Raw genomic sequence first — 144,179 nt, 5'->3', positions numbered from 1 at the left:
TTGGGTTGATGTCTCCCATCAAGAGTATATGGACATTTCTGAGAGTAAGGCACGAGCAGGGCCTGTGTACTTCACTGAGACTATCAGACAAATGTCCCATTGGCCAGCAGTCAGGCAAGACTGAGAGCCTTCATGGAAAGTTGGGAGGGTCCCTTCTGTCATGGCCAGCAGGCCACCATCTCTTAGGAAGCAGCTCCCAGCAGTGATGAAACAATATGGGGCACTAGGGTTAATAGAGACCAGTGGGATTGACATATGACAGAGAACTCCGAACAGCAGAGAGTCCTCTGGGGAGGTGACCAGAGGCGGCAAGCTGGGCCCTTGGAGGAAAACAGCAGTTGTGCTGCTGGTGACAATGGTTTCAGCCGTGAGAGTCAGACACAGGTCCATCTCACCGTGTCCAGCCTCCAGCATGGCACTAATGGAATAGCAGATGTGGCCCAGATCTTGGGGTTGTCTGTGCTCCTGGGCAGGGAAGCATTATCCTCAGTGAGATTCACACTTCATGTTTTGTTTGTCTTGTCCCAGTCCTTCAGTTGTGTCTCAGGCCAGGATTTTACTTGCATCCAAGGAGGCTGATTTCATTTGTTTCTGATATATAGGACTAGATGACTGGCATGGGGTTTCAAACATTACTGTTACTTAAAAATTCTTGAAAGGCAATAGACATAGCTCTAAACACTACAAATATTGTATCTTTTAATACTCACAACAAATCTATATAACGCAGCTGAAGATTACTTTGTCTGAGGTTGATGCACAGGGACGCTGAGGCTGATTCTCTAATCAAGGCCACTGGAAAAGCACCCTTTCCAGTGCTCTGCACCTTGGCCCCCATTGGATGGGAGGACACAACAGCAGTGGCCATAGTAGTGGCAGAAATACAGATTTATGATCTCTCTCAGAGCTACTGATTCAGAGTCTTACCTCTCCAAGTGATTTCTCCCAGACAGTCATGTTTGAGTACCCCTGATCTGGTGTAGTTTTTCATTTTTGGAGAGACTATCTGAATGATAAGCCTTCCCTATCTAGCTCATCATACAAAATCAAGTAGTGGTTTATTTTTATGCACCATTTTCCCTCCTTGTTTATAGTTCAAGAACCAAGGACAGCAGGGTTAGGATTAGCCAGTTAACTAAGGATCATTTAAGCAGGATGTAGTGCATGCAAAGTGTTGGGATCCATGGTGACTAGGAAATAGTTGAGTGCACAGGAAAACACAAGACATTGTCCTTATCTGAAAGAATACTTTATCCTCATGTGAAGGAAAGATACATGAGCATCTACGGAGAGGGGGACAGACAAATGCACTGTTCTTTATGGTGGCATCTCATCCCATGTACCTCTAACTGACTTCAGTTTAAGCATGTATCTTTGGCAAAAAGGAAAGGAAAGGAAGGAAGGAAAGAAGGAAGGAAGGAAGGGAGGAAGGAAGGAAGGGAGGGAAGAAGAGAAGGGAAGGAAGAAAGGAGGAATGGATTACTGTCCAGAGCATCCTCCCGCATTGCCACAAGGAGATGCCTGAGGGGGGGTGCCTCCCTTTCTCTGGGGTGTTTAGTTACCATGGAACTCTTTAGCATGTGGTTCTCTATCTGAGATGGGACCTAATGTTTAAAGATTTATCTTAAAACATGGTCCTGAATATGAACTCACTACATTGCCTAAGTTTCAGTAAAAAAAAACTGGTCTGTTCTGGTGCTGGGAAATATGGCTGGGACAGATTGATGGAGAGGGATATGTCCTATAGGTCATTTAAAGGTTTTTCAGGAGACATTTGGATTTTATGCATCTCACCATACATGCTGATTACCCTTTAGGTAAGATGTAACTGCATTATGTATGAGGCCTCATATTTTCTGGCTTCCTCTGTTGCCAGAGCTGGGAAGCTGGCCAACCAGATTCTAGTAGTCAGTGCTGCAAAGTGCATGCTGTGGGGAAGAAACTCAACTGTCACTTTACGAGGTAGCAGAAGCCTTACACTTATTGGTGGGACCTGACTGGGACAACATCCACTGAAGCATCACTATGCTACACAGAATGTGTGACCAAACCCTGCACACTGAGTCAGGGTGCTGGGTAAGAGGTCACAGCGACTTCAGGTACCCTTTCCCTCTCTATACTGCCCTTGTCTTGGACAGCCTGGGCTCCAAGCCTATTGGTGATCTTGACCCCATAGTGCTCCTTCTTTCTTGATGAGTGGGGAGGAAGTAGACAAAACAGCAGGGGCTAAACTCAGTTAAATACAGGGTTTCTGTGTCACAAATTTAGTCTGTAGTCAGATGACAGCAGGCTCTGGAGCTAGGGGGTCCTGTTGACTCTGGGCTGGTGACCATCTTGAACATACAGAGGTAGATGCCAAGCAGAGACAGGTGAAGAGAAGCAGGCATGAGACAGCCGGGAGCCAGCAACTCTCCATGGGAGTGACTTCCCTACTCAGGTTTCCTGGGCCTGGCAGCACCTGCCTTGCTATCCTGGGTCTCCTTGGTTTATGCCCTCACATGGACCCTGCCCCCTTTTATGGAGCTAGTCAGCATGTGATTCTTTCTTGTTCACCCATACAAAGCTTTATTGGAGCAAATGGTGTGAGACCTGGGGTTTCTCCTATCCCTTGGGGTCCTCAGAGGTCTGCTAAGCCTGGTACAAAGGAGATAGGACTCTGCTTGTAGAACTCACTGGCAAGCTTCAGTCACTTGTGGCCTCTTGTGACTCAAAATGTAAATATCTAAAATTTAGGGCCGGGGATTTAGCTCAGTGGTTCCATCGCCTGCCTCGCAAGCGCAAGGACCCATGTTCGATCCCCAGTACCAAAACAAAACAAAACAAAATAAATAAATAAAATTTAGGTGGTAGGGGCAAGATCATTGTCTAAGGAATTCCTTTCCCTGGTGCTATGAAAAATGCTTTCTTTGGCCCCAATATTTCCTTTTCTGACGGTTTCTCTGTGCTACAGGTCCACTTGTTAATGACAAGAATAAATTTCCTGGGCCAGGGATTTAGCTCAGTGGTTTCACCGCCTGCTGCGCAAGCGCAAGGACCTGAGTTCAATCTCCAGAACCAAAAAAAAGAATAAATTTCCTGTACTGTTGATCATATTAGGCATGGAAATAGTAACGGTGGGGTTCAATGGTTTTCAATTTTTTAGCAGAGAATTAGAAAATTTAAATTAGCTATTCTTGTAACCTCACTATGGAAAAGACATAGCATGAGCTGATCTCTCAGTTTTTTTCTGCCCCTCCCATCAAAGGCACCCATGGGCTCCTCTAGAAGTCTAGGGTTCTAGAAACAAGGATTTAAGTACTGCTCAGGGGCCGGGGATTTAGCTCAGTGGTTCCTCTTCCTGCCTTGCAATCACAAGGTCCCGAGTTTGATCCCCAGTACCAAAAAAAAAAAACCAACAAAAAAACCAAAAAACCAAAAGCAAATAAAGTACTGCTCAAGGCGGCAGATCTGTCATCCTTATGGAGAGTAAATATCATGGAGCACCTGTTGTATATTATAGCCTGTCCCAAGCTCTGGAAATACAGCAAAGGGTAAAATACACCCCCAACATGAAAGAGAAGCAGCTAGATAAGATGTGAACAACCATCAGCCAGAGCCCAGACCAAGTGGGAAGGGGCCTAAGAACAAGTAGGGCTCAGAGATGGGAGAAGCGGGAGGGGGAGAGTAGTTGGGGAAGGTGGCAACGAGAAGATGGGACTTGCACAGGCTTTCAGTCGGTTTATGGAGAGGAGAAAGTGAAATCTGAAGAGAGAGGAGGGCTGCACACAAATCAAAGGAGAAACAGGAGATGTTCGTGGGTTACTCAGGGCCTGGTTAGCTGAGAATCAGGTACAGTAACAAGGCATTCCAAACAGGAAAATGGGAGGGAGCTAGGATTTGAATGACAGGCTAGGAAAATCCAAAAGTATTTTAGAGATAATTGAGAGCCCTGAATGAGTCAGCTTAGGGGAGAACATCTCATTATGAGGAGAAAGAAAAACAAGATAAGAGCAAAACTGAGACGTCAAACTGCTCAGATGCAGCATTCGACATGGACTTGCGGGAAATGCCAAGCAAACCTCCGTGACACACACCTCTGAGGCGGACCCTCTCCCCTGAAGGGTCATACGCCTTCCTGACTGCTGAGGGCAAGCAGCATCATCTTCCAGTTACCCCTCAGCTTCAACAGCATGTGACTCATCTGAAGTCACCCATGGAGAACTCCCAGGGCCCTGACTCACAGGCCTTCCCAGAAGAGTCTTCTCTGAGCATGGATGTGTGATCCCCAGACACTCTGGTGACAGCAGCTTCCCAGCCAGCTCAGGTGCCCTGACCCTTTCTCCCTCTGCCCACACCCATGGAAGGGAAACCTGAGAACTCTGTAGCTGCAGCCATAGCCGACTGTGACACACTTGGAGCCCAACGGGGTCCACTCGAGTGTGTGGACCGTACAAATACAGTCACTCTGGAAGCCAGCTCGAGCCTCAGTGCTGAGCTGGCTGACAGCCATGGGCTGTACTCAGCCTGCTCTGGAAGGGGCCATGCCTCCGACTTCTGTGGGGAAGAGGTATAGGAGATTTGTTCCCTCATCAGACAAAATAGGATGGTGACATCTTTGGGGTAACCAGCCCTCGTCTCTGCTCTTTCTCTCTGTGTCTCTTCTACATAACCAATAGCCTGACTTTATCCAGTGGTTTCCTGGAACGAAGTGGATCCTCTATATGGAAACTTAACCAAGGTCTTTGCCTGGCCACCCAGGACACTCACTTGCTCACTGAGGTGTAAGCCATCTGGCTTCACAAAGCACATGTTTATCTTTGTCACCATTACTTGGATGCATGCACCAGCACAAAAGCAAATGATACATCAGATTTGATGTCATGCACACACAATGGAGCTGGAGTGGAAGCAATTATGCGTGAAAGTTCCAACAGATGCTGGCACTGAGAGACACTGCTGTAAATGACAGTGTTCCACATACCTATTCCTGCCCCCCCCCGAATCCAGAGATATGTGGACAGCACATTAAAGGGGTGAGGGTTGGGAGTAGGTACACAAAGTGTCCACCCTGCCCCTATCCTAGTCCTCAGGTTCTAGAGGCTGTGTTCTTGCCAACTCCACAGGGTGGGTGTGAGTAACATTATCAGAAAGGGGCAGAGAGGAGGGAGGACAGCTGTTGTACATTCCCATCAGTGGACAAAGGCTTTTTGGCAGGAAGCTGCACTGGACTTCCCAGCACCTGACACAGAATTTCCAGGAATCTATTCCTGCAGCTCTGGGTCCAAGGAAGAGGCATTCTGTGGCACCTGCTGGTCAGAGAGCATGTCAGCCACAGCGACAGCCAGTGACTCAGCTCTGATGGGAAGGCCAGATGCCCTCCCGAAGCCCCTGACTCCAGTCAGCCCTGGACTCCTCTACCCAAGGAAGAATCCTTAGAGCAACCGCTAGACTGTGCCACCTCTTCCACAGCAAACCTGAATTCCCTCATTATTTATCTGGTCCAGCTAGTTTTTCTGACTAAAAAGAATTTAGCTGGGTGTGGTGGCACATACCTATAGTCCCAGCATTCTGGAGGCTGAGGCAAGAGAATTGTCAAGAGTTCGAGGCCAACCTGGGCCACATAGTGAGTTCAAGATCAGCCTGGACTACATAGTGAGACTCTGTCTCAAAAACAAAAAACAAAAAACAAAACAAAACTAAACTAAAAAGGCACTAAAGGCTGTACAATATTTAATAATTATTTTTAAATAAAATAAATAATTCACTTATAAAATTAATAATTAATTTAATAGAGATTTAGGTACAGGTAGACCTCCAGATCCACAGACTTCTCATCTTCAGGTCCAACCAATGAGGATCAAAAAAATTTTTTTAATTGCATCTGTGCAGGGAAAGGACAGACTTTCTTCTTGTCATTTTCTGAACAATATGGTATGGCAATTATTTATATAGTGTTTACATTATATTAAATATATAAGCAATCAAGAGATTATTTAAAATTTATGGGAGGATGTTCATAGGTTATATGCAAACACTATGCCATTTTATTTTTGTTTGTTTTTCTGATACCAGGGATTGAACTCAAGACCTTGCGCTTGTGAGGCAGGCCCAGTGCCACTGAAGTAAATTCCCATCCACTATGTCATTTTATACAAGGAACTTGAGCATCCTTAGGTTTCAGTACCTGGGGAGACCTAGAACTAATTCTCCATTGATACCTGAGGAGACTGATGCAGCAATATAACACCACATCTTCCATTTTTGTAACACAGGGAAATTAACTTGTTTTATGTATCTTCTGTTTCTGTTCTCCATATCCAACCCCAAACCCTTGAGAATGTGTGCGCATGAATGAATGAATGAATGAATAGCATACTAAAGGATTTATTACTTTACTTTTTTTTCTGACTTTCTTTTCTTGAAGTAAATTCAAATACTAGACTACACAACTAGAATCTGTCCTAATTCACCTTGGGATGATGGCCACCAGCAGTACATCTAGTTCTAGATGTGGTTATAAAGTTTTTCAAGGGCTTTTGGGAAATATTGGAAGTTACAGAGACTCAGTCATTTTTAAACCAGTTGTTTCCATGGCTGTTAACATTTTGTTTTAAAGTAAGCTTTGCATTTTAGACTAGTTTTAGATTTAGAGGAAAATTGAGAAGAGAGTATGGAGAATTTCCAGATACTCAATACCCATTTTCACCAATTGTTAACATCTTACATTAGCATAGAATATTTGTTATAACAAATGAACCAATACTGGCACATTATTATTAGCCAAAGCTCATGCTTTGTTCAATTCCCTTAGTTTTAAAATAGTTTCCTTTTTTCCATTCTAGGACAGTATCTTGTGTGTCATGTTACATTTAGCTGAAACATCTCCTGAGGTTACTCTGACCTTTGATAATTTTCTCACACTTTCCCTGTTTTTGATGATCTAGAGTATTTTGAGAGTAATGGTCAAGTATTTATAGGATTTCCTTTAATTCAAGTTTGATCCTTTTCTCAAGGTTAGACTGGGGTTATGGGTTTGAGAGGGAGACCACAAAGTGAAGTGCCACCTCATCACATGTATCTCATGACACATCATCCAAGGTGCAGGCTGGCAACATGAGTCATCTCTCTTCATGTAGACTTTGAGCTGGGGTATGTTGGTTAAATTTCTTCTCAGTGAAGTCACTCATCCCCACTTCTTCACACTTCGGAAGGAAGTCACCAAGTGCAGCTGACCCTGAGGGAGTGGGTTATGCTCCACTCCTCAAGGGGGAGCAGTCAGCCGGTTGAATCTCCTTCCTCCCTTCCTTCCTCCTTCCCTTCCTCTCTCCTTTCTCCTCTCTCCCTTCTCTCTTCTCTCTCTCTGTCTCTCTCTTTCTCTCCTTCCCTTCTTCCCTCCCTTTCTCTTTTCTCTCTTCCTTTCTTGGCAGTTTTGGGGATTGGTGGCACATGCCTGTAATTCCAGCACTCTGAGGCAGGAGGGATTGCAAGTTCAAACCCAACCTAGGCAATTTAGGGAAACTGTGTCTCAAAAGGGGAGGATGGGCTGGGGATGTCGTCCACCTTGCCTTTTAACAGGAAGGAAGCATCTATCTAGCTCTATTTGCTGTCTTCAGATGCTCTTAAGAACACACTGGCCTGTCAACCATGGCACTGGACTTTAAAAAGAACTTTCATGGGATTTAACATTTCTAAATGTATCTAAGTGTGCACACCTCAAGCCACTACATCACAAGATTGTAAAATACAGGTAACATGCCTTTCCTTCAGGAATGGAGGTCCCCTTTAAAACAAACCTAAAAGGATGCCTTGTCCAGGGCCCACCTGGCAAAGCCTCATGCCTTGTTCATCTGCTGGTTGCAGTGTGTATGGTAACCTAATCGCCAACCCAGGAAGTGACCTTCCACCCCCACCCAAGAGAGAGAAATCAGGAAGGAAGTATTCGGAAACAGTATTAATGCAGGGATCTTTTCATTGTATAGTGTAAATCAATAAAATCCGCAAATGGTACTTGTTCCTACAAGCCAGAACTATCATTGCAAAGAGTCAACATGAGAGATCTCATTGCTTTAGAGAGAAGTTAGGCACAGAATTTCATACAGAGATTGTGGAAAAGAGGATTGTTCTTTAAAGACATGCTGAAATTCCACCAAGAACAAACGTCATATGTTAGGAAACATAGCACTTTTACCTTGGCACAATACATTTTAATTATTTAGTAAAAAAATAATTGCAGTCAAATGCTCTACCACTGAGCTATACCGCCTTCTTTTTTTTTTTGGTACCAGAGATCAAACTGGGGACCTTGCACTTGCGAGGCAGTCGGTGGAAGCACTGAGCTAAATCCCGGCTTACATACATCCTCTTGTAGCTTTGTCACCTCCAAATCACATACTTATAATACCAAATACAAAAATGTAAATGCTATGGACATCTTCATCACAGTTTGTGGTTTAAAACATGATCACAAAGAATAAATCTATGTATGTTCAGTAGGGATGTGGTTTTTTTTAGAATATGTTCCATGAGACTTTGGGCACAGATGTGGAACCACAAATATCAAGGGAAGGCAATGGTGTCACCACAGAAACCCCAACAACACAGGACTCCTAATTACATGGACATGTGTAAATATATGTCAATCTTTAAAGATTATAATTTTAAAATTTCATAGCTTGAAATAAATTTCTGCACAATTCTTAAAAAAAAAAAATTGCATCCTGATAACAACCTGCCCCTTTACTTCAGTTCCCTCCAGTGGCTGTGTCACCACTCCCTACTCTCCTCTCTGCTGGGTAGGGAGGAGCAAGGAGAAAACACATATACATTGTTTTTTTTTCCTCACTCTTTTCCTCCTTATTGTCTGGACTTTGAAGTCCAATGTCATGTAAACATTAACTTTCTTCTTAAATAAAGCCACCAACAGTAAACTGTAATCTGAGCATGTGATTTACCCCGCCACTGTCCCATGAGCTCTAAGGATTCTGACTTCTCTATCAGTATGTCTGTATCTCACAGAATTAGTTCTGAAGTGCTCTTTTTTTGTTGGGGGTTACGGGGGATTGAACACAGGACCTTGTGCTTTTGAGGCAGACGGAGCGCCACTGAGCTAAATCGCCGGCCCTGAAATACTCTTATTATTTTCTTATTTAAGTGTTTTCCAAAGAATGCCTTTTAGAAATGATTTTAGGTACTGCTACTCATCATTTTCTTTTGAATACATTTAAATCTAACATTTTTTGATTTAAAGAAAAAAAATCCATGTTAAATAGCAGTACAAGTAGTAAAGTACAAGGCAAAACTTACCACTGGTTGCAGTTTGGGACCTGCTGAATGGTTTTATGCATGTTTGTCAGTTGAAATTGATTGCATGTGTAAAACCTTAGTCATCTAACTTTAGGAACAACTTGCAGCAGCTAAGATTGTGTTTTGATTCGTTTTGCTAGTCACCAGCCATTGTCTATGAACATCACCAACAGTTGTTTGTTTGTTTAAAATAGTTATGTCGATCACCATAGGTTGGCTAAGTTGTCCTGGAAAACACTTCAGCTCACCAAACTGTGTGCTACATGAATGCAGTCTTTGGATAGCTGGTGACAAAGGGGAGGTTTTCCAAATTTTCTTTAAAGATTTTTAAGATTTTCTTCTAGGTTACATTTTATTTTTCCCTATACTAGGGGTATAAACATAAAATGAATTTTCCTAATATGCATAGCTTTAATATACTTTGCTACCTGGGTTGCTGAAGAAACAGTCCTTTAGTCTTAAGAATTTAACTATATAAAAATTATGTCTTAATCATGCCCCAGCTGTCTACTGTGGTGGTGTGTTCTTCTGCAATGTACATGTTATTCAGAATTGGCTTGCTAGATCCGAATTGTGTAGCTGTGTGTCTCAAATAAATGAAAACTGATATTGAAAAAAATGCTAATTCCTTTAATCTTTTATTTCCTGCACTGAGATGTTTTTCCTTGACACATGATTAAATATTTGTGAGCGTTTGCTGAATTACTCTGATTAATCTTTCTCAACAGCAGGAAGCTTAGATATTTGTAAATTTCCTCTGAGGACTATTTCTGATTAGTTGACCTTTTCTAAATATCAAACAGACCAGTTGCAGTCAATTCTATAACCTTGATGATCAGCTTGCATTTATCCGTAAAACATGTTTGCTGACCAAAAAGAAAGTTCTTGGTTGCTTTAATTTGCTTTTGAGAATAGTCATAGACACAGAACAAATGGCTAAAAGCTTAACAAAGTTCTGAATTTATCTTAAGATGATTCACCACTATTTATGTGTAAGTTTCAAAGAGTACACTTTTTCATTGTCATTCTGCTTGCCAACTATTATTTTTTTTGTAAACACACTCCTCATTTGCAAAGTGACTTAAACTGCTTTGTTGATTCTAAGCATTAGTGATAACACACTTGATTAACTTTGAAAACAGGACCATTTATCACATTTATGAATAATACATTAACATTCTTTCCATTCACACTCATTCTCCCAATATTTCTTCTTTCTTTGTCCCTTCATCCCTCTTTTCTTTCTTTCCTTCATCAAACATTTATTGGCCATGAACATGTCAGGCACTATGCTAAATGTTGGGGAATCAATGACAGATAAAAACTCTTACTCTTTATGAAACTTAGTCTATTGATTTAATATCTTTCTTTCTTGTCTGTTCCAAAGGATATTGGGAGAAAATACACTAAAGGAATTCAAGGAAAAGAAAGCTAACACAAACAGTTTACTGAGTTGGAGGAAAAATATATCACCAACCTTTAGCTGCAGAATAATCTTCTTTTGGGGCTCTGGCTATATCTTCTTTTCCCCAAAAACTGACTTTGGGGAGGGTATTCTTCCTCTTCTAGCATAAATAACTTCGGATGGGAATATTTGGGTGGACACCAGTGGGATGAGACCCAAGGCAGTAAGAGAGGCCTCCTAGAAAACTCAAGTGCCCACACTCATCTGGTATGGCTGCCTGAGGCCCCAGCTTGAGAGCTCCTGTACAAAACCACAAATGCACAGGAAATTGGGGAAAATCAGATAAAGGCAAACCATTAAATGACATGTACAGAAGGGAGACAGTTAAGAATTAACCCATATTAATTTAAGGCTGCAGGAGTGAGTGGTGCAACGGTTTAGTTAATGAGAAGCTAACCTCCAGAGCCAGGCAGGCCATTTGGGGCAATGACTAATGGCTTTCAGGGCCATCGAGGAGCAGGTGGCTGGACAAAGAGACCTATCACAAAGAGAAGGACAAATCGCTGTGGGAACTAGGAATATGTGTTATACAATAGATTGATATGGATTTGTTTGTGTATCCATCTACCCATACATACATCTGATCATCCATATATTTCCTGGTCTGTTCATCAAATACTTGTTGAGTACAGCTGTTCTTTGTGATACTATTGGAAATACAACAGTGAGCATGCCTTCATGGAGCTTAGAATTCAGTACCATGCAGGAAGCATGTCAAACAATCAACTGGAATGATAATAAAGATTATACAAAGAAAAGGCAATAGTTGAAACTTGGGTCTGATGGATTTGGCTCATTTCTTGGGAATACCAGGGACCAAAGAACCTTCCAATAGAATCTACTTTTTCAAATCTTTTCTCTAGTCTATAAGACACTGTAAACATCCACATTTTAGATCCAGGGTTATCTATACTTAGGTCTTCAATCCTGTCCAAACAAGGAGCATGAGATCCTATCTACAAACTCTATCTGTACTTGCCCTGCAATTGGCTTTTTGAATTCTTGATTTCTTCATTGATTTTGACCTTTAAAAATTGAGTTCATGTCCCTGGATTTCCCAGTTCAATATTTACCCACTGTTCAATCTACATGACCCCACTCAAATCTCTAAAATAGCCTGCCAAAGTGGGCTAGATTATTAGGCTGTGGTAGTCCATTTAGAGTGTGTGGAGAGTATACTCCATTGACAGAGGTGAACAAACCCAAACAAGAGAGGAGTTAAACATCTGGAGCCCAGGTCAGGAGGTGTAGTTCACAGACATCGTACTCTATAGGGAACATGTTGCTTCTAGTAGACTCTGCCAAAAATAATTCATAGTGGGTTATTGTATGGGTATAATTTAATGGTGAGAATAAGGGGTTTCTTGTGAATGAAATCAGGGAAAGTACCATTTGTTAATTGAGACAAAACAGAAAGATATAGGATGAATAACCATGCAAGGAAGGGTGATTGTCCTTCAAGAGTCTAGAAGAGTTGAGAAAGAAGATGTTACAGGCAAGTAGCAAATGACTGTTCTGGTCCATTTGAAGGGACTATCTCATAGAAAAGGCACATGGTATCATAATTTCATTCATTTATTCTCCTGTTTTGTGTTTGTTTGTTTTTAGTATATACTGTGGTCTAGATACTACTGAAGATAAATTAATAGATAAGTCATAATCCCTTTCCTCTTGGAATTCACAGTTAATGGGAAATGCAGGCTTATAAACAACTAATTAAAATACTCAAATTAGGTATCTCTGACATGAGCGACATCAGATCAGGACAAATCCAGTTCTTCTCAGGAAAGTCAGGAAAAGCACTTCTCAGGAAGTGACTTCTCAGTGATTTCTAAAGAATAAGAGTCTTTCCAACATGGAGTTTGTCTCTACTTATTTCTTAATGGAAAAAAATGATAGGAGTGGTCTACCATGAATATGTCAGCCTTCTTGGAAAATACAGCTCTCATTGTTAACCAGTGAAGTCTAGTTAATTACTTACAATTACTTACAATTACTTAGAATCAGTGTGGGAATCATTTACTGGGGCCTGAACTGAAAGAGTTTTGAATCTACAAAGCCAAGGACTAAATCCTTGAGCACAGTTAGAAGACATGGTGCTAGGCATGGTGGCACACACCTGAAATCTTAGTTCTCTGGGAGGGTGAGGCAAGAGGATTGCAAATTTGAGCCCAGCTGAGGCAACTCAACATCTTAGTGAGCTCCTGTATCAAAGTAAAAAAATGAAAAAGGACTGTGGATGTAGATCAACACAAAGACCATGGGTTCAATCTTTAGTGCAAAAAAAGAAAAAAAAAGGACATGGTAACAGAAAGATCCAATGTGATTAGTCATGTACCTCAATTTCTTTTCCCAAATTACTATTGGTAACTAATTTAACCCAGAACTTTCAGGACAGTGTAAGAGCATGCTTTTCGTTTGCTGAACAAAAGTAAAAACAAGCATGGGAGTGTAGCAGAAACCTCTTCTGTATTTAAAGAAGTAAATTCCAATTCCCACTTCGAAGTAGTTCCCATTGACAGTTAACTGGAGGGTTTGAACTTATATTTAAGCAAGGCCCTAAACCTTCAACCTGAGGGCCTCTGCATGAGTTTGCTAGAGTTGTCCTAAGAAAACATCACATGCTGGATGGCTTCCACAGCAAAAATTTCTTTTCTTTTTTTTTTTTTGTGCTGGGGATCGAACTTGGGTCCTTGTGCTTGTGCAGCAGGCGGCAAAACCACTGAGCTAAATCCCTGGCCCTTGCAAAAATTTATTTTCTCACATTTCCAGACCCCAGAAGTCTAAGATCAAGGTGTGGGCAGGGTTGGTTTCCTCTGAGGCTTTTCTGTGGGGCTTGAGGATGGCTACCTTCTTGCTGCCTCTTCACATGGTCTTTTTTTCTGTGCACCCACATCCTTAGTGGGTCTTTTGTATGGGAAATTTCCCCTTCTTTTTTTTTCTTTTTTGGTACCTGGGATCGAACTCGGGTCCTTGAGCTTATGCAGCAGGCGGCGAAACCACTGAGCTAAATCCCTGGGCCATAAATTTCCCCTTCTTATAAGGAACCCAGAGTCTACCTTGATACCCTCATTTTAAATTAATCATTGCTTTGAAGGCTCAATTTCTAAATACAATAACATTTTGAAATACTGAGAATTGGGGCTTCAACATATGAATAATGGAGAGACACAATTCAGCTCGTAACACTCACCTTCTGCAGATTCTTGCTGTCTGGTTGCTCTATGACTCACTGTGTAGCAAATTGCATGAACTACAGAGAAAACCAGTGACCATACAGCATCTGCTTCCCAAAGAATGTCCACTTGAAATCAAGAGGGAAATGGAAGAGGCTTAGGACATGCACCCCATTATGCATACCTGCACTCTAATGCAGAGACAGCCTCCTTTCATGCTTTTCTAGGATTTGTGAAGACTCCCTAAATTTTAAGAGAGAAAAAGAAGTTCCTACTAAAGGCAGCATAACTATTTGATTTGTACCTTAGGATCACACAGGAAAAATACTGAGCATTAGGCACTGAGGTTTCGGACTGAGGAGTCTTCAAAGGTCTCAGGCTGCTTTTCAGAAGTAAACTACAATCTAATAACAGGCCAAGATGAGAGGAAGTCGAAGAACCCTAGAAGGTAAAGTTACTGCTACTTTGAAAATCACTGTTTCTTATTTGCTAACAAACCTCATTTTTTTCCAGAGTCCTTGCTCAATCTCAACAGGTCTTGTTTGTCAGAACCCTTAGGTCAATTCACAGAAGCCAGTTGTTTCCATTTTATATTTGTCATCTCTGCCAGTGCCATCCCTTCCCTTCTTATCCATCTCATCAACCTTCTTCCGTTATTTCTAATCCATTTCATTTGCTTTTATTTCTCCCAATCCCTCCAAGTGGTTCTTGGCTCCTCTCCCCACTGCCAACCAATACCAGTTCTTCCAAGTCTCTCCCAGCTTCATAGATCCCTCTCTTCACACTCTAGTCCTTTAGTATCTCCCATTTCCCAGGCCATTCCCACTCTTCCCCAGCTCCCTAACCATCTCATAGGGGATGTATACTTCTTAATGTTGATAAATAGAGCCAAATGTCCTACCACAAACACTGTGCCAATATCCACGCCAACTCTAAACTCTATGGAAGGGATGATCTCAGATACACCTTCACTGGCCCTATTACTCTTTATCTGATAATATGCTTTGTGAAAATAAACATCTTACTGCTGCTTTGTATCTTCTCTGCTATCACTAATGTTGAAAATCTTTTCATATTCTTATTGCTCAATTGCATTTCTGATTTTGCAAATTGCCTGTTTATATCATTTGTCCATTCTTACTTGATTTAGATGTTTGAACCCTTAGCCTTTTCTCTTAAAAATCTTATGACTGTTTTCTTCCAACAGACTAACTCTTCTTTAAAATGCTGTCATGTAGACATAAGTCATATTGGCCAACTAAAATTTTGCAGAAATGTTAAAAAACTATGAAGAGAATTCCATTCAGCATGAATGGCTGTAAATTGTGTATATAAGAGAAGGAAATATGGTGGCTTGACTAGTAGCTTGGTTTTCAGGAAATGGGTCTGCTTCTTTTACTTGCATATCTGTCTCAAATACCTCAAGGTGTGACTAACATTTCTAGTTTTATGTGTCAATTTTACTCCATATTTATATTTATTCCTTTTATTTTTTAATCATACAGGCAATTTTTTTGTAATAGAGAAAGAACCTAGGGCCTTCATACAGTGCTATATCCCCAGCCTTTTTTCTTTATTTTTTAAGATAAGGTCTCCCTAAGTAGCCAAATTGGCCAGGCTGGGCTGAAGCTGTAATTCTCCTGCCTTCAGCCTACCTATAGGCATGAGCTACCATGCCCTGCTTTGCAATGTTTTATTGAGGAAAAATTTAGAATATATGTATACAGACAATTGTAGCAGACTTTTTTTTTTTGGCATCTACTCAGTAGTCATCCCCTTTTCTTTTATGTTAGCCAAGCCCAGATTTTGTTCATATATACATGCAAGCCTATTAATTGGATTCCTTAATTCTCTAACTTTACTACTTTATTAATTTTTGGAGAATTACACTATCAGAAAGTGAAAGAGAAACTACCCTGCTTTCATAGCCCCAGGATGTTCAGTGAGAGAGGGACTCTGGAATCACACTGGTAGAGGATCTCTTCACTCAACCATGGTGCAGCCATTCTGCCTTAGTACCTGTTGTGCAGTATCATTTAGAAGGCATTCATATGTGTTCCTACAAAAAGGTCTAAAGTAGATCCAGAGCATGGCTGCTTGCAGAACTTCACTAGACATCTATACTTGTATAGGCTTTAGGTGAAAGAATCTGGAAGATGAAGTGATGTATGACAGATGTTGACATCTTGCCTGACCATAGGGGAGAGAGGGAGAGGGACTAAGCCAGATGCAGAGTTATGCACGCGTGTGTGTGTGTGTGTGTGTGTGTGTGTGTGTGCACATGCATGTGCATGTGACTTTGATTTGAATTAGTAGCATTCTGAATATGGTGAAATTGTGTATGGATGGCTAGCAGCCTGGTAACTCTTAGATCACAAGTTAAATGTCCCAAATACAGTGTGTTGGAAACAGATCAGAGAACCATGAAATGCACACACAATTTGTTAAAGCCAAACAATGCACACTCAGGCTCAATGTCCCAACGTACTAGGTTTTTTTGTTTGTTTGTTTGTTTTGTAAATTTCTTTTAACTATTTGGCTTAATACAACATAGCTGGATTCTCAGTTTCTTCATTCCAGTCTGATTTGATGTTGTTTAAAAGTATATGAAGAATACTGGTTTCACATATTGTTTTCAACAAGAGTTTTAAACAACTTTTTCATGTAATTGTGGATATTTTTCTTTGATACCACACCAAAATTCAACAAATGATTGCTTCTTAAAGGTCAGTAGCAATGTGGAATCTAAAACTACACCAGTGACATTTTTATATTCTATTACAATAAAAATCCACTGGACTATCTTGCAACTGGAATAGAGTTTTATGCATATATCTTTTCTCTTTTTTTTTTTACATCATACATAGATTATTTGGAAAAGATTGGTTCATAAAGTGGGTTTTAAAAAGATGTCTGTGTTAAAGAGATATCACCTGGCCAGGTACTGTGTGAGCAACAAGGCTTGTTTATTTAATGCTTGAGTGTTGGCAAACAGGCTGACTCTGAAAGGGAGTCAGTGTAGAGCAAGCAGAGAATAAAGAATTTAAAAGGAAGGGGAAGGGTTATTGCCTTGAGAAATTTGAGAGGTGGATAGAGTGAGGTCACTTTTCTCTGGATGGTCGGTGTTTGTCTTTGTTCTTTGAGATTTCCTGTACTTCCATCACTGAGGCTTGATGGTACCTGGGAAGATCTTGGCGCTGCGCTCTTGCCTGCATTGTTGCCTCACCTGCCAGGCATGACATTCCAGTCTTTTTGTTGTTATAAAGAAAAAGGGGAGTGGGGTGGGGATTTAGCTCAATGGCACTGCACCTGCCTTGCAAGTGCAAGGTCCTGAGTTCAATCCCCAGTACCACACACACAAAAAAGGAAAGTAGGGGAGGTGGGCATTGTTTTTATGTCTGCTTCTTGTGGAACATTTGGGCAGCATGGACACTTTAATTGGCAGACAGATCTTGGGGGATGGAACAGTACAGGGGAGTGGTCAGAACTAGCATTTGTCGAGTTGACTGATTGGTGATATCCTGAATTTGATTTTGTAGGAATTGTGAAAAGACCCTAAAGAGATATGGCTCAAAAAGGAGGAGGAGAAGAAGGAGGAGGAGGTGGTGGTGACAAATAAAGGCAAGAGATCCAGTTAGTGGAAGGAGTCATGAGGCCCAGCCCCAAATATTGGTCTAAGTGTCAGACAGGCATTGTTTAATTTTTGAAGACTTTTTAGTTAGCCTTTTTGTTGTGTCTTGCACTATGCCTGACTGGTTGGTATAAAAGTAACATTTTGTTCTAGGAAGATATATAAGCTGCCTTTTTCGCTGTGAGAAGATCTAAGCTTCTATAATTCTGGAGGGCTACTGCCAACAGGGAGTCTGTCTGTCTGGTTCTGTAAGGTAAGAATGGAGTCAGCTATTTTTTTTTTTTGTACCAGGGATTGAACTCAGGACCTTACACTTTTTAGGCAGGTGCTGGCACTGCAAGCTAAATTCCCAGCCCATTTTTTGAAGTGTCAGAAAGATCTCGGGAAAAGGAATAATAGTAGGTCAGGGAGGTAATAGGTCCCTACATTGTTGGATCAGGGGTTTAATGGTGACAGGCAGGCTGTGGGGAGGACGGCAAAATAGAGGGAGAGACATTTCTCATGGAGAGCAGAGAGAGGTAATGAGTGGCAACAAGGTCAACAGTGGACATCTCCAGCTGGGACTCAGGGCTGTAACAGAGTGGGTAAGTGGCCAAAGCAGACATCTCCCCATTCGGTCAGATCCCAAAGGAAGACAGTTCTTCCCAGGCAGTGTTCTGTGAGCAGTGAGGGGTTTAAACACATGGAAAGTGGAATAAGCCTCTCTCTATCTCAGTGAGCAAGAGACTGGGAGGACGAGGAGGAGAACCTAATCAGGCCAAGGGTTAATATGAGCATGAGAAGTGATTGATTTGGAGTCCTAACAGGATTATAAGTAAAATCTATAGGAGAATATGTAGTAGAAACACAGGATGTTTAGGGTCCTCTCTATCAGTCATTGAACAGGAAGAGGGTGAGAAGGAAGGAAAACAATTCGATCTCTTCTGGAGAGAAGCCACACTGAGTGTTCTGAAAAAAGAGATCTTTTATCCATGTAGGGAAGGACTTAAGGGTGGAAGCCTGAGGGTGAAACCAAGTAAGAGTAAACCAGACTGAATGAAGTGAGTGAAATGGCAGGATAGGCAGGGACAAGGCATTAAAATGTCTTCTGGAATTAGTGTCAACCTTAGGGGAGTAGGGGAGATTAGTTGCAATTTTTATAAGGAGGAGTCAGATGAGTTATCAGCAGGACACAGCTTTGCTTGAGAGCGATGTACCTACTGGGGAGGGTCTTGTAGACAGACAGCTGTCAGATTCAGGCTATCTTCATGAGGCTAGGTATCAGGAGAAGGCAAGAGAAGGTTAGCAGTGTGTCAGAACTCTTTTAGGCTTGTCACAGACCTGGGTGATGGTCTCCAATGGGGCTGACCTCTGGGCTAAGGTTTGGCCTGAGCAGAAAGGTGTGGCTGTATAAAAGCTCAAATGGACTGTATCCTGTAGGTTCCCAGGAGGTGGCTCAGATATGAAGGAGAGTGATTGGCAGCAGGGAAACTCAGTATTTATGGAGCTTGAATGTGAGCTTATTGAGGTGGGCCTTGAGAAGGCTGTTGGCATTCTCTACCTTTTTGAATGATTGAGGCTGGTAGAGGGTGTGGAGGTTTTATTGGACAAATGAAAGCTGGGCCATTGTCTAATTGAAAGGAGGGAAGAAGGCCAAACCAGAGGATAATATTGGCTAGGAGGTAGTTGACAACAGCTGAGGCCTTTTCTGAGCCTGTGGGAAAGGCCTCTACCCACCCAGTAAAGGTATCAACCCAGATCAGGAGATATCTTAGCTTTTGTATTTGTGGCATGTGGGTAAAGTTAATTTGCCAGTCCTGAGTTGGAGAAAAGCCTTGTACTTAATGGGTTGAAAAAGGAGGGAGGGTCTCAGGAAACCCTGAGTTGTGGTTGTGTGGCTGGCAGAGCATTGAGTGGTGATGGTTTTAAGAAGAGTTTTCCAGGAGGGAAAGCAGATAAGAGGTTCAAGCGCTTGGGTTAAGGATTTGCAGCCTGTGTGAAAATTGTCATGAAAGGATGAAAGAATGGTGTGGACCTGTGAAGCAGGAAGGAGGAAATTCTTCTGGTTTAGGAACTATCTATTTTTGGTAGGGAGGCCTTAATATTGTTGGTGTTCAGGAAAGGAATAGGCTGGAGTTATACTGGAAAGTGCAAAATATTGACCCTTGGGGGTTGGGTTCTAGAAGATCTAGCAGATGCAGCCTGGAGGTAGGTTCCAGGTATGTCTGTGGACAGTGATGTTCCGATAGGTGACAAATAGGGAAGAAAGTTGGGCCTTAGAGGAAGATACTCCGTATCTCTTGGAGTCTAGATGTTGTAATAATAAGAGTGTCTTTATGGGATGACTTGTATAAGGGGCTGCAGATAAGGAGGTCATCTACATACTGTATGAGCTGAGAGGAGGAGGGGTGAAAGGAGAGCAAATCATGGGCAAGGGCCTGACTGAAATAGTGGGGGGCTGTTTCAGAAACCTTGTAGCAAGACAGTCTAGGTCAGCTGTTGGGACTGATGGGTGTCAGAGTCTGTCCAGGTGAAGGCAAAGAGGGGCTGTGAGAAGGGGGGCAGTGGGATAATGGCCAAAACAGGACATCTTTTAGGTCTAAGACAGAGTAATGAGTGGTAGACAGAGGGACAGAGGACAAAAATGTGTAGGGGTTTGACATCATGGGGTGTATGGGAAGGATAATCTGGTTGATAGTGTGGAGATCTTGTACCAATCTGTAAGTGTGGATCTGAAGGGGAGTTGGTAGGGATTAAGAAACTGTGTCACGATAGGTGAGAAATAATGGGCTGTAGTCCCCGTAAAGCTGGGTCAGGGATGGGATACTATCATTGGGCAGGGTAGGGGTGGTTTGGCTAGACAAAGATAGTAAGCAATAGTTGGGATGAAGTTAGTGATGGAGAGCAGGTATCCCAGACTCTAGGTTTGAGGTAAGGGGAGATGATGGGAGCCACAGAGGGAGGCAGGGGAGGGAAGACCAGGGCAGCTATAAGTGCTGGTTATGGACCAGGGATGGTTAGAGTGGCTGATGCTTGGCTAAGATGTCTCACCCTAAAAGGGGAACGGGACAGGTGGAGATGACTAAGAACAAGTGTGAGAAAAAGTGTTGGCCTAATTGACACCAAATTGAGGGCATTTTTAAAGGTCTGGAGACTTTACTGCCAATGCCCACAACAGTAGTTGGTGCCAGAAAGACTTGTCCTTGGAAAGAAGGAAAGGTGGAATGAGTGGTTCCTGTATCAATTAAGAAAGGGAAAGGAAAAATGATGAGAAATGGAAATAAAGTCTTTGTAAATAGGGAAGGGTGGAGGGGGTGAAGGGAGGGCTAGGAATGGGGAAAAAATAAGAGCCAAGATGTATTATGTAAAGGTACAAGTTCCCAATGAGAAATGCAACTGTGATGTGTACCTAAAATGTACCAATAAAAGAATTTAATTAAAAAAATTTTAAAAAATTAAGAAAGGGATGGCTGGGAAGGGCAAGGTCCTGAGTTCGATCCCTGGAATCTGAAAAAAAAAAAAAAAGAGTTATCAAGAGTTTGGCATCTGAAATGGTCTAGGGGTCATCCAAGGCCTCTGAGTGGTGTCAGTCTTTGGAGGCCAGGCCAAGAAGGTCTGGGAAGGAGCCAGTTGGGTGTCTCTGGGGTCATGATGCAGAAGTGGCAGGGGCAGCTGTCAGCAGGGGGTACTTCCAGTGAGGACCCCCCAAAGGAAGGACATGACATGGAGGGAATCCTGGGATGCAGGCATTCCCTAGCTCAGTGACCATTCTAATGGCATTTGAAGCATGGCCCTGGAGGGGCAACTTTGATATACTTGTGGTCAACTTGGTGGTTGACTTCTTACAGTTAGCTTCTTACAGTGGAGGGTAGCATCTGCAGCTCAGAAGTGTGCTGCTTTTGAGTTCTTTTATCTCTGTTATTAAAAATCTTTTTTTTTTGGTATCCAGGATCGAACTCAGAACCTTGTGCTTGCAAGGCAGGCACCGGAACCACTGAGCTAAATCCCCAGCCTCTGTTATTAAAAATCTTAAAGGCCAGGTTGATTAGCTCCTGCTGCAAAGTTTGAGGCCCAGTCTCCAGTTTTTGAGTTGTTTTTTTTTTCAAATGTCTGGGGATCCTGTCTAATAGTTTTAGTTTGGATCTCTTCAGGGAACAGCCCTAGGACCCCCTGGAAAGTCAACCTGAAGGCACCTGTGGTCGTTCCCACAGGACTGGGCCAGGGAATGTAACTATTTTTGTTCATGTAGGAAGACAGTGGAGCTAAGGATGACAGTTAAATCAGCTAGGTGAGGATATATGACTGGGTCAGGTATCTGGGGTGTGACTGGATGTACATGTTGGACTTGGGGGTCCCTTTGGGGTGGGGCTCTGTCTATTAGAAGAGAGAGACCCTCTGGGGTGGGGCCCTCACCAGGGCATGGAGCCCAGTTGGTCAAGCACCAGGGCTCTGAGAGGCACAAAGGTCCCAGGGCATGCAGGGGTTTTAGAGCTGTGCTGGGGTCCAGGGACACATGGGGTTGTTAGGGAAGTACTAAGATTCAAGGGTGTATGGGATCTTGGGTTATGCTGGTCACTGGGGGTATGCAAGGGTTCCAGGAGTGTGCAGCACTCCAGGGGCATGCAGTAGGTTAAGTGTGGTGGAGGTTGCAGCAGCACAGGGGTCGGGTCTGAGGTGTCCAGTTGACCCTGAGCCTGGTTCAGAGGGGTGGTGAGCCAGTTCTGTCTGGGCTCCACCATGGTGTTTCATGGCTGGGAGGAAAGGAGAGAGGAGGGTGGGAGAGTGGTGTGGGCTAGGGCTGCTGGGATAGGGGAGGGGATGACCTGGTGTAGGGTTAGAGTCAGGGGGTGGCATTGGATGGCAGAGGCTCAGCAGGGGGCTGCCTGGGAGAACAGGGTCAGAAGGAGGCACAGGGTGGGGGGTCTGGGAGCGGTAGGAGGCTCAGGGTGCAAGTTGCAGCCAGCATGGTTGACTTACCCACTGGGTGTGACAATATCCAGATACTCTTTGACATTTCTCCTTTAAAAAGTGGAATCTAAAGCCTAAACTGCATAGTGAGGCCCTGTCTCAAAAAACCAAAAATAAATAAATAAATAAATAAATAAATAAATAAATAAATAAAATAAAGAAGTAGAGCCTAATTTCCCTCTCCCTTACTGTGGGCTGTACCTAGTAACTTGCCTCTAATAAACAGAATGTTGGAGAATGTCAGAGACACCTGGTGGTTGATCATAATGAACACTGAGGATTACACCTTGCTCCCGTCTTGGATCACATGCTTTGGAGGAAGCTAGCTTTCATACTGTGAAGATACTCAAAGCCCTGTAGAGAGGTCCATATGGTGAGAAACTGAGGCCTCCTGCCAACAGACAACCAGGAAACGAGGCCTCCTGCCTACAGCCATGTAAATAAGCCATCTTGGGAGCAGATCTTACAGTGCTAGTTAAGTCATTAAAGGACTACAATGACCAAACATCTTGACTGCAACTGCATGAGAAATTTACTCAGAATCACTTACATAAGTGCTCCCAAATTCTTGACCTACAGAAACTGACAGTTCATAAATGCTTGTTATTTTAAATCATTATGTTTTGGGCTAATTTGTTATGCAACAAAAGATATCTAATATATTGAGTTATGCAGATCTTCTAAACATTGGCATATTTTATTATTTAATATTTTAAAAATCACAGCCCACAAAGCTCATTAGAAAAAAGCTTAAGTATGGGAAAGCTGCTGAGTACAGGGAGATATATTTTTTAAAATTCTAATTTATTCTTGAAAGAACAGATGTTCTCATTGGCATTAAAGAAGTTCAGTTGTTTCCCTTTAAGGGTTGAGCTTACTTTGTTCATTTTCTAGAAAATGTCTACCAAATATCCATATCGAAGTAATTGTACTGTTTGGTGTTCATATAAAAGAGTTGTTTTCTAGAAAAGCGTCTAGTTCAGCTAGCAACTCAAAACAACCACAAAATTGCTTTTCCTTAAGATATAGAACTTTGGTATGTGGTGCATTTGCTTTGTGACTACTTTCCACATATTCACACAGAATATTAAACATCATGTACTCAGGGCTCAAAATAGAGTAAAATAAATATTGTTTAGAGCTTCATTAAGGATGTGAAGTGAAGCTGGCTTCCCTATCCCTCACCCCTACAAGTACACCAGTGAAAAATACGGTAACTGCAAGCATAGTTTAGTGCCACTGTCCTGATTTGTCTGTGCCAACAGTTTCAGCTCTGCCCACAGTTTAAAATGTCAATGTCAATAGAATAAAATACAAATAACTTGGTATTATGGCGAAAACAGTTTTGACCTTGTAGGTCCCCTAAAAGGGTCTCAGGAACCTGCAGAGGTCCACAAAAGGAGGAATGGAGCAACATGGGGAAAGCACCATGTTCCTTTGGGAAGTCTCACAGAACACATTACCAGTGATTTTAACTTCCTAGGGAAGGTTAGGGGAGTGTGCAATTTATCTAAAATGTGTAGAACAAAATTAAATTACTATGGGTTGTATCTGCCATAAAGAAACATAGTTCTAGAAAAAGTGGTCTTTATCTTCCTGCTTTGTGATACATATATATTTCTTCCTTTTCAGATATAGTGATCAGTGAAAAGAAGTTTCATTCCCTCGCACTCCTTCACCCCTGGATTTCAACTCTCCCTTTTGCCCCAGTAACTTTCAGGTCCCCTCATGTCCTGAAACTTCTCCTTTGGACTTTCCGTTCTTCTCTTTTCCTCCAAAAGCTCCAGTCTTGCAACAACTATTTTTGTTTTGGTCAGGTTCTCTGGGTGCTTTCAGAGGACAAAGGTGAAAACAGGCCCTAAGGCCCAGATGGGCTGGAGTCTGAGGGATGAGATTGGGAGTAGAGAAGGTTTTAGGAAGGAGGCTTCCGAACTCCAGAATCCCAGGATATGAGCTGGATCAGCTGGGGCCACAGGAAAATTATCTTCTTGGGAACAGAGGCAGCAGGCCAGGATCCACAGATCTTCTCCCTTCTAGCCACTCTTCATGCCTGACCCCAAGGCTCGCATCCTCACCTGCTGCAGTCAGCACTTGGAGTAGCAAAAGAGCTGTGGAATCCACGTGTGGGACTCTGTGGTTTATGCTGGGGCAAAGGTCATCTTTCAAGAAAGCAGGCAATGCAAGGCTGGAAATAAGGGAACCAGGAACCATCCAGCCACCGGCCTTTACCCACTACAGACGCCCCGGGGTGAGTGGAGAGAATGTACCCAACGCTAATAAAGACGCAGCTGGCAGAAGCGCTAAACTGAGACAGGTCTCGGCGCCCACGCGGCAGAGAATCGCGACTCAGCACCTGGAAGATCCGAAGGGTTACGTCAGAACCCTTTCTGACAGTCTGTTTCTTTAACTCACTTACGACCCCTGGAGGTCGTTCCACACCCGCAGAAACCAAGCCCGCTGATTCGCTCCACCTCCCGCTTTCCCAAAACACTGCAGTTCCGGGTCGGAGTTCTCGCAAAGCTTTCTGGGAAATGGAGTTTTAGTCAAGAGGATTCTGGGAGTCGTAGTTCCAACTGTTCCCTGTGCGCACTCGCGTTTCGGTGTTCCTGTCGTTTCTATTGCTTGGCGGTGCGGGAATGAGAAGTGAGCCTCTGAGCGTGGTCTGCTCCGGTTTTGCAACAGCTCGTTGCCTATTACGGAAGCACGTGATAATCTCTGTGGTAGGGACATAGGGACAGCGCATAAATCCAGAGGATTAGGCGTTGGAGTCAAATCTTTGGGGTGTAGGATAGGGCCAGACTGAGGGGATGACGGGTCCACAACCGGGAGATCCCGGGTGAGCAGGGCTCAGGTCTCAATGAGCAGGGCTACGACCTTGAAAGACCCTGAAAGAGTTACGACCTTGAAGGAGTCCAGAAAGAGTCACACGGAGATATGTGGTACCCGACAGTTGAAAGCCATGGTTCATTTCAGGAGAGGCGCTCTGTGACCCCAATTTCACCACCGCTGTAGCTGCTGTTCGGAGGGGCCGCGGAATGGTGGCATTGGGGACCGAGCAAGTACACTAGTCCCGGGAAAAGTAATGAGAGCCCACGTGGATTGTAGCAGTGTGGATCGAGTGGATGATGAGGGGTCAGAAAGAGGGAGAAGTTGAGAATTCTCAGATTTCTGGTGTGGGCAGTAGAATGTTTGCAGATATTCTTACCTAGTGAAATTCTTTATTCATAATTATTTCAACTCCACGTGGGTGAGCATACGTGTCCAAATCCATTCACAGAATATTCAGAGGCAGACACTAATCCACAGGCCATTCATGCACATACCTACACACTCACAGTTGTACCTGTACTTGTGCTATGGTTTGAATGTGTCTACCCAAGTTCATGTACTGGAAACTTTGTCCCTAATGCAAAAGTGTTGGGAAGAGGCACTTAATAAAAGATTAGGTCAAGAGGGCTCTAGCCTCATGAATGGATTAATAGGGTTACTCAGGAATGGATTAATTATCTCCGTAGTGCATTTGTAATTAAAGTTAGTTTGGCCCCTTCTTGCTGTCTTGAGTGATGAATTCTGCCATGCTATGGTACAATGAGAACCTCATCACCAGATGTGGCCTTTCAATCTGACTTTTTGCCCACAGAACCATGAACAAATAAATTTCTTTATAAATCACCCGTCTCTAGTATTGATATTGTAGCAGAAACAGACTAAGACACCCTGTGAACACTCTCATGTATAAATATAAACAGCCACATAGCTATGACCATGTCTACTTCTTGCCACAAAGGCCCTGATAAATGTATCCATCTCAGGTTAAAGATTCTCTGCCATCTTGGCCTAAGTGTGGCACCCACATGGAATGACCCAGGTTGATTTCTTTGGATGCCTTTCTGGAAACTTCACACCCAGCTGTCTTTTGTCCTTCCTCTCAGGCATTTGGTAGTCCCCTTCTTGCTACATTGGACTGATGAGAAGAGGAAAGAAATGAGGCTTGAATTCAGGCCAGGGCTTTGCTTATCTGATATGTTTGCCTAGGCTCTTCCCAGAGCAGTAGTTCTGAACATAGTTTGTGTGTCCTAGATTTTTCTGAGGATCCAATGACAGCTGTGACTCCTCTTCCTGTATTAACACTATCTTTGCATCCATACTATTATGATAGCAAAACTGACACTCATCTGTGGAGTCCTGGTTAGGAACTTCACTTGAAGTGATCAGAATGTCCATCTCCCCATTGCCCTCTGTCTTAGTTTATTCAGGCAGCTATACCAAAATGCTTTAGACTAGGTAATTTAGAAACAACAAACTTGCTGCTCACATCCCAGAGGCTGAAAAGTCTAAGATGAAAGGTTGCAGCAGATTGTGTGGTGAGGGCCACAGCTCTTTAGCTGTGTCTTTACATGGCAGAAGGGGCAGCCTCTTTTTATAAGGTCATTAACCCCATAATCTGCCCTCATGACTTAATTCTCAAAGGCCCATTTCTTAATACTCTTATATCTTGGGTATTAGGTTCCAACATATGAATTTTGGGGGGACACCAACATTCAGACCATAGCACCCTCGTTGCAGCCTTCAAGAGGGAAGAAAATAAGGGTTCCAATCCCCAGAGGAGTTAAGGGCTTATTCTCCCACACATTTGTTACCCTTAGCTATGGAGCCAGGCATCAGTCACTGTGGGTCTTCTGCTGAGAAGCCAGTCATTCAGCTGATTAATTGGAGAGTCGGCCACACAGTCAATTTAAACTTGTCAGCTGTTTAGTTATTTAGCATCAGTAGGTCAGTTAGAAATCCAGTAGGGCATTCAAACGGTTTGTGGCTTAGAAACTTAATCAGCAAACCAGCCAAGATACTGAGAATTAAATTTCCAAACAGATAATGGTCCATCAGGACCCAAGAGTCAAAAAGTCAATTTAATGGTCAGTCAATCAGAACCAGTTGTTGAAAATTCGAAATAGCTGCTTCATCAGTGGGACAAAAAGGCTCACTGATGAGGGGTGAGACTATCTGGACACAGAGTATGTCTCTTCCTGCTGAGCCTGAAGATCATGTACACCAATGCTCCTGGGTCACAGAGGGGCTTCAGTGTGCTGCAAAGAAGCAGGGCCTGGTGTGATGAGCAAGGGTAGGTGGAGCTGCCACTAGAGGGCGGAGTGGTGGCCCTTCACATCCACACCCGGGAGAACCCGGGCCTTTTAAGCCTTGGAAGGACTTCCCAGCCTCAGGAGAGCTAACCCAGATATGCTTGGCCCTAAGCTAGGAGGAAGCCAGCCAGCTGCCACCAGGGAAGGACATACCCTTCTGGACACTGCTGCCAGGGACACAGGAGTCAAAGCCCTAGGCCCTGTGTTGGGTGGAGGAGAATAGGGAGAACTGGAATGCCTGCTGTCTGCCCAGGAGCACGGAGGGGGCAGTTACCTGGAGTGGAGCCCCAGAGGGCAAGATCTCCCTTGGGTGGAGGCACAGATCATATCTGGGCTGCTTCTCCTTCAGCTTCTCTGGACCAAGGAAGAGTTTAAAGCCTCCAGGCTCCCATTCCTTTGCCAAACTCTAAATAAATCAGGAAGGATGGAGGCTAGATATAGGTAATGAAGGAAATGTTGGGAAAGGATGAGCTTCCATGGGAACTACCTGAGATGTTTGTAAGGTGGCAAACATGGTAGAGCACAAAAGCAGAACTCAGGAAACTTGAATTCTTTTCAATGCCAATGGAAAGTGCATGTGCCCAAGCAGTTGCACCTCCTAGTTATATCCAGAGCATGGCACTATGCATGTAGGTGAGCTTTCTGGCTGGGCAGGAACACATTCTGGTTCTGGTGACTGTAGCAGTGAAGAGTCATTGGAGACCAACAGTGGCTCCAGCCATGCCAGGGTGCCCTTGTGGCTGCAGCTTCATCTACATTTTGACCCCAGAGTTACTATCCCAGTTTGCAGGTGAGGAATCCAAGATTTGGAACCTAGATGTCTGGTCTGAAGTCCCATAGCTGGGATGTGATAGAGAACCGGGTCTGAACCTGGTCTGTGTAGTTCTCAAACTCTCTCCCTTTCTGGGAATCACACTCCAGACCACCACCGGCAGGGGAAGAGTGCAGTGCTGAGGGGCTGCTAGGTTGTGAGGAAGATTTGCTGGTTGCTCTGGATGTCACTGTTCTGTTGGGGGTTCTGTATATCTGACATCCTATGGTGACACTAAGATCCGTTTGTTCTCTCACAGACGTGCAGGAAATGTGTCAGTCACTCCCATCCACACTCAACTCCTCCATCTTTGTACTAACTGCACATAATAAAGCTGGAAAGGTAACCATGAAGGGCCTCATGGGTCATTTTAGGGACGGGTTATGAACAAGGAGTGGTATGATTTATTTTATGATGCCATGAATTTATGGGCATGTCCTGTACAATCTGTAGCTGCCAGAGACAAACCTAGTATGGATTACTAAGCTGCCACACATACCACATAGGACCCATGAGAAATGCTAACTACAGTGGCATAGTGATTATGAGTTAGGGCTCAGGAATGGGGTTGCTTTGACTCCCATTTATGCCACTTCCCATCTGTAAGGACTCGGCAGATAACCTCCTTTTGGGTTCTTTTCCCACCTTAAACACGAGGATAATAATAGTAATAATTTCTAAATCTCAGCATCACTGTGAAGATGGAACAGGGTTATGCATATAAAGCTCAGCACAGTGAGTGGCACATTACAGCTCAACCACTACAAGTTTAATCCCACATGTCACACATTAGTGCTGTCTCTTTCCAGTTCTTGTCTTTCGCCAGCCATTCCTGTGGTGACCAGGCCCATTCAGGCTTTCATCTGACAGCAACTCGCTTCTCTTGCTTCTCTGATGCACTGTGCATGGATAAATGTTTCCCTCTTCCTTCCCCCAACTGAATACTTCCAAGACATATTTCATAAGCTTTTCGGAAAAATCAGCCACCCCTGAGGTGGTGAACTTAATGTGCATCCTTATGTCGGCTCTCCCTCCTGCTCTTTTTCATCCCCTGTCCTCTACTCCTGCACCCTCGGATCACACTAACAAACTACCCACACTTAAGCTTTGTTCCCGAGACTGCTTTTAGGAGCACCCAGGCTGACAATCTACTATAAGACGATCCTATGTTCTTGAAAATATTGCATTAGAAAAAATGGGAAAAGAAACAAAAGGAGCTAGGAATATGAATACCCATAAGGAGATGCAGGAAAAGATCGTCCCCGTGAGTAGATCCACTCTGGCTCCAGTGTCAGTCTTCTCTGATTCACTTGTGGGGCAGGAGTAAGGGAGGAGGAATAGGGGAGAGGAAGTGGTATGCTTCCTTTTGTGGTCCAGGATAATCCATGTGTCAGTCCTGGGTCTGCTGCTTCCTACTATGAGATCCTGGCTACACTTGTACTTTTGAGTCTTTTTCAGTTTTTTTACTTGTAAGATGGGGGTAATAAATGTCTGTATTGTAAATAACTCATACTGTGTAGTACACAGACTATGTCATTTGAAGGATTTGTAGGGTCAGTCCATGGTATATGTTCAATAAATGGTAAGTCATGATATAACAGCCCTCTGTAATTTGCTGTGAACCTTCCAGAATAAAATTTCTCCTCTTTCATATATGCACACAATTATCTCTTAGTATCCACAAGGGGTTGGCTCTAGGCCTCCCTTACTCCATTGTAATACCAAAATCTGTAGCTTCTCTAGTGTCTTATAATAAACAGCATAATATATGTATATAATGTATGGGCATCCTCCTTATCATATCTAATACAATGTAAATATATATAAACAGTTGCTATGCTGCATCGTTTAGGGAATAGACATGAAAAAATATCTACATGTTCAGGGAAGACATAATTTTTTCCCCAGTATTTTGATCTGCAGTGATGGAACCTGAGGTGGGGGGAATCTGTGGCTGTAGAAAGCTGACTGTATTTAGCTTCCAAAACAAAATGGTAAGCCTTTCAAAGACAGTGACCAAAGGAGGAATTTTTGGTCAGTAGATATATTATCCCTTTCCTATAAATGTCTCCAGGCAAGCAGAGACCTTGGTTCCCAGGATTTACCTGCCCTGCACTGTGATCTGTTCCCAGGAAGCCACCTCTGAGGCCAGGTTGCCTTTAGGACGCTTACTGGGGGGTGCTCTGCAGCCAGCACCGTGAAGGGAGCAAGCTGAGGCTGAGGCTTGGCTGTGACGCAGTGGCCCTGGCCCACCCATGAGCTCTGACTCTGGGAGAGCCTGCAAGGCTATCCTCAAGCTTTTCAATCCTTGTTGTGACTGGTCAGTGTATGTGGCTGCCCTGGAAAGGAGGCTTGTCCTTGGGCCCATGACTCTTCACCACTGCAGTCCCTGGAAAGGGCTAGCAGCCGAGCAATGGCAGCAGTTGGGGAAAGAGGTTGTGAAGGGGGAGTTGGGTGATACAGCACCCACCACACTGTCAGGTCTGTGAGGGATTCTGGTAGAGGTGTTCACTGGTAGTCCCTACCCAGCACCCACATTTCCTCTCTTCCTTAGTGAGTGGAGCCTAGTTTTGTTTTGTTTGGAATGACAGTGTGCCTAATAAAATACTCCTCTAGACCCCTTTACAATGGAGGTGGGCCAAGGGACCAATCCCCTTCTGGTCCATCAGATGTCACAAGGAATCTGGATTCCTGATGGCATTGTGGAGCCAGTGGAGAAAACAAAGTCTTTATTTGCTTAAGCCACTGCAATCAGGTTTCTGTTGCACAGAACCAAATATAGACTTAAATGGTAGAGAGGTGTTATCATATATCCTGCTTAAGAACTTGGTTCTTCCAGTTAAGTGGATACAGCTTGAGTATCAGCTTTGCTGCATACCAGCCAGCTGTGCCACACCTCAGACAAGTCATTCTGTCATGGTTCTTCTTTCTCTAAAGAAAGTCTAACATTCACCTCAGCATGTAACACTAGATTCACCACTTGTTCCATGTTGCCTGGGGCTTTCTCACTTGTTAGCACTGACAATCTTGCATCCTGTAGAAACTTCTCAGTGCCAGGCAAATTGAGACAGTTGGTTGACCTATTAAAACATCCCCTGGGCCGGGGATTTAGCTCAGTAGTTTCGCCGCCTGCTGTGCAAGTGCAAGGACCGGAGTTTGATACCCCGTACAAAAAAAAAAAAAAAAAAAAAAAAATTGAACTAAAACATCCCCAAATTGCCCTACTTCCTCTACAGATGCAAGACTGGGTGGGCCAAGGACTAGAACTTTATTTGATGCTGCCCTCTAGTGGTTGAGCAAAATATAGCATCACTGCAAACGAAAGTTTTCCATTGCTGTATACAGTTTTCTTAACAAAAACAGCAAGCCACAGACAATTAGAGGCAGAATTGGGGTATTCCTAACTGTTCAGACTTAAATTAATAATTTCTGTAACTGTACTATGTTTTATTGTTCACTGATACTAGTACCAAATATTCACTGATACTGGTACCAAATATGGTACCCAGTAAAGAATAAATGGAATAAAGTAAATGGAATAGTTCTTTCCCACAGTATCTCATGGCAAGTGCTTTTTAAAATTTACGGTATCATGTAAAGTTGGTTAGATTATGGGTTATGACTCTTGCTTTAGAGAAGTCCCATCAATCCTGAGCCTGTTTCTGTGTTTGTATTGGAGGAACAGGCCTTTCCTTGGTGTTGTGAGGATTTGTGCAGCCCTTGTAGGAGAGAACTCTCAGTTGGCACCTTTGCCACCAACACAGTTATGTGGAAGCCAGGCCTGAGGCCATGTCTCTGCCAAGGGTGCTGCAGCTCTGAGGTGAACTGTGCGAGCCCCTCAGTGACTCCTTTTCCTTACCAAGGCCTGTCTCAGCCAGCAGTAGGAGATCAGAGGTCAGGAGGCTCTGACCAGGCATTCTGATGAACTTGAGGTTTCCCTTAAGCATCTCTTATTACTCATCTGAGCTGGCTTCTGGGCAGGGGCAGATGCAGGGGTATGACCTCAACACTCAGTTCAGGGGCCTTGGGCAATGGGAGTGAACAGGTATCCAGGCCCCACTGTCTTCTGCTTTCTACTTGTGGTTGTGTTATATGCAGTAGGGCACACTGACCTCAGCCAGGGCTGCTGGATCTATGCAGAAGGTTTTGGGAAGAGTGAGACAGACAGAAGCAGGCAGCCCTGTCTCTCCCGTGAGTTTTAGGAAAAGGAACCACCTAGATCTTCCAGAAAGTCTAATTCTTCTGTACCTACAAAGACTCTCAAACTGGCTTAAGAGTAACTTATGAGGCTATTGTTAATAGTCTATACTTAAATTCTTCAATTCTGTTAAGTTAGAGAATGAATACTTGTATTAATAAATACCTGCAGCTACAATGAAAAAGGGTTAACTGTTCAGTGGGACTAGAAAGTCAACTTGTTTTCTGGCCTCTGCTTTGTTCTATGTAAAGCCTTGTAGTCTTATTTTAGTATGTTGGCTTTAAGTTTCATGCATTTTTAATGAGATTTAAAAATATGTTTAATCTACATTATGAAATATTATTCAGTGGCTATAAAAGGAGCTCTGTCTATCTAAAAATGGAACTATCTTCAAGACATACTGTTAAGGGAAGCAAGTTAATGAGAAAAACTAAGACATACTGTTAAAAGAACCATGTTAATAAAATATATTTTTAAAGAAGTCACAGAACTTTATAAAATCATCTTGCTCCTATTTAAAATTATATATATTTTTATACCTTTATGGAAAATGCCCAGAAGAATATCTGCTAGTTGACAGTTTACTACCAGAGGTGGGATGTATTTAGTGTTCATCCTGTTTCCTCCTAAAATCCTCGAAATCTTTGAAGTGACAATGTCTTGCTTGTATGCTTTGTTGACGTGACTGGTGGCAGGCATCCCCTACATAGCTTCGGGATGGGGGCTGGTCAGTGGAGCGAGCAAGGCATGATAAATAAGACAGTGGGGGCTTTCAGCCCTACCCCGATCTCTGTGGAAAGGAGAAGGGTTGGAGGTTAAATTGATCACCAATTGTTTAATCAATCATGCTTGTGGAATGAAATCTCCATACATCTCCAAAAGCACAGAGTTCAGAGAGCTGAGCACGTGAAGGTTTCTGAAGGTGATGTACCCACAGGGCACGGACGCTCCTCACCCTTCCCCACACCTCACCGGATACACCTCTTCATCTGAATCCTTTGTAATGTCCTTTATAATAAGCCAGCAGCTGTGTTTCCCTGAGTGCTGTGAGCCCCTTGAGTGTACTAATTGAACCTACAGAAGGGGTGGTAGCAACCCTAATTTATAGTGGTTCAGGCAGAAGCACAGGGAAAACAACCTGAGGTTTGTAACTGGGATCTGAAGTGCGTGTGTGTGTGTACCTGTGTGTGTGTGCGTGTGCGTGCGTGTGTGGGGGGGCAGTCCTGGGGACTGAGCCCTCACCCTGTGGGGTCTGACACTATCTCCAGGCAGGTAGTTTCAGGACAGTATTAACTTAGATGACACCAGCTTGCTTGATATGCATATGTGGGAAAAATCCCTACATACCTGGTTTTAGTAGCACGTTGTAAGAGAAACTGAGTCTGACTTTTGCTTTTTCCTCTCCAAAAGAACTTCATGTTCGAAGTTGTTTTTTGGTATTATTTTCCAGCTGTCTAATCATAAAAACAAGAAAGCTGAATAGATACACGTACACACCCTGATCTGTCATGCATTAAGCCATTAAACCACTGCCCCAGAAACTGAGGGCTCTCCACTAACCTCAGCTCAGTGCCCAGTGTTTGCTATGGAATAAAGTGGCTCAGAATTTAATGTTGAGGATATATTTTAATGTTGTGCACACCTGACACCTTAGGAAGCAAAAACTTTATAGTTTTTGGTGGTAGCCAAAATATTTACTTTTACCAACAGACATTATGAATTTATTTATTTAAAAAGTCTTCAGGTTTGCTTTTATTTTTAAATTTTCAAGCTGTGCTTAGCCATTCCAATTCAGATATATTGTGAGTGGGAGCAGAAGACCCAAACAGGCTTTAAATACTTGAGAGAGAATGTTGTTTTCAGCAGTAAACAAAGCAGTTAAAATAAATTTTTAAAATGCTGTTCCTCTCTGGAAAAGAACAGGAATGACTTGTGGGTGCACACCATTCCTTGTACAGGATAAGTATTCTTCAAAAATTTATTTCTAGAAACGGACACGTTCCAACACAACGCTGGACAAAAAAATGAAGAGAAGGGATGGGGATGCCACTACCACTGGAGAATCTCACTTGTACTTTTTACCTTTCTTTGAAGAGAACTAGCACCATTCATTCAGAAATCAGACTTAATTGCTCCTAATATATAAAATACCTTAGAAATATTATTTAACTATCCAGTAACAAAGTTCTTCTAAAAATTGATTTAAAAATCAATTGGAATTTGCTATTTGAAACAGATGAAAATGGGTTTAAAAATTGATCCAATTTGATGGCTTGTCAAAAAGGAATGAGCCATCATTAATCTTTTTGGATAAAAGTACCTGAATTCAGCTTCTAGCCTCCTTCCGACCACCAAACAGGTACAGGAAATTGAACATTACTATAGGAATAAAAGCACATCTAAAACTCATCTTAGAAAATATCTTCCTAGACTATAAAAATACTAAATGGAATACAAAAATTTCAGCTTATACAGCAAACAGACTACAGCAGACAAATATTTGAAACTTACTTAAAACTATCTTGTACCACGATCACTGTGAACATCAAGTATTATTCTAATCATATTTCTATGATTCATTCTCATTGAATGTTTATTCCCCATAAAGTTTTGTTGTAGTGTCAGATGTAGACCATTTCTGTGTTGCTAGCATAAGTTACTGGAGGAGCCAATGAATAATTCTTGGTATCTAACTGGCTCTCAAAGTGCTGGAGGTGCAAGTGTAGTAGAGCCTGTTTTTTAAATGAGGGGTCAACAAACTGCAGCCTGTGAGCTTTGTACACCCATGAACACAGCCACACTTACTCCTTTGTGTATGGTTTGTGGTTGCTTTCATGTTACTAGAGTAGAGCTGAGTAGCTGCGACAGACTATGTGCAACCTCTCGGTCTGTACCATCTGAAATATTTACTTTGTGACCCTTTACAGAAAAAAATTACTCTCTGTTTTAGATAAATCACTGCAGGAAATTTTTCACTGAACAAGGACAAGGTAGAATGTTTAAGATTAAGAAAATTTTGGCTGAGATTTTGCTGGTTCCATGACAGGCCAAAAGAATATGAACTTAGGTTGGGAACTTTGGGTACTGAATAATATTCTGGCATTGTAAGCCAAGTTTGGCTGTGATAAAGTACCTTCTTTTCTCTATAAACTGGTCATTTTGTATCAAGTAACTCATGTACCAGATTACAGCTATGTGCTTACTATTCAGCCCAAACCACCTACATGGCTCCCAAACACAACGTTTAGCCTTTAAAAATCAAAACTTTTATACCCTTAGCAACACATAGGACTAGAAGTGGACTCTTCCTTGCCTTCTGTATTGGTATAGGCTCTATAGTGCTGCAGCATGTACCTTTTAGATTTCTCCCCTGTGGCATGCATCATAATAACTAGCACTAGTGCCATCCAGGGCCACAAACATGTCCCTTTTGACAAAGCGGACTAGGTTCTCAAGAGGACACATGGGCTTGGAAGAACGCCTGTGGTGGTCCTGGCAGAAAGATGTGTGGAATGTGACATCAACTCCATTGTAAAGAACCCGGACCGAATGTTCACTGGGCTTTTCTCTGTCTTGCCAGAGCTCAAATATCAGCCTGGCTGCAAACCTTGGGAACCTGGCTTCTGAAAGGCCCAAAGCACTGAGAACTGGTGACAGAGTGACATCATGTGCAGAGTAGAGGGCAAAGATCTCATCTTTCCTGCCCTCAGCAGAACGCTGCATCCGGTTGATAGTTTGATTCAGGATAGGGTGGGCACCCAGCAGTGAGTACCCGAGGTACAGTTTCTTCTCGCGCCTCTCTTTCTCATCCTCTATCTGATGCATCTTGATCACCTTGAAGTGCCCCATGTCAATGCACCCACTTCCGGTGCAGGGGAAGCTGATGTTGTGACAGAAGTAGCAGAGCAAGGAGTCTATGGGGTTGGCAGCCCGCAGCTGCTTGGTAGGGATGTCCACGATCTTGGCCATCTCCTCATAGGTCCTCTCCAGTGGGCTGTTCTTCAGCCGCAGGAGGTACTGACGACGCTGCTCCTTCTCCAGATACTGGTTTCTCAGTGGGCAGTAACAGTTTCCAGAGCAGAAAAGGGCACTTGGCTGGTGCCTGAAATAAATCTTCTTCCAGTCAAAATCTGGGAGAAAGCCATAGAGCAAGGCCAGCCCACTCTGTAGGGTGCGGCTCTTCCCAGTGGTCTCTAGGTAAAGCTGGTCTGTGAACCAGTCATTTGGCAGGAGCTTGTGTTTCTTTATATAGATGTCCCTCAGCAGCTGGCCATTCTGCAAATGCTGTACAACTCCTGAAACACAGGGTGATACAAAGCTCTCCTGACTACCAGCTTGGCACAAGGGACAGCAGGAGGAAGCTGAGTCAGTGCCCAACTCTGGAATGTTTCAGACCAGTGTAAGACAACATAATGAAGGGCTGGGGATTTAGCTCAGTGGTTCCACTGCTTGCCTCGCAAGCACAAGGTCCTGAGTTCAATCCCCAGTACCAAAAAAAAAAAAAAAGACAATATAATGAAGTTCATTTCCCCACCATGTGGAAGTTGCAAGAATAGGCTCATCTCAACTTCTTAGGGTGTCTGTACAGGGGTGAGCCTACTGGGGAATGGCTTTTGTGGGGAGCCTAAGGACCATCTGCCTCCCTCCCCCTCCTGTGCAACTTGCCCTTTCTCTGGGGAAAGCATCGTGACTTGTGGGCCACAGAGGGTAGGAAACACCCAGCTGGGTATCTAGGCTGTGACAGGCATAGGCCTGAGGTGAACATTCCTCACTGTGCAAGGACACAATGGTTCCCACTGTGCAGGGGTGGCTCTGTGACATCCATCAGGTGGAGCTGACTCTCAGTTACCTGCTTGAGCTTAGTCCTCTCGTTGCTGGCATGTTCCTTGTTTGACCTCATTTCCCCTATACTGCCCACTGAGGGCTCTCTGTAGCCTCCTGAGGGAGAGATTCTGCCTAGTCCCAAAAGGGGCTTCTTAGGTTCATCAACAAGCTTCCAGATCCCCAGATAGCATATATTTCAAAAAAGCAAATTGCACAAGAGTATGCTTATTATGCTCTTTTCAAATAAAAAAAGAGGAGAAAACAAGAATATGTATTTGCAGTTGCCCACATTTTTCATGACATTTTGGAAGGAGGCAGAAGAAACTAATGTCAATGGTTTCCTAGAGATGATGGGGGCACGGAAATGAGGGTGGGTCGAATGTGGGTGGAGGCAAGAATTTTAAGCCTAACTTTTACTATCATTTTGTTTTTACACTACCATGGTATAATATTAAACTGACTTTAAAGAAAAGAAAAACGCTTATTTTCAAGTAGGAGAAGGAAATGGAAGACAACAGCAAGCTTATGCTTCACCCTGAAGGACATGGGGGAGGCAATCTCAGTAATGAGCATGAATTCACTGACAGTGTGAACCACACACAGGCCCAATGTCCACTAATGCAATTTATTCAGATGGCCAAATAGCGTGGGCAATTCCACACCAAGATGAGACACATTAGGCTGAGAATCGTGAGACAGAAGGAAAGAATTGGCCCAGAGATTTGCTTAACCACAGCCATATCTCAGCCACAGAGGATGTCTGGGACCCACTGTGAATGAAGAGCCTATGAGCAGAATTCCTTCAGGGATCTGGCTAGGACCAGCCTTAGCATCTGTGAAATGACCTACAAAAGGTGGCAAATCATAAGTGACAAAAATGAAGAACCTGGGTCTGATCCCAATTCACCTCTGGGCCTATTTTATATTATGCAAAATACATTAAGGTAGAACGCTTATTGTATGCCAGGCATTTTTCATTTAATTTCCACAAAAACCCAAAGAGGAAAGTGTATTACCATTAGTAGCCCTTTTCCTTATATTACAGGTGAAGAAACTAAGGCCTTGAGTCCTCACAGTTAAGAAGTGGCAGAGCCAAAACCCAAGGCCTGACTGGCCCCAATTTTGTGTTTTCAGTCCCTGCTCAGTGTTTCCCCCTACATTTTCATGCAGAAACACAAAGTTCTAGCCAGTTAGGTCTTTTTACCCTCTCCAAACACACTCCACATTCTCATAACCCGGTTCATGCTATTCTCCCTTCCCACAGGCAGCACCTGGTTCCATTCGACTTCTTTGCAGAGCCTTCCTGCATCCTCTCCCAGGTCAAATTAGCAGTTCCTTCCTGATCTCATGTGCTTCTTGTATGGCAGAGTTAGCAGTGTTCACTTAGAGTCTATCACAGGCCAGCACTGTGCAAGGCACTCTATACCCGCTATCCACTTTCATCCACCTCCAGCCCTGCCGGAAGAGGTGACAGGTCTGTCAGGCCCCAGGCTGTGCTAATTCTCTTAAGCCCCACAGCTTCTAGCAGTACCGCTGTCTTCACCATAGCACAGTGCAGGTCAGGTCTTACTCATCTGGCTGCCTCCTGTGCTCAGCAACTGCTGGGACCTCCTGAGCCAAGGAGGCACTGTGGGGTTATAAATGATCACTGTAACAGCTATGCATTTTTAATGACATTTAAAATGGAAGATAAAAGTGACCATTAGAAAGATCACAGGAATGGGAACAAACAGTACTGCAAAAAAATAAAAAAATAAAAAAATAAATAAAGATTTCTAGAATAATACTAACCTAGAAAATGAAGATGATGATAGATCATTAGCGAAGAAAAGTCCAAATGAATGATTTACCTCTAATTGTGTGAACTCTTCCCAACCTCTTCTTGGGAACAGCCCCTAGATCCAGAGGTGGGGTCCCTCTACCCTGTTTGCTACACCTCATCCTGACTCCTCACCACAGCTGATGAACCTCAGAGGACCTCAGTGGAGTCCCTCAAGAATCTGGGCCTGCTAGTTCCTCTCTAGCTGAAGCTAGGACTGCCACTGTGTCAGCAGACACAGTAAAAAGCCACAGCAAGAGGGAGCAGTAAGACAGCCTTCGTGCTCCTATGTCCAGTCTCCGGAGGCCTGGTCACATTCTTGCCTTTGGAATCTGAGTCATCCTAAATCTTTTTAATAAATTTCTGTTCTCACTTGAGTTTGTGTAATTTACAATCACAGGCTCTAACCAGCAGTTCTCAGCAAGTGTGGTTGTGCACTTAGGAAGGGCTGGGGAGTTGAATTACCACAGTAATACAGGGAGAGGTGTTCCTGGCACAGAGTGGGTGGTGGACCGGGTCTACACAGTCTCCAAGTAGGACAAGTGCGCTCTGTCCCACATGACTTTTGAATGTGCCACAAGACATTCCCACGGTGAAAAGCAGTCTGAATAGTCTAGAACCTCATGCTGTTCTTTTGTGTCTATAAACATAAAATTATTTTTTCATAATTTTAATATCCACTGAATTTCTAGAAATGAATTTAAGTTAAGGGGCATCTGCACTTTGTTTTGAGCAGAAATTGTCAGAGAAGCAAAAACTGACATGTAGTATTAGAGTCACTAATAGGACATTCCTTAGTCATCCGCATTTGTGGCTGTCACTGTCAGGTGCAGACATTTGTTTTTTTTTTGGTACCAGAGATCGAACTCAGGTCCTTGCGCTTGCACAGCAAACAGTGAAACCACTTAGCTAAATCCTCGGCCCTGGGTGCAGACATTTGATTACTTCACTATATTTTTTAGTTTAGCTATTCCTAAGCATTGATGCTGAGACACACAGAATTATATAATAAATGTTTTCTTTTGCTTGTTACAGGTTATTTGATATAACTTTTCTAAAAAAAATTAAGAATATAAAAAGGTTATATTATATTGAAATTTCACTTCAGGGTAGCAGAGAGAATAAAATATTTGTGAATGCTTGTGAATAAAAGGTGTGCCAGATCAGGTAGGATAAAAACCCCTGTTCTAAACCAACACAGAGCTCATGAAAGCTAGTCCTCCAGAGCCTGCTGCTGGTCACCCACCATTATTCCCTCAATAATTATGGTTTTGGAAGCCTGGCAGAACCCAGTAGGACCAGCTATAGGACAGAGACCCCCCTTTGATCTAAACTGAGGCCCTATAATACTGATGGAAAAAGAAAACAGCATGGCAACTGGTCCTCCTGGTTCTCTCACAAAGGCTGGGGACCCAGCAAAGGTCCTCTGAAGTTCTAGTCTGAAGAGCTAGGAACCTGGAACATTGTGGGGAACCACCAGTCCCCTCTCTTCCCAGTAAAGGTGACCCCACAGTTAACTTGGTGCACAGTGGTGCAACTAGGCTGCAGAGGGGAAGCTGGGATTCTGGGAGGACCTAACTCGGCCACACAGGTTCCAGGCACAGCAGGAAATGGCCACACGTTTGTCTCCCTGAGATCTTGTACATTAAGTCCTAGAATGTGAGATTAGTTAAGTAAATTACGGTCCATCCTTAGTGGAATAATAAGCAGCCATTGCAATGATTCTATGAATGAACATTAATAGACAGGGAAAGATGATTTCTAGATAAGTCGGTTACAAAAGTGTGTTTGGTAAGACACTCATGTATGTGTATGCACCTAAGTACAGGAAGAAAGATTACTACTGGGGGTCTATTTTGGGGGGGTGCTTTCTTTTGATGCATTGTCTTTTGTAATTTCTCTTCGCAAACATGTATTGCTTTTGTAGTAAGAAAGGTCATTTTAATTTGAAGAAAGCAGATGTTTAACTGGGTACCCTGGTGCCTCTGAGCTCCTTGCACTGCCACCCCGTTCTCCCCTTTGACCTCCATGGCCCTCCCCCAGAGTACTGGCTTCAGTGCTTGCAAACAGAAGGGCTGGCAGAGGGTCAGGATGGTGGCAGTCACACCTACCTGTTTGGGTGAGCTCTCCCATCTCACACAGAGGGTGATTGGGGTGAAGAGGCAGGGAGTTTAAGGGGCTTTCAAAAGAGGCTCCAGATCCTTTTGACATGTGACTAATGAAAGCTTCCAGTTTGGGGTGATAGGGTTTTCTAGAGAGAAAACACAGAGAATTAGTAGTCAGATGCCCAAACAGTCAAAGCACAGTCTTTGTCATCCACAGAAATAGGTCCTGCTCAATTCCTTTCAAATTCCAATTTCCTTGTGATTTGACTATGCATAAAACGCCCTCTCCGTGCGAGTGCCTCACCTGTGTTGAGCATGGCACTGTGGGGCTCAGCTCTGCCCTCTACCAGACTGTCCACACTCTGCCACCACCAATGCCCCCCACTGGCATGTCCTTGGCAGGGAGTCATCAGGATTTCTCCACCTTGAATGCACACCTGCCACCTGTCCTCCACCCTTTCTCCTTCATGGTCACAGCCATGACCTGGGTTCTGGCCTCTGGCAGCTCTCCTCTGGATGGCCCCAGGCTCCTCACTGGCCTTTCTGCCATTCATTCGTGGTCTGTTCACTTTGTCTTCTCCACAGCAAGAGGAGTGGCCTACACAGGCAGCCCTGATGCAATGCTGCCCTTCCACACTGCCAGCGCTGGAAAGAGCTGACATGGCCTGTCCCTCTGTTCTGGCCCAGCCTTGTTGAGGGTCCTCCCTCAGGGGCTCTCTCTGCTCCAGTGTGGTCCTGGCCACATTGAGCCAGCACCTCCTTTTCCCTAGTGCACAACACACCTTATTTTCACCTGCTTCTACCCTCCCCCCTTTCTGCAGTAGTGGCCATTGAACTTAGGGCCTCCAAACTGAGCTGCATCCCCAGCCCTTTGCACTGTTTCTTAAGTTTAGAAAGGTCTTACCTAGTTGTCCAGACTGGGGTTGAATTTGGGATCCTCCTGCCCCAGCTAATTAACTAAGACTGCAGCTATTTACAGTTTACAGTGCACATCTATTTATAGCTAAAAACCAGTTTATTTATGAGATCAGAGATTATGTATATTTCTGCTACAGGTATACATGTAAGTCAAGATATAATTTATCTTTCTAGCCACTAGGATATAATTTCCCTGGATAATGAAATGACCTGTCAATGTACATTTCTTTTCTTTGAATAATGAAATGGCCCGTGAATGTGTACACATTTTCCAGCTATACAGAAATGGATAGACAGTAGTTCACAACTACACTGAATACAAATCAGCATATGAAAAAAGAGTAAAGATAAATTCTTCTAATGCAAACCCCTGCTGTCCTAAAGCCCAATTAACTTAGCCAGTGCTTTACAAATTGCTGCCAAAATGAGTTTATTATCTTTCAAAAACATAAAGCTGGAAAAATCCATCTTTTAAAAAATGTGCTTTAAAATTAGACAATACAAATTCCAACATGCATTAGAGTCTAACCAATAACCCTGGATGGCTGCAGGGAATTATGTCTTTCCATAAAAATAGAGTGTTTCATTTCGCCTGAGGCTAACACACATAAATGTTTGCAAACTAGGAAATAAAATGCCCAGACTGACAACAAGGCTGCCAATATGAATCCACATGAGTGAAGACCATCCATCAGCAAGGCTCAAATGTCCTGTTCTAGGCCACTGTTTCAGGCTGGTGATTTCTGAGGATCTGAGAGCTTTGTTGATAACTTTAGAAATGGAACTTCACTACTGAATGTGTTTGCTGAGGCCTAGGTTTTCAGTTGTCTCCTAAATGATGTTTTGATGTCTAACTGTATTCATTAGTTTTTTTGTTTGTTTATTTGTTTATGGCATGGAAAGAGGAAGATTCGTGGAGGAAAACCTTCCATTACAGAAAAGATAACAAATAGATGTAACCCAAGTCCCTGGACCTGTCCTGGACCTGACTGCCCAGGCCCTGCCTGCCTATGTCTGGCTCTATCCCTGGAGCCCAGAGGGTACTCGGCACAAGGTGGAAGCTCAGGAAATACTTGGGGGTGAACTCAGCTGTGCAGGATCTTATCCTTAGATGCTGCACGACAGCACCACTCGCTCCACAGTCTGTAATGACAAATGTTATGAGTTCCCACAGTATTTGCCAAAGTATGCAGATCCTGATGGAAGTATTAAAAACCAATGCTGTTGTAGGCAAGACTACTAGTTGTACACTAAAATCTTTTCTCCTCTTCTTGGGAACTTGGTTATATCCCATATCTGAGGTCATGGAGGTGAGGCAGAGTCACATGACTAAGTATTTGCCAGTTCAACGGAAGGATGTGTGCCCTTTCTGGGTTTAGACTACTTCACATCCTCTTTCTTCTCTCTGGCCACTATTCTGTCATGGCAACAACCCAGGCCATCAAGTCGACATCCTGGAGGATGGTGGAAGCAACAACCTGGATCCCAGCATGACCAGGTGGAGCCGCTACCTGACAGGAACATCATCTCCAGTCTTCATGAAAAGAAATCAACAGTTTTTCTTTTTCTTTTTTGTCATATTGGTGATTGAACCTAGGGCCTTCACACTAAACTACATTCTCAGCCCTCTATTTTTTTATTTCGAGACAGTGTCTTGCTAAATCACTAAGTTCCCTAGGCTGGGCTTCAACTCAGGATTCTCTTGCTTCAGAGTCCAAGAGTGCTGGTAAAGCAGAACTCAGTGAAAAATAAGTTTTCCCAGCCTTGAGCACTTCCCCCTCAGACCCTCTCCTTCCTTGTGGCTGCCATCTTCTGGCCAGTACAGATAAGATTAAAAACCCTGTTCCTATAAACAAGATCCTGAGACATCCTGTTCTCACAGGATTCTGTTTTCTTTTAAGGCTAAGATATAAAGCTGTCACTGTATAAGTAACTGCCTTTATCCCACTCTATAACTTCATTTGCCTACCCACCAGTTTTGCACCAGCCCCCTTCAACCAACTATATAAAATCTGGAGCTTTCCTTTGTTCAGGACTCTGCCTTTGGATGAGAGTCTGTTGGGCTGGTGTGCACCTAATATCCCAGAATGAAATCCTCCTGTTTCACCAGTGGTTTTTCCTGTCTCTTAAATTCTGCAACACTGGGATTACAGGTATGTACTACTGAGAGAGGAGACCACCCCTCCGTATGGAATTAGTTAATTGTGATGAGTTAACTGTGTCGTTAGGCAACTATGGGTTAACTAGGTAACTATGCTCTTCATAGAATATACCTGAGTAGCCATGATAACTTCTGTAATCTGTCACCAAAGGAGTGTAACAGAGTCAGAAAGTCTTGCCAGAATTCTGCTCTTCCTCTCTATTGCTCTGCTTTGTGTAAATCCTGCTTGCTACATTCCCAGGGAAATGCCAACGGAATTAAGCTTCATAGATGTAAACAGAGTATATAAGGAAGTGCAAACTTCTATTTGGGGCACTCGAGAATGACAAGAGTCACTTCCAGAGTCACCAGCATCACTAAAAGCCACTTTTTGCTCCTATCTTCGTGTTAAAGAGTTATCTGTACTGGGGTCTGCACTGTTTCCTGCTTTACTATCTTACCCAGCTAGAAAGCAACTTCTTTGTTATTTAAGGCAATGTGTTCTTCAGTCACACTGTTACTACAGCCTGGACTTACTAATACAGAAATGATTATATCTGCAAGGATGGATTTTTGTTCAGGCAAAACTCACATAACTGTGACTTCATTGGAAATTTGCTTTTTAAATATGAACTGAAAACTCAAGTGTTACTATTTAAAGCCTTCTACTTTGTTATGGTTTGTGTCTAGATGTTCTCCCAAAGCCTCATGCAGCCTTAGATGGGGCTTTTTCAGAGGTGGCTGAATCTAGAGTGTGTGATTAATTCATGGTGCAATGCTGCACCTGAGGGCACTAGGATTAAGGGTGTGAGTGCTACCCACCCTAAGTAGGCTGGATATGTTAAAAGGGGCAGAAAGATGCTGTTAAGGGCCCTTGTTGCTTTGCTACTTTCATTCTGCCATGAACCATTGCCCTCTGCCATGTGCTACCCCACCTTGGAGCCAGCCAATTATGGACTGAATCCTCTACAAACTGTGAGCTAAATAAACCTTTCCTCCCTTAACTTTGGGTGTTGAGTATTTTGTCTCAGCAATGGGAAAAGTAACTAAGACAAACACCTTCTCTTCAGAGTTCTTACTTACATTTTTACATGCATTGTTCATATCTATTTATGCCAAAAAGCTCCACACAGAAACCTGAGACCAACCTGCACCTGACCCATGTCTGAGGTCTACACAGAAAATGAGGCTCGCTGAGAAAGGTGTAAGACCAGAATCACTTAGCAGTAAACAAAATTCAGCACAGATTTCTTGGCTGGAAGCTGGAATGGAATCGCAGCAGATTTTAAAAATTTAAGCCAATTAAAGAATCTGTTCTTTCCAATTTCAATAAAATGAAATTCTAAACAGATACGTCCAATGCCCTTTTCTCAGTTCTTAGCCGTCTGGACCTCTTGCTCCATGTATCGGGCCTTCCTCAGCTCTCTTAGCCTCACTCTCCTGCCTGTAACTTGAGTGTTACCCCCGGGTCCTCTTCTCCCTGTGCCGACCGACCACAGGGTGGTGTTTTCCAGGCCTCTGCTTTGGGCTCCTGCCTTTCGCACAGGTTCTGACTGAGATTTCATTCAAGCCCCTGCTTTCAACTGCCATCAGCTTGCTGAAGACCCTCAAACCTCCACCTCCCAGAAAGACAGTGCTCCTGAGCTCCAAAAATGCACAGCCTACTGCCAATCAGAAACTAGAATATGCAAAGATGGCTCACAAACAGCACAGCAGCCTGCAGTCACAGCTTCCCGCCTTTCTTCTGTGTTGTCTATTTCAGGGAAGAGCAGCACAACCAGCACAAGTGCCACCTGGACCTTCTCTAAGGCCCAACCCTTCCATCTCTACTGCCACTTTGAGTTCCAGCCTCCATCATTTATTCATTCAACAAATATTTGTCACACCTTGCCCATGTGTCAGGCACTGTCCTAGACACTTAGGATGTAACAGCTATGAACAAAAACAAAATATCTTGCCCTCAGGGAAGGAGCTTTCTTTCTTTCTTAGGGCAACAGACAATACACAATGAAAACCATAAATATGTGTTAGAAGCTAACAGCTGCTATGGCAAAAAGAAGACAGTAAGGAGTGCGTGGTAAGAGAAGAGTGCTCTGTCATTTAACTGGCGTGTTCTACACAGGCCTTATTGAGAAGGTGACATTTGAGTCGGGGTGGGGAAGAAGTATGGGAACTGGCTATACAGCTATTTGTGAGGAATGCCCTCTGGAGACAGGGAACAGCAGAGCACCCAAGTGCAGCAAGAAGAGCTGGGCACCAGTAAGGGCTGGGGAGTAGCAGGTGGGCCAGACAGGGAAGGCTTAGAGGCCACTTTCAGGGCGAGGGCTCCAACTCTGAGCTCTCCTGTAACAATATAAACACCACCAGCAACTTCCAAGCCATGCCCACACTGTGGCTGGCAAAGATCTTCATCATGTCATCTCACTGCCCAGCATCTTCGTGCCTGGAGCTCGCAATCCCTAGCAGGGCACTTGACGCATCAGATGGCCTAGTCTGCACTCTACACTCAGAGCCTGTGACATGAACTCCGGAGCCTCAACATGCCAAGCTGTGCCCCACCTAGCTCTGCCCAGGTCGATCTCACTACCTGAGAAGCCATTTCCCATCACACTACCCAACTTGCTCCTGCACCTCCCTTCTCCCTGCCCAGGCTGGGTCTGGCTTCCCCTCTTCTGGTCATGCTCTAAATGTGTCAAACCACTTCCTCATGTATGTCTTGCTCTTCTTACATTTCTTTCTCCAAAGCAACTGCCACTGCTACCTGTGTTGGGTAACATTCACTATAACACACCGGGTACCAGGACCTAGCCCTTCTCTGGAGAGGTGTGTGGGCTCCTTGAGGCCATGGACAGCCTCCCCTTGGTGATCCACAGAACCCCACTCTGCCCCTTACTCTTGCAGGCTGGCCAGCACTGGTCCTGTTGGTGCTCACGCATGCCTAGCTTTTCTAGCCCCAAGCCCTTTGCACTTGCTGCTCTTTCCATCTGGACATTTGTTCCCAGATCTTTACAGGGCTGGCTTTACTTCATTTACAGCCTGTTCATGTGCTGCCTCCTGGCTCATGAGTCAGACAGTACCTAGCACATGACAGGAACATAAAACTAAGATTTGCTGAATGCTGACAAGTTCAATATTTTTCATTTTTGAATACAGAAAAGTATATTTGATTCATATTTTATTAATATAAAAAGGCATTTACTAAGCACAATTATATAAATGGTTAATGACCTCAATGCTGGCTAAGCATAGTACTACAAGGCCAAAGCCAGCATCTGTCTCATAAAGCACATGGCCCTTGTGGAGAGGCAGCTTCCCCTACAAAAACCCTGAGAGGAAAGGGATGGGGCGATGTGGACACAGCTTGGTAGCAACTGACTTGTTTGGACAACAGGCTTCTGGGGGACTGAGCTCAGTGCTCCCTACCTGCTGGCCCAGACAGCCCCTCTTAGACCAGAGTAACGGGTACCCTCTGGGCCTCACTGCCCATTAGGAGGTCACTAAATTACCAACTCAGGAGGAGCTGGGAAGACAGCAGGCACTGCAGGGACCCAGAGCCCACATCCTAGGGCAGCTGTTGGCCCAGACTGGGTCCACCGCCCTGGAGTTCCTGCTCATGCTAAGTCCATATTTACAGGGATAAGTTGGCTTTTATTATGTTTAAAGATGCAGCTGATTAAATGATACAGCACAGCAGTCCCCCTTATCTGCAGAGGTTATATTCCAAGGAACCCAGAGGGTGCTGAAACTGCAGGTAGTATCAAACTGTGTGCATGCTGTATTTTCTACACATGCGCATGTATCCTACAGCTTAATTTATAAGTTAGGCATCTATGCTATGGTTCAATTTATAAGAAATCAACAACAAAACCAATAATAGAAGAGAATGGTTGTAACAACATATGGTAATACAAGTTAAGTGAATGCATTCTTTCTTCATTTCCCGAATTTTCCATTTAATAATTTTGACTGCCATTGATCACAGGTAACCTAAACTGGAGAGCAAGACCTTGGATCAGGGGGACTACTGTAACTGAACATGCACACTCTGCCCTCTTCCACAGACAATTTAAAGTAGCTCCTATAGATGCAGGAGGTAATACAATGAAAACTTGGCAAAGGAAAATGAGGACAGAGGCAGCCAGAGTGACTGGTCTCTTAAGTAAGCTCTGTACACAGTTCCTCCAGAGGCTCCTACCACTGAGGTGACCACATAAGGCCTATGGACCTGGCCTAGTGACCATGTCCATTGCAGAGAGGGAAAGAGGTCAGGCTCTGAAGGCCTCCAGACTGCCGAGGGCTACACTTATTGGGTCCTTGGTGTGGAGAAACCTGAAGGCCTTAGCCCATCATCTTATGTAGACTTCTCAAGGGTGATGTAAGGGAGGTATTACTATCTATGTTCCAAAATGGAGTAAGAGGCCCAGAGAGGGAAATGATTTGCCCCATATCAAACAGGCTGCAAAGGTTACAGGGAATTCCATGGCCATGGTTTAAATCCATCACGAAGCACACTGCAGGAACACATAGCAGGTACTCATGTCCTGTGATTCTCACAGAGGTCCTGTGTTCATTCTACAATGTTCCTGTTGCTGAGACAAAACACCTGACACCCAAAGTTAAAGGAGGAAAGGTTTATTTGGCTCACAGTTTGTAGAGGTTTCAGTCCAAATTCAGCTAGTTCCAAAGCAGAGTGGCATGGCAGAGGGGCATCACAGAAGAGAAATAGTTCATGGTAAGGCAGAAGGCAGCAGGCAGCAGCAGCAGCCACTTGCCTTCCCTCTCTCAAGGCTGTAAGCCTGTTGATTGGTGCCACAGACACCTAAGATAGGGCTTCCATTATCACATACTGTTAATCTCAATATTACACTCTTAATCCACATTCACACACCTTAAATCCAGCCATTTAAAAAAAAGCCCCATCTATGACTGCATGAGGCTTTGGGGGAACCTCTAGATATAAGTCATAACAAATGTCCAACAACTGTTCTCTGGGGCAGGCCTGGTGAAACAGGGAGCATTTGGGCCCTGGAGGAGCCCACAGTCTAGGGAGGTTGAAGACAAGTGCAAGTGCACAGGGGAAGTCCTGCACTCTGCTAGGGAACTCTGGCCAGTGACCCCCTCTCTGGGAACAGACAGAGTGGCCTCCAAAACCTTGTAGCAACAGCTGGCTAGTCTTGGGAGCAGACACCTGGTTGGAGCCAAGCCATTCCAATCCTCCTTTCTGGGAGTGTGCAGCCCAGCTAAGAAGGGAGCAGATGTTGGTTGCTGCTGAGGCAGAAGCATGTTATTGTCCACCAAATCCCTGAGGTGGCCCTGCATCCTTCTGGTTCAGAGTCCCAGTGGTCCAATTCTCCTTGGCTGTTTAAATGACCAGTTTCAGCCAGAGAGTAACAGCAGGGCTGTGCCAGTTGTTTGTGTATCATCCCTGAACAGGGGCCATGATAATCTTCTCTGTATCGTTCCAATTTTAGTATATGTTCTGTTGAAGCAAGTACTGTGCCAGTTGTTAACACACTAAAACCATACATTGCTGAATGGAGAAAAGCCACTTCCCTGAGCCGCCTTCCCTCACCCCACATGTTTAAGCACATCTTGCAGGGGCCAGAAACTGAAGGGTTAATGCCCAGCACAAGTGACCTCTACCCTTGCCTCAGCACCAAGGCTTCTTGAGAGGTGGCTCTCAGACATTCTGATTCTGACTTTGCGTGGCCTGACCCCCTTGCTGTACAGTTCCCTGCTCAGTGTGAGTCAGGCACAGTCAGCATCTGATGGAGCCACAGAGCCACTCCAGTGTGAATACACCCGGGGAGGCTTCCTGGGGAAGGGAGAACCTCATAGGGCCTTGAAAGGACTATAGGAGTTGGCCAAGCAGGGATGGAGGACAAGGCAGTACAGCAGGCAAAAAGGCACAAAGAGAAGGGACCTAGCAAGAAGTAGGGGACTGAAGTGCAGAGGATCTTAGCAGAGAGTCTGGAACTAAAGGTGAAGGTGGGGGCTTGGCCTGGAGGGAAAGCTGGGGCTTGCTCCGTCCTCTGAGGGGGCTCGACTCCACCTAGCCTGTCTTTCGACCCAGAGGCATGGGGTGCAAATCTCTGTTTGCTGAATGTAGGAGACAAGACATGAGTACTCAGGTGGCCAGCACTGTGATGCCCAGCATGAGGGAGAGTGTGGAAGAGCCTCATGATGTCTTTACATACTGGGGTTCGTGTAATCTTCCCCACACTAGCCCCCTTTTTTAAAGGGGAAGTTGCCATTTTTTAAAAAAGAGCCGCGCTGCGGTGAAGCAATGCATAGCTGCACCAGATTGGCCCTGCCCAGGGCAGGTTGGCACCCCACAAGCATTCCATCAAAATAACGTCTCCCCACTGAGCACTGCCTTCCACCTCCTGAACTCATTTGGTAAACTCTGCTAGGGATGCTATGTGGCCCCAGATACATTTGCTTAGGCCAGGCCCATTAATTTATTGCTAACCGTGCTTCTAATTTTAGGGCATGCCATTTCCATAGATGCAATTTACATTCTCTGTTCAATTATTTTTCATCCCGAGGGCTTTCAACCAAGATCAAACTGTCTCCGTCGCTATAAAAAATTAAATGGCTAGAATACTCATGTTTGTACGTCTTTGCAATTGCTAGCACACCTCCCCCTGGGTCATGTCCCTTCCTCCTCACTCCAATCCAGCATCAGCAGCAGCCCCATTTCAGAGATGGGAGGCTGAGCGCAGAGAGACCAGGGGACTTTCCTGCTGTCCCAGTAGAACAGCTGAGCTGGGTTGGAGGACTCCTAACTCGGTGCTCACTGCACTGCATCCCAGTTTTCTCAAAGTGAAGAACAGCAAGATGAGAGAGTGGGCCTCAGACTGGCCTGAACTCAACCCTCAGTTTATCCATGGAATTGCCTGAAACAGCTGTCCCTGCCTCCGTGGGCCTCAGTCCTTTGCACAGTGGTATTCAGTGCAGCACTGGGGCTGCTCTGAAGGCCAGGTTCCTCCAAACAGGTTGTACCGACCAACCGCAGTCCCTCCTCCACCCTGTAATTCTCCAACACACAAGGACAGTAGCCGCTTGAAAATGACTTTTAGAAAAAGTGCAATTTACCTGTTAGCCACCAGAGTGCAGTCAATTTCTGGCCGCTTTGTTTTGGGAATGGCATACAGGGGGTACCTGTCTCCATGTCGAATCAACACATGCACGGAGATCAGCTTAAAATGATGTGGGGCGTGACCTGGAGGGAAGAAGCACAGTGTCTGCTCATCATTTAATAAATGTCAATCCTTTTACAAAGGGCTGGGGGAGAGACTTGGCCATACCCTGCTGGGAATCAAGAGGAGGTGGCAGCAGGGAAGGCCAACAGGCTGCACAGCTACCACCTGGGGCCCAGGCCATGGGCAGGACCACTGTGCCGGGGTGGGAGCTGTGAAAGAGCCTGAGGGGGGGACAGAGTAATGTCCGTCCCAGATCTCCTGGATGGGACAGGGAGGTGCTGGGGTGTGGCCAGGGCTGAAGGCAGTGAGATACGGCCAGACTATTCATGAGGCCTCACTCACATGCTGACTAGGGGAGGATCCCAGGAATACTGGAAATAGTAACCCCAGCTTTAAATCGTTTGTGAAACATGGCAGGGCACAAAAAATATTCCACATCATTCCTGAAACATGTTCACGAAAGCTGAAGTTCCTGAGGGAATTGCATTTTCCCACACCTTCAAGGTAGCACACCAGCAGGCACCCCGTGCACACCCGCAATCTACCCTGGGTCTGCTGTGGAAGGCAGGGTAGCTTGGGGTGAGGCCCGAGAGCCTAGTCAAGGTTGTCTCTCCATCTCGCTGAGGACAGCCTGAAGATCATGACAATGGTTAAGCACTTACAGGTGACCTGGGTGCTGTTTAAAGCAGTTACTCCATCTCCCATACAGGCACGCTGGTCACCCCATTTCACAGAGGGGGATTCAAAGACTCAGGAAGTCATCCCAGGGCACAGCCTGGTGGCAACTGTAGGAGCGTAGCCAAAACCGTCCAACTCCCAACCACCGAGCTCTGCTGTTGGGAGAACTGGTCTCCAAAGGGTGCCCACGTGGGGTGGCACAGCCTGGCCTACCTTCCATGCTGCGCTCGGCCACACTAGGGATGTTGCAGTACAGAAGAGCTTCATAAATAGGGTCTGTCATGGGGGGCTCTGTCACTGGGTCGGGCAAGATCCTCTTTCGACTCTTGCTGCTTGCTCCATTCTTAGTGGTCAACACAGGGATCAGGTGGACTGCAAGGACAGCAGAGAAGGTCACGACAGTGCAGTCACCGAGGTACCAGGCCAGCTGTGGTGGCCCAAGGTGGGGCTGAACATCACTGTTATTGTTCTCTCTGCAGAATTAGGGTGGGTCTTAGTGTAGCAAGACATCAGCTTCCTCCTGTGTTCCTCAGCCCACTAAGCCCTGCCTATGGCTCAGTACTGTCTCCCACTCCTCACCAGTAAGCAGGTTTATGGTACTGGGGTCTCCCAGAAAAGCAGGAGAACATGCACCCTAACTCCTTTTTTTTTCATTTTTGCGACAGTAGGCATCAAACCCAGGGCTTCACGCATCCTAGGCAAGTGCTGTACCACTGAGTCATCTTTCAGCCCTTTTTATTTTGAGACTAGGTCTTACTAAATTTCCCAGACTGACCTTGAAGTTATGATCCTCTTCCCTCAGCCTTCTGAGTAGCTGGGGTCACAGGTGTGCTGTGCACCACCATACCTGGCTCCACACTAATTTCTTAGGCCTGATGGCCTCATTCTGACACACTTTCTGTTCTAGTAACAGTAACAAGGAGGACAATCCTTGACAACAGAGTGCCTGCTAAGTGGTACAGGTGGGTGTCTGATATACCTCAGTTCATATCCTCTAATAGGGCTCTGTGGCCCGATGGCCAAATCACAGGATCTGCTCGTTAACCCTCATGAGGCCACTGTGTAGAAGGGAGCCCAGGACCCAGCACATGCAGGTGGTGCACAGAGCCTTGACCCACACTCATGCCTTTGCCTCCAGCTGGCCTTCCCCACCCTCCTCCTGGTATCAGGTGTGGTTCTTGCGATCTGTTATGTTTGTCCATCTAGCAGCCCTGCCCCTGTGGGGATCTGGCTGACTGTCAATCACTGTGTCTCTATCCCTTGGTAGGGTGGGATGAGACCAGAGACGAAGAGGACATGATGGGCAGCTGGGTTTCTCTTCCTTGCAGGGCCCCAGTCTTCCCATCTTGGAGGACATCTTTGTAGAATCTCAGATTTTCTAAAATTCTGTGCAGTAACAGTTGTACTCTCAGCATCTACCCATTGAAGGAAATACACATAAAGAAGCGTGACCATGATCCATTTAACTTTTAAAAGGCCTATTAATCATCATCATATATGTTATATACATATATTCATATTCTGAACAGCAGTTAAAAAAAGAGACCAATCACTGTCTAAATCAGTTTAAATTCCCTAACTCTTCTACATAAATATTTAATACTTCCCTTCATAAACAGATGCCATAAGCAAAGATAAAGGATAAACAATATACTGAGAAAAAGTATCTGCAACATATAGAACAGACAAGTGATAAATATCCAAAGTCCATAAGACCCCCACAACTGAAAAATCATTAAAGGATATGAAAAGGCTAATTACAGAAAAATAAATACCAATGGTCAATAAACATGAAAAGACGCTCAATTTTATAATTAAAGAAATACAAAGTAAGACAACCAACAAGATATGATTGTTTTCCCCCATCAGACTGGAAAATTGTGTTTTAATGATAATATCCAATATTGTTAAGAGTGTGGGAAAACGGACACTTCCACACACTGGAGGCAGAGTGCAAACTGGAGCAGCCTTCTGGAAGGATTTGGCCTGCGTTTTATATGTTGTCCCTGATCTCACTAATCTAAGCCTTGGAATCTATTCTAAAATGATATTAGAGATTCCAGTTTCTGAAGCCTTCCACTGCAGACAACATCAACAGCTCTACAGAGAGCTTCTTGGTCCCTCTCCCTCTGGCTCCCAGCCTTGGGCTGAGCACTCCTGGGTCATCCAGCTCTCCAGTCACAGATGGCCACTGTGGACTCTGCCGCAGATCCTGGATTTATTTCATGGGGAGGTGTTCAAGGCAAGAGTGAATTCAGAAGGATATCGATGTCATAATCCAGAAGTCCAGAGCCGAGAAGGACTGCCAGTTTGCAGATTTCAGATACTCAGATTCCACCTTTACTTTCACCTATGTTGGCAGCCCCAAAAGAGCACTGAGGAGGTGAGCCTCTCCGGCCACTGTACCACTGCCCCAGAGCACAGAGGAGGTGAGCTGTACAGGTGCCAGCACCCACACCCTGGCTGTGCTGAGCCATTACCTGAATCCACACTGCAGAGTTGCAGGGGTCATAAAGGACATTGCTCTGAGCTTGAGAAGTTGGAGCAGAAGTGAACAACAGAAAGAGGGCCTCTCTGAGAGAATATTAAAGCCCCACTGGAAAAGTGAAGAAAATCTCTGCAATAAAGGCACACCAGACCACCTTAGTTGGGGGAGCAGCTGTGTGGACCAGAGTAATGTGGCTGCAAGCAGATCCCAGCCAGGGCTCTGCCCTGACCCCAGTAGCTGGGGCATTGGCCCAATCCAAGGGCCTGCCTGAGAAAGACCTGCACAGGCACACAAGCAACAGCCAGAGGTTCGCCCCAATACCATCGTAAGTGCGTCAGACCCTAGCCAGAAGATTGTTCACACAACAGGAACTGGGGTGCACAGCCCCCAGCCAAAGGCCCTCCCAGACAACAGCTACATAGGGGCCCTAGTCAGTGGGACACCTAGATACCATCCCAAGTGTGCACAGGCCCCAGCCAGAAGCCCACCCAGACAACAGGTCAGCTCAGGGATCTAGAAGGCCACCATTCTGAACCCAGGAATTAGTGTACTGGTGAGCAGCAGAGAAAAGGCAGCTTGGTGGCTTGCTGAGAATTGAAGACCACTGGGTGAACAAAAAGTTGCCTCAACAAAGGCACAGCAGGCTGTATCTGTTGAAATGAGAAGACACATAAGCAAGTCTCAAAACCAGACTTCCACATCACCTAAAGCAAACCCAAAGGGAAATGAGATGGAACAATCTGATACTCAACCACCTGGACTCCCTGAACTGGCAACAAAAGAGGATCTGGAAAAAATGAAATCAGAAATAATTTCTCAGATAACAGCAGAGATTGTGCCCATAGTGCAAGACATGATTAATAAATCTAGAGCAGACACAGATAAAAAATAGAGGAGCTGAGAAACATGATGGAATCCCAACATAGGAAACAAATGGAATCCATAAAACAGATGCAAACAGATTTCCAGGAGATTAAAAACTCCATTGAAAGTTTATGCAGCAGAATGAGCCAATGTGAGGATAGAATTTCAGATATAGAAGACAAGATTGCAATTAGTGACCGGGAAAAGAAAAATTGCTTTAAAATAGTAAAGGACCATGAGAAATCAATCCAGCAGCTGCTAGACAATGCAAAGAAGAATAACATAAGACTGATGGGAGTCAATGAAGAAACAGGAGAGAGTGCAGATGACATAAAAGAACTGTTCACAGAAGTGATGGCAGAAAATTTCCCAAGCAGGGGAAAAGAACTTGACATGCAGATAAGGGAGGCATATAGAATTCCAACTAGCCTTGATCAAAAAAAATCTACACATAGGCATATAATAGTTAAGATTTCAGAAACCCAACAGAAAAACAAAATTCTACAATCAGTTAGAGAAGAGAAACAAATCACATACAAAGGAAAGCCCATCAGAATCACAGAAGACTTCTCAATGAAAAACCTCAAGGCAAGAAGAGCTTGGAATGACATATTTCAAGCCCTAAAGGAATACAGCCTCCAATGATGTACCCTGCAAAACTATCTTTCAAAATTGATGGAGAAATAAGATACTTTCATCACAAAGAGCACCTTAGGGACTTCATGAATACCAAACCAGCATTCCAAAAAAATTTTAGAGAATTATCCTAGGAAAAGACAATGAGAATCACAACCCCAGGAAGCCCTGCAGAATGAATCCACCGGGCATGACAAGAAATTAAATGCAAAGGGGGAGAATCCAAAAAAAAGAAAAAGTCATGACAATGATAAGTCAATATGTATTGGTTATAAGCATCAATGTGAATGGTCTCAATTCACCAATCAAAAGAAACAGACTGGCAGAATGGGTCAAGAAGCAAGATCCAACAATATGCTGCATACAAGAAACACACTTAATTCAAAAAGAAACTCATAGACTGAAAGTTAAAGGGTGGAAAAGAATACTCCATGTGACAGGAACTTGAAAAAAAGCAGGAGTAACTATCCTCTTTGCAGATCAAGTGGAATTCAATCCAAAATCTGAAACACTTCTGGTCCCAAGAATTTCACATAAGGGACAGTCAACCTGCATGTAAAAATCTATTGTGAACATGTGTTTTCATTTCTCTTAAGTAAAAACTTGAGAACAGAACCATTGGTTCTTAACAGTAATACAAGAAATTTCTACATTGTTTTCCAAAATGGTTTTATCATTTTACATTCACATTAGCAGTATCAGAAAGTTCTAACTGGTTCACACCTAAGCTGACATTTGTTCTTTTAAAACTTTTAACTTAATCTCCCTAATACAATCTTGTTATTGTACTGATTAGTCTTTTTCTGATTCTAGTGTTGCAAACCTTTCCTTGTGCTGTAATGGCTATTTATCATCTTCTTGTGTTTACTTTTTAATTGGGTTGTCTATTAATGAGCTGTAAGAGTTCTTTATATATTCTGGTCATAGGTTATATGCATTATAAATATGGTCTGTTTAGGGACTATTTTTCATTTTCTTAACAATGTCTTTTAAAATTCTAAATTTTGATGCAGTTTCATTTATCAATTTTTTTCTTTTGTTCATGTTTTTTGTATCCTAAGAAATTCTTGCCCACTCTAAATCCATAAACATTTTCCCTTATAATTTCTTCTTAAAGTTTTATAGTTTTAGTCTTTCATATTTAGGTTCATAGATCTTTTCAAGTTATTTTTATGTATGGAAATAAATGGTTGAGGTTAATTTTTTACATATGGATACCAAGTGTTCTAGTACCATTTGTTGAAAACATTATCTTTTCCTCTGCTCTTGAGTTGAGTTTATGTTCTATAAAATGTTAAGTAATCTTTCAAAAATCAGTGCACCATATATGTTTGGTTCTATTTCTAGATTCTCTGTTTTATTCCACTGATCTACATGTCTTTCCTTACGCCAACATTGCTTTGATTACTGTAGCTTTAAAAGAAGTCTTTCTATCTTTGTGTTTTTTGTTTTGTTTTGGTACCGGGGATTGAACTCCAGTCCTTGCGCTTGTGCAGCAGGTGGCGAAACTACTGAGCTAAATCCCCGGTCCTTAGAGGAAGTCTTAAAATTAGGTAATAAATGTCCTCCAACAATGTTATTTTTTTTTCCTTTTTACTTTTCCAGGTCCTTTGTACTCTTGCGTAACTTTTAAATTTCAATATCCAATTCTTCATGTATAACAAGTATACATAAACCTGAATTTTTATATATACCTTGTGTTCGCTAATCCTGCTAAATTCAAATACAAGTTCTAGTATTATGAGAAAAGGAAAAAAATGGAAACAAAGTCTTTGTAAATAGGGAAGGGTGGAGGGAGGGAAGGGAGGGCCGGAGAATGGGGAAAAAATAAGAACCAAGATACGTCATGTAATGGTACAAGATCCCAATGATGAATGTAACTGTATTTTCTACCTAAAATATACCAATAAACTTAATGGAAAAAATTTTAAAAAATGATATCAATTTCCATCTTCAAAGATGTAGGGCCAAAGGGACTGACTGCAGTGTTATCTATAATAACAAATAAAGGAATAACCTAAATATTCATCATTAGCAGAAGAGAATGTTACATCAAAACTGTGTAACACTCCACCCCAGTAAAAAGAATGGAAAAGAATCAAAGATAAATTGAGTGAAGTGAATGAACCAAGTCACTGCATAATAAAAGAATCCTTTTTGTGAAAAGAAAAAACATTATAAATATTCAAGTATTTATTATGTAAATGGACAGAAAAATGTCATGATACTGGTGGTTTCCTCTGAGGAATGGATAGAATATATACCCATCACATGCATATGCATATATATTATAGTAGGCACAGGTTACATGTACTGCACATATATTTCCATGATGTCTAGATATATACATACATTTGTACAAATTGTGTTATTAAAACAACAATTAGAAAACTACAGAACTGGTCCTTCATCAGCTCAAAACTAGTCCTTTGGCTGTACCAGAGCTACTTTCTTCCCATAGGCAGAAGATGCTAGAAAGGCTAATACACAGCTCAGGGGTCTAGAGCTGATTTGCTGTTGGGGGTTTACTGCCAGGGACTATGGAGCAGCAGATGTCTCATGGTGGTGTCTGAATGGCTGGCACTCTGGCTGGTGGCACCCTCAGTCCTGGACTCTCAGGAATCTATATCTGGGTTGGTGGCCGTGTCTATGGTGCACCCTCTCTGCTCATGGGCTTGGGAGAGGTACAGCTGAGGAGCTCTCATCAGACAAGTGGGAGAGAGAGGGAGAGAGACAAGGGGCAGCGTGGGTTCCTGGATGTCCTTTGCTCATCTGTAAGTATGTGGGGTGAGGCCCTTTGGAGCTGCCATTCGGGAACCATAGTGGGTCCAAATGACCTATGCATGACTCAAGGAAGTACCACAGATAAAGATCTGGTAATCATCAGAAGGAGGACTTCCATCTAGAGAGATTTTATCTGCTGTTCCCTCTGGTACCTGTGCTTTGTTGGCCTTGTCCATTAGTTCATCTTGTAGAGATCACCTTGTGGTATGTGTGCCTTCCTGTCACCAGGACACATTATCAGTCCACAGGGCCCTCTGTGTGGGGCCCTCCAGCTACTGGCATTCATAGGTGGGTCTCAGGCCCAGACACAGTGGGAGTGATAGGTCCTTCCAGCTCCATCTGGCCTCTGCTCCCAAGCTTGGTTTTGAGCTACTCAGAGCCACCTCTGCTGCATGTTTCTCATCCATGCTCACTATTTGCTTGCAACTCTATCTCCATCTCACTGGCCTCCCTGAATCTGACCAACTCTACAACCTGTTCCTGGAGCCCCCTCCTCCAGGAAGCCCACTTTCAATCTCCAGGTGGTTTCCACAGCCCTCTTCTATGAGCCCATCCAGTTCTGGCTGTTGTTAGGTTCATACCATAGTATATATAAGTGGGGGTGTCCCAATTTGTCACCCCACCATCCCAAACATCCAGAAGGCCAAGAGCAGGCCTCTTGCATGTTTATATTCCTCACTGACTGGCAGGGGACAGGCCTTCCAAAAATGCTTGCTGCACTGAAGGTCTGCTCTTATCCAGAAACTGTGTTCCATGCTTTTTTTGTACTGAGGATTGAACCCAGAGCCTTCGCACTGAGCTATATTCCCAGCCTTTTTAAAATTTTTTATTTTGAGACAGCATCTTGTTAAATTGCCCAGGGATTACAGGTGTATGCCACAGTCCTGGCTTGCCCTGTGCTTTTCATGAAAGATCTCACTGATTTGTCATATGGCCGGGTGAGGGAAAATGGTTACTTAAGCATCGTGGAGGTGGGGTCAGTCAGAGACAGGCTTCCTGGAGAAGACAGCCAAGCTGAGCCCAAAAGGCTTCAGGCAGCTGACTGCACAAAAGAGAAGATGGCAGGCTGTGCAGCCTAGGCCAACACGGTGGACAGGAGACAGCAAGCTGGCTCTAGATAAACCTCTGGTCCCCAGGACACCGGGGCCAGTTGGCCCACGCACGGCTGACACACAGGCAGGAGCCTGGAGGAGTAGGTCACAGTGGGCTGGCACTGCCTCTACTCTGGAGCTATGCCACTTGCCACATTAGATCCCTTGCTTAGGTGGGCTGGCCTTGCTTCAGTGGACAAAGGGGGTTGAGAGACAGATGTGGAAGCTAGGTGGGAAGATGAGACAGTTGGGCCCAGGGACTTTGGGTCACTGCTTATCCCAGCAGGCCTTTGCCAGGTCCCCAGCTCTTCCAGTTGCCTCATGGGACAATTAGAAACTCTGCTGACCCCCAGCAGCTGAGAGGAGCTCAGATGTTACCAGGCAAGAGAAATGGACTGAGGCATTAGGTGTGAGGATGGGCAAGTTAACAGAAAGATCACAAGTTTCATTACATAGGTAGAAAGAAACCTTGTATCTAAATAAGTACCCTGGAGCCACAGTGCTACCAAAACCAATGTAAGTAACAACAGAGACATCTTTTACTGATAATTAGTGCTGTACCAGAAGCATGCCCTTTCTCTATGGTGTGATTATAAGTAGAAGGGAAGATTTCCATCAGCTACCCCATCTTCTCTATGATCTCTTTTATCCTGTCCACAGATCTATAATGCTCTTGTGTGAAGATACCAACAGGGTCTCAATTTCAAAGAAATGGTAGAGAACGTTACCTTGAAGGCATCTCCTTGGGCAAAAGAAACTAATAAATGTCTCTCCATCCCACTCACCAAATGCAGAGGGTGTTTCCATGGCATTAGTAGCAGACATCCCCAAAGCTGTGACTCAGATTCAAGCCAAACTGACCCACTCTGCTTTTTCCAGCACTGGCCCTCATCCTAGGAAGAGTACCCATAAGCCAGGCACGGACTTTAGGGAGCAGATAAGGGACTTGACTCAAGTTCTACAGCCTGGAAGGCCAGGCGTGTTAACTCCTCAGGCCTGGTATCTATGTATCTATCCATGTAGCCACCTGCCATTCATTATTCAGTAAGAAATGGGAGTGGAAAGCATTTCTACCATAAGGAGAAAATGGCTTTGTCAGTCATGGCACCCCTGCATTTCTTGGCCATGGATTTCAGGAATGGTCAGATATAATGGCAATGTCGAGAAGTCACTACGAGTAGTCAACAATAGTCTCAGGCAAATATGACCTACTCAGCAAGTCTTGGCCTAGCAGCCAGAACTATATACTTGTCTGGAGGAGATATTTCATCTAGTGATGATCTCCTTGAGTTTTTCTTTATTCTATTGATGGTCTGCATAGAATAGAGGAAAGGAAGAAAAGGGCCCAGAGTTAGGACCAGATCATAACTTAGCAGCACAGGTAAACTAGGCAAAAGTGCCTGTCTGGTACTCAGGCTTCAGGCTACCTTAGTTATTCCTACAACTTCAGTGATCCTCAGGTTCAGTAGGTATGTTATAGCCAGGTGTTTGCTACCAGCTCATTATTTGGGAGTCACTATGATTCACACAAAGATAGCCCAGTGTATCTCCTTCAGAGTGCTCAAGCCAATGCCTATGGTCACAGTTCAATTCCCCATATCAAGACCCTGGACAGAAGAAGAGGACTAAAATCTACGTGCGCTCCTGGCCTCTTTCCACTAGCACTAGCCTTAACCTGCTACATGCAAGCCCTCACAGGTACCTCAACACTGACTGGGGGCAGGGGCAGTTCAGTTAGCTCATCATTACTTCCTTTCCTCTGTGCCTCAGTCCTATCCACCATGGGGAGTGGTTCTTCCCCTCTGACTACCCCATGGCCTGGTGGAGGCCGTGGTGTTGCTCTTCCAGGATCCTATCCTTCCTATGCTAACTGATCCAGGGTAGAGACCTGACTCTAAGCAGCTGTGCTAGTAAAAGGAGAGTCGGGCCACCCCATGTGAGACACTGTTTTGTAATGGGAGTCAGGGGTTTCCAGACCCCATCTCCACCATCCCCATGTTTGTGTGACTTGGTAGTCACCTCTTCCTCTGATTACATGGAAACCTGGAAGATTAAACTTAGGTGACAGGGACTCACCAGTCTTCCAGGAAATGTGAACATAGGGCTAAAGTGTTGGTTCAACTTTGCTTCTGGGCTCAGTTGCTCCACAAGTCATACCATTGATTACACTGGCAAAGAACCTGCCAGGGCCAAGGTCTGCTCCACCATATGCTTTTTATCTTCTGAGCTCTGAGGCCTGCCTTGCTCTTGTTGGGACTTCAACCCTAGGGTAGTCACCTCCTTAGGGGACCTTAGTCCCCTCTTCCTTGGGATTCCACTGAAGTCTGTTCTTCATTGTCCCTTGCTGCCACGGTTGTCTGTGGTTCTGACCACCTGCCGAAGGCAGAGGTGGCCTGTGGCTGGAGGATATGTGGGTACCACTCCTGGCTCCGTAATCTCCTCAATGTGTGACCTTGGGGAAATTTCCCTGAGCCTTTAAGCCTGATCTCCTATCTACTTGAAGATGGTGGTGAGGATGACTTGAGAGGCCACCTCTGAGTGGAATGTGGTAAGGGGTCAGAAAATGCCACTTCCATACCAACCCCTGAATGCGGTTATTCCCCTTCCTTACAGATTCTTGAAAGGTGTTCCCTTCGTGTGGGATCAGAAAAGGATGCTGAGCCCTTGGATCCACGCCTTTCGCAGAAGAGCAAAAAACCAGACATCCTTCCCCTCCCAGCCATCCCAATTCTAGGGGCTTTTCTATCCCTTAAGCACATTGAGTTTGTGTGTGATAGCACCTTCTCATAAGCTTGAAACCCCCCACTCCTGTCACCTCATTTCTCCAATTTCCTTGACCTGATAATCTAAAAGGCTGTGGAACTCTCTTTCCTTCATTGGTCTGCCAAAGAATAATGATTTGCTTTAACAGTCAATTCCCACAATTCCCTCAGGACTCCTCAGCTCACTAAATTATCTTAAATGCCCAACCTGTCTCCACCTTGTATGGAATCTAAAAACGTATGCTGTAATTGCCAGTGAAAATCAGAACCACAACACAACATCCACTTCTGTTATCTGCCTTTGGCCATATGATTTTAAAGGCCGTGGTGGAATCATGCTCTCCAGGTAGAGTATGGAAAGTCAAGTCCACATCTGAAGACCATGAGACACTTGGTTTTACATGGACAACATTGATCACACAGTTGAATCCATGAGTCATTTTGTGATCTATCCACTTTGGGCCCTGACACATCACCAACTTTTCTTGTTTTCTCCAATTCTTAATGTTGCCTTATGGTGATCCACACTGGAGAAGAATTTAGTACTTGTGCTGAGCCTGGTCACAGGGGTTGGGGACTCAGCACATCCTACCAGGAGGGAGCTCCTCACTCAAGGCTAACTGCAAGCTCTTCTGTTCTCCATGCCTGACCCCTCCCCTCCAACATTTGTCCCTGGGACTTATGTTTATCCACCTACTGAGAGAGTATGGGGCCTCCCACTGTGGCCTGAGCTAGAGTCCAGTTGCAGCTAGACAGGTCAGAAAACCCCACATTCCTCAGGGGCCTGTTGGTAACTGGCCTGGACCCAATGGACCCATTGGTCTAGATGATCTGAGCCCCAAAGACTCCAAATCATGACAGAGCTTAGAATAGAGATGATTAGAATGGGCCTTGAATACAAACTACAAAAAAGACCCTGTCTCCATCACCTTCTTGGATCTAGGGTGCCTCTGCCCTCACATTTGAAAATCTGATAAAAGCTACTATCCTTGCCTCTGAAGAAGAATCATACATACAATTGTGTAGATTTGCTTTCTGGGAGTTCACAAGACCCTGGCAACCAGGGAAACAATACAGAAGTCCATGGGTTCAGGTTACAAACTCAGTGTGCTCAGAAATACGTTTCCAATTTCAGCACCCTTGAGATTGTTAACACATTTTTTTTTAAATAAAAAGAGATCTTTACACTTCATATAAACATGAGTTCACCCTAAAATAGTTTCAACACTATGGTATAAAAAGAAAAGGAAAATCATCCATAATCTTACCACCCAGAGAAAGCCACACTGAACATTTTAATGTCTATGTGTAGCTGAATGTCCTATAAGAGGATAACTTGTGTTTCTGCCCTGGGTTGGTGGTAATGCTGGCAGAGAGTCACTTAGGCCCAGGTTTGTTCCCCATTCTTCCAAGGAGTAAGTTTCCTGTGAGTCAGAGGTTTGTATCTAACTTGAGGCCAGAAAGTCAATATCCAGGTTGGGGGCTGCCTACTGGGTAAAGAGTAAAAAGGGTGAACTAGCCAGGTGGGTAGGGCACTTCAGGGAGGCCACCTCAGGGAAAGAGACCCTGTGGCTGAGGGTGGGGCCTGCACCACCTGGTCTGTGAGGACAACGTATAAAAGCTGTCCCATACCCTGGTGCTGGGGAAAGGCAGAGCTCTAGCTCCTCAGATGACACAGGGAAAAGAGAGGACAGGGAGAGTCAGAGAGGCTGCTGGAGCCCAAACCAGTAAATCACAGAGAGGGGTTGCTCATCATGGCTGACTCCTTGTCCTCTCCCACCCGGCGGCCCTAAGCCTGGGCCCCTAAAGGATAGAGGTGTGACCTGCCATGTGTGCTGGTGGTGAGGGGATGGGACAGGAAGATGCTCCAGAGCTGTCTCCCAGTGCCTGCCTGACCTCACCCTCTTATGTGGGATTCAGGCTCTCCCCTCACCACCTCTCCCATCAGCTTCTCCAGCCCCACTGGAACAGCTATGAAGACCAGGTTGCTCAGCTGGGACACACCTCACTTAGTCAAACACCAGTGGTGTCCTTGGCTCACCCCCCTCCACTGGCTATGCCAGTGACACATCCAGTGGGCATCTCTTCTACTTTGTCTCCCTTGGGTCTTGCTGTCTACAGGCACTGCCCTGAATCCACCAATTCCTTTAACCAATGCTTTCAGTTTTTATTGTGTCACCCTGAGGGTTTCCTCTCCTCTAAAATGAGGAATCACTACTGCTTATTCACCAACACACACACACACACACACACACACACACACAAGGACCATGTATACTTTTTTTTTGTACTGGGGATTGAACTCAGGACCTTGCGCTTGCAAGGCAGGCGGCAGCACCACTGAGCTAAATCCCCAGCCCATGTACTTTTATTTAACAGATTACAAACAATCTTCTAAGTCAAACAGACAAGAACATGCAATCCTGGTGTCCTGGCTAGAAGAGTACTTATGGTTGGACCCTTTGGTCACCTCTCCCTCCATTTCTTGTTATGAATGATACTGTAGGTGTCACCCTTAAACATACATCTTTATTCCTTTGTCTACTTATGGCAATCTCTAAGATCAGATACTAAAGAGAGACAGAGGTAAAAGGTGGTAGCGGTGGTGGTGGTGGGAGGGATGAGAAGGGAGAGGAGGGAGGAAAAGAAAAATTAAAACCCTCAGAAGTCCAGCAAAAAATGTCTTCAAGGTTCAGAGTTAACAAAAATTACTAAATTTGAACCTTTAGAGATATTGATGGGATAAAATTTGATAGAACTCCTGGCTTAGAAATATAAGATATTATTTTCAATTCCTTTGGCATGGGACGAAAAAAGCCCGGGAGGAAGCTTATTGTGGCTTAGGGTACAGTTGTACTGGTTAAGCATCTCTAATCCCAAAACTCAGAATCCAAAATGAGTGTGATGTGATGCCACAAGTAGAAAACTCCACATTGTGAAACTTTGCTTCATGAACAAATTAAAAATACTATATAAAATCACCTTCAGGTTGTATATATAAAACATAAATTAATTCCACATCTATCCCAAAGATATCTCATTGTGTGTATGCAAATATTCCAAAATCCCAAATCCCAAACATTTCTGCTCCTGAGCAGTTTGAATAAGGTATACCCAACTTATGTACAGTGCACTACAGCCCTGCACTATAAAGGCTTGCATGTCCCAACCTTTGCAGCAAAAACATACTAAGACCTTCAAGAATCCTCAGATTCACACACACCAACCACACAAGACAGAGGGCAGAGGATGACAAAGTTCCGTGGCTGGGAGGCAGGACCTGGCTTTCTGTGCAGTCAAGGAGTTTATTCTCAGCTCTCTTTATCCAAATGTGTGCCTCAGCAAAATCACCACCACCTACCCACCCTGGACTTTCAGGGGTCCCCGCAGGGTTGCAAGTGAAATGCTAATACCCACCCAGGAAGACCCTGCTGAGGCTGGAGAAGTGAGGGGCTGAACCACCAAGGCAGAGGTCCCGACACCCTGCTCCTTCCAGGGTGCCTCACTTTCCTACTTAGAAGCAGTTTTCTTTTAATTTATACACTGTTGTTCTCTCTTTCTTACTAGACATCAGATATGATGCACCACTAAAAAAGGTATGGGGACTACAGGCTACAAGAGTAATGATGGCTTTGCAGATAAGAGAAGTACCAGGGAAATGACACACACATACAGAGAGAGAGAGAGAGAGAGGGAGAGAGAGAGAGAAAGAGAGGGAGAGAGAGAGAGAGAGAGCACGTGCTGGTACACCTCAGCTGGACACCTGAGAACTTCCGGAAGGTGACCTGCCTCCTGTGGCTTCCAGACCTCCCCAGCCACTCTCTGTCTCCTTCCTGACTTCTCTCTCTGTGTCTGTCCAGAATTTCATCTTTGGCTCTCTCCTCTATCCACACCACACGGCACACATTCCGATGCTGATGGGGACTGGGCAGGATGGTGGGGTAAAGAGAGAGCAGGCAGAGAACCTGGAAGGAAGCTCCCCTGCCACCATCCCAGGATTCTAGGACAGAGAAGCTGAGCTGGTCCCAGCACCCAGAAGCAAGCTCCCCCCGCCACCATCCCAAGCTCCTAGGGCAGAGAAGCTAAGCCGATTCCAGCACCTGGAGGGAATTTCCTCCACCGCCATCCCAGGCTCCTAGGGCAGAGAAGCTGAGCCAGTCCCAGCACCCACAAGGAAGCTCCCCCGCTGCCATCCCAAGCTCTTAGGGCAGAGAAGGTGAGCCATGCAGATGCCAGAAGTACATCCTCCCCTCCCCCATGGAAATGAGAAGACACATAAACAAGCCTCAAAAACACACTTCTGGATCACCTACAGCAACTCCAAAGGGAAACGAGATGGAACAATCTGATACCCAAACACCTGGAATGTCTGAACTGGCAACAAAAGAGGATCTGGGAAAAATGAAATCAGAAATGATTTCTCAGATAACAGCAAAGATTTTGCTCATGGTGCAAGACATGAATAATAAAACTTGAGAGGATACAGATAAAAAAAATAGAGGATCTGAGGAACATGATGGAATCCCAACATAGGAAACAAATGGAATCCATAAAACAGATGCAAACAGATTTCCAGGAGATTAAAAACTCCATCGAAAGTCTGGGCAGCAGAATGAACCAATGTGAGGACAGAATTTCAGATATAGAAGATAAGATTGCAATTAATGACTAGGAAAAGAAAAATTGCTTTAAAATTGTAAAGGAACATGAGAAATCAATCCAGCAGCTGCTAGACAATGCAAAGAAGAATAACATAAGACTGATGGGAGTCAATGAAGAAAGAGGAGAGAGTGCAGATGACATAAAAGAACTGTTCACAGAAGTGATGGCAGAAAACTTCCCAAGCAGGGGAGAAGACCTTGACATACACATAAGTGAGGCATATAGGACTCCAGTTAGCCTTGATCAAAAAAAATCTACACATAGGCATATAATAGTTAGGATTACAGAAATCCAACAGAAGAACAAAATTCTACAAGCAGTGAGAGAAAAGAAACAAATCACATACAAAGGAAAGCCCATCAGAATCACAGCAGACTTCTCAATGCAAACCCTCAAGGCAAGAAGAGCTTGGAGTGATGTATTTCAAGCCCTAAAGGAAAACAGCCTCCAACCCAGATTGATATACCCTGCAAAACTATCTTTCAAAATGGATGGAGAAATAAGATACTTTCATGATAAAGAGCACCTTACGAACTTCATGAATATCAAACCTGCACTCCAAAAAATTTTAGACAATACCCTGGGAAAAAACAATGAGGATCACAACCCCAGGAAACCCAGCAGAATGAATCCATTGGGTGTGACAAATTAAATGCAGAGGGGGAGAATCCCACAAAAAGAAAAAGTCATGACAAGGCTTTTAAAACTTTTAACTTCATCTCTCTAATGAGTGTATAATTCAATCTTGTTATTGTACTGATTTGCATTTTCCTGATCCTAGAGTTGCACACCTTTCCTTGTGCTGTACTGGCTATTTATCATCTTCTTATGTCTACATTTTAATTGGGTTGTCTATTAATGAGCTCTAAGAATTCTTTATATATTCTGGTCATAGGTTATATGCATTGTAAATATGGTCTGTTTAAGGACTACTTTTCATTTTAATGATGTCATTTAAAGTTCTAAATTTTGATGGAATCTCATTTATCAATGTTTTTCTTTTATACACCATGTCTTTTGTATACTAGGTAGTTCTTGCCTACTCTGAATTCATAAATATTTTACCTTATAATTTCTTCTTAAAGTTTTATACTTTTAGCCTTTCATATTTAGGTTCATAGATCCCTTCAAGTTATTTTCATGTATGGAAATAAAGGGTTGAGGTTAATTTTTTATATACGGATACCAGGAGTTCTAGTACCATTTGCTGAAAACACTATCTCTTCCTTGGCTCTTGAATTGAGTTTATACTCTATAAAATGCTAATGTTAAATAATCTTTCAAAACTCAGTGAACCATATATGTGTGGTTCTATTTCCATTCTCTGTTTTATTCAAATGATCTATTTGTCTTTCCTTACACCAACACTGCCTTGATTACTGTAGCTTTAGAAGAAGTCTTAAAATTAGGTACTAAATGTCTTCCAACACTGTTTCTGTTTTTTGTTTGTTTGTTTGTTTGTTTTGTTTTTTAACTTTTCTAGGTCCTTTGTACTCCTACATAACTTTTAAATTTCAATATCCAATTCTTCATTTATAGCAAGTATACATAGACCTGAATTTTTATATATACCTTGTGTTTTCTAATCCTGCTAAATTCAAATACAAGTTCTAGGGGCTCCTAGAAATTTCTTAGTATTTTCTCTGTAGATGATCATTTCATCTACATATAAAGATTTTCCTTCTACCTTGCCAACCTATCCTAATTGTGTGATTTTATTGCCAGACTATTTTGGTGGGGCCTAGGTTTCAAAGTTTAATGGACAGATAAAGAGTAAGCATATCTGCCCTTGTTCCTCACCTTAAGGAGAAAGCATTGTATCTTCTCCATTCATATAAAGCATTCTCGCTGGAAGTATGGAGTACATGCCTTTAATCTGTTGAGAAGGTTCTGTTCTACTTCTAGTCTCCTGATAGCTTTTACCATGAACAGCTGTAGAATTTAGTCCAATACTCTTTCTCCAACTAGTGACAGGATCATACGGCTTTTTCCTTTCCTCTGTTAAAACGATGACTTTTGGGGGTGGATCTTCCAATGCTGAACCAACACTACCATCCCTATAACAAAACCACTTTCTACATCCTGCCAGATCTGACTTCTAATAGTTTGTTGTGTTAAACAAATTTCTATCTATGTTCATACTTTTTTCTTCTATTATCTTTATTCAGTTTTGAGATTAGCACAATGTTGATTTCCTAAAATGAGAGGAGAAGTGTTCCTTCTTTTTTCTGCTTTAAATGTTTGATATAATTCATCAGTTAAAATGTTTATGAGCCTGCTGTTGTCATATAGGTAGGTTTTCAAGCTAGGAATATACTTTCTTTAATAGGTGCTATTCAAATTTTATATTTCCTCCAGAGTTAGTTTCATTAATTTGTCTTCCAAGGTGCTTCTTAGAAGTTGTCAAATTTATTTCAAAATAGATTTTTGAAATATGCTTTCTATATCCTTTTAAATTCTGTAAAATCTGTGGTAATGTCTCCTAGATCTTGATACTGTAATTTAAAAAATGTATAATTGATATTGGGTAACAGGAAGAAAAGGTCTAAAGGTGCAGGGGAAGTAGGAAGGGTAGGGGAAAGAAAAAAAGGGAAAAGAAAAAATATGAGAAAAGGAAAAAAATGGAAACAAAGTCTTTGCAAATAGGGAAGGGTGGAGGGGGTGAAGGGAGGGCAGGGGAAGGGGAAAAATAAAAGAACCAAGATACTCATGTAATGGTACAAGATCCCAGTGATGTTTGTAATTGTATTTTATACTTAAAATGTACCAATAAACTTAACGGGAAAAAAAAAAGAAAAGGAACACTGTGTGCACGCAGGTAAATCAGACTTTTGGGCTCGAGAGCCAGAGGAAAAAGGGCAGCATTTGCTTTGTCTGAGGTTATAAGACTGCTCCTCATGCGGCACCTGAGCTCAAGTGGGTGGAGGAAGTGAATTCCTCAGCTCCCGATATTCTATCTGTGCTGCAACCATCGTGTAAAAGTCAAATGTAAAAATCTAACCTAGAATTACCAGGAAGGAATGGTTTTGAATTCACCAGAAAAAAATGTTACATTTTCTCTCCCATAAAGATGATGTTAAAGAATCTCAAAAGCCGTACTGCAGACAAGCCTCGCTCATGCTGTTAATGGTCTGTAAAGTTATCAGACTGGTTATCCCATAAGTAGTGTTTTTATTAGTGTGGTTAACAGACTGGACAGAATTTTTTTCTGTTTTGTACTTTGCCTCTGAAGGATGCAAACATTAAATCCAATTTTGTAAAAAAAAAAAAAAAAAAAAAAGAGCATGCACTCCTCAAAGTGGGCAGCCCCTGCTCAGCTGTTTGACTTCCCAACTATCTCTACTGACGTTTTTCTATTTTTAATATATTAAAAAGTAACAGTACAAATGCTGAGATTAGTATTTAAAAAGGATCCAAATTTTTCAAGGAATGAATTTTATAAACAATTTTGTAATGAAATGGAAATAGCATCTTGATAGATTAAAAAGTTTTAAGATTTTAAAATTTTAAAAGCAGAAAAATGTTAACACTAAATTCTTTCCAATGTTCAAACAAAAATCAACTTGTATAATCTCTGTAATAAAATGTGTCCTTGGTACAAGTCTTGGGCACTTAGAAAATGTTAAAATTTCTGAAATTTGAGTGATAGAGGCAGCACATAAAGACTTCATGAATCTCTTTTCCCAAAACGAATACTTTCAGTAAAACATTTTACTATTTTATGAGTATGCATTGATACTTTTGTTCTTCCTGAAAAAGTGAATTTACATTAATACTGCAATTTTCCATGTAAAAATATATACATACAGATATTTCACGTACAGATACTTAACTTCTTGAGTGACCAGTCATACATTAAACATGATTTAATTGAAAATTTCTAAAATTTTAGGATGAAATGGCATAGGTAGATTTATACTTGTACAGGGTAAAGGTACAAAGAACACCGCACAGAACTTATACTTAAATTCTCTAAGTTAACCAAAATGATTTATCCTCTAACAACCAATAACTTTCTGAAACTTAAAAAAACAAATCACTCAAAAATTATATTTTCTGATTAACAAAATACAGATAGTCATCTGATTAGCTGATAGCTATCAATATGGACTTCCTATTATATACACCAAAACTGGATTCACTAAGCACAGAATTCTCGCAGTACAAAACGTTAAAATATTTGCTTTATAATACAACCATCTATGAAGTCTGATCAAAGTATATGGGAATGTTTAGATTTTTAAAATTTGTTACAGTAAAAGACACAATGCCATTTTGACATTATAGAGATGTGTCTTTTACTATAAATTTCTTTTTTCAAAATCTAAACATTGTATTTTTAAAAATCATGCCTGGTATACAATCCACCCTTCTGAAGCTGTCTAGATGATTAGGAACTGTGGCCCTTTCTTTTGGATAAAACCCTTTCCTCTTCATAAAGCCCTGAGGTGAAAGGTTATTAATGAAATAACACTGGAACCACAATTCTTCTCATTTCTGTATTAAACTGTAGCTATACGTTTAAAAAAAAATAATGTGGCAACAAGAAAAGCTTCTCTGTACAATTTTTCAAAATATTTTCAGCTCAACTTAGTCAAAAGAGCCTAAAATGGCCCTATAGAACAATGTCCTTCCAATATTTGCTAGTGTCGAGATGAGCGCCATTTTCCACCTCTACTACCGTCCCTTCTGTTATCATAGTCATGGCTCCAGCCATCATGACTCCCATCTTCATAGGGGAAATCTTCTCTCCTTCCTCTGTAACGGTGGTCAGACCCATGATCGGTGTAACGCTGTTCTCGGCTATGTCTATCTGCTAGGTAGGGATGAGAATTCTGTCTGATTTTATGCTGTGATGGTGGTGTATTCTGGTGCCATTGGGAGCATGAAGACTGGTTAAAAGTATGATTATGTGGCTGAACTGATGGTGAAAATCCTGATTGATCCACATGTGGAGAACCAAATTTCCCTCCATATGGCATCTGTCTTAAAATACTGTTCATCACTGCTTGTCTATGATAATTTTCTGGGGAAGAGAATGATCTCTGAATTATCTGTGATGATGGTGTCATGTTATCTCCAGCCCTTTCATATCTGCTGCTAGGAGATGTGGAGGTGGGGGTTGAATTTCCAGCATGATTCTGGAGGTATGATAAACTGACATCCTGTGAGGCATGACTACTTCCTGATCTAAACTGAATTTTGATGGGCCTTCCAAAAAGTTTGATTCCATTAAGTAGATTCATTGCATAAAGAACAGATATTTCATGTTTAAAATTCACAATCACCTTTGGTTTACCATCCTTATCTTTTGAAATTTTCACCTTTATTACTGGCCCAGCCTGGTGGAACAGCTTGAAAAGCAGCTCCTCGGTCACTTTAGTTTCAAGGTTGCCCACAAAGAGAGTGAGGTCTGCTTCCCCAGCTGCCACCCTCGTCTCAACGTCACCCCCTCCCCACTCAGGCTGAAGGGTCTCGGCCAACATCTGGACTGACTTTTTAAAGAAGGTTTGGAAATTTATGTGAATTGGTAAAAAAATTTGAAAATCTGCAAACACTGGGCCAAACAAAACAAGCTCACTTGCTTCCAGGAGACCTGATCCTTGTCATGAACGTCAGACCCTGGGTCCCCTCCTTAGGCAGGACACTGCACCCGCTAGGCCCTCAGATACCTCCAGGGACACTGTGCATACCCCCTCTTCATCCAGTGCTGTCCAGCTTGTCCTGCTACTGGGCCCTGTCCTGCTTTTCTTCTTGCTCTGAGCACTCTTTCCTGGACCAGAGAGCCACCAACCCTGCGTGGTAACCTCTCTGGGCACTCCCTTCAGCCTTCAGTATACTTCTTGCAGGTAGAGAGAGACATGTAAATGGGTACATGGGTGAATGAAGCATCAACTGCCTCCACTCGCCAGCTGCCCGGGTGCCATGGACAAGTCATCCTGGCCCCCATACCACCCAATTAGTTATAAAGCCCCAGTGCATAATCATGACATTTCCTGGCTTTGCTTCTTCCTTTCAGGGCTAACACCTCAATCCAAGCCACCCAGAGCCTTTTATTCCAAGAGCAAACCAGCCTCCGAGTTGCATCACCCAGCAGCACCCTCCCACCACCTCTGGGTGGAAGTCTGCAGTCTCCAAGTAGGAGACACACCCAGGAATCTTGTTCATGATGCAGATTTCTGGGGTCCACTCCCACCCATTTTCTGATTCTGCAGGGAGGGGCACAAACTGTTCTTTTTCAATGTAGGAGCAGACATTTTAAACAAGCTCCCCAGGTGGGTTTGATCCAGGTCTCAGGGCCCACAATCTGGAAAACACAAAATGGCTTCTTCCCAAGACTCAAATGGATTGTGGCTTCCCTACGGCAGAGGCTACCCCAGACCTTCAGGAAAGAAAGGGGTGAGGAGCAGGCAGACCCCAGCCTTCGGTTCATCTTCAAAACTACATAAAGGTGACTAACCTGGTTCTGCCCTCTCACAAGGTGCCACTACATGCCTACGTCATCTTCCTAGCTTCCTCCTCAGTCAATTCCCAGTCTTTTTCAAGGATGAGCCTGGATGTCACCAGGCACCCCAGACTGGTCTGGGTTATCTTCTATCCTCCCAAAACACCCTGCTATAAATGACCTCCAACTCATTTGATTTAACAAATAGGAGTCATGATTACTATGTGCCAGGCATTTGGTAGACATTAGCTCACTAAATACTTACAACTTTACGAGGGAGAAATAGTTACCAGCCCCATTTTACAGAGCAAGAAACTAAGGTATGGGGTGGGGGGATAACAGGTAGTAAGTGTCAGGAAAGGGAGAGGATCATGGCAGGCTGTCTCCTAAAACCATGTTCTTTCCCACCCCACCACACCTCTGAACTTTCTGATGGCCTGTACTCTGTATTCCAAGAGTCGGCTCCTGACTTTCCTCCACCAGAGGGAGCACCCCCCCCCACCCCCCACAAGGTATTAAACTCCTAGCCTAGGTTCGAAAGTTAAGGAACATTTGCCAAAGAACTGAGCTTTACATGTTCACAGCACTGCATTAATAAGGAAAGATAAAATTCATAAAACTTCAGAGTTTGAAGAGACTTTAAATGAGATCGGGCCCTTGGGGCTGGGGATTTAGCTCAGTGGTTCTGCCGCCTGCCTCACAAGTGCAAGGTCCTGAGTTCGATCCCCGGTCACACCCCCCCCCCCCCAAATGACAATGGGCCCAATGAGCTGCCTAACACTACTCCTCTGGAGGTTGTGGACTCCAGTGATGGAGAACGTGGCACCTCTTCTACGTCGGCATGGCACTGACTTTTAGGAAGTCTCATCTCTGTTTAACAGAAATGATTCTCTGTTTATCTGGGCCATACACAACAGGTCTGAATCCTTCTGCAGAGGGCTCTTCAGTTATTCAAGATAACCCTGGTTATCCTCCCTGTCCTACCTGGGAATCTGAATGTCCCATCCACCTTTGAATCTGTTCAGGCCAATTTGGACCCTGCCCAAGAAGTGATCCCCAATATAGGTCCTATGTGTTCCTTACAGCCAATGCACTTGGATTAAAAACAAACAAATGGATGATATGGTTCAAAAGCAACCAACCCTCCCACAAATGGCTGAAGTGCCGAGGGCCTGAGAGCCTTATGGAATCCCAAAGAGCCCTGGTTTCTGATGATGGTATATTATGATAGAAATCTGCCTGGTTTGCTTAAAAGACTGATTGTTGGCTATGCCTGTATGAGCCAAGGGTTTTTTCCAAAACTCTCAGTTCTCACACTAACCTTGCAAAATAACAATGACTAACTCTTACAAAAGAAACAGAGGCTTCCATGAGCCAAAAGTTTTCCCCAAAGTTTTTGTGCTTACACAAGCTTGCAAAGCAGCAATAATCAGCTGTTTCACAGAAGAAGAGACAGGGAACCCGCTGCTTGGTGGAGAAGCTGACAATCAAACCCAAGGCTATGATTCTGGAGCCTGTGCCATGCCACCATTTGGGGAATGCCAGTTTGAACTTGGAGAAATGAATCCAAAATAAGCATTAAGGAAACCCTGGGGCACAGCAGGAAAGTGGGTGATTACAGATGAGCAGAAAAATCAGAAATATAACTAATGATTCATAAGCCTTCACATATCAACAGTCTTTTCCTGTTGCAAAAAAGCCCTTCAATTTGAGAAATTATTTTTCTCAAATATATTTTAATATATTTCTCAAATGTATTTTAATGACAATAACATCCAGTGCTTGAACGTACAAAACAAATTATTTTTTTTATTAAGGACTCTTAGCATATAGTACGCCATTAGTAACATTTAAGGTGGACATATTTTGAGGAACTATAAACCGGGTCTTAATCTTTTTTGTATCCCTTCCATACTATCTCTAACCTCACAATGTCAAACACACATTAAGCACTTTATAAATATGTGTGGGTTCACTACGTACTTTCTGTACCCAGAGGAAGAAATCCTTATTTAAACAACCTGATTTCCAAATCCAAACCCAAGTCATAACTTCTTCACATTCAAAACACCAGAAGAAAACTACTAAGACAAAATAAAATATACAATATGTCAGAAACTGTGTACTTAAAGCACAAGAAAATTAAGTTATATTTGATGACCTCAAGTATATTAAATTATATGTGCTAACTTGGTATTCAACAATTAGTTAAAATAAATGATAAAGAAAAGTCCATATATTTTAGGAATGAAAACATAAGTGTTATTTAAGCATAAATCTTTGTACTACAGTGCAGTTTCTTGCACCATAATAAAAGCAATTAAGTAACGAAGCAAATGAATTCTATTTTTATAGAAACAGGAAAATTCCAAAGTTACATTTTACCTAGAAGTAGAAGAGTAGGAAGAATGTCCATTTCTTAATATCTGAACTCCAACGTATCCCAGAATAAAGTGCTCAGATCTAGCCAGGCTAATTTACCCTGAAAATTTTTTCTTTAAAAAACGTGGCTGAAAATTGACTTTCCTAAAACAGAGGTACTTTCAGAAGAGTTATATAAGTGAGACACACAGGCCCATTCAGTGACGCAGAGACCAGCTCATGCCAGAGAAATGCAGCGAACACAAGTAACACACATTCACATCTCAGAACCTGTCTGTGATTCAGGACAAGCTCGGTGTTCGCTGTAACATTAGACCTCTCCGGCCAAAGGATGGAAAAGTTTTAACAGAAAGTTATAAACAAACCACTGAAAGTCAAAGCATGCTTTTTAGAAAAGATTCATATTTTGCAGTTCATTAATCATCTGAAGTATTTTTAAACTTGTTTGTGTGTCTGTGTGTGTGTGTGTGTGTGTGTGTGTGTGTGTAAGAGAGATACTGGGGGTTGAACCCCAGGCATGTTTGCAACCTTTTTTTATTTTTTACTTTGAGAGAGGGTCACTAAGTTCTCCAGGCTGAGCTCTTGTGATTCTGCTGCCTCCACCTCGCAGAGTGCTGGGATGATAGGCCTGTCCCACCACACCTGGTTTAAATTTCTTATACCACCCCTTCCCTTCTTTTCCAATTCTAGAATAAATGAGTATTTTTTGTTCTCCTTACCACTAGAAATAGCCTGTCATATGTACTGGAGGTATGCCTGGGAGTATGTCACACTGAAGGTAAATCAGGCAAAATGCTCAATGCCTCCACTTTCCAAACCACTACTCCTGATGCCAAGTCTCCCCACAGTCCCCCACACACTCGCTACATTCCACTCACTGAGCCACTTGTTCTTCTTCCTGTCACTCAAACTGTGAACGCTACCAGAAACGCTACCTCCACACCCAGCTGTCCTGGGCAGTGATGGGTGCCAAAGCTTTGTCTCCAACCATCAGGGTGAGGTGGTGAAACAGCAAAACTCTCCCCATCGTTCAGACATTTTCTCAGCTTCAAATACACAGCCACCAGAGGGAGAAGGAGTAAGGGCCAGCCTGCCTTGGAAATGTTCACAAGATATCTACTGTGTGCTGGTTCCTAGGAGCCAGAGGGAAACGGGACATGGACCCTGCTCTCAAACACCAGACCATCTTGTGGAAGGAAAATGACACAAGAACGGAAAATGTTGACACTTCATGGTTAGTGAAAGAAGGAAACAGGTTCAGGGCATCCTAATGTGTATCACCGAAGCACCACGCCCTTGCAAGTCCATGGAGGAAAAAATGCAGGCCAAGGGACCAGAGGGAGGAACAGCACTCCCAATAGGGGATGGCAGGAGCTGGGCACAGAGAGAGGCTGCTCTTATAGAGAATAAGCTACAGATGACAACAGGCTGCTACGTACAGGCTACAACCAAGGAAGTACTGGGGATGATCTATGCTTGAGGATAGTCACTCGTGGGGGAGCTTGGGTGTGTACCAATTTAGGGCACGGCCTGGGCACAGGGATCTGGGTATAGGATGGGGAGGTCTGTGGGCTGGCTTCACCAGAGAGCTCTGGCCTCACCACCTGGATTTCTCATGTCCAGGCACCTGAGTTTGACACCAGTGATCAAATCTCCCCTCCCTAATCTGTCCCACCTAACTCTAGCCCTACATCTTTCTGAACACTCAATGGACACTCAACCCTCAAGGAGCCAACTATAGGCCAAACATCTTTGCTCTGTATGGGGTGATAAGAGAAGTGACACTGGGCCACTCAGTGTCTGCACCTTGGGCATCTGAATTAAGACTCTTGGAATAACTAGGCAGTTTAGGAATCTGTGCAGAAGTAAGAAAAAAAAAAAAAAGTGTCACGAGAGCTTGTGAGTGCTCTTGTGAGTCCTTCACAGTCAAAAGAGCATTGCCCAGTAGTTTAAGGCTCCCGCTTGCAACCACTTACCATGATAAAATAATAAATATAAAATAATATAGACTAATAATAAAAAGACCCCATTGTTTTAAACCTCATCGTTCATTGAAAAAACAAACAGGCTTCAGGGCCTCAGTGTTTCCTACAAGCTTGGGCCCTGAATTTCCAAATGAAGCCCCCTCCCTTCTCAGGACCCGAGAAACCTCGCTGTACTCACAGAACTGAAGGCTGAGGCTGAGGAAGGCCAGCAGTGCAGCCAGGGCCAGCAGCAGCAAGAAGCGATTGCGGAAAAGCATTATTATTTGTTCTACTTTCTCTTCATGATTTCACCTCAAATCAGGAACCAGTCCTGTGAATAAAACAGAGGCAACAAACAAGTTCAGGGTGGAAAACTAAGTTTGTCAACTGCAAATAATCCAGTTAGCCCAGTCCCCTGGCAGGAGGCAGGAATCCTTAACTGTATAACAATCGCACACCCTGTGAGTCTTTGTCCCCAGATAAGCCCAAAAGAGAACGCTCCCACTGAGTCAATAAGAGGAAACCAGCTCGTGAATATGCAGTTCATCTGGAATCAACAGGGAATGAGATAAGTATTTTACATGCATGACATTTCCAAAGAAAAACATAAAGATATTTATTGAGCATTTACAATCTGCCAGACAACAGTCTTCACATGGACCCCACTATATATCACTTCCAACCTTTAAATCTTCAACTTTTTTTGGTGAATGAACCTTTGCTAAGATGACTTTGGTCTTCTTTAATTGTAATCACTAATCTGAATATTGATCATTGTAAGGTGGCCCATAGCAATCAATGCTTTCAGGGATGGCTGGAAGGTGCTAGAAGAATTGCTCCTACTCTAACCAGACCTTTCTGCTAATTAAAGGCCTCGCTCATTCTGGATGATTGAGCTTATTTCAGTTGCATCCATAGATATTCCTACAGCCTCATCCTGCTCACTCTAATTCTTTCTGATCACATTGGAATGGTGCAAAAGGACTTTAAAAATGCTGAACGCAACCCTAAATGCCGCATCTATGAAAAAAGCAAAGAGTGGAGGTACTATCCTATCAGTCTTACCTATTAGTTTTATTTCCTAGTTCTCTTTAGGGTTTCAAGTAGAACTTAAAAATCAGTCTCTTTAGAAAAGGTTCTTAAACTGCAGTAAGATAATAACAATTATTTCAGACTCGAATCTTTCCCAGGCTCTGATAGACAAAGTCAGATAGAAGCTCATCTGCTAGTGTAGTGAGGGTTGCCCAACTCTGTGAATGTACTGGAGGACACTGGATTGCAAATCTGGCATCAAATGTATCACAGAAATTTGGAGCAGGAGGCAGAGCCCTACAGCCCCTCGTTTCCCAGTCTTTCTCCATGGTTCCTGCATGGGCATTTGAAAACCATTTCTTTAATAGGGCACTGCCAGACCTTCTATCAAAACAGAATACAGTATTTGGTAAAAGATTGATGAAAATATACTTGCTTCTCACAACTGACTCTGTATGGCCAGCAACTGGGATCTCTTATAAACCAACAGATTCCAGTTTTATACCTTTAAATGAGAACTACTTCTGTCACTGCCTCTGACCCAAGGATCAGTGTGCCAGCGTCACAGACTGATCTGCATTTCCTCCTGGGGACACTCCCCACACCAGGCCCGAGAGAAGACTCATCGACCTCAGAAGATGTCTGGAATTTCTGGGAAAAATAGATTCTAACCTGGCTGATCCTGCCAGGGATTGCATGTACTTGGGACCCCCTGAAATGCTTTCTGTTTCTGAAATTTTAGCTTGTTTTAACCACACCTTGAGGGCACTGGAAAGGACACACACAGATCTTGAAGGGAGGTCAGCAGAATCTATGCTTTGTAAAGGGGTGAGTCCTGGACTTCTGAGTTGAACCTCAAGGAGGCCAAGGCCACAGTCACAGAGCATGGCTCATCTGAGCAGTTTCCCCCTGTAGTGACAGTGCACCCTTGATACTAACAAACCCCAATACAAGATAGAAAATGTCCAACCTGGTGGCTCTGGCCTCCAATCCAGCCCAGTGAGTTCCTTGCCTGATGGTTCAGCAGCAAACCAAAAGAAAACAACCTAAGTTACATCAAAGTCTCTGCCCCCTTCCCAGAACAGACTTTTCTGCTTGGCCAACATCGCAGAGGATAAACATGGATGCAACAATGGTCACTTCCAAACCCTGGCCTCAGTGTTTTCAAAACATACTGAAGTGGAATGCTAATGCATTTTCTTGACTGCCTTCCCACCCTGGGGCAGGAGGAGCCCCTCAAGCAGGAGCTGAGGGCTCCTAACTGCTTATGTCATCCATTTCCTTGGACTCCCACTCACTGAGCAGAGCTCGAGCAGCTGCCATGTGGGCCCCTGACACTCCCCAGCTTACACTCTGCAGGGTGGTGTTGCAGCTCCAGTGTGCAGGCAGAACACTGAAAATCAGGGGAAGGACCTGGGATATAGCTCAGTGGCTTTGTGCCTGGCTGGCAAGCTTGAGGCCCTGAGTTCAATTCTTGGTACAAAACAAACAAAAAAAGGAAATCAGGGGCACAAGCTTACGTGGTGGTGCCAGGATGCAAAATGAGATCTCTGGGCCTCTAGAGTTCCACACGTCCACCCAGTGATTCCACTCCCAACCTGTCAATCAGCACAGAACAAGTTCACTTCTCAGACACTCCTGCCTCCATAGCCTATGCTCCTACAAACACCACAGGCCTCAGAGTGGCTCAGCACCTCCATCATTCCCAATAGGACCTATACCATCAACAGCCCCTTTAGACAGTGATCCTTTTAATTTGGGAGGTGAGTAGGTAGACAGAAGAGTATAGATGATGGAGAAGGTTCAGAGCAAATTTGTTTAGTGTTTCTACATTTCCAACAACAAACATGTTGGGTGTTTCTTCATGGTTTCCTCCACCACCTTTCCCGGAGGCTGAGGCCCTCTGTGAACATTCTCTATGTCCTTTCCATAAACATCTCCCAGAGTTCCTGCCTGGGAGATGGCCTCTGGGGTCTTTCCAAGTTCTCCCGTGACAAGGGTCATGCTAGAAGCAGTCCTACTGCTTCATGATGCCACGTCTTATGGGACTGTGTTGGCAGCCAGGTGCAGAGAAACCCACAGTGCTATGGGTTCAAACATATCACAGGCTCAGTGATTTAGGCCAATTACTTGGCCTCCCCGAATCTGTTTCCTCATCTGGAAGTTTGGGCTAATTACCTCAGGATGTTGTCACAACCAAACTCAAGCCAAGTATAATCCCAGTACACAAGAGGCTTTCCACAGATAATGGTCATTGCTAGCTTTCTTTTCTGTTCACTTTTTATTGTTTCCCAGGAGGAATCCTGGGTAACAGGGTTTAAGATGGAGGGTTTTTTTTGGTTTGTTTGGTTTTTTTTTTTTTTGAGATAGGGTCTCACTTTGTAGTGCAGGCAGGCCTGGAACTTACTATGTAGCCCACACTGGCCTTGAATTCATGATGATCTGCCTGAGCCTCTCAAGTGCTGGGATTACAGGTGTGCACCACCACTCAGATGGAGTTTCTTGAGAAGTTTTTTTTGGCTCCTCTGGGTATATAAGCATGCAACATTCACGTGTTCTCGTCCACATCCCTCCCTCTGCAGCTCTGGCTCACATCCTGTCTTTGGGCCTTTCACCCTAGGCCTGGGAAGTCACTGGTCCCTGATTACTACCTCTACGTGGGGTCCTGGGTTTGGATGTAGGAGGGGCAGGCCTTTCTTGTGCAGCTGGTCCATACCTGGCCCTTCAGCAACTTTCTTCTTGTAGCTCCTTAGGGGATTTCCCATCTCAGAGGCTGGCAGGTGAGGCCACCAGAACAGAACAGCTACCAGAATAGCTCCGCTGAGGCCACCAAACAGCTATGCTGATTTCCTATGGTTTTAGCTGACACTGCCTTTTCATACAGGGATTAACCGTAATGTAGTTCAGCGTTGCCCTTGGATTGGACATCAGATGGAAACAACTGCTCCTTATTGGGTTAAACTTCAGGCTTCTATAGCATGGTGGGATTTGTTGCAGTAATGGCCTCCAATTTGCTCCCACTTTTCTGCATCCATACCCTCATATTATAGTCTCTTCCCACACCAACTCTCAGTCTGCACAAGGGATTTGTTTTGCACAATGGAAGGATAGCACATGTGTTGTAAGGAGAGGCTTAAAATGTACTTAGGTATGAAGCTTGTCTTTCTTTGTTACTTTTGGAACACTGAGACCACCGCGTAAGGATGCCCAGGTTCCTTTACTGGAGGATGAAAAAACCATGTAGAGCATAGGCAAGCAGTTCCTGCCCATGCTGTCTTCAAACAGCCAGTCTACCAGTCATCAAACATGTGAGTGAGGCCACCCTAGACCATTAGGCTCCAGCTAAGCCACCAGCTGATTGCTATCAGTAGAGTCTGCCCAGACTAAAAGAATCACATGGCCGACCTAGGAAATGCAAGCAAATATAATGGTTGTTGTTTTAAACCAATAAGTTTTGGGAGCTTGATACAAAGCAAAAGCCAACTGATACAATAAAGAGAAAATGCTTTGCATCTTTACCAGGAAATTCAAAGCCAGGATCTAGACTTCCATAATCACATTTGCAGGCATTGCATGCAAATCTCTACCTTGTCACCATTCTTTAATATGCTTAGTGCTTTTTGGGAAAGAGGCTATATTTAGTCCAGATGTAAAACACTGAGGGTATGTTGGGTTAACCAGATGGCTAGGATCATACAATTGCTTTACTGCTTAGTCTTTGGACTCTTGTCATCTATGCCCATCTAAGGCTTTTTATTGACGAACAGTGGGGACATCCAATGTTTCACCTTGATACTTTCTGGGCTTTGGTACCTGTCTCCTTCTGAATTTTCCAGCACAGTCAGAGTCCCATTACTTTCACTTGTGCTGGTGACCAGCTTGGTGTGATTACAGCCCTAGGCATGTTATTCAACCCAGAGGGATACCAAACCCTGGGACAAACATGCCATCCTCTAGAGTCCATTTCACCAGAAGACATAGAAATGAAGGTCAGGCTTTTTTCTTAGTTTTTTTGTTTTTGGTACCAGGGATCGAACTCTGGACCTTGCACTTTCAAGGCAGGCAGCAGAACCACTGAGCTAAATCCTCGGCCCTGTTCTTAGTTTTAAAAAATGGCTATGTGGGCTGGGGCTGTAGCTCAGCGGCACAGTGTCTTCCTGGAAAGCATGAGATACTGAGTTTGAGCCCCAGTACCAAAAACAAAACAAAACAAAAAAAAGAAAAGAAAAAAAGGCTAAATAATGATGACAGAATCCAAAATTTGCTGGATTTGAAGAAGTTTATGTTTGCACTACAGGTAGGATCCCAAAGGGCAGGTGTGTGTGTGTGTGTGTATGTATGTGTGCGTGCTCACTTGTGCGTGTATGATTGTCCCATGCAGGAACCGGAATGCATGGTTCTGCCACTGTGGGTATTTCTCCACTGGGGACACTTCTTCAGAGGAAGGGACTGAAAGGAGCCCTAATGTAGTGGGAAGGATGAGGCTCCACAGACCCACAGATCTGTGTTCAATTCCCAGCTCTTCTGCTTGCTTTCTACGTGTTCTGCTGGCAAGTGACTGGCTTCTTATATTTGGGACTCAGGATCCTGATTTACAGAAGACTGGCAATAAGAGCATTGTCTTAGTAACTTTTCTCACTGCTGATGCAAAATACCTGACACCCAAAGTTAAAGGAGAAAGGTTTATTTAGTTCTACAGTTTGTAGAGGTTTCAGTCCATAGGTGTATGGCTCCAAGGCAGGGTGGCAAGGCAGAGGGCATTGCAGAAGAGAAAGTTCCTGGAAGGCAGAAGGCACAAGACAGCAAAAGTAAGTGATAAGTGATAAGCCACAAGCCACGACCACTGCTTTCTGTCCCTTATATCTTACCCAGGCTACCCGCCCTTAGGCTGGGTAGCACTCACACCTTTAATCCTAGCTTTATACCATGCATCAATCCCAGCATCACATCTCTGATCCCAGCAGCACAAATCCTAGATCTAGCCACCTCCAAAAAGCCCCACCTATGACTGCATGAGGCTTTAGGAGACACAGAAGACTTAGCAAGTATGAAAGAGCACAGGAGCAGATACTGCAATGGGCAGATTACCTGGACAGTCTAGAGATACACTGTACTCAGGCACTGGAGGAGTCACACAGACTCCTACGCCTATCTACACACAAAGATTTGCCTTTCCTCCTGAACTGTGGCTTCTGCTCCATGCTATGCTTCTTTTTGGCCACTGGCCACTTCTCTATTCACCGGCCCCATCCCCATTCCCATCCATCTGGGAAGGTGGCCAAATCTGCAGCCACATCTGTGGCTCCCCCAGGACAGCAGACTTTCTTTGGGGTTGACTCAACAGTGTCCTGCTTTGCCCTAGGTTTTCCAGCCTGGAACATCTGCCTGTTGGTCCCACCTCCAAAAGTCAGGGATTATTAGCCAACCACCTCTTTCCAGCTCTGTGGTCCACCTCCAGCCAGCCTTGGTTCTTCAGCGCTCCCCTTCTGGTCTGCAGTGCCGGGCAGGAAACTCATGTGGCCTTGCAGGAAGTCATGCAATCCTTGGGTTCCTGTCCTGTCATCATCCCAGGTGTCCCCACCTAGGAGCATTGTGCCTGCCCCTGGTGTCTATTGCAGCTCCTCCCAACACTCCTTCGTGTTATACCAGTCATGCCAGCCACAGCCAGGGCTTTGGGCCCAGAGCGAAGCCCCACAAACTGCTCACTCCCATCTCAGAAAATAAAATCTATGGGATGATTTGCTGCTTCCCTGGCAGGGTAGGGTGCCAGGGATTATGATTCCCACATCTCCTAATCCTCACTTATCTCTCAAATCTCATCACCTTCCATGAAAAAGGTGCTTGGCTCAACATGCATCATGACCAAACCCAGTTCCCAAAAAGTCTTCTGTGGAAATAGCTGTTCCATGTTCAAGCTGAACATATAACAGGTACTGTCATCAGCTGTCTACTTGGCACAGCTTTAGTCCCTGTGCTGAACCCACATGGTAAAAATATCTTAAACCTGGAAACAGAAGTAATACTTTGAATTTCTGATTAAGCAACAAACAAACAGAAAACCCTGCTAACCTAAATCAACCTTAATAAAATGACCAGTGAAAAGAAAGATTTTAGAATATAATTCTGAAGACAGCACAAGTTAATAAGCAGTTCCCATTACATTATGGAAAACACCATTTCTGAACTAAAAAGAAAAAGGAACATATTAAAGGCACTTTTACAAGCTACAAGTCCACCAATGGAGATTTCCAGGGCCCAGTGCTGGCCTATTTTTTTTTTTTTTATCTTGTAAGAACTGGAAATGCCACATCAGGCAACACCCTGGTCTCAGGGTCCCTTTCAAAGGATACAGAATTTAGGGTTTTAAGGATGACCATGGCTGCTTGAAAGAAACTGAGCAGTCAATTACCTTTCATTTGTGCAGTTAGAATACCATTCCCAGGAATAGAAAGATGGTATTAAAAAAACAAAATGCTTTATATATATTCTATGTGTTGATTTCTTTTGGTCATAATCATTTTGGCCTATGTAAATACAGCATTATAAAAAACCCTCATGCAATTATAACTATAAATATGAACTAAGCAAAGGTAAAAGCTACATCTTAATAGTGCTTTCTCTACAAGGTCACCTCAGAGTACAGTTTAATTGCAAAATCAAAGATGTTTGGATAAGAATAAATCAACCTTAAAAATCTGAAGATGGGTGGATTCCAGAGCCTCCTAGAAATCTCAGGTAGCAGGAAAGGTACCTGAGGTGCAGACACTGTGAGTGCACAGTGGTTATTTATGTTCCTAGGTTCTCCAGCTAATTAGTAGCCTGGGTTCTAAAAGTTGAAGCCAGTTGATTGACTGAGTTATTTCTTCATTCATCTGATTCAAATACTTCCCGAGAACCAAGAGGTATCAAGCACCATTCTAAGTGGTAAGGACACAGGATGTAGGATAGAAGACATGCTGTTTTGCTATCTTGAAGCTCACAGCTGAACTGTGCGAAAGTATTTATAGAAAAAAATGATATAAGACCTAGAATTTGCTTTAAAATGTTTTTGGAGGGACAATGAGGAGAATGAGTGGAACAAGAGAAGCAAAATGCAGCCAACTCCTAAAGCTTAGGGTTCTTTATATGATCCTTTCTGCTTCTGTGGATATCTAAAGTTCAAAGGTTTTATTTAAGAGTTTTATTTTTAAAATTTTAATTTTATTGGTACAATTTAGGTTTACATAATGATCACATTCATCATAGGGAATTTGTACCTGTTTATGATGTATCTTGATTCCTTTTCTCCCCTATTCCCCTCTCTTCCCTTCAATCCCTCTTCTCCTTCCTTATTTACAAAAGCCTCGTTTCCATTTTTTCCCTTTTCTCATTTTTTCCTTCCTTCCTTCCTTCCCTTCCTTCCTTCCTTCCTTCCTTCCTTTTTTCCCCTCTCCCCTCTCTAGTTTCCCCTTCCTTTTGAACAATTTTTTCTTATTTCATATTGTCTGTTATACATTTTGGTCCCTATTTACATTTTCAGTTTTTTTATACCAGAGAAACAATGTGATATTCATACATGTGTCCGATTTATTTCACTTAAGGGTATAGCTTCAAGGTGCATCCATTTAGCTAAAACTGTCCCAAGTTTGTCCTTCTTTATGGCTGCGTAATAATCCACTGTATAGAAAAACCACATCTTCTTTATTCATTCGTTGGTTGATAGGCATTTGGGTTGTTTCTAAGATTTAGCTACTACAAACTGTACTGCTATAAACATGAGTGTGCCTATATCGCTGTGGTGTGATGTTTTTAATTCTTTTGAGAAGATAACCAGAGAGGAATAGCTGGGCCAAATGGGACCTCTAATCCTAGTTGGGTTTTTTTATTGATTTTATTGGTACATTTTAGGTATACAATATGATGACATTCATCATTGGAAATTTGTACCTTTACATAATCTATTTTGATTCTTATTTTTTCCCCCTTCCCCTGCCCTCCCTTCCACCCCTCCACCCCTCCCTATTTAAAGAAGGGAATGGAATATGAGAAAATGAAAACAGGGAAACATAATTCTAGTTTTTTGTCTCCACACTGATTTCCACACTGATTGCACGAACCTACACTCCTACCAACAGTGGAGAAGGGTTCATTTTCCCCACAGCCCCACCAGCATTTGTTATTGGTTGATTTCTTGATAATAGCCATTTTTTGTGGAGTGAGATGGAATCTCATTGTTGCTTGAATTTACACCCCTTGAATGACCCAGTGATGTTGAACATTTTTTCATATATTTATTTGCTGTTTGTACTTCTTCATCTGAGAAGTGTGTTCATTTCATATTCCCACTTTTGGACTGGGCCTTTATTTTTGATGGGGTCTGATTTTTTTCAATTCTCTATAGGTTCTAGCTATTTTTCCTTGGTCTAAAGGTCCACTGGCTAGAATTTTTTCTCACTCTGTGGGTTGTCTTTTCACTCTGCTGGTGATTTCTTTTACAGAGCTAAAGCTTTTTAATAGGGTGAGAACCCTGTTGTTGATTCTCTTTTTTTTGGTACCGGGGATCGAACCTGGGTCCTTGCACTTACACAGCAGGCAGCGAAACCACTGAGCTAAATCCCTGGCCCTGTTGTTGATTCTTTGTATTATTTCCCGTGTGGTCTGGGTTTTGTTCATGAAGTCTTTGCCTACCCCTATGTCTTCAAGGGTTCTCCCTCTTCTCTCTTCTAGCAGATTTAGTGTTTCTGTTTTAATATTTAGATCTTTAATCCATTTTGATTTTAGTTTAGTGCATGGTGAGAGATATAGGTCTAGATTTAGTCTTCGGCATGTGGAATGCCAGTTTTTCCAGTACCATTTATAAAGAGGCTATCTTTCTTCCAGTGAGTGTGTTTGGCCCCTTTGTCAAAGCTAAGCTGGCTGAGTGTGTTTGGGGTTGCTTCTGTATCTTCTAGTCTGTTTCATTGATCTTTAGATCTGTTTTTTTTGCCAGTACCATACTGTTTTTAATCACAGTAGCTTTGTAGTATAATTTCAAGTCAGGGATTGTGATGCCCCCTGCATTTTTTAGAGTTTTAAAGAGTTAAAAACAATAACAACAACAACAACAACAAAAACGAGAAAATTTAGTCTGGTCAGCGAAGTAATGAGTAATTGGATCATGAGGCCACATGCAAGAGGGTCAGGGGAAGAGGCTGGGTTTGAGTTTCCTGGAAGCAGTGATGCCAAAATTCAGTCTTGAGGAGCAGAATAAATGAAGTTGGTGAATTTGGGATTGTGATTTGAAAAACAAACTGAATCAAAGGAGCAGCATTAAAGTTAGGCTTCACTGACTGCTATTGGCAGTGGTGGAGTGTTAAGTCCTCCCAACCAGGCAGAGAAGGGAGATGAGTCGGCCCAAGCACCACCCCATGGTGCCACATCTGGAGATTCACTGTGGCAGGGAAAGCCAGCTGCTCAGAGGCCCTACAAAGCCTGGCCCAGGATTCCTTGCCTGTGGCCTGACACCCACTGGCAGGCAGGCTGTAAAGGTCTCCCTCCTTCTACCCAGGCCATTTGACCCTCTGACCCCGAGCAGACCTATTATCACTGGGCCCAGACAACATTACCACTGATTCATACTGCTTCCCAGGAGCCCTCTTTAGGCACAAAGCCAACTAATCTGAAGGTCAGAGAAGGAGGAAGGGTCCAATCCCAGGGTCGGTGCCAGTAAGCAGTGCCAACTTGAGGGAGCCCCATTTGTGGGCTGACCCCCATTTCCTAGGGTCAGGCTTTATCTCTTCCCAGTGTCTGGCCACCTTTGGGAATACTGGGTGGGAGCAGGCCCACCCCTGGATCTCTCAGCAACAGTGACATCCAGCAGGCTGATTGGGAACCATGAAGGGTACCTCCCCTCTAACACTCTGCACTTTGCACCCAGCTTACCTTCCCAGGGTGCTGTCTCCCAGGAGCTCTCCTCCTGAAGAGGAGCTCATCTTATATTCTAGGGTAGTGAGGGTGATGTAACCCATGACACTGTCATGCCCAGACATTGGCTAGGGAAGAACCTGAGAACTGGTAGTTGTGCTGATGAATGCTGTGGATAGGTCTCCAATCAGGCCTTGGATAAAGGGTAGCTTGGGGCCCAGGTGCTTCACCCTGCTTTCAGGACCTGCTACAATCTGGCCACAGCCTCGAAGTCCTGCCTCATTCCCTCATTCTTCCCATGGGGGTAATTATATGCGCGAACTCAGGGGTCAGCTGGCTAGGTCTGGAACTCTGCTATACCCCTTAGTGAGTCAGTGTCCCATTATGAAATGGGAACGATCACAGGGTCTATCTCAAAGGTTGTGTAAGGGCTACTGGGGATAATATGTGCAAGGCACACAGCCCAGCACCTCGCTCCTAAAAAAGCTCTTATACGTGTCAGCAGTGATTTCTCTTATAGCTTAATGCCCATTAGTCATACGTGAGATGTGACCCTCCTTCTCCCCTATTGCTGCTCCCTGGCTCCCCTACTCTAGGAGTAGAATACCCACAGGCAACACCAGAGCAAGTCAGAGTTTGAAGAGTTTTTTTTTTTGTACCAGGGATCAAATTCAGGACCTTGCGCTTGCAAGGCAGGCAGTGACACCACTGAGCTAAATCCCTGGCCTTGAGTTTGAGGAGTTTTAAACACACCTGGTTCAAGTCCCTTGGTGATCTGAAGAAGACATGTTAGAAGTGGCACAAGGGCCTGGAGTTCACATTTGCACAGTGATACCCAGTGCTCTGCCTTTCTTGTGTTCTTCCTTTGCACTGTAGCAGATACCTTGTCACAGATGCCTCTAACTGTCCCAAGGGTGTATTCTTTCCTTCCTCTTACAAAGAGAACCTTTTGGGTTTGAGTGAGATACAGTACATGGTCACCCAGCTGGAGATAACGTTTCCCAGACTCCTTTGCAACTAGTTATGGACATACAATCAAATTCTGACCAATGAGTTGTGATTGATTCCAGATCAAAAGGATACCTTCTGTCTGGACCACCCTGATCTTTATTTTTTCCTCCCTTCCCATGCTCTGAAACCCTGCTATGATGAAGAGCCAGATCTACACTACTGTATATGGATGACAGAGAAAAATCCTGGATGACCGCAGGAGCAAGGCTACCCATCTCTGTGTTCAAGTATCAGCTCAAAGTGTTTTAGAAGAGAAAAATCAATTTCTAACCTTTTAAAGTTATTGTTTTACTTTCTGTTAAAGCAGCCAAACCAATATCCTACCTACAACTTGCCATTAACACTACAGAACAGTAGTCCCCTTTGTGGGAGGCTTCCTTCATAGGTGTGGTAAATAAGTATCCTCATTCTGAACTGCTTATGATGAAGCATAAACCTCATCCCTGACCAGCCCGACTGTCACTCTTACATGTGATAAAAATGGGTCATGATCATGGTAACCTTTACCCTTTGGGAACTTTGTTTTTATCTTGGATAATTCATGTACCCATGAAAGTGGCTTGTCTGTACATAACAGAAAGCCCTGGTTAACCCAAAGAGCCTTATCATCATTCTCGGGAATAAGTCACAGTGTTAGGACAGCAGCACAAGAGCTGGAATATCCAGTAACTCAAAGGCATCACTGGGAAGCCAAGGTCTTTCTATCTCCTTGTTCTCAGTAACCCCGTCTTTGTCCTGTCCCTAGCTGGCTTCTCAGTGTCTTAATGTGGCAACCATAATCCCAGGCATCACAACCATATCTGCTAGTGTGCAGAGGCAGAACGGCAAATCTTGTGGCTCTCTACTTGCCTAGAAGCAGGGAAGCCCTTTCCCGAAAGAAGTGCCTCCAACAGACAGAAGTGTGTCACATCCCAGTGTGCCACCAATCATTGGCACAGGGAATAGACTACAACAACTAGGTGAAACCAATCAGGATTCACTTCCAGACAGGGTCCCATGCAGGAAGGACAAGGGTGGAAGCCGGAACAGAATCAGGGTTCTATTAGGAACCAAGGAGCAAAGTGATTTCTGTGACCACCCAGAACTGGAGAAGATTTGACAACACACACAATTATTCTAAAAACTTATTCACAAACTCAGTCATTTGATGATGGTACTAGCATTTTTCAGATCTAGTAATCAAAGCACATACAGTCATAATTATATGGTTAAAAAATACCAGCGTGGGTTTGCTCAGTTATAATTCAGTAGTGACAAATAGCAGAGCAGGATCCTGCAGCCTGTATATGTTCTACTGACAAGAACTTTTATTCCACATTTTACATGTTTTTAAAATATGTAGCATGAATTATTTATCTGTGATTTATTTCCAAAAAAGATTTATGGCTGATGATCTCCAGACTTAGTATTTTTAAATCCATTAAATAGTAAAGATTTTTTTCCTTCATTTGTGAACTACACATTCCAACCACTCTTTCCTTTGAAGTGTGTTTTTCCAGGACAAAGTTGTCAAAGTGGTAGATGATTTTTCAAGGCCAGAACAGACCGAAGCAACTAATTCATCAGCCAGGATTTTTGCTTTTATGTATTCTTCAGTTATTTTTTCTGATATTTTGGAACAAGTTTGTGTTCCATCCAATTCTTCTACATTGCTCTTTCTTAAATTTTAGAAGTAGCTACATCTGAAACCGACATTCTTATTTTAGAATGTCAAGACCAACTCTAAGAACTTCAACAAAAAGGAGAACAGGCACTTGGCATGATTTATTCACCACAAAGCCACTTAAAAAATATAACTGTTTTTTTCAATTTTATTTTGCAAGCAAACTATGTCATTTAAAAGTTTCTTAAAATGTCAAGGAAAGCACAAGAGAATTAAATAGGCAGGCTGTAAAACTGGAAAGACAAGTGGTATGTGATGAAGACTTGCATGATAGAAGTCACATTTTTCAAGGCAAAAGAAGTCTGACAATCACAGATGTGCAATGTGAATCAGGCATACATGAAAGCACAGATTGTCAAGGCCTTCTGATACTTGTTTTTTGTTTGTTTGTTTCTTTTGGTAGTGGTGGTGGTATTGGGGAGTGAACTCAGGGCCTTCACACTGAACTATGTTCCCAGGGTTTTTTGTTTTGTTTTGTTTTAAATTGTGAGATAGGTCCTTGCTAAATCACTAAGTTTTCTGGGCTGGGATCAAGCTTGTGATCCTCCTGCCTCACCCTCTAGAGAGCTGGGATTAGAGGCTTGCATCACCACAGCTAGCTGGTATACTTGCATTTTTATTTAATGAGACACAGAGACAGGATTTTGCTTTAGAGGGATATGAGTTTGGGAACACTCATGCCCACCCACCCATGCCTGCTGATGCAAGGCCTTTTGCCTGATGAGTCGTATTAAGTTGGAGCATATTCACTTACAGAGCTGTGGCAAATCCCTGTGCTAACCGCTGGCCCATTCCGTGGCCTGATCAAGATAAGGACTGGGACACTAGTTACTTCATAGATCATTATTACTGCCAATGCCTGTGTCAGGAACTCCATAGCCTTAAAATATTTAGTGGGAGGTGGCACTGTGGGTGTCAGTACAATATGAGCCGTCTGTCCGTGGAGGGGGTCAAGCGTGGGAGCCCTCTATTGGGTAGGGTGGAAAGGGGCTGGTGTGGAAGACCTCTATGTGCCCTCCATGTGCTGAGACCAAGGACTTCCTAATTCAAATCTCAAAACAAGCTTTTTTTTTTTAATTGGAAATTTACACCTTTACATAATCTCTCTTGGTTCTTATTTTTTCCCCATTCCCCTGCCCTCCCTTCAACCCCTCCATCCCTCCCTGTAAATATACAGTTCCTATAAATATACAGACTTTGTTTCCATTTTTATTTTCTCATATTGATTCCATTTTCTGCTTTCCTTCCCCCTACTCCTCCCACCTCCCCTTCCCCTTTGCCCCTTTTCTTCCTATTTCACATTATTATGCCTTTTAGTCCTTATTTACACTTTTAGTTTCTCACACTAGAGAAACTATTTGGTGTTTACACATGTGTGTCCTATTTATTTCACTTAAGAGTATCGCCTCAATGTGCATCCATTTAACAATAAATGTCTCTATTTTCTCATTTTTTATGGCTAAGTAGTACTCCACTTTATTTTTTTTAAAAAACCCATATTTTCTTTATCCAGTCTCCAGTTGATGGGCATTTGGGCTGTTTCCAAGTTTTAGCTATCACAAACTGCTCTGCTATGAACATGGGCACACATATATCACTGTGGTATGATTCTTTTAATTCTTTGGCGAAGATACCCAGCAGGGAAATAGCTGGGTCAAATGGGACTTCCAGTCCTAGTTCTTTGAGGTATCTCCATACTGATTTCCACAGTGCTTGCACCAGTCTATACTCCCACCAGCAGTGGAGTAGGGTTCCCCTTTCCCCACAGCCACACCAACATTTATTATTGGTTGATTTCATGATAGCAGCCATTCTTTCTGGAGTGAGGTGGAATCTCAGTGTTGTTTTCATTTGCATCTCTCGAATGACCAATGATGTTGGACATTTTTTCATATATTTATTTGCTATTTCTACTTCTTTGTTTGAGAAATGTCTGTTCACTTCAGAAGCCCATTTTGTGATTGGGTCTTTAAATTTGGGAGGTCTGATCTTTTTAAGTTCTTTATAGATTCAAGATAGTAGGCCTTTGTCTGAGGAACAGCAGGTGAAGATTTTTTTCCCACATTGTGGGTTGTTTCTCCACACTGCTGGTGGTTTCTCTTGCTGTGCAGAAGCTTTTTTATAAGAAGGGATCCCACTTGTTGATTGTTTGTGCTAGTTCACAGGCAACTGATGTTTTGTTCATAAAGTCTTTTCCTACACCAATGTTTTCAAGAGTTCTACCTAACCTCTGTTCCAGCCGGTTCAGTGTTTCTGTTTTAATATTTAGATCTTTAATCCATTTTGATTTTAGTTTAGTGCATGGTGAGAGATATAGGTCTAGTTTTAATCTTTGTCAAGTTAAAACCCAATTTTTCCAGCACCATTTATTAAAGAGGGTATCTTTCCTCCAGTGAGGGGATTTGGCTCCTTTGTCGAATCAAAACAAGCTCTTAAAACTATTTTTTGTTTTGCTCCCTTGCACTTATAGAGTGACAGGTGGATCAAAGATAGAGCTAAGAGTGCTGTGACCCAGATTCCCAGATGTTTAGTTTGGGAAGGAATATGAATTGTTATCTAGTTCCAGTTCCCTGCCAATAAAATGGGGGAATAACACTGTTATAAGCCCCAACACTTGGATTCAGCTTAAAGCTGTAATGAAGTGCAAGACTCAGGTTCACGGGTACTTAGTTAAAACTCTGGGGGAAGAAGCTGCTGACATAAGTCCTTTTGGGAATGTAGTAGAGCAATGGGTGGCTGTGACCCTGCTTTACTCACCTGTTTCCACAAACTTACGCTAAGTAAGGAAGTACTTATTCAGTATTATCATCATAAATAAAATTTCTTAGTAGGCACAATAAACAGGACCAAGAGCTCTCCTGCAGAAGTTTGTTTAGTACCCATCTTTCCAGGTCTGCTGAGTTAAGTGATTGGGCACCATTTTATGTGGTATAAGAAACCACAGTGGGTGGAATGTTTGTTGTAGATTGTGTTGATACTTAGTGTTATGAACTCTATTAGTCTCAGGAAGCTGATTCTGCCCACTAATTTTGTGATAATCAACCACTGACTGCCATATCACTAATCTTGGTATAAGAGATTCAATTAGGATAGAGATTGATGCTTCTTTCTTTGAGATAGGAACATATCCGAAAGCCTTCTTTTGCAAGATAAAACATTCTAACATTTTCTTTTGTATTAAATACTTCTATTGGTACATTGTAGGTATACAACACAATTACAGTTCTCACTGGGAATTGTACCTTTACATAATGCATCTTGGTTCTTATTTTTTCCCCATTCCTAGCCCTCCCTTCACCCCCTCCACCCTTCCCTATTTACAAAGACTTTATTTCCATTTTTTCCATTTCTCAGCATTTTTCCTTTCCCTTCTTTCCTTTCCCCTGCCCCTCCCACTACCCCTACCCCTTTGGACCTTTTCTTCCTATTTTACATTTTCGATTATTCATTCTAATCATTGGTACATTTTAGGTATACAATATAATGACATTCATCATTGGAAATTTGCACCTTTACATAATCTCTCTTGGTTCTTATTTTTCACCCTTGCCCAGCCCTCCCTTCAACCCCTCCAGTCCTCCCTATTTACAAAGATTTTGCTCCTCTTTTTCCATTTTCTCATATTAATCCCATTCCCTTCTATCCTTTCCCCTAGCCCTCTCACTTCCTTCCCCTTTGCCCCTTTTCTTCCTATTTCACATTACCTATTATACATTTAGTCCTTATTTACACTTTCAGTTTCTCACACCAGAGAAACTATTCGGTATTTACATGTGTGTCCTATTTATTTCACTTAAGAGTATCGCCCCAATGTGCATCCACTTAGCTATAAATGTCTCTAATTTCTCATTTTTTATGGCTGAGTAGTACTCCACTTTATTAAAAAAACACATTTTCTTTATCCAGTCTCCAGTTGATGGGCATTTGGGCTGTTTCCAAGTTTTAGCTATCACAAATTGTGCTGCTATGAACATGGGCGCACATATATCACTGTGGTATGATTCTTTTAATTCTTTGGGGAAGATCCCCAGCAGTGGAATAGCGGGGTCAAATAGGACTTCCAGTCCTAGTTCTTTGAGGTATCTCCATACTGATTTCCACAGTGCTTGCACCAGTCTACACTCCCACCAGCAGTGGAGCAGGGTTCCTCTTTCCCCACAGCCCCGCCAGCATTTGTTATTGGTTGATTTCATGATAGCAGCCATTCTTTCTGGAGTGAAGTGGAATCTCAGTGTTGTTTTCATTTGCATCTCTCGAATGACCAGTGATGTTGAACATTTTTTCATGTATTTATTTGGTATTTCTACTTCTTTGTCGGAGAAATGTCTGTTCATTTCAGATGCCCATTTTTGGATTGGGTCTTTAAATTTGGGAGGTCTGATCTTTTTAAATTCTTCATAGATTCGAGATAGTAGACCTTTGTCTGAGGAAGAGCAGGTGAAGATTTTTTCCCACATTGTGGGTTGTCTCTTCACACTTCTGGTGGTTTCTCTTGCTGTGCAGAAGCCTTTTAATAAGAAGAGATCCCATTTGTTGATTGTTTGTGCTAGTTCATGGGCAACTGAGGTTTTGTTCATAAAATCTTTTCCTACACTGATGTCTTCAAGGGTTCTACCTAACCTCTGTTCCAACTGGTTCAGAGTTTCTGTTTTAATATTTAGATCTTTAATCCATTTTGATTTTAGTTTAGTGCATGGGGAGAGATACAGGTCTAGTTTTAATCTTTGGCAAGTTGAAGCCCAAGTTTTCCAGCACCATTTATTAAAGAGGCTATCTTTCCTCCAGTCAGGGTGTTTGGCTCCTTTGTCGAAGATGAGATGGCTGAGTGTGTCTGGCGTTGTTTCTGCATCTTCTAATCTGTTCCACTGGTCCTCAAGTCTGTTTCTTTGCCAGTACCATGCTGTTTTTATCACAGTAGCTTTGTAGTATAGTTGCAGGTTGGGGATTGTGATACCCCCTGCCATGTCTCTGTTACCTAGAATTGCTTTTGCTATTCTGGGTCTCTTCTTGCTCCAAATGAATTTTTGGATTGTTTTCTCAAGGTCTATGAAGTATGCTGCTGGGATCTCAATTGGAATTGCATTAAATCTATATAGCAGTTTTGGAAGTATGGCCATTCTCACTATATTAATCCTTCCTACCCAGGAGCAGGGTATGTCTGTCCATTTTCTGATATCATCTTCAATCTCTCTTTTCGGAGTGCCATAGGTTTCAGAGAAGAGGTCTTTAATTTCTTTCGTTAGGATGATTCCTAGGTATTTCAGTTTTTTGGATGCTATTGTGAAAGGAATTATTTGCCCTATTTCTCTCTCAGTGAGTCTGTCATTGGTGTAGAGGAAAGCTATTGATTTTTCTGTGTTGACCTTGTAACCAGCTACTTGACTGAATTTGGTGATTAAGTCTAGAAGACTTGGTGGAGTTCTTGGGGTCTTCTATATAGAGTATCATGTCATCTGCAAATAATGAGAATTTGACTTCTTCATTACCTATCTTTATTCCTTTTATTTCTTTCTCTTGTCTAATTGCCATGGCTAATGTTTCCAGAACTATATTGAACAAGTGTGGTGATAGTGGACATCCTTGTCTTGTTCCTGATTTGAGTGTGAAGGATTTCAGTTTTTGACCATTTAGTATGATATTGGCTGTTGGTTTTTCATAGATGGCTTCTATCAGTTTGAGGTAGAGACCATCTATTCCAATTTTTTGTAGGGTTTTTATCATAAATGCATGTTGGATTTTGTCAAATGCTTTTTCTGCGTCTATGGAGATAATCATATGGTTTTTGTCCTTGGCTCTATTGATATAGTGTATTACATTGATTGATTTTCGTATATTGAACCATCCCTGCATCCCTGGGATGAATCCCCCTTGATCAGGGTGTATGATCTTCTTGATGATCTTCTGCATTCTGTTTGCCATTATCTTATTAAGGACTTTTGCATCTAACTAACATGTTAATTTTAAAACTTATTTTCCTAAAAGAACTACCTTCATAATTTTCCCCAGCCCTCTAGCAGTTTCCTATAGTGCCCTAGGGATGTCAACCAACCACTGCCTACAAGGCTCTACCTGTTGATCCAGCCTTACCTGAAGCCCTCACACTGTGTCCCTGACTCCTGACATCTCTCAGCTCTACAGAGGAGCCTTGTGCTTGGGGGCTCTGGGTCTGTGTCCATGCCCATCTAGTCAGTGAAATGGGTCTGCTGGACAGGTGCCTGGAGTACCAGTCTTCAAGGGGCATCAACCCCTCCCACAAGAAAGAACCTGGGGTAGAGAAATCTATGTCTCTCTACGGCTTCTTGGGGCAGAGGAGGGAGGTAAGCACCCCAATGGACCCAAGGCCATTAGATGATCTTCTTGGGAGGACTCTAGAGGGCTAAGGTAGGTTTGAAGCCAAGGCTGAAATGTTCAGAGAGCAGAGAATGAGAGTGTGGTGGTTTTAAAGTATGTCTACAAACGTCAACACCTCCCATCATGAGAAGATTCTAAATTCCCCTGAGCAGACCTTTGGGACTGCCTTGGTGAACAGAATATATGCAAATGATGCAAACCTCTGAAGACAGATGCAGATTCATTCTCTCTGTCCCACTGTATCTGTCTTTGTCTGTCTGTCTGTCTCTCTCTCTGTCACTTGCATTGGAGTCCTGAAACCAACATGCTGGAGAAGCACATGAGAAGCTGTCCAGAGACAAGGATGCCCAATTGGCCCCAGCTCTCCTAGCCCCCAGTTGTTCGAGTCCTCCTAGTCCAGGCATCACACATGTGAGTAATGATTCCAGACCAGTTATGACTTGAATAATTAGTGAATAATTAGTGAGACACCTGAGCAGGAAACAGCTGGTTGGGCCCAATCAATCTGCAGACCATGAGGACAATAGTAAAACGATGGCTATTTGAAGGCACCAAATTTGGGATGACTTATTATGCTGTAATAGTGAGCTCCATTAGGCTATGAACTTCACCAATTTTGAACTCTACATTTTTATCCCCACTGCGAAGAACACGGCTGGGCCATCACAATGCTCAACCAATATGTTCTGAATGAATGAAGAGATGAATGAACAGAGCAGAGGCTCACTATAGCCACCAGCAATTGCCCTCTATGCCTTCCTCAGCCACCATGCTGCCTCTCTTTGGTCCTTCCACCTTTCTTGCCTTCTTGACTCCTGATCATTTATCCATCCTAGCTCAAAGGCTGCCTTCTCGGGGAAGCTGCCCTTGAACTCTCCTTAAACAGCTGCATACTGTTGAATGCTCTCAAGTCACCCTGTCTTTCTCCTTCATGACACTTCTCAGAGCTGTCATTACTTAATCAAATGATCATGCTGAAATTCCTGACTGGCTGGGTGTTTCTTGTGATTGACCTTAAGGCATGTGACACCTCTCCAAAAAATGTGTCTAGTCCCCACTGATGAGCAAAGCCTGCCACAGAGCTGACTGACTGAATAGCAGAACATTTCTGAAAACTGGCAGCCTAGAGCCAATCTCATTATTAGAAGGTGCTGATTCTTAGAGAGTTCTCTTATAGAGCTGAAGCTGACCTCCAGCTGCTAGCCCACCCTCTACCATGCTTTCCAAACTCACACGCTGGTCTTCTGCACCACACAGACCCCAGGAAATCCAACAGGTGCAGTGTCCTACAGCTAGTCAGGGAAGAGCTAGAATCTGAAGCCATCTCTTCTGATTTGCCACTTTAATGCTACTTCCACTGCCCCATCCTACTTCTTCCATGTTTCTGCCAATGTCAAATGCTCTGAAACCTTCACAATCCCTTTGTCTAAACAAGAACAAACAAAGCCAGGTACTTTTCAAAGCTGAACATATGAAACAGGTCAAGATTCCTAACATTTAATATACACTGTCCATATGAAACCATAGCTTGTGGGGATATTTCAGGGACCTCCCTGGCAATTACCTGTGAAATGAGTCCCAGAGCAAAATCTAATTCAGATTTTAATTTGGTTCTGTTTCCTAGATAGTTCCCATACCAACTCTCTGTAGGGACAGTCGGTTCCCTCTGCTTTCCTTTCTTTCATATTACTTGTCATTCCCAGGATCTTTGGAGATCAAGGACCAAAGAACACTCCAGGTGATCTGCAATAGTAGGATGGAGACCTTGGGCTGAGCTTCTGAAAACAATGCAATGAGAAGTGAAAATGTCCCTGATCTATTGTAAAAGGAAAAAAAGAATACAGAACCATGTACTCAACACTCTTTGTTTTCTTTTTCTTAAATGTGTATATGTAAGGCATTTGTTTGGGAAATTAGGATGGAGAGAAATACACACTTAAAAATGAGATGAAATTTCTCACCTTTCATATTGGGAAAAAATAATAAGATTATCTCTTGTGACTATTAGTTTCTAGGGGAATGAATAATTTCACTCATTGTTGCTGAGGGGGTTAACCAAAATGGTATTTGTGAAAGTGAACAATAAATACACACATTTGTTTTAAAACAAACACACAGCTTTTGCCCCATGAGTTAGTTTTCTGGGCATCTATCCTACAAAAATGTTTCCTTGTAGGGCCGGGGATTTAGCTCAGTGGTTTTGCTGCCTGCTGCACAAGCGCAAGAACCCGAGTTCAATCCCCGGCACCAAAAAAAATGTTTCCTTGTGGATACAAAGCATTAGGAGTCAGTATAAAAATTCGAAAGCAAACAAAATGTTCATCTATCAGGGAATGGCTGGAAAATTAGTTTGTTTACATAATGGAACATGATTCAGCCTTTAAAAAACGAAAGAGATGGGCTTAGGTGTGGATGTGAACAAATTGCCAAGAAATATCATCAAGTTAAAAACAAAAGAGAAAGAGCAAAAGAAGCAGCATCATCTTGCTAAAGCTTATATTTGCTTATCTTGGTAGGTATATGTACATGTTTAGGAAATATGTAAACTTCTAGCCCCCAAGTTAACAGTGGTCACTTTTATTATGGAGTGAGAATAAGTATTTACATATATTTTTAATGCTTGTATAATATGTTGTGCACAATTTAAAAATCAGATTAGTAAAAACATGATATTGCTAAGTCAAAGAGGCAAGCTACAATATAACATATGCAGTGTGATCTCAACTGTGTTATAAAAATAAAGGATATGTTACAAAGACTGGGCTGAGTGGTTGAGGCAAACGTGGGAATGGGATTTTTTTATTTGTATACTCTGTAGAATTCTGAGAGACAATATGCCTGAAGTGTTATGAGTGATTATGCCTGAAACAGTTATAGGTAATCTTAATTTTCTTTAAAATAAACCGCAAGATGGAGGACTGACTTACTATTCATCAAGAAGGTGGTGGGTCCTGAAAGACTCATTTCTCAGTTATATTTTTCTGCATGTCTCATATTTTCTTAAACAAGCATATACTACTATTTTAATCAGGGGAAAAAGCTGTCAACTCTAAATTATTTTTAAGCAATGCAGTTAAGCAAGATCTTGCAAGGTAGGCCCATGATAAAGAGACCAGTATTTTCCAAACAGTATCTTCTTTCAAAACTCAAGGCAACATGGAACCTGATGTGTAATTCAGATAACAGCATAGCTGCTCGCGCTTAAAGAAAGGGACCTCATGCCCCACTAAGTGGTAGCCCCATCCACCTGCAGAGCCCAGAGCTCCAGGAACACAGGAGACAATGCACTGTACACACTTAGGCCACAGGGCTTGGGGCTGGGAAGTGAGGAGCACTGTGTGCTGAGATGGCCAGAGAAGGCTGCAAGAGAGAGGTAGGCAGTGTATGAAACTAAAAGGGCAAGGGGATGTTGGTGGGCCTGCCTGAAGTGCACAAGTTTTCTGAGGAGAATCGGTGTGCACAGGGGTACAGGGCAGGGGGCCAAAGCCCACCCCTCTGTGCTGCTGCAGAGAGACAGGCCTTATGCAGTGACTCATCAGGGAACAGGGTAGAGGATGGCTGGGGCCATTCTAGATTCCCGTTGGAGTAGGAGCCACAGAAAGTTTCAGAGCAATGGTTGACAGGATGAAGATGGTGCTGTAGAAACGTCACTCTCAAGCTGCCGATGGATACACTCCTGCATATTCTTACTGCCCCTGAGTGACAAGACACTGGCAGCAAGAAGACACCCTCCAACCTTCTGGGTCCTGACATTTGGTTATACTACTGGCGGACTTTGCCAAGACTGTGCTCTGTTCAGTCAGACCACCAGGCCAGGTAGGCTGTGGTCCTCCTAGGGCGCTATCCTCAACCACATTCCAGGGGTGATGGGGCAGGGGTCCCCAAGATCCAGGCTTTTTACTCTACCACTTACAGCTCAGGCAAGGATTGCTGTTGCCTCACATGTAAGTGACAATTTCATTTATTTATTAAACCAATATTTACTGAGCATCTACTCCAAGCCAAGTACAGTTACAGGAGTTAGGGGCCAGCAGACCAAAAGAACCCCACACCCCTGCTCTCATAGAGCTTACATTCCAGTGGAATGTGACATTACCTACCTCGTGGGGTTGTGGGGGACTCAATAAGCTATGTTCTGGGAAGCACTCAGGACAGTAACAATCTTTCTCCTCCTCATTATTATTCACATTTTCTGTACAACTTAGACCAAAAAGACATTTAATAAACACCATCAGACTGATCAGAGTCTGTCTATGGATTCAGATTAACCCATCCTGAAGCAAAGAGCTATTCAATCAGCCCTTGTCTTAGGCTAGAATAAAGGTTCTTCTCTCAGCACTGTCAAGTCTACAGTAATAAACGCAGCAGCTGGGAGGCAGAATGAAGAAACCACCCTTGGGCCATTCCTCACAATGAGAGGAGCTGACAGCTTTGATGAACCCTGGCTCAGGCTTCATCTCCCTGGGGAGAGGAAGTACAAAGCTTGATACCTCAGGTAGCGCTCACCTTTGTAAGCTGAGGTCTGCCTCCATGTGCAGCACAGGAGCACCCAGGGAGGGACCAAAGGCCAGCTTCCAATGGATCCCATGCAGATGGCCCATCCTCTCCACTCAGCCCAGCCTATGGCAAAGCTAGTGGTATTTAGTGAGGGTTTGGTTAAATGTCTACTTCAATGTGCCCATGGGGAAGTGTGTTAAGAGCCTGAGGTGGGGGTGGACAACAGGCACAACGAGGCCATATTCCTAGCGAATGGTCAGAGGTCCTGGTATGGAGAAAACATTGTAAGCCAATGTTAGAACCTCATCCCCAGGGCTCCAAGAAAGTGCTCTGTCAAAAATCTCACTGACGACCATAGTGCGATGAAACTGGAGATCCATAGCAAAAGAAACTCAAAAAATTTCATAAACACGTGGAAATTGAACAACACACTTCTGAATAACCAATGGGTCACAGAGGAAATTAAAGAAGAAATCAGACAGTTCCTTCAATTAAATGACAATGACAATACAACATATCAGAATCTATGGGACACCATGAAAGCAGTCTTACGAGGGAAATTCATAGCAGTGAATATGCATATTAGGAAAACAGAACGAGCTCAATTAAACAACCTGATGCTGTACCTCAAGCTTCTAGAAAAAGAAGAGCAGGACAACCCCAGAACTCATACAAGGGAGGAAATTATAAAGATCAGAGGAGAAATCAATGCAATGGAGACTAACAGAACGATACAAAAAAAATCAATGAAGCCAAGAGTTGGTTCTTCGAAAGAATCAACAAAATCAACAAACCCTTAGCCAACCTTGTCAGAATAAGGAAAGAAAAGGCCCAAATCCATGCAATTAGGAATGAAAAGGGTGAAATCACAACAGACCCAGCAGAAATCCAGAGGATCATCAATACCTACTTTCAGAACCTATACGCCAATAAGATGGACAACACAGAAGAAATGGACAGATTCCTAGATACATATGAATTACCAAAGTTGAACGAAGAAGACCTAAAAATTCTGAACAACCCAATATCAACCAATGAAATTGAAAATGTAATTCAAAACTTATCAATTAAGTAAAACCCGGGCCCTGATGGCTTCACTGCTGAATTCTACAAGACATTCAGAGAGGAACTGCTGCCACTACTGTTTAAACTCTTCAATGAAATTGAAAGGGAAGCAATACTCCCAAATTCATTCCTGGAAGCAAGCATCACCTTGAGCCCCAAAGCAGAGAAAGACCCAACCAAAAAGGAGAACTATAGGCCAATCTCACTAATGAACATAGATGCAAAAATCCTTAATAGGATACTGTCAAACAGAATGCAGAAGATCATCAAGAAGATCATACACCCTGATCAAGTGGGATTCATCCCAGGGATGCAGGGATGGTTCAATATATGAAAATCAATCAATGTAATACACTATATCAATAGAGCCAAGGACAAAAACCATATGATTATCTCCATAGACGCAGAAAAAGCATTTGACAAAAATCCAACATGCATTTATGATAAAAACCCTACAAAAATTTGGAATAGATGGTCTCTACCTCAAACTGATAGAAGCCATCTATGAAAAACCAACAGCCAATATCATACTAAATGGTCAAAAACTGAAATCCTTCACACTCAAATCAGGAACAAGACAAGGATGTCCACTATCACCACACTTGTTCAATATAGTTCTGGAAACATTAGCCATGGCAATTAGACAAGAGAAAGAAATAAAAGGAATAAAGATAGGTAATGAAGAAGTCAAATTCTCATTATTTGCAGATGACATGATACTCTATATAGAAGACCCCAAGAACTCCACCAAGTCTTCTAGACTTAATCACCAAATTCAGTCAAGTAGCTGGTTACAAGGTCAACACAGAAAAATCAATAGCTTTCCTCTACACCAATGACAGACTCACTGAGAGAGAAATAGGGCAAATAATTCCTTTCACAATAGCATCCAAAAAACTGAAATACCTAGGAATCATCCTAACGAAAGAAATTAAAGACCTCTTCTCTGAAACCTATGGCACTCCGAAAAGAGAGATTGAAGATGATATCAGAAAATGGACAGACATACCCTGCTCCTGGGTAGGAAGGATTAATATAGTGAGAATGGCCATACTTCCAAAACTGCTATATAGATTTAATGCAATTCCAATTGAGATCCCAGCAGCATACTTCATAGACCTTGAGAAAACAATCCAAAAATTCATTTGGAGCAAGAAGAGACCCAGAATAGCAAAAGCAATTCTAGGTAACAGAGACATGGCAGGGGGTATCACAATCCCCAACCTGCAACTATACTACAAAGCTACTGTGATAAAAACAGCATGGTACTGGCAAAGAAACAGACTTGAGGACCAGTGGAACAGATTAGAAGATGCAGAAACAACGCCAGACACACTCAGCCATCTCATCTTCGACAAAGGAGCCAAACACCCTGACTGGAGGAAAGATAGCCTCTTTAATAAATGGTGCTGGAAAACTTGGGCTTCAACTTGCCAAAGATTAAAACTAGACCTGTATCTCTCCCCATGCACTAAACTAAAATCAAAATGGATTAAAGATCTAAATATTAAAACAGAAACTCTGAACCAGTTGGAACAGAGGTTAGGTAGAACCCTTGAAGACATCAGTGTAGGAAAAGATTTTATGAACAAAACCTCAGTTGCCCATGAACTAGCACAAACAATCAACAAATGGGATCTCTTCTTATTAAAAGGCTTCTGCACAGCAAGAGAAACCACCAGAAGTGTGAAGAGACAACCCACAATGTGGGAAAAAATCTTCACCTGCTCTTCCTCAGACAAAGGTCTACTATCTCGAATCTATAAAGAATTTAAAAAGATCAGACCTCCCAAATTTAAAGACCCAATCCAAAAATGGGCATCTGAAATGAACAGACATTTCTCACACAAAGAAGTAGAAATAGCAAATAAATACATGAAAAAATGTTCAACATCACTGGTCATTCGAGAGATGCAAATGAAAACAACACTGAGATTCCACTTCACTCCAGAAAGAATGGCTGCTATCATGAAATCAACCAATAACAAATGCTGGCGGGGCTGTGGGGAAAGAGGAACCCTGCTCCACTGCTGGTGGGAGTGTAGACTGGTGCAACCACTGTGGAAATCAGTATGGAGATACCTCAAAGACCTAGGACTGGAAGTCCCATTTGACCCCGCTATTCCACTGCTGGGGATCTTTCCCAAAGAATTAAAAGAATCATACCACAGTGATATATGTGCACCTATGTTCATAGCAGCACAGTTTGTGATAGCTAAAACTTGGAAACAGCCCAAATGCCCATCAACTGGAGACTGGATAAAGAAAATGTGTTTTTTTAATAAAATGGAGTACTCCAGCCATAAAAAATGAGAAATTAGAGACATTTATAGCTAAGTGGATGCACATTGAGGTGATACTCTTAAGTGAAATAAATAGGACACACATGTGTAAATACCGAATAGTTTCTCTGGTGTGAGAAACTGAAAGTGTAAATAAGGACTAAATGTATAATAGGTAATGTGAAATAGGAAGGAAAGGGGCAAAGGAGAAGGAAGTGGGAGGGCTAGGGGAAAGGATAGAAGGGAATGGGATTAATATGAGAAAATGGAAAAATAGGAACAAAATCTTTGTAAATAGGGAGGAATGGAGAGGTTGAAGGGAGGGCTGGGCAAGGGTGAAAAATAAGAACCAAGAGAGATTATGTAAAGGTACAAATTTCCAATGATGAATATCATTATATTGTATACCTAAAATGTACCAATGATTAGAATGAATAATCGATAATGCAAAATAGGAAGAAAAGGTCCAAAGGGGTAGGAGTAGTGGGAAGGGCAGGGGAAAGCAAAGAAGGGAAAGGAAAAATGATGAGAAATGGAAATAAAGTCTTTGTAAATAGGGAAGGGTGGAGGGGGTGAAGGGAGGGCTAGGAATGGGGAAAAAATAAGAACCAAGATGCATTATGTAAAGGTACAATTCCCAATGAGAAATGTAATTGTGTTGTATACCTACAATGTACCAATAAAAGAATTTAATAAAGTTAAAAAAAAAAAGAAAAGGAATTCTTTTACACAGTAAAAATAAAAAAACAAAACTCACTGACAACCATCCTGATATGTGATGACAGTTCCAGCTTTCCTCACCAACTTCATGCTGGTGCTCTTGTGCCAGAGTATTTTTACAGCCTGAGTAACGCCTGGGCAAAGGACCAGAAAAGAATTGGAGGCATAGGGGATGCAGGGACAGGGCACAAGAGGTGATGACACAGGCAACTGCGCCCTTATTTTCTCCAGCTTCCAACAGCAAACCCATCAGAGAAGGGTCCCAAAGAGCAACCAAGCCCTCCTCACACTCTGGCCAAAGTCCCTTTGCAGCCTCCCCCTCAGGGCCAGGCCTTGAGTTGCACTGAGACTGCATCCTTATCTGCCTTGGCCACCTTTGGAACCTCAGGCCCTGAGCACAGCAGTGCTGCATGAGCCCATGGCCATACCACCCAGCTCAGCTCTGGCACACTGCACTTCAAGGACCTTGCCTGGCCCTTCCATAGCTTGGTGCCTGTGCCCAGCTTACTCTCTTGGCCCAGATGCCTTCCTGACCTGCTTGATTCCTGCCCCTCCACATACTGAACTCAAATGCCACCTTCCTCAGGATGCCTCTGATGCCAAGGCTGGGTGACATCCTCCAATATAAAATAACCTGGGTTCCCAGGGCCTGCTTCTCTCACAATACTCATCAAAACTAGCTTCCTTGCCCATTTCCCCAAAGGCTGATCAGACAGAGTGGAATAAGCAGCAGTGCTCAGTAGGTGTGGGTGGGAAGGAAGTGACAGAGGGAATGAAAATGGATGCTGTGAATAGAGAAGCACCTGTCACGGTGACTTAGAACAAACTGAAGAATAAAGCACTAAAACCCAACAGATTAATGGGTCACACACCAATGTTTACTAAAAACATTAGCAGGAAATAGTAGGAAAACACTTCTCAAACAATTAGAGTGAGACTCAGATGTCACTCTTGCTGTGTCTCTTCCTTCCCTCCAGATGTGAGATGGGGTTGGGGCAGAAAAGATGGATTGGGTGGGCATCTGAAAGGCCTATAGTCAAGGAGCTCTCACAGGCTTCTCTGGCCTTGAGGAGCTGAAGGCCATTTTCCTGGGGTAACCTCCAACGGCTGAAGTGGATCAGCCAGGACCTATTCCTATGTTCAGAACATGCCCTGGGTCAAGAAGAGGGACAATGAGGACCTTCCATTTTCCTACTGACTCATCCAGCCAGTTCTGAAAGGTGGAAATAGAGCAGGGATTTAGGACAGGTGTTATTCTGGGGATGTACAGTACTTATGGCTGGGGCCTTTTTAGCACAGCCTTTCCTTATAATGAAAGACACCTCCAGTTTTCTCTCAATATTTATTCCTTCTTCTTTGCTAAGAGGATCTTGATTTTGGAGGGGACCACGTAGCAGAGACTGTGGTTAATAATGAAACCATCTCTTCTTCCTCCTAGGCACTGCATTTCCCAGATTCCTTGTGGGAGGTGTGGCCAATGGAATGTCTGGGGCACCTCTCAGAGTAGCCCACAAAATCCTGCCACACGCTAGCCTCCATGTTCCCTCCTCTACCAGCAACTGGTGCAGCAGAGGAACACGGCAATCTTAGCAGCCAGGGTCCCCAAATCATCTCTTAGAGGAAAGCACCCCACCACACAATACACCCATCAAGATTCGCCAGTTGGGACTTGTGGAAATCAAAATTAAATCCCAACTGCATTTGAGCAATGAAATATACTTGATTTGTTTCAGTGGCAAACCTGCCTTAATGTGCCCTGCTAAATATTCACATGGACCTTTTAGCTGGGAGCAACCATGTGATACAGTTCTGGCCATTTCTCCCAGGGAAATGTTGGGGCCTTGAATTTCAGTAGTTTAAAAATGAGTAGAAATAAGCAGGGTGCCCATTAAGGGAACTGAATATGGGTTTCCCTAGGGTAGAGTAGGGGCTGCGCTAAGCACCCTCAAAGAATGCAGAAAGCGCTCCAGTTTCCAAAGCAGTCATCATAGTGATCTGCTTGGTGTCTTGGGGAAAATGTCTGTTTTCCTGACAGAAGATACCAGTGTGTGTGGCTGGCAGCTCTTCTTTTCTAAAGCAGATATTTTGCCATTGTGAAAAAGGGCAAAGAGAATAACAGAAGGGTCAGTCAGGACATCAGCTGCTGAAACAAGCACCAGTAACCTAACTTCAGGGATCTGGTTACAGAAGGAAAACAAACCCCTATGTGCATAACCCCAGGATGCAGAGTTTTCTGTTACTTTTAGCTGAACACACTCATAACTGACGCGCTTTGTATCTTTCATCATTCATTCACCCAACCTTCACTGAGGTCTATTTCAGAAGAGTAGGGTGAGGCACCTGCCCTCCAGGAGACAGGCCCAGGAGCAGACAATAAGAATGCAGTAGAATAGATGCTTCAGTGACAAAATGTCTCAGGAGAGTGTAAGCCTTGGGCCACAGGCCTGCACCAGGCAAGGAGTTCCTGACTCCCTTTCTGGCTTTCAGCTCCCAGAGTAAACACTTCCCAAGCTAAAAGCAACTAAAAAGAATGCGCTATCCTCAGCCAAGCCAACTGCAATTACTTACTGTAAGCAGACTCGTTAAACACCATCAATTAATGCAGCTGCCTCAAGATAATCATCAGTCATTAGAGCAAGACACAGAAAGAGAAAATCAAAAATCATATGCTGCTAACTTAGAAATGCTGAAAATTATGTGAGCGTGGATGAGACCGGCTTGCTTAGATCTTCCTGCCTGCTGACGTTAGTTGTCTCCTAAAATATACTTTTCAAAAAGACAGTAATTTTTCACCTTGAAGATAGAGCAAAAAAAAAAAAAATCAACCATCTATGCCATGACCTTTGACCATAAACGCTCAAGCTCTGATTTTTCAGGTCTGTGTTTCCATTAGGGACTGGGAGGGAGACAGACAGATTGGCGACAAGAGAGGACCTGGGGTGGGGAATCAAGAGACAGCTGGCTAAGTGAGTACCTGGAGGCCCTCTGTAAACTAGAGAAAAGGTGTCTCTCTTCCCTTTTAATTCAATTCTCCCTACATACAAAAGAACGGTATCATTTTTTTATTTTCTGAGTATAGAGAACTATTTTAAAAAAGAGACAAGACTTCATTCATTTTGAATTTCAGTAGTTTAAAAATGAGTAAAAATAAGCAGGGTGCCCATTAAGGGAACTAAGTATCAGTTTTGCTAGGGTAGAGTCTACGGTGCGCTGACCACGCTCAAAGGAGGCAGAGAAGCGCTCCAGTTCCTGAAGCAGTGATCACAGACGGGCTCTCCAGTGCACAGCCATTGCTGCAGGCCTGTGCCAGCTCCGTGACGGCACGTGCTAGCTGGGCAGGCTGTCAGGACAGAGCTTCTCTGTAGGATCCATGGAGTAATCAAGGGAGAAGGAATAGGACAGTTCGAACCCAAGCCTATCAGTGCAACCTTTTGGGTCAAGACTCTGGCTATGGCAGACTCAGGAACCTGTGGGACTGGCTTCTTGTCACTGGTTGGTTCCCTATCTGCCCACAGCTGCAGCTATCCGAGTTCTTGCTTTGAGAACTAGGTCTCTGGTATCAGGAGCTTCTGAGGCTGCTGAAGAGGCTGTCTATACTGTGCCCAGGGCAGTATTCTGTCAGCTGGGAGCAAGAATAGCACTGCCACATCAGGTAAGCAAATACTGTCTATGGTCTCTCATTACACTTCCCGCTCACAGCTTGTGGTCAAGAAAGATAGATAAAATATTAAGCACCAGCTTGTGTTACACATAGAACAGTCAAAATGAGTGCTTATCTTAGAAGGCAGGCAAGGTCACATCACACCAGTATGTACCAGCTCCCTCTTTCTCTCTCCAGTCATGGTAGGCCCTTTGTGGGCCACAACCCAGCCTCTCAAGTCCATAGAAGGTGATCAAGAACCAGTGAGTTTCTGGAAATACGTCAGCACTGTCACACACACCTTTCACTGTGACCATAAGAATAACATCCTTTGGGCTGGGGATTTAGCTCAGTGGTTCCGGCGCCTACCTCACAAGCGCAAGGACCTGAGTTCGATCCCCGGTACAAAAAAAAAAAAAAAAAGAATAACATCCTTTGCTGCATGAAAGCTGAGACCATGTGTGTTTTGGATCATTATCCTATATTCATCACTTCAGTGCAGTTGGCTGACCTAAAATGTCAGCCTACTAAATTTATGAAGAGTTAATGAACAGTAATAGCAGCTAACATTTTAAAAGCATGTACCATGTACTAGACATTGTTCTAAGCCCTTGTTGTGTATTATCTCATGTCAGCTTCACAAATAGTATTACCATCAGGTATTATTATCACCCCAATTTTACAAACAGGAAAACTAAAGCACAGAGAAGTAAATTGCCCAAGGGTACCAAGGCTAGTGACTGTAGATCCAGAATTCAAAGCCAGTCCGGCTTTAGAATCTACACCAGACATGCCCAACTCATGAGCCACAGGTTGGACATGCCTGATCTACACTGCTAACCACTGCACTGGGCTAGATATACAAACAAACCTAAGCACTCTAGTATTAGAGAGTCATCAACAGAGAACCTGTGACACCCACAAACCTTGAGGAAGCCTTCTATGGGCTTTTTATGCCACAATGCACACACTGCTTTTGTTTGACTTCCAGAATATGTTAAAGAAAACCAGTATCTACTTTTGCCCTATACCAGAGACTACCTGTAATTTTCAAATAGCTATGTAACCACATCTGTTTAACAAATAAATGTAGCAGGAATATCCAAGTTTATTCTCAGTAATTCTCAGCTCAAGAGATCTGAATTCTACAGGAAGCCTTTTAAGGCCCCAAGTCCCATATCTCCATTTCTAGGTAGATTCCAGACTTGTCAAAAGGATCAAACAAGATCATGGACATAGTTGCCTATGTATATGGCAAGAAACTGTATAAATGTAAGATCATATTAATGTATTTCAGTAAAATAATTGGAATCAAAAGTTCCATACTTACCAATTTGTACTTGTCAAAATTTCTATGGTTTTTTTGTCTACTTTTAAGAAAGTTTAGTTTTATATATCTCCATGTTTTAGTAATGACATTTAAAGCATAACAATCTATTATTTCTGAGCTTCTAAATATTTCTGCTATAACTTTAAGAACTTTTTTCTACTGTAATACAATTGCCTATTTCATTTTAGAAGCATAAAGACCTAACAAGACAGTAAATGTTTCAGTCTAACTTCAGCAGATAACAAATTAGCAAGCAAGAGCTTCATTTTATTTGAAGTCCCGATGGTTGATGTTGGATCCAAGAATGAGGTAGGCTTAGGAACACAAACTGTGAGGGTTTTTTGGTTTTGTTTTGTTTTTTTGGTACAGGGGATTGAACTCGGGACCTTGTGCTTGAGAGACAGGGACCACTGAGCTACGTCCCCGGCCCCCACAAGCTGTGGTTTTGTTGGTTGGAAAGACTTGTGTCTCTAAATAATTGAGGGGTAGGACAAATAGCATTCAAACTATTTGTAAATGTGATGTAAATGATGGCTCTCTCCACAGAAACAGAGAGTCAGAAATGGAGAGGAGAAAGGGGGAGTGGACGGGGAGGTCAAAACCAGATGCAAGAACTTTCATTTTAGTCTGTTCTTTAAATCCCTGGTTTCTATGCTCCTGATTATCGCTCTCCCTAAGGAAGCTAGACATACATAGATTTACAGAGGGTAGCAAACAGATGACAAAAAGATGCCTTGCACACAGAAACATGAATGTGTACAGTGGGGAAATGACTATACAAATACAAAGAGAATTTTTTAATTTCTACAGTCTCCATTACTAGAAGTTTGAGTATTCCAAGCTCTCCTCCAGCACAGGATTCTCAGTATGTGAGGGTGGGGTGGGGGATGGGGAGGAAGAGGTGGAGGGAGGGGTGCATGTGTACATGTGAGTCAGCCTAGAAGAACCAGTAAAGGTGGCCTCCTGTGTGCAGGAACTACTCCACAGGGCTTGTCCAATTCTTTTTCAATGTGTTTTAATCATTAACTTCTTCCATGCTCTTGGGATTGGCTTACCCTTTAGTAGAGACTGATCTTTTTATCAAAGCCAGTGGCTTCTCCAACCAAAGTCCAAGAAGGGTCAGAGGAGCCTGCAGGTTACAGGGATGGAAGTAAGCAGGCAGGGGTCTGTGGTTCAGTTAGGTGACCACAGCCTTTCTGCTTTCTGGATGCAGAGTGGACCTTGCAATTCATTCTGCTTTCACAGGCTCCTCCTCATGGCTGTGTGTAGTAGTTCCAGGTTGAGGAGTTTGCTGGGCTCTATCCTACCTGTGAGGCTGCATAGCAGGTCCAAGGGTCCCCGAGAAGTGGCTTCTATCAAGTGTCCCCCCATTCTACTAGGAGGCTGTTCTCTCTTCTTCGTCCACTAAGTGCAGATGTACAGACCCTCTGATCTGCTCAAACCACTGTTTGACATGGCTCAAACCACTGTTCCCAAAGGGGCACAACCTGCGCATAAAACTTAAAATAGCTCACTGCCCTCCAACTCTGCAAATCCCAACTCTTGACTGCCATTTCTGGCCTTCTAAAAACCAGAATGGTGGATTCAGCAAATCTTATTTCAGGTCACTGTGGGGCTGTTTTGCTTATCTCAGTAACTTCGTTCCCAATGGTAATGGCCTTATACCAGAAAGTGGGTCTACTTCCTTACCACCAGCCAAAAGCCCTGTCCCTAAGCAGGCTCTGGACCTGAAATCTCCCTTCCTGAGACCTCAACATTCCCTCACTCTTTACCCTGCCCCCTCCAGATAGTAGTATCTTTTTCCTTCTTTTTTCTCTCTCACAAACTGCAGGCACTAATTAAACCTCTTCTAGAAAACAGATTTTCACCAGCTGCAGGAATTCTGGGTTACAGCCAGATCTGAAGACAGAGAGAGAGAGAGAGAGAGAGAGAGAGAGAGAGAGAGAGAGAGAGAGAGCGACTGGGTAATAAAGATAAGCTTGTGACAGCCAGGGGCAGTGCAGGTTCCCACATCTACTCTGGATTCTAGCCTCACTCAGATGCCTACAAAAGAGGGTGTGGGCACTCCAGGCCCAGCTTTCAGCTCTTCTCCCTCAGGATAGCCTTTCCCATAAGCAGAAGAGCTGGACTTTGCTCTTTGTTAGAAGGCACGGCCACCTCTGACAGACCAAAGCATGTCCCCAAGTATCAGCTTCCCCCACCCCCAACTAGAGCTACAAGCCACATGGCCAGACATGTGTGAGAAGGGGCGCCCTCGGACCTCCACAAAAAGCTTTGGGGTGGGCAGCGCCCACTGGAGTGACATAGTGCAATCTGAAGAGACCAGTAAGGCTCTGCAAGTGACCTTGTACCCCTGTAAACTTCTTCTATCAGTGGGCAGGGATGAGGTGCAAAGAGGGTTGAGGCCACAGCTCAGGGGCCTATAGGTTAAGCTGTGTGGACTCAGCTCTCAGCAGGCAGCCTTGGTACCTCTCCAGGGTGCTCATCACCTTCCCACTCCTGCTTCTGGGATGAGGATAACTGACTTCCTTCCAGGAAATTCTGGAGTCCCTGTTGAAGTTACAGACCTGGCTATCAGAGCCTGACTTCTACACTGAACCCTTTGCCTCTCACCCCCATGAGTTTGTCTCGTGAGATTTTATACATTTAAATCTGTTGAATTTAAGGGTAACATTTTGAAAAATGTGCCAACACATTGGGGAAAAATGGGTTGTAAACTCGGACTGATTCAAGGGGGAAATCTATTTTCTTATTCAACAAATACTGAGTAAAATATTAAGCAGGGGGTGCTAGGCTGGGCCCTGGGACACAGAGATGGTTTCACTACATCTCTGAAGATGCTCCTGGCCAGTGAGGATCCGGACAGTCAATAGCACATCACAGTGTGGAGCAAGATGATGTCCATAGGAACTTGTGGACAATCAGAGCGACCCTATAGCGTATCTGTCCAAGGCTAATTACTTATCTAGTCAATGGTAAAGGAATACTGAGCTAATTACTAGTCAAGTGGATCAACTGATAAAAAGAGTCACAGCTAGGGCAGTTCCACAAATGCTAAGTGCTGTGCCCTAAAGGCCAGGTGGCCCACCCTGTCTCTGGTACCTAGTGGTAGCCTCCCAGTGTATCGGCCAGGGTGGGCTGGCCAGGAGCCAAACCTGAAAGAGAAGTACCCCCCACAGCCCTTTCTCTGAAGTAGGCAATGAATTCAATCCAAGACTTAACCAAAGCCTCGAGAAGGGATGAGGTGGCTGTACACACTGGCTCTCAGGCTGTCACCAAGCATTCCCACTGCTCTCCAGGGACCAGGAAACTCTCCAAGCCATCTGCTTTAAACCTTCCCACAGATGCAGGGCTGGACACCAATACCTTTGAAGAAGAGGAGCTGCTGCCAAGCCCCCACCGCAGTCACTTCCGTTTGAAAGGGTGGTCTGGGCTCGCACTGTCTCCTCCTCCTGAGGGTACACCGCAAAGAGCAACAGATGTCCCAAGTTGTGGGACTCTCCCAGAGTCCCCCTGGGCCAACCATCCCACACTTTGCATTCACACCCCATCTGACTCCACATCCCTCTTAATTTTACTTGTTGAATGCTTAGAAAGCATTCTTGTCTTTTCACAGACACTGGACACCCAGATGGGGACAGTCTCGTTCTCCACGATGTCCCTTTGCAACCCAAAGGCTGAAGTGGGAAAATATGGCTTCACATCCTCCCACACCGCTAATCCTTTACCATGCACAGGTACAAGTTGAAAGCCAGCAGCAGCTGATAAGAAAAGCAACCTGCTCTAAGCCAATCCATTTCTTTTTTTCGCGTGTGACAGAGGGCTTCTTTAAAAAATCGCGACATGCACAAGTTTACCAGCAAAAGCAACACCGAGGGGTCTAAATACACGGTCCTAATATGAGCTCAGGATGGTTAACCTGTGCCGAGTGGCCCCTCAGCCGGGTGGGAGCCTTCCGGAACCCCGACCCCAGGTAGCTGCCAAGGGGCGCCGGCCCCACCCCCTGGAAAGGCCGCAGAGAAGTTGCAGCCGCCTTCTTACCTGGAGGCGAGAGGGTTCGGGACTCCTCCGAAAGGGAATCTCGGCACCTCGGATTCCAGCTGGAATAGGGCGACAGAGAGCAGGGGCTGAGTGGGACCAGGCTGGTGGTGGGTGGTGGCCAGAGAGGAGGAAGGCTCGCTCGGCGAGGCGAGGCGAGGCGAGGCGCGGCGCTGGCGTTGGAGAAGGCCGGGGGCAGGGAGGCGGGGGGAGGCGCGGGGGATTTGGTCGCGGGGTCAGATGGCGCCAGGCTCGGACAGGGGGCGCGGGGCTGGGACCGGGGCGCGCGGGGGAGTGGCCAGGGCAGAGGGTGCGAGTGTGGGGCTGGCGCAGGGACAGGGGAGGGAGGTTAGTCGCCGGGTTCAGACCCGATGTTTGGAAGCCCGCCGCAGCCTCCCCAACCCTCTTCCACCCGCGCAGCTGGGACACCCCCGTCTCCCAACCCCGGAGCCTGGACGCCCGCCCGCCTCCAGCCTCCGCGCGGCTCAACGCCAACGGCAAACCGCCCCGGCCGCGGTCCCGGCCCGGGCAAGCGCCACACTCACCGCTCCTGGTCCCGGCCCAGGCTCTGCTGCCGCGCGCCCGGCTCGCCGCCCGCTGGCAGCTCGTCCCGGCGGGAGGGGAGGCGAGCGCGGCGCGCACCGGCCGCCGGGCCTCGCGGGGAGCTGCAGCGCCCCCTGCAGACCTCTGCTGCTCGGGGCCCCCGCGTCGTGCGCGGGTCGCCCTCCAGCTGCGCCCCGGAGAGCGAGGAGCGGCGCGGGCCAGCGGGGACGAGGCGCGGCGAGGGGTTTGGGAGCAGAGGTTCGCCGAGAGGCCAGACGCAGTCCCGGACGCAGGCGGTGGTCGGAGCTCCCGGCGGGCGAAAGCACGCGCGCTCAGAGCTCTCTGGGGCCGCGCCGCCGACAAGCAGGGATCTGCGCGTCTCACAAAGCTGAGCTTGGGATCAGGGAGTGCGTGGACGCACGCCGAGGCCCGGGGACACAGGCTCGGCCTGTCCCCAGCTACGGTGTGGGTGCTTTCGGGATGCATGTCTGGTGAGGCGCCGCCGACCCCATTGTCGAGGTGGGCGTGTGCGTTTAGAGTCCGCTGGGTGCCTTTTGGACCCAAACTGCCCTGATCGTCTCTACCATGCCACCCCGCCCCAGGCCATCCCACGCTTCTCTTCCGGTGTGCACCACATCCGGCCTGTGTGACTAGACCTCGTTGCTGCTTGGTCTCCAGCCCAGAACCCTGGAAAAGTCACGGCCTGCGTAGCCCCCTTCGTTCTCCTCCCCTCTGGCCTAGCAGAGCCAGCTACTGAAGACCTACATGAAGCAGTTGCTGATTTCTGTACCGCCCTCTTAGACACTCTATAGGCACGCAATTGTATTTTATTTGAACCTGTATTTGTGGATCATTTCTTTAAAAATGTTGAGTTCCTACCAGTGGGGGTTTCTGCAAGATTTCTGTGGGACATGATCCGACCAACAGTGATTGTCCAGAGAGGCCTGTGCTCAGTTCAGTGTCTACAGTGACCCATATGTATCTAGAACGGCTAGCCCTGGGCAATATAGGTACTATTTTCTATGCTTTATCTTTTTATTCATGTGTATTAGTTGTACAGAATAATGGATTTCATTGTGACATTTTCATGCACACGTGCATGTAACATACTTTGATCATTTCTCCCCTTACCACCCCTTGGCCTTCCCTTTCCCTGATTTTGTTCCTTTTCTCTAATAATAGTTTCATCTCTATTTTTATGTCGCCTTATTATCTTCCCTAGATTCATTTAAGTTAGTTTGTATAGTTTTGTGTAGTTTTTGTTTTTTTGTCTTGTTTATAGAGCCTCGATGTCTTTTTTTACTGCACACTAACTTAAACAAATGAGTAAAATTAATCGGCTTATGGAAAGGAAAAGCCTGAGGCATACTTGCTTCAGACCTGGACTTGGTCTCAGGGACTCTTGTTCTCAGCTAAGCTTTTCCTCATCCGTGCTACCCTTTCAGGCCTACATGAGAGCCCAGCAGATCTATAGTCCTCTGGCTCCAAGGCAGGACGGCATGGCAGAGGTACATAGCAGAGTAGAAACTGTTTACCTCATGGCATCCAGGAACCAGAGAGCAAAGGGAGGAGCCTGGGAGGAAGATAAACTCTTCCAGGCCATGCCCTCAGTGACCTGCCTCTTTTGAACAGATCTCACCTCATAATAGCAAGTCAGTTATAAGACACATACTTCCAATCACCTTTCAAAAGCCACCTTTGAGCACATGAGGCTTTGGGGGGACATATATAAAATGTAATAGTCCATCCCTGCCCTCCCAAAGACTCATGTGCATCTTTTTACACAAAGTGCATTTAGTCCATCAGTAAGAGTTGCCAAAATCCTACAGTTTTGGGATTTCTGAAAAGTCCAAGTCCAAAGTCTTCTCTGAGATCTAAAGCACTCTTAGCTGTGAGGCCCTATAAAACTCAAAAAGAAAGTTAAACACTGCTGCCATACAATGGCATAGGGTAAACATTGCCATTCCAAAAGGAGGGAATGGGGCAATAGAAACCAATGGAACCAAGGCAAGATCAAAATCCAGCTGGGCAAACATTAAATCCTGTTTCTCAGTGCCTAGAATCCAGGGCAAGTTGTGGTGAGATACAACTCCAAAGGGCTTGGGCAGCCCTGCCCCTACAGCATTGCTGGTGGTAGTACCCTCAGAGCTTCTCTTTTAGCTAGGCTTTGCTCACTCCCTGTGGCTTTCCTGAGATATTCCACGGCCCTGGCTTCTCCAAACTCCTGGGGTCTCCACTGCACTTCCAGCATCCTTCTCTCAGCTTCATGCACTGACTTCTTGGGGAAACACTGCCTGGCCTCCCAAGCCTGCTGAAACTTGAGTAGAAGCCTCCCTAACCCCACAACTCTTGCTTTCTTCATGCCTGTAAAACCATTACCATGTAAATGTCTCCAAGGTTTGCCACCAACATCAGAAGTAACCAGAACCCCTTGAATCATGGCTGCAGAGGCTCCTGAGTGCCTGGATGGCTGAGCTCTGTGAACCCAATCCCAGGGAATCAGTTCTCTAGACTGCAGTTCTTGAGGAAGGTGTCACCTGGGACTGTCTCAAAGAAAGTCATTCTTATAACTTTGAGCCTGTGAAGGATGAGGTCCTGCTGGTTCTTGTGATGCTCTCAGCCATCTTTTTTATTGTCCTGTTGTAAAATACTTGGCTTCTTTTTAAAGCTTTTTTTTTCTTTTTCAGCAACCACACTCTCTTCTGCTCTGTCTTTGCAGGCACTTCTTTTCTGGTGAAAATGAAAACTTTACAAATCAGCTTTTTGCCCCTGATTTTCAGTGTAAACTTGGCCAAAAGCAGAAAGCAGCACCCATGCTACAGCCTGAATGTTAGGCTGTCTTGAAATCTCCTCTGCCAGATTAATTAGTCCACCACCTTCAATCTCAGTCTCTCACAAAGACTTGGGACATATGCAAAATGTGAATGTTCTGGCAGAGTATAATACACAAGGCTGGAGTCCAACTACCAATGGAATCTTTATTCCCAATTGAAACTCCCTGAATCTGACCTTTTCTGTTTGCCTTTTTGTCCGTACTTTGGTCTTCTAAGCTCTGACCAGAATGTCCCATCAAGCTTGGCTTATAGCCTTCTAGGGCTTCTCTAGCTGGCATCTCCAAATCTTTCCAAACTCCTCCTGCAAACCAGTTTCAAAAGTTTCTGAACCACATGGCTAAGTAGCATCACAGTAATGATCCCGCTTCTCTTATACTAAAATCTTTCTTAGTCACTTTCTTGTCACGAAGACATAATACCCACCACACACAAATTAAAGAAAGAAAGGTTCATTCTAGCTCACAATTTATAGAAGTTTCAGTCCATAGGCAGAACAGCACAGCAGAGGAGCATAGCAGAAGAGAAACTGTTTACCTTAAGGCATCCAGGAAGTAGAGATATCAAAGGGTGGATCCTGGGAGGGAGATAAACCCTTCCAGGCCACACCCTCAGTGACCTGCCTCTTCTGACCAGATCCCACCTCTTAACAACAAGTCAGCTATAAGGTCGCCTTCCAGGATCAGTTACCTTCCAAAAGGCCCACCTTTAAGCATATGAGAGTTGGGTGGGGGGAACTAGATATAAACCTTAACAGGAGGCCATCTGGCTGGCATTTGGGAGGCTATACGGAAGTGTAGCTGACAGGTGAAAGCAGAGTTGAGAGCAGTAGCTTTTTGTCATGTTGGTAACTAATACAACATTGTTGTAGCAAGTTTGTATTCTAATCAATCCCCTACTTTTTTCAAACAAATGAAAATTAGGTGTTACTGTCCCTTGCAACCAACAGTCCTGGCTAGCACAAACTCCTTCCTTGTACAGTGCCAGACACACCAGTTCCCGAAAAGTGGGACACTCATCATCATTATGCAGCTGACCATGGCACCTGCAAACAGACTGAAAATATAGCTATGCAGTACCATTGGCTCACGGCCTTCATCTCCCTCCTGTTTTCAGCCTGCTCCCTTGTCCATGCTCACGTCTTGCCCTCCAGGGAAACCTCCAAAATTAATTAAAAGTGGAGCCCACCAGTTTTTTTGTTTGTTTTTCTAATTTTTTTATTAGTATATATTTGCAGATACATTCATTGTAGGGAACTGGTACATGTACATACCGCATTTTGACACTTTTTACTTCCCCTTCCCATTCCTTGTCTCCCCCATCCCCGTATCCCGTTCCCACCTTCACATAATCTCCCTGTTTCCTATCACTAAGGGTTTTTTTGCTCTTTAAATTATTGCTCATATAAGAGAAACCCTGCAACATTACCCTTTTATGTCCGATTTATTTTGCTTAGCATTGTGGCTTTGAGATGCATCCATTTGCACCATTTGAGTCATTTTACAAATACTCAAATTTAACCTTTATAGCTGAGCAGTAAGTCATTGTGTATAAATATCATTTTAAAATCTGTTTATCTGTTGATGAACATACAGGCTGCTTCTAAGATTTAGTTATTGTGAGCTGTGCTGCTACAAACATCGGTGTGCATTTATCACTGTAGTATGGTGTCTTTAACTTTGGGACGATACTCTGACGAGATACAGCTGGGTCAAGTGGAATCTCTATTTTTAGTTTTTTGAGGAATCTCCATACTGATTTCCATAGTGGTTGCACTAGTTTACATTGCCACCAACAATAGAGAAGGGTTTCTTTTTCCTCAAACCTCTCTAGCATTTGTTGTTTTTTGAGTTCTTGATTATAGCCATTCTTTCTGGAGTAAGATTTGGAATCTCAGTTGTTTTGATTTGAATTACTCTAATAGCCAAAGATGCTGCTGTAGTCATTGTTTGCAAATGAATGGATTTAATATAGGATGCATAATTTATAGGATTATTTTATAATATTCACCCAAAAAGTCAAAAGCAGAGGAGTGCAAGAGATCTGTCCGTGCACCAGAGATCAAAAAAATCCGGCCTGGATCCCATGGCAATGTCTTCCACAAGTCCAGCTGAAGGGCTAGAGCCCAAGGCAAGGTCCTTCATAAGTCCAGCCAGAGGCCTAGAGCCCACAGCAAAGTCTCATGAAAGTCCATATCAAGGATCTATACTGGGGAGACCCAAAGGCCAGTGGTGGAAGCTGGAAAGCCTGCACCAGCAGGGTAAATGATCTGTGCCACCAGGCTGAGGGGCTACACTGGAACCAGGAAGCAGCACTTAAGGCGAAGACCAGAGCTCCCCTGACAAGAACAGCAGCCATTCCCAGTGACAGCGAGGACCCAAACTCCTCGGACTATAACAACAGCCAAGTTCCCATCAGGAAAATCAGCTGTGGTGATCTTCTCCAGGAAAATCAACAGTCAAATATCTTCCCCTCCAGTTCTCTTTTTATGCCTGTTAGCAACAATCCCAAGGTAGGTCTTCCACACTCAGAACCACAGTGATTCAGTTCAGCTTGGCATTCCAAGTTGACTCTTAGTTAATCTACCACAGATACTACACTTTTTCATGTACCCATTGGCCATTTGTATTTCTTTTGAGAAATGTTGATTCCTTACTTTTTTTCCTTCCTTCTCCCCTTCCTTCCTTCTCTCCTTTTCTTTCTTTCTTTCCTCTTTCTTTCTTTCTCTCTCTCTCTCTCTCTCTCTCTCTCTCTCTCTCTTCCTTCCTTCTTTTTTTTGAGACAGTCTTATGATAATAGTTCACGATAGCCTTAAACTCACTATGTAGCCCAGGCTGGCCTTGAACTCAACTGTGATCCTCCTGCCTCAGCCTCCTGAGTACTTAAATTACAAGCATGCAACACCAGGCCCAGCTGTGTCTATTCATTTCAATTGCCTATATTTTTGATTTGGTCTTTTATTTTGGGGGAGTCTATTTTTTTTATTAAGTTTATTGGTACATTTTAGGTATACAATATGATGGCATTCATCATTGGGAATTTGTTCCTTTACATGATATATCTTGATTCTTATTTTTTTCCCATTCCCCTGCCCTCCCTTCAATCCATCCACCCTTCCCTATTTACAAAGACTTTGTTTCCATTTTTTCCTTTTCTCATATTGGAAACAGCCCAGTTGCCCATCAACTGGATACTGGATAAAGATGTGGGGTTTTTTTGTTTTTTTGTTTTTTAATAAAATGGAGTACTAGTCAGCCATAAAGAATGAGAAACTAGAGATATTTATAGCTAAATGGATGCACATTGAGGTCAGATTCTTAAGTGAAATAAATAGGACACACATGTAAATACTGAATAGTTTCTCTGGTGTGAGAAACTGAAAGCATAAATAAGGATCAAAATATATAATAGATAATTTGAAATAGGAAGAAAAGGTCCAAAAGGGAAGGGGAACTGGGAGGCGTAGGGGAAAGGAAAAAAGAGAAAGGATTCTAATTGCTTTTTAGTTCTTTATTCTAGCTAGGTGTTAGGCCTTTGTCTGAGAAGTAGCTAGCAAATTTTTTTTTCTCATTTTATAGGTTGTCTCTTCACTGTTGGTTATCTCCTTTGGTGTGCAGAAGGTTTTTAATTTGATAGGTTCCCATCTGTTGATTATTGGTATTGTTTCTTGTGCAATTGAGCTTCTGTTCAGAAAGTCCTTGCCTATGTCTATGTCTTGAGGATTCTACCTGTTTTATTTCTCAGAAGACCTAGTGTTTCTGTTTTATATCTAGGTCTTTGACCTATTTTGATTTGATTTGAGTACAGAGTGAGAGATATGGGTCTAGATTCATTCCTCTGCATGTGGATAACCAGTTTTCCCAGCGCCATTTGTTAAAGAGGCTGTCTTTTCTTCAGTGTATATTTTTGGTCCCTTTGTTGAAGATCAGATGGCTGAAGGTCTTATAAAACTGAAGCTTAACCAAGTCATGAATATTCTGCTAGGCAAGACTGCTGCCACTTTATATCATCAATCCCTGCCTGGATTGTGAGTGGCTAGGAGCAGGTGCCCATCTTCAATTGGTTTTAACCCACTGAGCAAAAACTGTGCAAATATTTGCATAGCTTCCTTTGTCTAAAAAATGGGCTCTGCTCCAACACTTAGAGGGACTTTTTCAGGAAGGACAAATAGTCTAGGACAAAGACTGGGGTAACAGATGAGAATACAGGGAGTCCTGTCAGGGAAGATGGGGGAGAGTGATTTATTTGAACTGGTTCTAAGTTCCAATGGCCTGTGCTGCCTGCAATCCTGCCTTAAACAGAACTTACACACCAGCACAAAATATTTCTGTTGTGTGCGCCCAAATAGCCAGATTATAAATATTATTTTAAAATTCCATTTACAATGGATTTTGTTTCTCTGATTATAAAAACGGTGCCCATTTATTGCAGAAACTTAAAAAAATATAAAGTACACAAAAATAAAGATAAAAATGTATGGTAGATGTGTGCCAATTCATATAGTAGAAAACACCAAACTAAGATACAAAGAGGGAAGCCTGTCAAGTCCAAACTTCCAACTCATTCCTGGCAACCCCTTGGCTTCAGGAAGAAAAACATCTTGCAAAAGGCTAAAGGTCATTTCTTAGATTCTTGCAGAAGCATTCCACTCTTTCTAACACATGTATATTTTTAAAAAACCACAATCCAGGCCTCCCAGCTATGAGGTGGTCTGTTCTCTATTATTCATGTATGCATGATTCATTTTACTTACTACCAAATGTAACCCCAGCAGGCTTATTCTATAAGCCCCTTCCCCCTCCTGAGAGAAACTAGGGAGGGCAAACTCATTTTTCCCATCTATCTGGATGAAACTTAATTAGAAAGGCAAATGTGGAAGGGGAGAAACAAAATAACCACATTATAAAAATAAGAGATGGCCCTGAACTTGACCTTGAGCCAAAATATCACAAAAAACTACAGTGATTTGATGAATCATAGATCTATATATTCATTTTTGTCCTCTAAACTCTGAGCCTAGTTGAAAGATATTTCTAAGAAAAAAAGAAACAAGCACTTGATGAACTCACACAAATATCATTTAATAGTCAGAAAAGGACAACAAGGGCTGTGGCTATTTCATCTAAAATAGTGCCTAGCACACACTAGGTACTCTATAAAAATTGGATGAATAGGTGAATGGACCAAAGGCCCACCCCTCTCATTTTACAACAAGAAGCCAATCAGGAAGGAGAGGAGAGGAGATGGGATCTTGCAGAGCTTTCTGCAATTTCATGGCCACTTGAAAGACAACTGGAGTTCAGTGTCCGTGGAAAAGATGGGGCCCAGGTAGTCCTTCAAACTTCAAGTTAGGACCCAAGACAGTAAAGATGGAAGCTTGAAAATAACCTTAAAATGCTGAAAGTCACTGTGAATTTATGTAAAAGTCTATGCCCAGGGAAGACATGGGGCAATCAACTTGCCCCAAATCAATTACAAAGTGAGATGGTGGGAGAGCCATGGGTGGAGTGCAGGCCTCCTGCAACTTTCATGGCCTTTTTCACTGAACAACAATATTTTCATATTCATATATATATACATATATATATATATGTATATATATAAAATAAACACTTCAGCATCTCCAAAGAGAGACCAGACAAATTTACCTTATAATCAGCTTGAATTTTTCAGATATTGCATTCCACAGTCATTTGGCTTGGCCATTTCTCTCTTCATCCATGCTGATGCCTGTGTCAGTAATTTGTTCATCTTAATTGCTGAATCTTATTCTACTGTAAGGATGCCTTCAATTTGTTTTTTCATTCATCTGGTGACAGACATTTGATTGCTTCTAGTTTGGACTGTCACAAATAAAGCTGTGATAAACATTTGTGTACTAATAGTGGTCCTTGTAGCAGTGGACACACACTTTCATTGCTTTCGTGTATCTAGGAAAGGTAGGCATGTGTTTAACTTTTTAAGAAACTGATGAGCTGTGTTCCAGATTGTTTGTTCCATTTTACAATCTCATCATCAATGCATGGGAAATTTTGTTGCTCCGTAACTTTACTAACATTTGGTATGGTCAGTATTTTTAATTTTAGCCCTTCTGGTAGTCATATAGCAATATCTCATTGTTATTTTAATTTGGAATTCACCAGGGTTTAATGATGCTGAGTGTCTTTTCATGTGCTTATTTGCCATCTGTTTAACTTCCTTGGTGAAGTGTCTGTTCAAATCTTTTGATGGTTTACTTGGGTAATTTGTTGTATAATTGGGTGGTGAGTGTTCTTCATATATTTTAGACACAAGTCTGTCAGATATACATCATTTGTCACTTTCATATTCATAGTAATACAATATGTTTTGCAGAACAACAGTTTGAAAATGTGAAGTCCCATTTACTGATTTTTTTCATTTGTAATTCTTGATTTTTGTGTTCTTTTAAAGAAAGCTTTGTGAAACCCAATGCCACTAAGATTTTCTTCTAACTCTTCTCAGACGTTGTATAGTTTTAGCTCTTACACTTAGGGCAGTGATCCACTTCAAGTTGATTCGTGAATAGGCTATGAGGTAAGGGTGGAGATTCAAGTCTTTGTACTTTGATTTCCAGTTGTTTTGGCATTGATTTGTCCGGAAACTTGTGCAGAAAATCAATCAGTTTATGCTTGTGAGACTATTTCTGAATTTTATTCTGTTCTATAGATGTATATGTTTATTTTTATGGGAACACTACACTATCCTGATTACTGTAGCTTTAAAACAAGTGTAGATATCAGGTAGCACAAATCCTCTAATTTTTCCCCCCAGAATTAACTGTTTTAGGTCTTTTGCTTTTCCATATAAATTTTAGAATCAGCTTGTGAATTTCTACCAAAAAACTTTCTAGCAATTTCGTTTCCATTGGATAGGACCCTACAGATACTTTAGGAAGATTAGACTTCTTAACAGTATTGAGCCTCTGACACTCATATGTCATATTTTTCTATTTTAGCAATGTTTTAAATTTTTCATTGCACAGGTCTTACAAATATTTTTTGTTAAGGTTATTCCTAATGATTCTTTTTTTTTGGTACTGGGGATCTAACTAGGGACCTTGAACTTTCAAGGCAGGTGGTGGAACCACTGAGCTAAATCCCGGGCCCAGATTCTGTATTTTTGATGTTGTTATAAATGATGTTATTTTTGAATTTCCATTTCCAATTGTTCATTGTAGGTACATACAAATAAAATTGGTGTTTGCCATGCACTAAACTAAAATCAAAATGGATTAAAGATCTAAATATTAAAATAGAAACTCTGAACCAGTTGGAACAGAGGTTAGGTAGAACCCTTGAAGACATCGGTGTAGGAAAAGATTTTATGAACAAAACCTCAGTTGCCCATGAACTAGCACAAACAATCAACAAGTGGGATCTCTTCTTATTAAAAGGCTTCTGCACAGCAAGAGAAACCACCAGAAGTGTGAAGAGACAACCCACAATGTGGGAAAAAATCTTCACCTGCTCTTCCTCAGACAAAGGTCTGCTATCTCAAATCTATAAAGAACTTAAAAAGATCAGACCTCCCAAATTTAAAGACCCAATCCAAAAATGGGCATCTGAAATGAACAGACATTTCTCAGACAAGGAAGTAAAAATACCAAATAAATACATGAAAAAATGTTCAACATCACTGGTCATTCGAGAGATGCAAATGAAAACAACACTGAGATTCCACTTCACTCCAGAAAGAATGGCTACTATCATGAAATCAATCAATAACAAATGCTGGCGGGGCTGTGGGGAAAGAGGAACTCTGCTCCACTGCTGGTGGGAGTGTAGACTGGTGCAAGCACTGTGGAAATCAGTATGGAGATACCTCAATGACCTAGGACTGGAAGTCCCATTTGACCCCGCTATTCCACTGCTGGGGATCTCCCCCAAAGAATTAAAAGAATCATACCACAGTGATATATGTGCGCCCATGTTCATAGCAGCACAGTTTGTAATAGCTAAAACTTGGAAACAGCCCAAATGCCCATCAACTGGAGACTGGATAAAGAAAATGTGGGTTTTAAAAAATAAAATGGAGTACTACTCAGCCATAAAAAATGAGAAATTAGAGACATTTATAGCTAAGTGGATGCACATTGAAGCAATACTCTTAAGTGAAATAAATAGGACACACATGAATAAATTCCAAATAGTTTCTCTGGTGTGAGAAACTGAAAGTGTAAATAAGGACTAAATGTATAATAGGTCATGTGAAATAGGAAGAAAAGGGGCAAAGGGGAAGGAAGTGGGAGGGCTAGGGGAAAGGATAGAAGGGAATGGGATTAATATGAGAAAATGGAAAAATAGGAACAAAATCTTTGTAAATAGGGAGGAATGGAGGGGTTGAAGGGAGGGCTGGGCAAGGGTGAAAAATAAGAACCAAGAGAGGCTATGTAAAGGTCCAAATTTCCAATGATGAATGTCATTATATTGTATACCTAAAATGTACCAATTATTAGAATGAATAATCGAAAACGTAAAATAGGAAGAAAAAGTCCAAATGGGTAGGGGTAGTGGGAGGGGCAGGGGAAAGGAAAGAAGGGAAAGGAAAAATGCTGAGAAATGGAAAAAATGGAAATAAAGTCTTTGTAAATAGGGAAGGGTGGAGGGCGTGAAGGGAAGGCTAGGAATGGGGAAAAAATAAGAACCAAGATGCATTATGTAAAGGTACAATTCCCAATGAGAAATGTAATTGTGTTGTATACCTACAATGTACCAGTAAAAGAATTTAATAAAAATAAAATAAAATTGGTGTTTGGATATTTACTTTGTGACCTGCAGTCTTGCTACACTCATTTATTAGTTCTAGTGGCTTTTGGCAGGCAGACCCCTTAAGATTTTTCTGCAGAGATGATTGATTATTTCATGTGTGAATACAGGCAATTTTACTTCCTCTTTTCCAATCGGAATGTCTTTTATTTTTTACCCTTATTGGACTGGCTGAAATCTAGTGAGATGCTAAACAGGAATTGTGAGGGTAGACTCAGTGATGATGAGCCTTTTGACAATTTTGGCTCTTGGATCCTCATGGAGAAGATTTGTGAGGAGATCCACAGAAGGGACTCAGAGTCAAAAAGTGAAAGTTTTAGCAAACTCTTTATTGTATGACAAGCAAAGTGTACTCCTAAGCAAGGTTAACCCTCATTGGAGAGTATAGTACACTCAGGAGAGCTCCAGATGGACAAAGCCCAGAGGAGGCAGCTTCCAGTAATGAAAGTATGAGGTTAGGAAAGGAGGACACACAGAGCCCAGGTAGCTACAGAAGCAAGGTCTGGGGTTGGTTTCTCTTTTGTTTTCTTAGAATTTGGGGAGTGATTGTAGGTAGAAACTAATGAGGCTTTCTTCTAATTACCTGTGAGTCTCCACATGGGATGGGGGAGTTTTTGAATTTACATTGGTTCTCCTCAAAACAAGCTTGACAGCCAAAGCCCATTGAGGGGTCAAAACTACAGTGCAAATGAATGTAGATCAGGCTCAAGAGGGCCTGTGTCTTCCTTCGTCTGAGCATGTGCAGGTCCTGAATTGGAATGGGGCATGGGTGGAGAACCTGAAGGGAGTACAAGGTTCCTGGTACAGGAAACTGAGAGCAAGCTCAGGAATCTTAGACCATTGTCTGCCAGAAGGTCCAGGGCTTCCTTCTTTAGCTTGCCTATTAGTTCATCTTCTCTAGCTCATGTGTAGCTAGTTCCCTACTCTAAAAATGTGTCTTTTAAGAAATTGATCAATTTTATGTAAATTGTCAAATATGTTAGTGCAGAGTTGTTCATTATAGTCCCTTTATGCCTTTTTCAATGTCTGTGGGTTCCACAAAGATTTCTCCTCTCTCATTCCGGATACTGATAATAACTGTGTCTTTCCTCTGTCTTCTAAAGGGCTACCAATTTTGTTGAATGTTTCAAGAAGATGATTTTGGTGTCATTGGACTTCTCTGTTGTTTTTCTGTTTTATATTTCTTTTCTGCTCTTACATTGTGTAGTGGATTAATTAATGGTCAACTTACAATGCCCAGCTGAACTGAATCAATGTGGTCTGGGCATGGAGAATCCACCTGAAGATTGTTACCAATAGCTATTAAAAAAAGAACCAGAGGGGGAAGATTGTGGCCTGTTGATTTTCTAGAAGAAGCTTGCTGTGGATGGTTTTCCTCATGTGAACTAGGCTGATCTCGTCGAAGGATGAACTCAGGGCCTCACTGTCGCTGGGAATAACTGCTATTTTTGTCAGAGGAGCTCTGATCTTCACTGTAAGCATCATTTCCTGGCTCCAATGTGGATCCCTCAGCATGGTGGGACAAATCCTTCATCTCACTGGTGTAGGTTTTCTGGCTTCCACCACGGCCTTTGGGCCTTCCAGGTGCAGATCCTCAATACGGACAAGCGTGAGACATTATCATAGGCTCTAGGCCACTGGCTGGACTCGTGGAGGACACTGCCTTGCACTCTAAGCCTTTAGCTGGACTTGTGTGGGAAATTGATTGGATCCAGGTCCTCAGCTGGATTCCTTGGGCCCCTAGTGAGTGGTTAATCTCTTGCATTTGACTTTTTGGGTAATTATCATAAAAATAATCTTATAAACTATGTATCCTGTAGTAAATGTATTCCTTTGCCAAAACTGACTACAACACATTGTTATTTACTTTCTTCAGCATACTCACTTTGCTGTTATCCCCCTCCCCCCAGGTCCTTAAGGTAGAAGTTTAGGTCATTGATTTCAGACTTTTCTTACTTTCAAATATATTGTCAGTGCTTTTCCTTCTAATCACTGCTTTAACAGAATCCCAAAAATCCAAATGTTTTCATTTACATTCATTTCAAAAACACTTTCTAATTTCTCTTTTGAGCCATTTGGTGTTTAATTACGTGTTTATTATGTGTTTGCTTAGTTTTCAAATACGAAGGCATTTTCAGCTATCTTTCTGTTACCCGTTTCTACTTTAATTCCATTGTGTTAGAAAACACTCTGTGTGATTTGATTCCTACTGAGATTTGATTTTTGGTCCATTGTGTAGTCCAGCTTGAAAAATGTTCCGTGTATCCTTGAAAAGAATGTATATTCTGCTGTTTTGGGGTGGAGTGTTACATAAGTGTGAATTAATAGGTTGGCAATGTTTTTAAATTCTTCCAAATTTGCACTGATTTTCTTTTTGTTTATTCTATCAATTATTGGATGAAGGGTTAATATCTTCTACTATAACTGAACTTGTCTACTTTAAATTTCTGCTTCATGTATTGTTAAATTCTATTAGGTGCATAAATATTTAAGATGATGAAATGCCCCTTATTATTATGAATTACCTTCTTTATCTTTTAATAGTCTCTGACCTGAAAATGACTTCATCTGCTATGAACATGTACATCCTTTTCCATCCTTTTTTTCTTTAATCTGTTTGCATCTTTATAATTAAAGTAGTTTTGGTAAGTATGATATAGTTGTATATAATGTTTTTAAAATTTGACCTGACAAACTTGCCTTTTGTTTATATTGAAATGTTTTAAATTTAATAAGATTAATAACGCTATTATTTTCTTATTTTTCTATTTGTTCATTTGGGCTTTTGTGTTCTATTTTATAAATTGAGAATATTCCTTTTTGCCTCTGATTTACTCATTTGTTGTATCTCTTTGTTTTTGTATCTCCAGTGGTTGTATTAAGGTTAGTGTATTTTTAACCAATCATAGTGTGCTAGTTTTATTTCTGACTGATGAACTATGAAATAAACCTACAGAAATGTGCTTTCCCTCATGTCTTTTACCCTTTGTCCTATTGCTTTCATGCAATGTATTTATATCTGCATGTATTCTAATCCCTGTAACACATTGCTATTGCTTTTGCTTTAAATCATTAATTATCTTTTTAAGGTGATTTAAAATATAAGACAAAATCATTTATACTTCTTCCTATAGACTGAATGCTTGTATCTCCTGCCTCCTAAATTCTTATGTTAGAACTGAAACCCCAAATGTGATGGTTTTTGGAAGATCTTTTGGAGGGTTAGGTCGTGAAGGCAGAGCCCTCCTAAATGGGATCACTGCCCTGATAAAAGAGATCCCAGTTTCCTTGCCCCCTCTACCATGAGAGGACACAGTGAGAAGATGGCATCTATGAACCAACCAGGAGGTGTGTCTTCACTGATACAGAGTCTGCTGGTGCCTGATATTGGACTTCCCAGCCCCCAGAACTGTGAGAAATAAATTTTTGTTGTTTATAAGTCAACTAGTCTACGGTATTTTTGTTATGGAAACTCAAACACTTACAAAGGCTAATCAAAAAATATGGTGTGTGTTTAAAAAAATTATTCCAGTAAAAGACACATTGCCACTAATCCCACTCAAAATATTCCCCCTTGCTTCAAACACATTTATCCCATGATTTTTACTGTGTTCTGAAGTAGTTCTGGAAATCCATGTTCTTGAGTGTCTTTATGAGGTATGAACAAACATGTGGTGAATGCCACTTCAGAATTCCCTCCAACAGAAAGGCAGGCTTGTAAAAATATTATGATGTGTCCTTATCCACCTTATGCACTGGATTTGGCACTGTGATTTCTGCCTCTTTCTCAAAATCTAAATGACCGTGAAAGGTAAATATTTTGAATTGATTCAGGACATTGAGATAGCCACAACAGTGCAACTAAAGACACTAAAAGGCCTCCTAATGAGACTGTCTCATGTCACCCAATGGGACAGTCACGCATGTACCACTGGTGAGTCAAGCTGTTGGAAATGTAACAAATTGAAATCAGAGCCTCTTGGCAATAAGACACACAAATTATGGCTCTATCATGAATGTGTTAACGGCAATGTGTTCTTTTTACTATACTAAATCTTAAAAATTTAAACAGTCACTGTGTTTTGTGATCACACCTTGTCCATATTTACTATTTCTGGAGTTCTTCAATCCTTTATGTAGATCTCTGTTTCCATCTAGTATGATTTTTCTTCTGCCTGAGCATTTCTCTTATTGAGTGATTGAAAGAATGATAACGTGAGGAAGATCTCTCAATGCTGAGCCTCTCTAGTAGCTGCTCTGCCTCCCCTCTACCTTGCTTCCAAGTCCCTAGGAGAGCTTGGAGAGGTCCCACCAGTGCACATATAGAGCAGTAGGTGACAAATGTGACCTGGGCTGAGACACAGGTGAGGCAAGAGAGGAATCTAAGTTATAAAATATCAGAAGCTCCCATTCTCAGAGGCAGAGCCTCAGAGTGCAGGTTTCCTTGTCTGGCAGCCAGGTTCCTTGGTAGATTCACTCTGGCAAAGTCCTGTCCCTATTCAGAAGGTCTAGGGATGTTTCTGATGCCAGCCAGGTTTGGGAGCCATTGTCCTTCACAAAATGAGTGCTCTCAGAGCAGGATGAGAGGTGATGCCCATAGGGTGGTCTTCATTCTTAGCAATACAAAGGAAGGGCCCAGTCACTTGAATGAGTAGGAAACTGGGATAGAAGTAAAGGTAGCAAAAGGGGAGGGAAGATGTCAGATGGGAATGAGGATGAGGGAGAGTTGATAGACGGGACCATTTCAGCAACTCACAATTCCCCATCCTGCTCATCCTTTCTATAAGCCAGTCCCTTGTGCTCGGGGCCTGGCTGGCCCAGCTAGGGGATGCATGATCCCACTGTGAAGAGTGCTCACCTGATGCAGGTACACTGGGCTGTACACCTTTCCTGACAGCTGAGCAGTTACAGAGAAGAGGCCTGAGAAGCACTACCAAAAGCAGAGCTGCTTTCCAGGGTTGTCTCCCGCTTAGGTGGGGCTTCCTCCCCAGACTTCTTCACTCTCTGCTGACCATGATCCTTCAGACTGGGAATGCCTGCTGCTTCCTGTCTTGCCCATCTCAGCAGTACCCACCCCCCAAGGTTCATGTGGGTTCTCTTTCCTTGACACCAAGGTCCTCAGCCCACTCCTTTGTTTCCCAGTTTGATGTTCACCATGATCCTGAGGGTTCAGCAAAGAAAGCCTCAGGCCCATTTCAGGTAGGGTATAAAAGTAAAAGCCAAAGAGGTTAAGTGACATGCCCAAGCTGACCCAGGAATTTGTTAGATGGCTTTGTGTAGAATTAGGGCCCAAGGTAGTTTCTCCTGACCTTGCCTTGGGCTTTGTCTCAATCCAGCCCCTGTAGGTCAGAGCCGTGCCTGCTCAGCATGACATCATGATTCTTCACCAGGGTCCTTTGTGCAGGTCTCCTATGCGGGTTGGCCCCAGGCTCCTGCTGCCTTGAATGGCTGTGATTTACACCCCAGTGGTCCTGTCAGCTTCTCAGATAGCGATGTCCCTGAATGCCTCAGAGTGCCTTGCACATGCCTGGTGATCAATAGATGTCTACTGATCGAGTTTCTGTTAATGAATGGCAATGGCTTCATATTGAGTATTGATGGGTTGGGACTCCTGCTTATTCTGGACAAGAAGCCAAGGCTTTTGCCAAAGGAGGCAAAAAAGGAATTCCTTCTGAACTGGATGCACTCTAATCCCCTATGTAGAAAAATCTGTAATTGATTCAAGTTGGGGGATGGGGTATCTCTCAGTTGTCACGGTGACTCTTAAAAAAAAAGATTATTCTTTAACAGTATCTCAGACATCAGGACTCTGAAGTAATAGCCCTTTAAAAATTGAATAATATTAATAAGATCTACCCCTGAATGCACAATGCTTTTTTTTCTTTAGATGCATTATTAGCTTAGCTGGCAACGAGACCTCATAAATGCAAAATGCTTGTTCAATGAGAACATCATTTCCACTATAGAATAAGTAAGGATGCAACTCACCACTCCAGAGATCCTAATGATTAAGGAACAACCTCTGGATAGTCACATGTGGGTTGTAGATTCCTGATAGGCCTGGGTTGTGTGGGGCTAATTTCTTTGGGGGGAATCCTAAAGCCTGCGGGAGTTCCTGTGGGTAGGCAGACCAGGCTGGCCTCAAAGAATCAGAGGTAAGCTGAGGAGAGAACGAAGAAGATTTCTTAGAGATTTTACATCGTGCAAGAGATGAATTGCAAGGGTTTTGAATTCACAGCACCCTGACTCCAGTGCCACTTTTTGACACTGAATTTAATATTGGCTAAGTGTTTACTGAATATGGCGGTGGATGGACTCTAAAATGGCCCCAATAACCCCCACCTCTTGTTAGTCACACACTTATGTAATCCTTTCCCCTTGAGCATGGGCACAGCCTGTGACTAGCTTCTGATCAAAAGAATATGGCAAGGGTGATGGTACTTCAGTGGTCATGTTATATAAGATGTGACTTATTTCTTGTTTGCAAACTTTCTCCCTTTCTGGCTTTGGTGAAGCAAGATTCCCTACTGTGAGCTGATGGAAGGAACCCCTGACAATCAACTGAGGGTGAGATGTAGCCTACAGCCAACAAGAACTGAGATACTGTTCAAAAATCCATGAGCAACTGAATCCTGCCAACAGCCACATGAGGTTGGAAGTAAGTTCTTGTCCAACCAGATCTTCAGATGAGACTCTGCTCTGGCCAGCACCTTGAATGCAGCCTTATGAGAAATTGTGAAGCAAAGGACTCAGCTAAGTTGTGCCCCAATCCTTGACTCACAGAAACTGAAATAATGAGTGTGTGTTATTTTAAGTCATTACCTTTGTGATAATTTGTTACATAGCACTGGATAATGGACACAAATACATATTGATATTGTACAAGCGATGGACATGCCAGTGAATTGAAAATATCCTTGCCATCATGGATATTCCTTTTTAATTGAGGAGACAGACATAAAATAAATTAACAAATTATTGTCATGAAGAAAACGAAATTAGGGCAAGGGGACAGGGAAGAGCTGCATAGTATTTCAGGTAGGATTGATAAGGAAGGATTGTGAGGTGAAAGTCTTGGAGAAGAGAACTAAAGATGCAGGCATATCCAGGCAGAGGGCCCAGCAAATCCAAAGGTCTGGGAGAAGATAAGGTTGAGAATAAGGCTTGATAAGTGGAATCCCAATGGGTAGGGTGTTATAAGAGATGACCTCAGAGAATTAGTGCCTCCAGATCACAAAAGGCCCTGTAGACCATAGAGAGGGCTTTGATGATATTTGCCCTGTTAGAAGAGGGCCCAGGGCCTTCTGAGCAGGTGAATTAAAGAGCCTTTCTGGAACAATGATCAACTCCTAATAGTTACAACATGAATTGCTACACAGGGCCTGGGACGTGATAAAGCCTTGCTCCGTCCATTTTTCTCCAGAGATTCTTTGAGAAATTCTGTTGTGCAGATGGAGGAAGTATAGTAATTCTTCCTCAACTTTGCATTCCTTTAGTTCAAAATATGTGACTTGATCTCTGGGTCCTCTTTCCACAGTCAAAAGCCATTAAAATGGACGCAGAGCAAACAAGGTGTTACTCCAGATGTGACTCTGGGACTTGAGTCATAATTTCAGACAAGCTTTAAATATCTGTGTGGGGAATGAACCAGATGAAAAATGGGGCTCCTCAGATGCATGGTATTTACAGTAAAGGCAAGTGAGTATATAAGAATCTTATTTTTTTTGCAGGTGTTTTTTGAAATTTCAGAGAAGAAAGGTCCTGAAGGTATTACTCATGAATTAATCATATAAGAACCATTACTACTAACTTAAGATGCTTCAAATGCCATTAAGGTGGTGGGGCTTTTTGAGTAGTATTCTTCATTGTTATGTTCTTTTAGAGGCCACATAAGTACATATTGGAAGTTTTACCTGTTCACATGCATTGTTAACCCTCAACATATTTTTATAAGGTTTGAGTTCTACATCTAGAATTTTTTTGTTACACCAACATAAACCTAATTGTTGAGAGAGGAATCTGTATTACTATTCTTAAAGCTCAAGAGTTAATAAAGGATCTCTGTGCTTTCTAATGAATCAGGCTGGCCTGGGTCTCAGGAGAAAGGGAGTACAGCAACCTCAAAATAATAAACAGATGACTGAAAATTCACCCTCCCATCCTTCCATCCCTTCATTCATCCATTCACTCACCCATCACCCACTCAATTATCTCTCCAACACTCATCCATCCATCCCTTTATTCATTCATTTATCCACCCATTCAACATATATTGACTGGGCATAAACACAGCCAACCATTGCAGTAGACTGGAGACAAGATAGACAGCCTTGGTCCTCATGTGATCTAATTTTTGTTTTTGACACACAGTTTGGGCCCTTTCCTAAAGCATTATCTCCATCAGTACTCTTGAGCTCTCATTTAGACAATCATACATCTGAGGCTGTGGCAGGATGTCCAGATCAACTTTACTCCTCGTTCTTGAGCACAATCCAAAAGCCTGCCTCAAAGCACTCTGTTCTACAAGGTCCATCTTTGTATCTCTGAGATGCAAATGGTCAGGACTGACAATCTGAGATCTCTGTATCTGATTTAAAGTCCTCCAGGCACATAATTCATGGGAAAACTTTTCAAGGTACCAATACTAATACCCCAAAGCCTTCTGAAACAGATTTCAGATGCATTGAATAATTACCACATGCTGGCAGGATTGATGAATGTGTTTTTATTTTTTTAAAAATGCATCGTTCTTTTTGAGTCCTCTCCTTTACTGCTCCTGCATCAATATATATATTTTTTTGAGTTTGACAAAATTTATTGGTTATTTTAGTAAAGACATTCATCTCAGTCATTTCTCTCCTCATCTTGACCTTAGATTAGTATTTCATTTGGGTCAAGAAAAGAGTATGTAGGAGAGTGATGTTATTTTAACAAACGGTAAAATGGACAAAAATGAACAGTTTGCCTACATAAAAGTAAATTTAAAGTTAAATTCATGTATCTTGGTATAATTAAATCATGTAAGAACTATTTTGTTCTATATACATTTCCATTGTTTTACTCGGACTTGGGGCTTAATCTAAACTTTAATGTAAAAGAACAACTTAATAGGCATATGCGCAGGTTATTCTCTGGAGTTACTATTAAAAAAGATCAGCAAGTAGCTACCACCAATAAAATACTCTGAAGCTGCCTTCAAATTTAACATCGTAGGAATTCTGAAGGAAATCAACTGTATCATTTTTCTTTTGTATGTGACTATGCTTTCAAAGATGTGTTTAACTGTCACTTTAAAAGAGACCATATGCAATACAAAAATACCAAACAAAACACCCTACAGTACACAAATCTAACAGTATATGTGATGAACAATTCTATAAAATGTGTTTGAAGATGCATTTTCTTTCATTTTCAGTACCTACAATATGCCCAGGCCACTGGGCAGTATGTATACACTTAAGATAAACCATATAATTATTTTAATAAGAAATCCTGTAGTGAGTTCAATTCAAATTGGATTTAACAACTTAGTAATGGAAATGTGTAGGCAAAGTTACAGAAAATGCACCTTATTGTCTTCCATCTTCTACAGTGTTAAATTTTTTTTTTTGGTGTTTATACCTTTTAAAAAATAAAAACCAACCAAGTATTTAAACAATATGTACATTTAAATTTTTGGTGGTGGTTTTTATTTTAAAAGAAACAGCTTCCTTATGATTTGCCTCAAGTTCTGGTGGAAATGCTTACAAGAATTAGCTAATAAACAAAAACTAAGAGAAGCACATTCAAAATACTGATTTTCTTTGGTAGCAAATGGCTGTTCTTTGAAGACTAATGAAGGTAGACAAGACCATTAAAGTGAAATGGGCTATTTCAAATATGATACTTCACATAGAAAAAAAGGAAACTGTTCCTTTTAACTTTTCACCCACCCCACACCCCAATTCAAAACACATCATTTAATTGTCTTGGGCGTGGACATTTCCAAGATGAGATTTTGTATTTCGTTCCCATAGCTTCTGGTTATCAGAAAACCCATACTTTCCTTTATTGAAAGAGTTTGGTCTGGCTGATGTTGGTATATCCCTTCCATTATTCTTCATCCTCATCTTTGCTTCTGGAGGCATTTCCTCTGGTTCACTATCTTCATCTTCATTAAAACTGCTGCTTCTGAAAGGGTTTTTGGAGCAAGAGTCGGAACAGTTTCTTTAGGGTTCTCCGGAGGCTCCAGCTTGCTTCGGCTTCTCAGGCTTCTCCCCTCCCGCCTTTCAGTCTGCCATTTTCCTGGCTCCTGCATCAATACTTTGACATGTTCCCCAAGGTTAACTTTATGTACCCTGAGTGATCTCATCTACTTCTGTCACCAAATCACAATCCTGGTCCAACTGGTTATCCAGGATCTATTTTCCTGCCAGACTCAGGTGTCTGAAAGGGGATTGCCATGGATCGAAACTTGTGTTCCCCCAAATTCATCTGTGAAACCTAATCCTGATGTGATGGTCAAAGGATGTACAGGCCTTTCGAAACTGATTAGGTCATGAAGGTGGAGCCCTCATGAATGGGATTAGTACCCTGATGGAGGCCTCATGGAACTCAGATTCCCTTCCTGCCAACTGAAAACACAGTGAAAAATGACTATCCATGAAGCAGAACTCTGGTCTCACCAGACATTGAACCTGCTGAAGTCTTGACCTGAGGCTTCTCGATCCAAAGGTGTGAGAAATAAATTTATTCCTGGTTGTTTATAAGCCATCTCGTATATGACAATGTAGTGGTTAGGGTGGAGGGTGGAGTGTCAACTTGATTGGCTTTGGGATCTCCCTGGGGGTTGGTGGAGCAACACTTCTAGGTATGTCTGGGCAAGTCAGGAAATTGTGGTCCTGTGGTCCATGTCTGGGCCTTTGCCCTCTCTTCTGATTCCCAGCCATCAGGAACTAAGCTGCTTTGCTCTGCCACACCTTTCTGACATGATGTCTCTGCCTTGGAGCCAGCTGATCACGGACTGAAACTGTGAGCCAAACTGTTAAACCTCTCCTCCTTAAATTGTAGGTGTTGGGTATTGTGTCTTAGTGGCAAGAAAGCTAATGCAGCAATCTTTTTATTGTAGCCCAAATGGTCTAAGACAGGGATAGAAACCCTATTTGTATTAAATCAAACTGTTATGGCAACTAACATAGCAACATCCCCCAAACTCTTAAGATGTGGTGGAAAAAAATCTATAAAGGGTGTCTCCTGGTATGTCTGGAGAGACTGTAGCCAACATGGGGGCAAGAATCCACCTCAACAAAGTGCAGTACAGAGAAGGTGGGCAGCAAAGACAGTGTTACTGTCCAAGGAGTGACGGGGTTGAAGGTGCTGCCGCTAGAGAGGAAGCTCAGCCGCTGGGTGAGGGACTACTAGGACTCCCTGGCTCAGATTCCATGATTCCTAAGCAGCTGAGTGGTTGAGACTTTACCTTCTCAGCATATTGCCACTGGTTTATTTGAGAAGGATCACAAGACTTGCTGGCTGCAGACCAGGGTCCTGCTCCTGTGAATCTCTTTCTGGGGAAGGTTATACATCAGTCTCCTGTGAATGTGAGTGGAATGACCTGGAGTTCTCTGGTGGCTCTGAAAGGCATTGTCCATGTCGAATGGCACCAACAACACCTTGATCCGCAGTTGTACCAGGGGCCACAACCATCTCCTTGCTGTGGTTTCCCAATGTATGGGTCCTGGCACTTCTCTCCTCTGTTCAGGAGTGTGTGGAGGAGTTCACTTCCAGGAGACACCACGCCAGTAGCTGGTGTTTTTATGCCATTTAAATACAGAGTATAGGTGGTGTGCAAATAGGTATTGTACACTTTTGGAAAACCATTTGAAATATTTACTAAAGATAAACACTGACTCTGTGATCCAGCAATTTCATTTCTAGGTATATACTCAAGAGAAATGAGCACATACATCTGGTAAAAGATATGTAGAAGATTGTTTATCAAAATCTTTTCCATTGCAGCACAAAACTTACAGCAACCCAAAAGTTCATCAGAGTAGAACAGCTTAAAAACTGTGGCTATTCATAGAATGGAATACTATACAGCAACAACAAGGAATAAAGTATGTACTGATACATGCAGCAACCTGGATCTCAGGACACATGATAAATGAAAGAAGTCAAACACAAAGGCTACCTACATGTTGTACATATATCATTCCACTCACATGAAATTGAAGAATAGGCAAAAATAACAGTGATAGAGGTTTGAATACAGGTGACATATATTTGTATATAAAAAGCCATTGTCTGTGCACTTTTGCAACTTCAAATTATACATTTTCAACATTGAAAAAGGAACAAAATTAGAAAAAAATTTAAAAATGTGTTTAGCCATGAGCAGGGTATTACTCTAATGCAGAAGAGCAAGTGAGTTCAATCTCTCATATAGACACTAATGAAGCAAAACTTCTCTGAAGGGCCAGATAGGAATATTTTAGGCTTCCTGGCCTGTACTAGGACTGTCACAACTGCTCAGCTCCTCATCTGTGCCATGGAAGTAATCACAAACAGCAAGTAAATGAGTGGGCATGGCTATGTTCTAATAAAGTTTATTACAAAAACAGGTAGTCTGACTGATCTAAGTTTTGGTGGTGACTTCCAGGAAAACTGTGCTGAGCCATGTGAAGCCCCTCAGATTCCCCAGGGATAACAGGTCCACCGTGACCCAGGGAGGTCAGAACACTGGTGTGGCGGGCACTCAGCGTTTGCTCACCCGGCTAGGTAGTGAGACCCACACAGAGCCTTGGGGGGTGTAGCGGATTCCTCCTGCTGAGCCTTCTGGAACCTTCATCCCACAGAAAACAACTCCCCTCATCCTTTCTCACCAAAGCTTCTCTGCTGCCCTCACTGTCTGGCACCCAGGTCACAGTTGCACACAAGTCTCTCCAGGGCAGGCAACACATCCTCCCTTGTGCTTTATACTGCTTTATACTTCTCACTTTCCAAACCACCTAGCACAAAGCCCCCTTTTCGTCTGGAGGCTCAGCCACACAACCCCATGTAGTGAGAACTCTCTTCTGAACCCCAGCCAAAGTGACTCCATCTTATAGCAGGCCCCATTTCAACTGCTCAGAGGGTCCACCAGGTGTTGAGGGTATGCGCCAGACTGCAGCATGGTGGGATCATCTGCCACCACCATGGCTGGACAGCGCTTGCTGAGACGTCGGAGTTCCTGATAAGATGGGGTTGCAGTGGAGTATCCAGAACTTCCTCAGGGACCCTCCTTGCTTTCCTCCTGCTTCTGCTTTTTTGAATAGAGCTCTATAAACTGGGAGCTTAGCAAAGGGAGCTGGTGACTTTGGTGGTGGTGCAGCCCGCTCTGTAAGTGAGCCCCTAATAAGCCCATTCACTCCCCAAGCCAGACTCGTCTGAGCTGTTCTTTGGACTTTTGGTGCCCTGTCAATGCAGAGACAGATGTTTCTTCTATGTCTCCCTGGGAAATTTACAGAACACCTTGTCACCCTCTATCCCTGCTCACATTGCCATGTCCTACCCTATCTGGCACCACCTTGGCTCCCCTTACCCCGGGTCCTGTTCTCACCCTGGGGTTGCCATTACCTACCTGTACCATAGTCCCTGGGATCTTCTCCTCTTTTCAGGATCTCCTCTCTTCTGCATGAACCACTTTTGCCCACAGCCACACTGCAGATCCCTCTGTCACCAGCCCATTGCACACCATCAGTGTGTCAGATCCACATACCCACCCTGTGAACAGTCCCTGAGCCCCACTGCAGCTCTCCCAAACCCCCAGGTCTCCTCACCCCCAGCTTTCCCAAACCCCCAGCCCTCCCTCCCTCATTCTTACTACACCTGCCCCTGCACCTCTGAAGAACACTGAGGAGAGGACGATACACAAAAGCTCACTGCTGTCTCTTATGTGCCTAAAAGCAGAACACACATGTGTAAAGGTGTCCCTCCATCCTCCCTCAGGAAGCACAGCAGACAGTCCCTATGCATTCCACACTTTTATCAGCTGGACATGGTGTAGATTCCTCCACTGGAGGACCTGGCCAAGGGTCCGCCTAATCTACCACAGGTTTCCCCATGCATCTGCCTTCCCTCAGTTTGGCATCCTGAAACCCCAAGTCCTTTCCTTTGTCTCGTCTCTTCTCTACTAAATTAGCTTTTGTGCTAGTTACCTTTTTTCTCATTGCTGAGACAAAATACCCAATATCTGAAGTTAAAGAGGGGAAAGGTTTATTTTGCTCACAGTTTGTACAGGTTTCAGTCCGTAACTGGCTGGCTCCAAGGCAGGGTAGTTTGGCAGATAGGGACTGCAGAGGAGAAATAACAGTTCATGGCAGAAGGTAGCAAAGCAACAAGGGTAGAGAAGCCTCTTTCTGTCCGTTTTATCTTATCCAGACTACTAGGATTAGGGCCCTGTCAAACCAGTCTGTGGACTGATTTGTAATCACACACCCGTAATCCCAGCATCACACACTCTAGATTCAGCCACCTCTGAAAAATCCCTGTGACCACATGAGGCTTTGGGGAGACATCTAGACACAAGCTGTAACAGCTTTCTTTGTTAAGATGCTGTACAGGTCCAAGTTCTAAACACCTCTTGGAGTTACTCATCACTGAGTGAGTGTTCCCTGTGTCTGCATGATGTACATAATAATAAACTTCTGTTTGCTTTCCCCTTGTGAATCTTTTGTTAACTTAATTTTCAGGGCCTCGACCAATGAATCTAAGATGAGGATAAGTTCCTTTTTCTCTTCTCTATACCTTTGAATTTCTTCTTTCATCTTTAGCTACTGCCTTATCTTTGTCTTCTCACTCACAGCCAAGATTGGAAAGGCAGACTCTGATCAGGGTCTAAGCATTCTCAATTCCAACCCTCCCACTCTGTCTTTGCTGTAACAAAATCTGCCCCATTCCCATTATGGGTGACCACTCTGGTGAAACCCAGCAAAGACTCTGAAGCCCCTGCTTGTCAACTTCTGTGCTGCAATGTACACAGTGATCATGCCACTCTTGTCCAGAGACAAGGGTCATCTGGCTTCTGGGATCTCTTATATTCTGCTGATGCCCACTCCCCCCATCTCCCTGGCTGCCTTTGAGTTAGACTCTGTCTTCAGGCATCTCCACACTGTGTGCATACTCATGAGGAAGTGGCTGTTGGAAACTAACCATTTTTTGTTTTTGTTTTTGTTTTTTGTGGGTTTTTTTCCCCCATTAACTTTATTGGTACATTTTAGGTATAAAATACAGTTACATTCATCATTGGGATCTTGTACCATTACATGAGTCTCTTGGTTCTTTTTTTTTTTTTCCCCTTCCCTTGCCCTCCCTTCACCCCCTCCACCCTTCCCTATTTGCAAAGACCTTGTTTCCATTTTTTTCCTCTTCTCATATTTTTTCCTTTCCCTTTTTTCCCTTCCCCTACCCCTCCCAATTCCCCTGCTCTTTTAGACCTTTTCTTCCTGTTACACGATATCCGTTATACATTTTTAAAATTACAATATTAAGATCTAGGAGACATTACCACAGATTTTACAGAATTTAAAAGGATATAGAAAGCATATTACAAAAATCTTTTTTGAAATAAATTTGACAACTTCTAAGAAGTACCTTGGAAGACAAATTAATGAAACTAACTCTGGAGGAAATATAAAATTTGAATAGCACCTATTAAAGAAAGTATATTCCTAGCTTGAAAACCTACCTATATGACAACAGCAGGCTCATAAACATTTTAACTGATGAACTATATCAAACAATTAAAGCAGAAAAAAGAAGGAACACTTCTCCCCTCATTTTAGGAACTCAACATTGTGCTAATCCTAAAACTGGATAAAGATAACAGAAGAAAAATGTATGAACATAGATAGAAATTTGTTTAACAAAACAAACTATTAGAAGTCAGATCTGGCAGGATGTAGAAAGTGGTTTTATTATAGGGATGGCAGTGTTTGTTCAGCATTGGAAGATCCACCCCCAGAAGTCAGCATTTTAACAGAGGAAAGGAAAAAGGCATATGATCCTGTCACTAGTTTTTTTTGTGGTTTTTTTGAGCAACTACCCATTTTAAAAGGCAAACCTCTCTAGATGTTCT

At 43.2% G+C, this 144,179-nt stretch overlaps 2 protein-coding genes, 1 non-coding gene and 1 pseudogene across 7 annotated transcripts; 1 reads left to right on the top strand and 3 right to left on the bottom strand.

Moving 5' to 3' along the window:
- Window positions 1-34,261: 34,261 nt before the first annotated feature.
- On the bottom strand, window positions 34,262-116,542 carry Pxylp1 (2-phosphoxylose phosphatase 1). 4 transcript variants are annotated; one of them, XM_004834348.3, is made up of 7 exons: window positions 116,472-116,542; window positions 115,930-115,988; window positions 78,615-78,746; window positions 52,551-52,709; window positions 51,553-51,679; window positions 41,403-41,542; window positions 34,262-36,943 (listed from the first exon to the last, which is right to left on the bottom strand). In XM_004834348.3, exons 3-7 carry the CDS (start codon window positions 78,691-78,693, stop codon window positions 36,006-36,008), a joined length of 1,443 nt encoding a protein of 480 aa, XP_004834405.1. In that variant the 5' UTR covers window positions 78,694-78,746; window positions 115,930-115,988; window positions 116,472-116,542; the 3' UTR covers window positions 34,262-36,005. The 4 variants fall into 4 exon arrangements, with proteins under 4 accessions (XP_004834405.1, XP_087042369.1, XP_087042368.1 ...); XM_087186243.1 differs by lacking the exon at window positions 52,551-52,709; XM_087186242.1 differs by lacking the exons at window positions 115,930-115,988; window positions 116,472-116,542 and adding an exon at window positions 115,255-115,340.
- LOC147825260 (U6 spliceosomal RNA) lies at window positions 49,843-49,949 on the bottom strand. The gene has a single exon (XR_015441200.1). It is a non-coding gene; the product is annotated as a U6 spliceosomal RNA (small nuclear RNA).
- On the bottom strand, window positions 52,817-78,606 carry LOC147825259 (RNA-binding protein 7 pseudogene; annotated as a pseudogene). Its single transcript, XR_015440832.1, has one exon. The product of XR_015440832.1 is annotated as an RNA-binding protein 7 pseudogene (transcript).
- Window positions 115,732-126,736, top strand: LOC147825258 (uncharacterized). The gene is made up of 3 exons (XM_087185976.1): window positions 115,732-115,766; window positions 116,293-116,960; window positions 117,072-126,736. The coding sequence occupies exons 1-3, from the start codon at window positions 115,732-115,734 to the stop codon at window positions 117,224-117,226; spliced, it is 858 nt and encodes a 285-aa protein (XP_087042102.1). The 3' UTR covers window positions 117,227-126,736.
- The last annotated feature ends 17,443 nt before the right edge of the window (window positions 126,737-144,179 follow it).

The sequence above is a fragment of the Heterocephalus glaber genome, unplaced genomic scaffold, assembly GCF_053883595.1.
Source record: "Heterocephalus glaber isolate CG9 unplaced genomic scaffold, H.glaber_assembly_v1.0 deba00001504, whole genome shotgun sequence".
NCBI classification, from domain to species: domain Eukaryota; kingdom Metazoa; phylum Chordata; class Mammalia; order Rodentia; family Bathyergidae; genus Heterocephalus; species Heterocephalus glaber.
Note: the sequence above shows the minus strand (reverse complement) of the source record. Positions and strands in the feature narration are given on the sequence as shown.

Bases quoted from the DNA above. Each gene is read 5' to 3' on its own strand.
- Pxylp1 (XM_004834348.3), bottom strand. From the start codon at position 78,693: ATGCTTTTCCGCAATCGCTTCTTGCTGCTGCTGGCCCTGGCTGCACTG. The intron at 51,680-52,550 runs GTAGGCCAGGCT...TCTTCCCTCCAG, and splicing joins GGCCGAGCGCAGCATGGAAG to GTCACGCCCCACATCATTTT. The intron at 41,543-51,552 runs GTAAATTGCACT...TTTTCTCTCTAG, and splicing joins TGCACTCTGGTGGCTAACAG to AAAACCCTATCACCCCAAAC.
- LOC147825258 (XM_087185976.1), top strand. From the start codon at position 115,732: ATGCACAAGTTTACCAGCAAAAGCAACACCGAGGG. The intron at 115,767-116,292 runs GTCTAAATACAC...CGCCGGGTTCAG, and splicing joins AGCAAAAGCAACACCGAGGG to ACCCGATGTTTGGAAGCCCG. The intron at 116,961-117,071 runs GTGAGGCGCCGC...ACCCCGCCCCAG, and splicing joins GCTTTCGGGATGCATGTCTG to GCCATCCCACGCTTCTCTTC.